This window comes from Oryza brachyantha, chromosome 8 (assembly GCF_000231095.2).
Source record: "Oryza brachyantha chromosome 8, ObraRS2, whole genome shotgun sequence".
Classification (NCBI taxonomy): Eukaryota; Viridiplantae; Streptophyta; class Magnoliopsida; order Poales; family Poaceae; genus Oryza; species Oryza brachyantha.
In genome coordinates, this window is record NC_023170.2 from 889,865 (window position 1) to 999,706 (window position 109,842).

Below are 109,842 nucleotides of genomic sequence, written 5' to 3' on the forward strand. Positions count from 1 at the left end.
GAATCCATCCAGAATGTACGGGCCCATCTGTCTTTGTGCATGCATGGGCCGAGATATGGGCCCATGCGCGAATATTATAGCTCTTGCCGGGACAATTTTATGTGACTTTTATTATTTTTTTTGTTTTCTTTAATAACGGTTCGAGCTTTATTACTGTATACTCTATTGGTTCAATAATACTTGCCGTTTACATTGTCGCTAAAAAATATCACTATTTTCTACGTAGACACATATAGTCACTATGCTTATAAAGTAAATATTTTAAAACTTATTTATAGTCAAAATTCTAAAATTTTGACTTTAGCTTTTGTTCATGACGGTAATTATTATGAAACCGGGGGTAGTATGGAGGCAAGAGGGTATCATCAAAGTTCATATCTGAGCTTTTCTGCACCCAGAAATTCCAGGTGTTCACTTTACAGCTTGGCATAAGCTGACCATCATTATCCATCATATAATAAACTATGGAATCTCCAAATAATGGAAATGGTTTATATTTCCACTATCTGTAGTTCGGCACACAGACATATATTGTTGTATCTGAAGGTCGGCAATGACAATGATATGCATGCCAATGAAACTCTGAATCTGAGCTCGGAACAGCACGTAGCATCGATCTGATGAGCTTTTAAACTCTGAACAGGAATTAAGTAGCATACCATCATCTATCTCTGAAGCCTGAACTGCTGCTGCCTTTGCTGATAGTAGGCTTTATTAAGGCTTATCGTTTCAGTCATTCATCATCGATGGTCTTAAAGCTCACCTAGCTAGCAGCTGCCGCGCACATTCCTGCAGCCAAGCAAGCAAGCATGGCGCCATGCCGCCATGGGTGGTGGTGGCCTCCCTCGTGCAGCCGCAGCAGCAAATCTCCTCCTCCTGTCTCCGAGGCTGCAGGATCATCACCTGCAAACTCTTCTCTGTCTGAATAATTAACCCGCAGATTATGCCTGCGCTTTTGGCATCTCACACCTCATGGCTGCAATCATGGCGACAGCAACGCTAAAGCTCCTCGACGTACGGGGGCGACCAGTGGCCAAGCTAGCTTCTTCGTTAGCCCATCCGTCTCTCCTTCCTTCAGCGTCCAACCTTAGCCTTTTTCGTGCGTACTATATGATACGAGCTTTTTTGCCATCCTTAAAAAAATAACTTAAGTTATCGTCATTTCTAATGTAAAAGGTGTGGTACATTGAGATAACAAAAAATTAGTAAGGATAACGAAAAAACCCATATGATATACTACAATATATATACGGCTCGATCATGCTATTTTGCTATCATGCCTCATCTGGTTAGTTCAGATAGAAGTTCAGATTAAGCTTGCTACACATGCATGAGTAATGATAATAGGGGTGATCGATTGGCTCTTTCATGGGAAAATTAAATGGGGCATACTTGTAAACAAAAAATAAACTGCAATGGAAAGACCAAAAAATCAACTTCAGATTAAAAGTTAAAAATTTAAATTTTGTCTTAGAAGCATAACAAAAAGTCAAAATACGAGCGTGAATAATATGAGGATTAGTTACTACTGATTGGGAATAGTAGAAATTTCTTCAGACAAGAAAACAGCTCTGAAACTGAAATTCCTCCAACTCTGAGATCATTTTTTGTCTCTGAATCACCGGAGCATAGCTCATAAAGTCTGAATGTATCCATGGCCAGATTTTATGTTCACATGAGACTGAGCTTAGGTGTGACCAAACTAATTAAGATAGCAAGAGGTAGTTCATTTGTCACTTAAAAAAAAACTGGATCAGCTTCCGTTAATTAAGGAGCTAAAAAAGCAAGCACACATGTCAGGCATTGGCAGTTCAGCAGATGCATGCGTGCTGCAACTCAATTAGTGGGCCTCTAATCTAACACTTTTTTCACCACTAATTAAATCCAATTAAACTATGAGCTTTGCTTGCTTGCTAGCTAGATGGGTAGCTCGAAAAGATGGTGGAATATGCCCATGCGAGAAGAGCCCAATAATACAGACATGGCGCATGCACAAAGCAAGTGGACTGGATAATGATAATAACGTCATTTAGGTAAGTTAATCAACTCCGTAAGCTTGGTTTATATTGGTTCTTAATTAGGGATTAGTGTTGGTAATTAATTAGGAGCCCTTGGACCACACATCACACATGAACAGCATGTGGTCACTAGTGCGCTTGATGCGTGCAGCAAGCTCCTACTTCGATGTGAGTGTGTTGGCAGGCACCCATTTGAGCCAAGAATTTCAAGCCCATTTTTATTCATTTAAATTTCTGTTTTGATGATTAAGTATGTTTGGGATATGATTAAAAAAGCTATTTTTATCTCACCATGGGCATGTGCCTTCACCTCCACTAACCATGCAATTGGAACCATGTTAATATAAGCTTTGGGAATCTCCCCCCAACAAATATGCAGACGGCACTACTGAACTGAACATTATTGTGTTTTTTCTTTCATTTGGAAAGTACTAGGCAGGTAATTATTATCCCAAATTATAGCATAAATTCGGTTTTGGATGTGCTTGAAACTTGGAGCACATAATTGTACTATCTTATAGGATAATAATGGTATTATACCTTTTCTCCTTGTTTTTCTCCTTTCATCAAAGCTTAATTCATCAATATTTCTTATGGAGAAAAAAGAGAAGTTGCTTATCCATATCTATATCATATATGGACACTTTGAGGAGATGTGAAAACCTACAAAATAGCTGAGATGAGCTTCTTTCTTGGGCTGTTTGTGCTTTTGCCATTTGTTTCCTCATGAGGGGCCCTCACTTAGGGTTACAATTAGCTTTGCAAACAACTTGTGATTAAGTGGAGCTTGGTGCTTAATTTAACCATCTCTTTGTTATCGAGAAAAGGTTAAGTAGGCTGACCCACTTGCCCATCACATCCTTTAAGTACAAAATGCCTTGCTTTTGGTTGCTTGCTTGTCTTCCCATGGGTTAACAGTTGGTGGAGTAACCATGATCTGATCTCCTTTTTCTTCTCCTCACTTTATTTATTAATTTTAGATTAAATAGATAGATGGTTTAGGTGGGCTAGAAGTTGGAGTAAAGCATATGTCATTAGGTCTATCTTAATTAATCAACTAATCCAATGTGTTTGTGTGTTGCTTAGCTTTCATGGATTGTTGAGTATTGACTCCATAGTGTTTAATTGATATCGTTATATTTATAAATGTTCCATCCCAATCTAGCATACGAAATATTTTTGTTTTTTTGTGGGCTGCTAAATCCATATTATTTTCCATGCTTGTCTTGTAAGGAAATGAAACGTTTAATACTGAAGAATATATTTGCTACCGTGAAAAAAGCAAATTATTGTTGAGTGTTGGTGAGCTGTCCACGATTGCCTTTATATTGGTATGTGAATATGTTTGGAGTACATACGATTTGTTTCAATTAAAAATATCCCTTGTTTTTATTCCTTTTTTTCTTTTCTCAGCTACCCCTCCTTGACCTTGGTAATGCTAGTTTGAGATAGATTATTTACCGTGGACTATCTAGATAGATTATGGACTTTTTAAGGTAACCTCGAATGCATGATTGTGAGTCATTTATTGCTTTAAATCTAACGGATCTAATTTTATTATACTACATCGGTAGTATGTGTAGTAGGAATTCTGTAAAGTTAAAATTGGAAGTACAATATATAACTTTGCGATAAATTTATGTCTCATATATTATGTTAAAATAGATGAATTGATAAATGTATCTTACCAAAGTTTCGAATAAAATAAATTTATTTATAAAAAACGCGATTAGGTCCAAATTTTACTACACCACTACCACTGCTGGTAAAATGTACCGTAACAATACTCTAGATTATTGATTTGAATTATCTACTCCATTATAAAGATAAAATAAATATGTTAACAAATAAAGTTAACAAATAGTTAGGAGCAATTATTCTAAGTTATGTAGTATAAGAAACTTTTGCTTTAGAAAAGAGATTTGAAGTAAATAATCGATGGCAATAATGTACTAAATTAGCTAAAAAGAATATGGAATGCACTCTAGCTAATAATATCTAGAGACCTAGCTTGACCAAATCCAATGCTGATGAAACATGTAAACCTAAATTGTCAGGTTCATTTTGGACCAATCGACAAGGATATACATTGTCGATCTAGATGTGAAATGGTCGCCGATATAGCTACGTACTACATGCCAGCATTTTCTGCATGCACAACCAAGAAAGTATCAAAAGCATTTCTTTCCTTTCATATAGGCATACAATCAAATCAAATATAAAATATATTGATAAGGTCGAAATGTCAAATATATAGCCGTGCTCATCTATAATTATATATGTTATAGAAAATCAAGAAAGCTAGTTTGTAAATGACGTGCACAGGATTATTACTGTCTTTTCTACGAAAATGTATCACGTACACACACCCTATGGGTGCACAGATCATGTGCGCCAACTAAAAAAATATCACTTGAAATCTATCCCACTGTCTTTGCAAATTAGATCATTGCATTTCCTGATATTATGAATTAGCCCATATTTGATAAAAAATTCTATAACGTATTGTAATATATTTTCATAGCAAAGCATGGATACTTTGTTAGTTATAAATAAGTATACACATATGTACTTTCAACAGTATTACACATATGTATAAAGTCTCTTCTTAAATTCAATATTTTAGTGATAAAAAAACTAAAGATCTAATGGTTCTAAGAGTCTATCTGTCGAATAATTTTGTTTATCTGTTGCTGTCACTGTATGACGAATCCGAGTACAAGACTTTATACATACGTACGTACGTGAAATATATCAAAGCTCCATACGGTGAAGGGGTGCTCATGTACTTGATCTATAAAATTCTTTTAACTATAATTTATCTATTTTCAAGCGTACGTACCTATGTACATCCCTAGTGCACCTGACCCCGAGTAGATTATTCATTACTAACTACTTTTTACTATGTTAATTGATATATTAGTCACTAATTAACTTATCAATATATGTTAGACCCGTGGTAAATTTTTGTGGGTTCGCTACCGCATATACACACCCCCTCGGTCTAATATCACACCCGCAGTAGCCTAAAACCAGTTCAAATAAAAGTGAAACATGCGAGTGACACATCTCTATTTCATTTAGCTATGTCCCTAATTATCTACTAGTGTTGCACTCTAATTTTTCTTTTTGCTTCTACTTATACTTATAAACCAGAATTTTAGGATTTTTTCACCTATGTTCATTCTTAACCCTTTTAGATCATTTAAAATATATATAAGTTTTATTTATAAATTATTTTTAATTTAATAAATATGTCACGTGGCAATCACCCCCTTGATCTGTTGACCACCGAATACAGACAGCTTAATTAGCTTTCGGTCCGGACACAAGACCAAACCTAACATGTGGTGTTTAGATTGAGAAAATTTTTGGGAGAAGTGATGTCGGAAGAGGTTTTCGGACACGAATGAAAAAAACGAATTTCATGGCTAGCCTAGAAACCGCGAGACGAATCTTTTGAGCCTAATTAATCCGTCATTAGCACATGTTGGTTACTGTAGCATTCATAGCTAATTATGGACTAATTAGACTCAAAAGATTCGTCTCAAGATTTCTTCCATAACTTTTTTGGTTTATCTATGTTTAATGATTTATTTAGATGTCTAAAAATTCAAAGTAATATTTTTAGAAAAAAATTGGAAACTAAACCAGGCCTAATCTGACCCTCTCCTGCCTTTGACTCTCTCAATGCAGGGCCTATGCAATCATCGTCCCATGGGTTGTCCATCATCTCCAGCTTTTCTCCCTTCTAGTACTATCTCTTTTGGCGCTTTTGACCGCCGCCCCCCTCTGCACTGCACAATATTCCGGTACCATCCAACGCCTGCATCTGCTTGCTGCATGCCAGTGGATTCGGATCACGCGCGTACGTACGCTCGCTCTCCCTGCGCATCTGCATGTGTGTTTGTGTGTGTGTGTATGTGCCATGCATCTTGCGCTCACCTTTGTTTTGACACGTTCCAAACCCACAAAAGCGTCAAAAGCTATGGTCACACACAGACGTGTGTGTCCTCTATCCACAGCAATACTCCTGCAAAGAGGTATTTCCTCTGTCTTTTCGTAATTCATGTCATTTTGAATAAGAGTGTGATCAAACTCTTAGAATTCTGATTAGTATTATTTTTTTAAAATATTTAGCTTGAAAACTCCGTGGTAACATGTATACATGAGTCTAAAAGTAGTTTAATATAAATAATTATTTATTTATTTTATTAGAAAATCATAGTTGAAGATAGATAAAAGGACCATGACGCTATCCAAATAACTTGAATTACCATACTAGAAGAAACCGGTTAGAATTTTATGGGCATACATGAGACATTAGTTATAACACTGTTTTTTTCAGACAGAGGAACCTAACACATAATACATAGAAGTACGACATGATGGAACAAGGAGAGAGATAGAGAAATCTAGGAGAAAAGCCGTCTGTTGTTGCTGTATGATGTCCTTGGTCTATTACTGCGGTGTGATTATATTTTATTGTTGGATGTGGTTTCGATTGTGTGATGGTTTCTCCTTTCCTCTATTTTTCTTTTGCTATGAATTTTTATACAAGTTAAAGCTTGTTTGGCCTCTAACAAATACAATGAGTTAAGGATATCATAATTAAGAGTAGTTACTTTGCTTGTGATGTGGCTTTTCTTCCCTAGTGGAGAGTTTGGCGCGTTCATTGCATTTTTTAAATTTTGTCTTGTTGTTTTATCTTGAACAACATGTTAGGCATATGGACAAAACGGTGGATATGACAAGTGTACATGGTTTGCAAAAATTGTAAACAAAAAGGTGGTAGCTCCAACCACCATATTCTGTTCATACCATATATATTATAGATCGATTTCTTCATGAATAGAGTGGGAAATTCTGGATTTTTCTGCCAAAGAGGGAAGTTGAGGATGAAAAGCTTTGGACGAAAAATCCCAACTTCCCATTACACTCTAACCCATTGTTTTGTGAGCGTTAGTTTTGATGCAAAAGGATAACATGGAAATTCAACTCATTAAAAAAACAATTTTAGAACCCTCTCGATAAAATACAACTTTAAACCATAGGTATACGCCATACAATATTTTTCTTTAGTGGCTTTAACCATACATAGCAAACAAAACTTGTTTTCTTCGATAATCCCTTAGGTTCCAAACCACACGTCACCTCTCTCAACAAAACAATTATCCTCATCTCTTACCTTAGGTCTATGTTTATAATAAACATAAGTAAAAATTTAAATTTTTAACTTATTGAAGTTGGTTTTGGCACCGAATTTTATTTTCAGTGCTGCTCTTTAGATCACTAAGAATATATATTCATAAAAGTTTTCTTCATAAAATATCTTTTATTTATAAATATGTTCAAAAGAATCACCCAAGTTAAGCGCAGAATAACACTCGAGTTTTCACAAAGAAAGAAAAGAAAAGGAAAACATTAAGAGTGAAAAGCTGGTGTGGCCATAGCTGCTCCATTTCCCACCAGACTACCCGTTGAAAAATCCCAAAGCAAAGCGAGCTGTTTGTGCACGGATCATCACACTACTGTACATGGCATGTCTGTACACTTTGACACGTTTGACCCGCCGGCCCTGCAAGCCGACAACCAAGAACACAGTCACAGTCAGCTCAACGCTTATAATAAATTTATTATAGAACGAAGGTAGTACTTATTTACACCGTTTATTAGAAAAAAAATATGTTAGACAAAACCTCCTTTTATATACACGTACGTATCCACTCAAAATAATAGATATATGGTAGAATATATTATAAAAAGAAATTATAAAATTAACTTAATATTAAATATTAGATTTTAAAATTTAGCTTACAAATGTAAGCATTCGCAAAATGATGGATCCAGTAGCAAAAACGTAAATAAAAGCCATTGCTCGCTTTAATAGCTTCGTGGCTAGTAATTACCCATGAACCCCTCGAAATTATCTAATATTTAATCCGGTATTAAATGTGAATTCCCCGTTTTGCCCCTGGCCTCAGGCGAAGCAACGGGCATTTTTCGATTTCCGCATTAAAAACTGCGGCCCCACTTTTGTACGCATCCTCCAAAACAACGACAATTTCGGTTTCCTTTTTTTTACACCGAAACGCGGCACTAATTTAATACTATCAATTAATTTACTATTCCTCCCGCTTTTTTAAATTCGGTTAATTAATTTATTGATTTCTGTCCCCTCCCTTTTTTGCTTTTAGTTTTGGGCTTTTTATTTCGACCATTTCCATTGCTTCCCTTTTGCTTCCGCTCTTCTGCTTCTCGTCGTCTCGTCGTCTTCTTCCTCCTCTCGCCTCTGCGTTGCGTTGCGTTTTTTGCCGGTGATTTTTGGAGGAATATTTTTGGATTTTTGGGTTTATTTTTGGAGGTGTATTTATTTTGTTTTTTTTGGGGATTTTTTTGGGGAGGTTTTAAGGGGGAGGAGGAGTGGGGGGAGATGGGGCTAGTGTGCGCGAGCTCCAATGGCGAGAGCTCGTGGCGGGAACCCTACTAGGAGGAGGAGGAGGTGGTGGTGGTTGCGCTCGTCGCGTGTGGAGTGCTGCGGCGTGCGTTGTCATGGAGGCCAAGGCTGGAGAAGCGGCGAGTGTTGCCCCGGTGGCTGTGGCGACGGACGCGGCGGCGGCGGCGGCCGCGGCTACGGTGAGCTTTCAGTCGCCGGCGGTGGTGGCGGCGGCGACGGCGGCAGCAGAGCAGGGTAGCTCGAGCGGTGGTGTGATGGTGTCGCCGCCGGCGGCGCCGCCGCCTATGGCGTCGTCGGCGATGGTGGCGGGGGGAGGGGTGCTGGTGGCTCCGGCGCCGGTGAAGGTGGGGAAGAAGAGGGGGAGGCCGAGGAAGTACGGGCCGGACGGGAGCCTGATCCGGCCGCTGAACGCGACGCCGATCTCGGCGTCGGTTCCCATGGCGGCCTCCGCGGTGGGGCCGTACACGCCGGCGGCGGCGGTAGGCGCCGCCATGAAGCGCGGGAGGGGCCGCCCCCTTGACTTCGCCGCCACGGGCAAGCTCCATCACCACCACCACCACCCGCAGCAGCAGTTCGGCTTCCACTTCGACTCCATTGGTTGGTATCCATCTCCTCGCCTCGCATCTTTAATTTTTTTCCCCAAATTTTCTCCTAAAAAATCCACAAAATTTTGTTTTTTTATTTCGTCAAGAGAAAATTTGGAAAAAAAAAAAGTTCTCTCATACCATTTCCCCGTAATTACTAGCAATTACTACAAATTAATTACGCGATTAGAGAATGGGTGGACGGGTGAGAGGAGGAGGGGGCCAATGGCAGAAGCAATGGATGAGTAAATTGGGTTTGCGGCGTCACTCGCTCACTCCTTGTCATGACACTGTCTGTTTGTCCCTCTCTTATCCGAATATTTCTTGTCTCCTCCCCTCTATCCAGCCCAGTGTTGCATTGCATGATCAGATGGATGGTCAGGGACCTCAGGAGCCTGGTTGTTGTGTTGGTGTCCTCCAAGATTCGAAGAAGCTCCTAGTGGGGGCCAGATGAAGGCATATCCTGAATCCTCAAAGCCTCATCTTGTTGTTGTCGTGGTTGCATGCATAGTGGGGCTGTGCCCGTTGTGGGGGTGGCATGGTGGTGGTGGTGGTGGTGGTGGTTAGTGGTTACTAGTTCTGGAACTAGATAGGGATTGAGATGGATCAAGCAAAGATCTGCGAGTTAGTATGCACTTAGACTACTCTGGTACCTTTCAGCAATCATCATCCTTGTCTGTGTTGTGCTGCCATTGCTGATGGAAACACGCTAAAGGCCGCCATGTCCTTGCACATCTGGTTTTTCTGGCAGATTGTACAGGCCAGGATGGTTGGAGCAAGCAAGCTTTGTCAAGCATCATGAATGATGTTATTGAAATAGCCACAGGCTGCTGTAGTTGCTTCGTGTTTGTTGCATTTTCTTGAGCGTTTTTACTTCGTTTTGAAATAATCTGCTGTCAATTTGTTAACCATCCATAATATATGCTGGCAGGTGACATGGTGGCATGTTCTGCTGGTGCGAATTTCACTCCTCACATCATCACTGTTGCTCCTGGCGAGGTATTGACTTTTGTGATTGTTTATGTTGTGTTTTGTTGAATCGATTAAGATGTATTACTTCTTGTTGGCAAAGATTGAATATGTTCTTTACATAAATTCAAAATGCACTTGATTGAACTATACTATACTACAGAGCATGTAATTTTGGTTGACTGTTCTGTGGAAATAAGCTTTTATGGTTGCCAATCATATAGGTGCAGACTTTTCTGCAACTACACTGATTAATTGCATCATTTCATGTGTTTTAAACATTTCGTTTTGTATCATGTTTAGACAAAATACATTACTGTGCTACATTTTTTTTTTCTTTTTGATTTGACTAGGTGGGCTTCCAGACCATGGAATGAATTTTTGGGTTTGCTTGAATTTTGCAAAAAAAAAAAAGATTTGATATATGTCTGAATTTAACGCATCCAGCAAAATGGTCCTCCATGCATTGTGATTTTGCCTTCACCTGTTAAAAGCACTGCTTTACAAATAATTGTATAGCTACCGTTCCTTATTCTCCAGTCATTTTCTCTACTACTATAAAAGACAATATTGGTGGTGATGAGTCTGCCACAAACACCATCTCTATTAAGTGGGCTATTATATCAGCACAACATGTGTGAATGATCTATCTTGTCTTTGTACTTGCGTAGCTCTACAACTCAATTTTCTATGCATGGTATTTTTTTTTCATATAACTTTTGTTTGTATTTTTTTAAAACACATTATAACACACACTATCTTGTTTCAACTAATTAAATTTTTTTTCCAACAAGACTTAATTTTGCTATTTTCAATAGAACCTGTTGCAACGCATATGCATTTAGCTAGTATTTGTTCAAATCTTGATAATGTGTGTCGCTGATGTTTGGTGCATGTAATTCAGGATGTGACTATGAAGGTCATATCATTTTCTCAACAAGGACCACGAGCTATTTGCATTCTTTCTGCTAACGGTGTGATATCAAATGTTACACTGCGTCAACCTGATTCCTCTGGTGGCACATTAACTTATGAGGTTTGTGGATCTACTCATGATATACACAGTAATACTTTGCGTGCCTTTTCTTTGTTTCAGATCAAACGTGGCATTATTTCATATAGATGTGTAAAGATGAAAATTCCTTATTGACTTTATGGTTCTCAGCTCATCCCCCATATTTTTGTAGGGACGCTTTGAATTGCTATCGTTGTCTGGATCCTTTATGCCTACTGAAAACAGTGGAACAAGAAGTCGATCAGGTGGGATGAGCGTATCTCTTGCCAGCCCAGATGGCCGTGTTGTTGGTGGTGGAGTTGCTGGCCTTCTTGTCGCAGCAAGTCCTGTTCAGGTGCTTCAACTTACCTTTTTTTGGGATCTGAACGATTCCTTTTTTTTTTCAGAAACGCATGCCATGTTTTGTATGATAAATCATGGGAATCATTTCATTTTCTCCATGTGAAATGTAACCAAGTATCACTGTTTTATGTTTTGTACCATACATCCCCCCAAGATGGAAATAACAGTTGGGTTTGTTTGCTAGATTGTTGTTGGGAGCTTCCTGCCAAGCTATCAAATGGAACAGAAGAATAAGAAGCTGAGGGTGGAAGCGGCACCCGCCCTTGCACAGACGCCTCCTGCTGTTCCGATCTCTAGCACCGATACGCACAGCAGCGAGCAAGGGCAACACATCTCCGTTGCCCCAAGAACAAACATTATAACATCGGCTTACAATGCAGACCAGAGCTGGGCATCTCCTGCTCAATCGATACCTGACAGCGCAAGAACACCGTCAGGTGATGTGAAGGTCACTGCCTCCGGAGCCTGAAACTGAAAACCCCCCCGACCAGGATCCATGAAATTCTGTTACTGCGCTGCCGCACACCATGATCGTCGTGGCAAAAGATGGCTTCATTTCTTTCTGACTTGTAAAAGATGTGTCTGAATTCCAGTAGGTTTTCCTTCAGGCAGAAGAGTCTAACTGCATTTGCTGTAGCTGTCCCGATATAGTCACTGTTTTAAGCATCACCATGTCGGTCATATTGGAGACTGGAGAGTTGTGTAGTTACAAAATTGTACTAGCTGTGTGTGTCTTAGGCTTCCTTTCATCTGTTGGATTATTCCTCTTAATTTGCTCCATGTACCCCTTATTAAATTAGCATTAGATCTTTTTTTCACCCCCTATTATTTCTTACACTATACATGTTCCATTGTGCAAATGTTTATTTTTCATGGGGAAGAGCATTATGGCTTTCTTCTGTGACTGACAGTGGGGCCAGGTTCACTGACAAGTGTAGGTTCCCAACCTGAGGCAGAAGTTAGCTTTGGGCTACTGTGAGTCTGAATCTTCAGATGCCCAACAACTAGTGCAGACAATCTTGAGGCAAAACATCCAAAACTCCAAGCTGACACTAGGGTCCTACATGTTTAATTGCAGCTGACAAATTTGAACGAGAAGCTGCACATGCCAAGATTCGCAATTGCATGACGCACATGTTCACCGGTCAGTCAAAAGAGAGGCCAGCCATGGTCGCCGTCGTCGTCGATGCAACCACGACGACGGAGACGATGATTAGCCCACGGTGGGAACTAACCTAGATTAGACTCATCAACGGCGCACTTAGCAACAAAGCTGGGTCCATTAAATTAAATTGGCAGCATGCAGCTGCAGGAAAAGGTTAAGCAGAAGCTGTAGCTTAGCCTGCCGTGTCAGTCAAGAGACACATCAGAATTCAGACAGCTTCCCGGTCTCAAGGGCTGAGAGGGAGGCCGGTGAACGAGACCATTTTTAGTCGCAGGAGACAAGGCAGCGTGCATGGAAAGGCGCCAACCAGACACCCCATGCATGCATGCATGCACGACACTGCCCAGTGGACCAATCACCGGCTCATGCGGCCACGTGATTAGTGCCCTAATTAGCCATGATCAGGGTTCAGACATGTCTGAACAACTACTAGCTTATTTGGTCATCTGCAATCTGTGTGCTACTTCTTGGTCATCTTTAATCTGTAATCATCATAGTACTAACTACAGGAGTAGTTGATAGTGAAGGTTATCTGCAAATACTACTTGGGATTATTGGTTTAAAGAACTGGTTAAAAACTTTATTTTGGGGCAGATGTTTGCTGGGCTCTTCTGAATTTCTGAACTGTGCAGCACAGTACAGTAGGGAGGCAGGCAGGAGTGGAAGCGTTTGCGTTTGCAGACAGACACACGCTGCCGGATTGAAGGTTCAGCAAGCTCGAACTCGCAGACATGTCTGTTTCTTGGTCCTCGGACTTGGAAACATTGGGGAGTGGGAGCTACGATTTGTTAATTAATCAACTTGCTTGTCCAATGCATCATCCTTAATTAACTAATATATAGAACCAGTTTATAACTAATCTAGCAACCTGATGATACTAGCTGGTCACAGCTACAAGCTACAGCTAGCTAACCATGTACAGGCAGCCGCAAGAGGAACAGCAGCAAGGCTCCAAAAGAAGCAGCAGCAAGCGAAAGCTCCGGAGATGGGTCAAGATCGAGGTAGACGAATGCTTGCATTTGCATGCGACAAACCTTAGCTCTTTTTACACCCTTGTTTTCTTCTTGCCTGTCTGAGATTCAGATGCAGATGGCCAGGGTTTAATTCAGGCGTCAATTTAGCATCTCATCTTGAACTACGCCTTGATTTCTAGTACAGCTTGCCTGCCATAGATTATTTATCACATCTTGCACTAATTTGGTGCCGCTAATTCCTCGTATGAACAGTAATGATCTGTGATGAAAATCTGAAACCAAGGATACCACATTGACATCAAAACATATTTTCAGGGGTGTTTAGATTTAGAAAATTTTTGAGAGAAGTGTCACGTTAAATATTTGACCGGATGTCAGAAGGGGTTTTTGGACATGAATGAAAAAACGAGTTTCACGCCTAGCCTGGAAACCGCAAGATGAATCTTTTGAGTCTAATTAATCCGTCATTAGCACATGTTAGTTACTATAGCACTTATGGCTAATCATGGACTAATTAGGCTTAAAAGATTCGTCTCAAGATTTCTTCCGTAACTGTGCAATTAGTTTTTTTGTTTTATTTATATTTAATGCTTTATTCATGTATCAAAAATTCGATGTGATGTTTTTTAGAAAAAAATTTTGGAAACTAAACAGAGCAGTACAGTACAATCTCCCGTTCAAAACTGCAACTGTTTCCTGTCATTTTCATGTCTCCCTCCCAAACAGACCCTGATGCAGACTCTGCATGGAGATTATTACAGTGCAAATAGTGAGTTGGAGTACGATGCATGCTAGGATGCCTGAAGCCGAAAGAATTCTTGTCCAAAAAAAGCAGAAATGGACTGCACTATGAAACAATTGTACTATCAGACATGAACACAAGTCAGCAGCAATTTGTCACAAGTGATGTCCTCGGTTCATGTCTCATCAGGTGACCCCATGTTTGACTAATCCTGTCAGTCTACTGATATACATGTGGCACCAGAGCCAAGAAAGCCATTTTGATCGAGCCACTGATCAAGCTAACAGCATGAGCACAAACAGTACTAGACAAGCCAGGAAGAACAACAAAACCAAAACAAATTTATAAAGCTGCACAGCCATATGGAACCAAGCTTTGCCGCCGGTTTTGATGGAAATGGCACCACTTGAGAAGCCGTGCAAACGGCCTGGAGTTTCTGCTGGAAGCAGATGCCTGTCTTGTTCGTATGTGCTCTTCCAGCTGATCAGATCATCAGAGTTGAGTTCATGAGGTGAAATGGAGTTTCTTTAACCAAGAATTAGATCATCACAACATGGACTGGACAGAATTAGTTTTGGCTAGTTGAGTTTTAATTGTAGTTGGTAGTTGTGGATTGGACAAAAACCGGCTGCTGAATATTTATTCAGAGCATTTGAGCACTAAACTAGGACGCATGATGGCATGAGCCATGCTGATATCTGAAAAGGGACAAGCTCTTGCTTTTTGCAGCATCAGGCATTTGACTAATGGAATCTTTGCAATGAAACTCCGAAACTTTCAGGCAAAGTCAGGAGTATGCTGGTTTACCAGATCAAATCTTGTGTCCAAATCATGCCATAGTTGTTACTGGCCATTCTGAAAGCTAAATGGCAACCGAATTCTTGTTTAGAAGAAAACTTCAAGAAAGGGACATGGTACAAGTTCTTGTTTGGCACCTGTTTTCTTTATACAATCTCATTTGGAGCAAGATCTAAATTGGCTTGTTTCCTCTGAAATTCATGTGTTCTATTGTTTGGAACAAAGTTTTATCTTCTTCCATGCAAACACACCAACTTGGAAACAAACACTTTATGTTTCACAGGTGGTAGATAAAATTGTCTTGTTTCATCTGAAATTGATCCTCTCTTCTTACTTTCCATGCCCTATAATTGTACCCATTTATCACTCTGCAAAGTCTGCATTGTGCATATTCTCATGAACAGTAACTTTATTGGTGTGCACCACTGCCATCACAACCTCAAACATACCACAAAAGGAAAAGACAATGTTGCAAGAACACAGGCTGTTATTGCTGTGATTGCCAGTTACTCTCCCACAGGCCCCAAGTTTTTGTCAGGCATCTTGTTTCCCTTGCAAGCTACACCTAATGATCAAGAGCACCAGTTAATCACACCACTCAAAAGCAAAGATCTGCCACATTTGGGCAGGAACACCAGAGAGTGGCAGTACAATTACAACTGCATTGCAGCACAAATCCATCAGCAAGCTGAAAAGGCATTCATTCACACACAGGCAATAAGCAGCAGACAGACAGAAAGGAAGGAAGGAAGGAAGGGAGAAGGAAGCAAAGTTAACGAACTCAAAGAATTTTGTTTTGCCAAAGAAGGCAGAAAAACAGCACAGTACAGGATAACAAACCGTCCTTGCTTCCATTGTTTTTGTCTACTGTGTCTCCTACTAAGAACATCATGAATGCACTCACTACACACTAGTACTAAACAGCATCAAATTCTCTCTATGTACATAGCTACACTTTTCTACTGCTAATTAAGCCTATAGACTCTAGTGGTCTAGTATCATCTTGTTCCTCCTCCCCTCTTGCCTGGCTTAACTTGATCTGAATTCCTTCTTTGTGAATGTTTTTTTCACCATTCTTGCAGCTCTTTTGCTTCTTCTATCTGAATGTGACTTGGCTGAGAGCTTTCAACCACTTCTGCACCTTCTTGTTGTGTTTCAGAATGTCCTATGCACAGGAGCTTATATGGTGTGGATTGCAGTACAGTAGCAGCAAGCAAGATGAACGATTGTTGTGTTGTTGGGTTCCTCTTGGGTGAAATTTGAGTTCTTTGGATTCTTCGTGTCTCGGCTTCATGTCTAGGAGCACGATTTGATCAATCCCAGGCTGACCAGGTTCCTCCTGACGAAATTGCCAAGGTAGAACAGCCCAATGCCACCGCCACCGCCGCCGCCATTGCCGTCGTCACGGACGCCCGGCCCGGCCTTCTGGTAGAGCTGCGGCCGGTGCTCCTCCTTGGCAACGAGACAGTCCATGCCAACCCTCTGCCTCACGGCATCAATGGCGCTCTGGTTGACGGCCTGGCCGGCGGCGTCGGTGACGTAGAACACGTTGGAGGCCATGTCGCCCTTGGTCGACACCTCCGCCTGCGCCACCAGCAATCCGTTCTCCCGGAACGTCCGCGTGACATCCGACAGCAATCCCGGCCGGTCCGGCGTGCACAGCTCCAGTCTCACCCCCTGAACACAAACAAATCGAACACATTAGCTTCATGATCCTTCGAACATATAAGAGTGAAAAATTGCATCTTGGTGTTGGAATTAGCTTCAGTACCTCTAGTGATCTCCGTTCAATGGCGTCCTGGAGGCACTGGCTCACTCTCTGCCGCTCGGCCTCGGAGCGGATGGGGCGCCCGTCGGCGTGGCGGATGTAGAACTCCTGGTGCGCTTGGTCGCCGGTGGTGTCGATGGTGCCGTGGAAGACGACGTAGTCCATGTCGGTGAGCGTGCAGACGACGTCGAACAGCAGCTTGGGGCGGTCGCGGCACTGGACGGTGACCACCGAGTAGCCGCGCTCCGCCCAGCTCTGGACGGACACGGCGGGGGTCGGGGACTCCGACGCGCGCTCCTCCTGGTCGCGGTCGGCCGACATGAGCTGGTGAAGGCGGCGCTCGGCGTGCGCGACGGTCGCGGCGGGGACGGCGGCCACGGCGCCGCCAGAGGCAGAGTCGCCGCGGAGGAGGTGGCCGAGGCGGGCCTCGATGCGCGCCATCCTCTCGGTGTCGGCCTCCTCGTCGCGGAGGAAGACGAGGCAGCCGAGGCGCCCGCGGTGCGCCCACGCCCGCGCCTCCACGACGCTGCAGTCCATGTCGGCGAGCACGGCGAACACCTCCGAGATGAGGCCCGTCCGGTCGGCCCCCGTCAGCTCCAGCGCCGTCAGCCCCTCGAGCGCCGCCGGCCGCGCTGGCCCGTTCCACGTCCCCAGAGACTGCCAACCAACCAAAACCAAACCACCACCCCCATCAGAAAAACCCAACTCCGGCGAGCCCACGTCGCCACCAGCAAGAAACCACCGCAAGGGACAGACACCAACCTGCTCGATGTAGGTGATGACGCTGTCGTCGGTGAGCTTGCGGCCGAGGCGGTCGGTGACATGGAATACGTCCATGAACCACCTGCCATCCGACGAGACGTACGCCTTGTTGATGGACAGGTCGAGGTCGGCGAGCACCTGCACCGCCTCGAGCAGCACCCCCGTCTTCCTCGCGCTGTCCACCTGCACGAGCGTCGCCGTGGGGCACACCGCGTTGTCGATCACCACCCTCGGCGTGTTCATCCTGATCACCAGCTTCTCGTACTCGTCCAGCCACTCCATTGCCGCGCACTGACCTCGCCGCCGACGGAGAAGGAGAGGAGCGCTTCGGCGGAATCGCCCGCGCGGCGCGCTTTGGAGTTGGGCGGGGAATGGGAATCGGGGTTTCGGAATGGGAATCGGGTTGGGGTTAGTATTTAAGAGGGGAGGGGTGGAGTTGGTGGGCCCGGGGCAACGTGGGGGAGGGTCATGGAGGCCAGGTGGCTCGCCACGTGGAGGGGCTGCGTGACTGCTTGCCTTGCACTCGCTCTCCACTCCCTTCCCCTTTGCGTCCGGTTTAATTAAAGGGAAGGGTTTTCTTTATTATTATCCCTCTTTTGGTTTATTAATCTGTATTTAGTTTTTTTAAGTTGTTTTTTTTCGGTCTACAACATTTCTATTTCCTTTTGTAGCTGTAACCAAGGTGTATTTGTATTGGTAGATATAGCTTGCTTCTTTAGTTTTAGTCTTTTTTTTATCATGAACTATATATTTTAACATTAATTTTAGTTGCTCGGAAATCGTTAGATAGATTAGCTACGGCTTCAGAAGATAATATTTTCTTATGTATCATGTGATGTTAAAAAGGGATAATGTCACTCTTGTTAGACTGGGTGGCAATAGCATCACAATTCAACAATTTTGTTATCTAGAAATCATATTTTGGGTGTGAAATTGATTGAGCATAAATGTCAGTTTTATTTGCTTTGCTAGCTATGGAGTGACAAAGACAATATTAGCTCACAAGAAATACGCCATAAATATCAAATATTGTCGTACCTAGTTAGTTTCACAGTGGGCAAAGCAGGGCATAGCAGCACATGGATTTTATAGTCTTGTCGTCTGTTTGATACAGGGGTTATCTTTTCGCTTGGGTAGAAAACTGCTAAATGATCTATTTGTAAAAGTAAAATAATTTGTAAATAGAAATTTTATACGTGCGTTCTTAGTTTTCCAAAAGTTTAGAATGGAAAATAAATTAAGATGAAAAAATCCCAAAATGAATTCTAATTTTAAGTTTAAAAATTTAAATTTTAACTTATAAATATAAGCAAAAGCGAAAAGACAAATCTGACGGTCTGTTTCATGAAGTAAATGGCATATATAAGAAGTTGAATTTCAGAATTAATTAAAAATGATCATTAAATAAACAGCGCACATCACTCTTCCCATAAGCAACAAATAACAAAGGGAAAAACACACAATTCGGCGGTTGGAAAGAAAACAAGTATTTTGAAAATGTCTCAACAAGTAAGCAACAGGAGCTGGTGAGTGGGCCCCCAGGGGGGCGTGCCTGTGCAGTGGCCTGTCTCGGCGCCAGCTGTCAAGTGGGCCCGCCCGGCGCCCTTCTTTTCTGCCGCCATTACGGACGGTCTGGATCTCATCCCCGCCCTGCTCCACCCCACCAAAGCAACTACCTGCCTCTCACCGAAATGCCCAAACTATCCTCCGTACTCATGCTGAGATATCTTTTGCCCTGCCACGGATATTGAACTCTAAAATTTAAAAAGGGATTTTATTAAGTGTTTGACTTGTTTAGGAGCAAGCAAACTGTGTATTTGTGCAAAAATAATTTCTGCATAAAACTTTTATATGCGTGCTTGTAACGATCTAAAAAACAAGGGGCCAGGGATGAAAAACAAACTCTATGAGAAAACCTCAAAATTAACTTAAAATTTAATGTTGAAAATTTAAATTTTAGCCTATAATTATAAAAAATAAAAAGATGAGACCGATAGATATAAAAATTTCTATCAGCCTTAAGTACAGTGGATTGATGGATCCCCTGGCACTTCGGCGCGGTCGATGAGACACCATACTTAGCACCTAGGATACCAAATGATATATGCAAGTATCGGGCAATACTCATAACAGCTAGGCTTGATACCTGCGGGTATCAAACCAAGTCCTTTGGAAGACAGGTATCAGGTACTTGATACTAAATGATACCTCAATGGGTATCTAGCATTATGCTAACCAATAAGGGGCACCACATTATTAAAGCACGAACGAGGTGCATCGTCGAATCGCTGAGTAGCATGGCCATGGTCACCATGGTAGGATCCTAAAGCTTCCTCCGCCCAACCATATAACCGTCACATAGATGACTAGATTTAAGGCTCATCCCTCGCAAATAGATCTTCTCGCTATCTTCTGTCTACTTGTCTAAGATCATTGTTAGCCAACTTTACCTCTATCTCGCTCTGCTCCACACTACCAAGGTCACCCTAAATAACTTAGGGCCACATGCCATGTCTAATGACATACGAATATGAATTAGGTCAACACGACCAACAACGATAGAAGGGAAGTGTGCATTGGGTGAGCTTGCCAGAAACCAAAGGCACACATATATTGGTTTTGGATGGAGTACAGGAGGAAGAAGAGGACGAGGAATGGAGAAGGCGGGAAAGGGTGAAGAAATTAGGAAGAGGGGAGGATGTGGTGGGAACAAAAATATATCGATTTTTAGAAAAAATCATGTTATGGATGGAATATTGATTGCTAGTATTTTTGTTTGCGTGTTCTTGGAAACTAGAGGTTGTTCACACGGATAATTGGATTTAAGAAACAACTCTTATATAAATATAATTATGTCTTTTATTTAAAACTAAAAAATTATTTAGATTTTATGTAAACACTATAGAATTGGATTTACAGATAACTCTTACTTTTCTTTTTCCTAATTATATACCCACCTCTTGACTTATCCATTTATTTTCAATGATGGTTGCATTTTGTAACAACTAGAATGACCAAACTACACCGCTATAATTTAAACTCAATATGATTCAATGGTTAAAATATTATTGTTCTCTTTCTTCGACTAAGGTGGTGAATGTAGAAGTTGTCTTTATAATATCAGGGGTTTAATATATATTACTCCCTCCATTTCATCATATAATATTTTAGCTTTATTTAAATGTATCTATTAATTAATCTATATATTTAGTGTATAGATATAAATTCATTCACATTCGTATAAGTCTAACCCTAAAAATCTTAATATACAATGTATCACTGATGGGCCCATCCGTACCGTCAGGGGCATTCCGGTCAATTTAATGCCGGTGGTGCCGGCAGGCCGCGCCGTTTCGCGTCGCTGTCGTCGCCGTCGCCGGCGCGGCGGCGCCAAACACGGATGCGCATCTTTCGGAGCTTCCAATGCGGCGTGCTCTCCTCTTCTCGGTCCGTCAAATCCACTTTATTATTTATTTACTCACGTACTCCCCACTGCACACGATCCTACGTGGAAATTAGTAGTAATACTCGATTTTCCAGCGTGGATATTCCCGTTCTTCGGCGATATTTCCGGCCTGGCCGGCCGGCCAGATGGAGCACGGCGAAATGGACGAGTTATGATTTGAGCATCTTGGTGTTACCGGTTTTGGAGCTCTGCATTGGTTCCAAATTTATACACTACTGGTAGCAGCATTGAGCATTACCATTAATTGGTGGTGTTAGCGTGGGAGTTTGGTTAATCGGACAAGATCAATGCTCGAATATCTGGTGCATATTCCTGGTCGGCGTTGCCGACTAGCTGTGTCTGGAGTGAAGCTGCCATGGACTATTATGCTCACATCCATCTGGGTTGAAACCTTATGGAATTTTTTTCTTTCTCTAATTTTTTTAAACCTTCATTTGTTTCGCATATATTTATGCTTACCTAAGCCAAAATTTTATATTTTAAAACTTAAATTTGAAGCTGATGTTGAGATTTCTATTTAGATTATTTTCTAGATTTTTTTAAAATGACTAGGAACAAACATGAAAGTTTAACCGTAAATTATTTTTCCATTCAAACCAAAGATGCCTGTTTTTTCCCTCCATTTCATGACTGATGAGATGCACAGGAACAATTTCAGCTGCAAAATATACACACTGACGATCACATGCAAGCTAGTAGTAGAGGTCAGGTGTGTTAGGCGGCACGTTGGTTCTGTGGCGGGAGCAGTACCACTACAGTATTTATCCAGCGTGCATGTACGTGAAGCGCATTAATGGCGATCGAGGAGGAAGGAGATCACGTGACGGCCGTCTCGTCGACCATCAATGCGTGGCCCGGGAGAGATGTTCTGTTCATTGATTGGCAGCGCCATGGTTGTGTACTGCATTGCTTTTATGGCTAACCATAAACCAATTGTGTGTTAATTAATTCGGCACCGTACTTATACACTCGATATATCGTACAAAGTTATTTCGTACTACTACTACATATACTGTATTTTTTCCTTTTTAAGAGGGAGGAACGGTTGGAGGGCGTATTTCGTCGGGTCGCATGTAGGCATTCAGGTTTAATGAGCCACACCATCGCAGGCCCTTCGAAATCATTTGTTTGCAACGGTGATATTTGCAAATAAAAAATAATTTATGAATAATTAATATATATATATATATTCAATGATTAAAAAAAGTCAAGACTGGAAAATAAACTTCAAAAAAACACTAAAATTAATTAAATTTAAATTTTATCTTATAAGTATTAGACATAAGTGAAAAGATGACTGTGTAAGATAATAGCTTGGTGATCGAACTACAAGCTGGATAGCGGTAGATGAAGTTTGAATTTAAAACTTTAGTTTTGATAGCGTTTTTTATCTTAATCCGTTTTCTAAATATTAGCTTTAAACTATAAATAATACTATAATTGTAAAATTATATTTCCTTGTTTAATCAACTCCTCCGTTATAAAATAATTTTATTTTCCACATCTCCGGTAAATACCAGCTAATACAAAAGCTCAACAAACAGAACACCCTTAACTTTTAGTGTAACTGTGTCCATGCCATTTTATCAAGTTTAAGTATATTTGTTTCGTACACATAAACAACAATAGAGGTTAAATATAATATTATCTCAGAAAAAAAGAGTACTCTCCGTATTATTTACGTCCTACCGACCATACCTCGACCACTCGGAGAGTCGGAATTCATGAAAACATGGCATGTGAGCATCCACGCGCACGATCTAAAAATAGTACTCTTTTTATCCTGCTGTTCGACCAGCGTTCATAAAAAAAAAAGAAAGAAAAGAAGATTAAAAAAAAACTAACGGAGTCAACACACAGCATGTAGGAAGAGATTTGATTCGATAGGTCGCTTGCCCGTTCGTGCACGGATGGGACAATGATCCACCGGTTTCTTTTCCGGCCACCGCCGCCGCCGGATCCGCCGCGTCCCCCGCCGCCCCGGGCGGCCGGCGACGTGCGCCGCACCAACGCACGCCCCGTCCTCCGTCGCCTGTCCCGGCGAGTCGGCGACCGACGTCGACGACGTGCACGCTAGTGCGGCGCCGTACGTCTGGCCCACGTATTTCTTGTGAGAGCATTTTTAATGCAATTTGATTAGGATGATATCTACGAATCTACCTCCAAGGCTCCAAGAGTGACGTAGAAGTGGGTAAGTACAGGGGGTGGTTGATTAAAAAAAGTCAAACTTTTGTACATGTAGTACTATAAGGCAAGGTTAAAAATAATCTCTGAAAAAAAAACTCAAATCAATAAAAATTAAAATTTTGGCTTATAAGCACTAGCAAAACGAAAAAATGAGGTATATGTTAAATAAAATTAAATAGATGTATGCATGGCGCTGGGCCCTCACGTACACACGCGTGCATAACACGCATGCAATGGCGCCCTCTTGATCACGGAATCGATCTGGGGTTAATCTAACCACGCCTCCAAAGTTCCTGCATGCATCAGCTCCAAAGTCAAATCAGCACTAAGAATTGTCTGTTTGTTGAGGTGACAAAAAAGAAAACCATAAGACCTACTATATTGTTTCATATTTTTTTTGGTTTTTAAATTCGTCAGTGTTGTGTACGGCTTTCCTTTCTTAATCAGCTGTCCAATATTAATAAAATCCATCTTTTTTTTGATAATTCAAATAGTTGACAAATGTAAAGATAATGCCGCTTAATTTGCTTGGTTGATCTTGTGGGTTTCATGAATTATTTTATATGGAAACGATTGTTCAGCACTAGTAGTTCGTGCATGGCTCCCATTTTCTACTATCTGACCAATTTTAGCGCATTCTTTTTGTTCCTGCTAGCTACTAGTATTAATGAGGTTAATTACTGATCATTGTCTTTAGGGACAATTGATCTTGTCTACTCTTGTGACAAATGAGAAGATCATCATCGCTACATGAATGCAGCTATAAAATGCTTAATTAATTTAATAATTTTCTCCGGTCATCTTGGCGTAATTAAGGCAGTCAAAAATACATATATCCTGCACTTGTGATGGTTACCATGATACATCTCATATCTCACATGAATACTTGGCCAAATTCGAATTAACCAACAAACAGATCGATCGAATCAGCATGCATGTACTATATAGCTTAATTAGATAAAATTTTAGGACGATGTTGCTATAGCCATTGACAGTGCAAGGTTGAGGTGAGCGTGGATCGACATGAATGCGAGGCATCATTGGAAAAACAAAAGAAGAGAGATCCAAATGGAGATCGATCTGAGCATGCATCATGCAGTATGCGTGTGAGATACTATCTGCAATTGTATAAAGGGATCGGCACGTCCAGGCCATGATACAGACGAAGACGACGACGCCTCTGCGTGCATGCTGCTGCGTCGATCGTGCCCGTCACATCCATCCCAGTCTGGGATATTTAAATTCACCTCTATGTTATTAATACGTAGCCTCATGACCCATATGTCATATAAATAACCTCTCAATTTAACCCATATGTAATATAAATAACCTCTCAATTTAAACTTATGGAGTACGTAATAAATATGGTAGTATGATCGCGCTACTCTTCATTTATGGAGTAGTCCTGTATATTAGGAAAATTATCCCTTCATTCTATATTGTAAATTTCATTTTGTCAAATCTAGACTTATTTTTTAATTAATATATATACACTATTTATATATGTCTATATGTACTAGTATCTTTATAAATTTAGACAATACTAGAAAAATTAGATAATTTAACGAGAAATAGTTGTAATTGGTTCAGGGTAGATGAAGAAACAACTAGGCAGTACATTTTAAAATAATAGTGGAGTATAACGAGATGGTAGAAATTGATTCGTTTTGGGACGGTCAAGCTTTAGTAACTTGGTACTTATAGTACACTATGACTATCGAGATGATATCATATAAGGTAGTTCAGCACTGCTGATTACCGATCCAAATACAAATGATGTTGCTTAGTTGTGTACAGATATTAGTATAAACTAGAGATGACAAGCATGCATGATACACTAGCTAAAAATAGAGGAGTGCCATTTGTAGATCTATGTAGGATCGACGATGTGGAACCTTGAGCTGTGGAAGATTGAATTTTGGATATGTTTGGTAGGTCTTCAATTCCTAAATTTTACTTTAGGAACGAAGTTTAAAGTTGAGTTGTTCAAACCAGCAACACCGCTCTATTTCATGTTTTTAAGAGCACTTCAATCCGAATCCGAACCGATCGCTTCTCAAACGGAGCTGAACTCAGAGAAGTTGAAGCTGAAATTTTAGAGTCATAGCAAATACTACTTCTGTTCTAAAAATAACTTCATTATTTTTAGTTTTTTATACAATATTTTGATTTTTCGTCTTATTTAAATTTTTTTATTAATATTTTTATTGTAACTAGATGGTAAAACATTAATAATATTTCATGCGTGACTAATTTTTTAAAACTTTTGTATAATTTTTTTAAATAAAACGAATAATCAAACATTAAACATAGAAATTAAAAAATGAAGTTATTAGATAACGGAGGTGGTAGATCATTCTACCTCCGTCCCGAAATAAGATCATTTTTCAGTTTTTTAATATAATGTTTTGTATCTTCGTCTTATTTGAATTTTTTTGTGGTTAATATTTTTATTCGTACTAGATTAGATAAAACATAAATAGTACTTTATACCTGACTAATTTTTTTTATGTTTTTTATAAATTTTTAAATAAGACAAATAGATAAACGTTGGATACGAAAAACGAAAAATAAAATTATTATGGACGGAGATAGTAGTTCCTTGATTTGTTTGTTTCCCTTTTTCCGGTTCCTCTTCAGGATTGGGGTGGATCGAAACCCTAGAATCGATCGATCATGGACGCATGATTCATGGGTGAGTGAAAGGAGGAGAAAAGACACTGTAGAGAAAAGAAAGAGAAGGAATTGAGAAGTAGCTAGGGAAGAATCTTTGACGGCGACGCGAGGAGGGCCCCACCACCAGGCCACCACGCACGCACCCAGCGTTTTTCGCGCCATCGGCCGGCATGTTTTCGCGCCAAATTCGGGGCCGCGCGGCGCGGGAAAACGAAGACGAAGACGAAGCCTAGCTACTGCTTCCACGTGATGGATGGATGGATCGTTCTCCTTCAAATAACTGTCCTACAGCACTAGCCGTACTTCTTCTTGTTCTCAAAATAATATATTTTTCAGTCATCACACAAACATATTAGTATAAACTAAAATGCTATAATATTTTTTATTTTATCGAATTCTAATATAATTATCATATACTTTAGCTATTTTCAATGTATTTATAGCTTATTTTCATAAACTCTAATAAAATAAATAAATTTATTTTAGGATAATCTAGAACGAAAAAAAATATGACCTTAAGACGGAGGTACTAGCTGCTGGTCTATCCTATCCTAATCTTGGATGATTTGGCGCGAAGAAAGGCATACTAGCAGGAGCGTTTCTGCTCCTCGTACAATAGCCTCCAGATCCAACAGATCCAACAAAAGAAACGAGACAAAAGGAAGAAGAAACACCAACAGTACTACGTAGCAGGACCAGCTTGGTGGGGTCTGCACTGCAGGCCCGTTCCTATAGTACTCGCAGGCATTAGCCGTCTTATGAAATTTTGAAAAAAAATAATGTGTTCGAACTAGCCGCTCTGATCCTCTCTGTGGAAAGCTTCCAGCGGCTGCAGGTATTTCTGGGATTGATTAGACGAGACCTCATGTCACATCGAATGAGGTATTTTTTAGGCTTCAGTTATTTCTTTGGCTTCCCCAATTATCACATAAATTGTAAGGTCCCGATTAATGTGGTTGAGAATGAGGTATTATTTTTTATTAGCTATTTACGAGTATGAATGGACGATTTAACTACTTCATCAAAAAATATTCTAGAAATAACAAATAAAAGAACTTTTATATATGATTTTTTCTACACGAAACACATCATTTATAAACTTTAGTTCCACAAAATTTCAGAATAATAGGGCCGTAATTATAGAAAAAAAAACTATAAGCCTCTAGCTTTTTTTTAAGATTATCATGTGTTTCTTATTATTGGAGTGTGTATCATCAGTGATATAAGTAACATGCGATTTTTTTCTTAAGCAGAGAAGAGCGGTGAGAGACGAAAAACACGCTATATAAATATATATATTTATAGCTAGCTGCAAAATGAGCTCCCAGATCGTGTGTATGGCTGTTAAGAAGATATTGGCCGCATTCGTTTGCCCCCGGCAAGTTAACTTTTCTCCTCGTTTTTCACGCGTACGCTTATCGAACTGCTAAGCGGCGTATTTTTTATAAAAGTTTTCTATAGAAAAGTTGTTTAAAAAATCATATTAATCTATTTTATATATCAGAGATAAGTTAACTTAACCCCTCGAGCTGAATGTGGCCGTCATATATGTAACTATTGTATATTGTATAGATAGAGGATAGGAGCTCGTTGTTAATTACTATATTACTATTGAACTTGCTCATAATCTCCCCAGCATGACATATATTTTGTTGGCTCATAGTATTCGCACGCATAATCAAACGCATGGAAGTCTCTATTGTCGAAGTCCTCCAGTCGGTTGCCATGACCATTTCCCGGTTCGTGTTATCAATGTGTTCACTCAAGACATGAGAGAGCAAGAAGAGCGAGTACCAGTACCAGTACTAGTGCGCTGTAGCAATGTAGTAGCATATGGCAGCAGTACAAGAGTGACACAGTGCTGGTTTTAGTGCTGGAGAACGTTGCATGTCCCATGGCAGCAGCTGCAGCTGCAGCTGCATCCAAGCATTGATCGATCGATCGATCGATCGCCATGAATGTTGTGCGGATTGGGACTGGATTGCTGGGGAGGTTCTTGCTGGCTGGCCGTTGGGCCAATGGATCCAGGAAGGAGGAGGCAGCAGCAGCAGCACACGGTTTTTGGCAGGCTGGCAGCTTCACTCGATCACCGTGCCAGTGAGCCGCTGCTTCGGTTTGGGCGCTGCTGCAGCAGCAGAGGTTGCACGCCGACGGCATGTGGTGTGGCCTGCCCGCTCTCTTTTTTTCCTTCTGGTTTTCTCCGCTTTCACCGGCCGGTCTTCCTGACCAGCTAGCTAGCCATCCAGAACGCACATGCTCTCAGACGTCAATTTTTGTCGTCTTTTTTTTTTTCTGAACCTTCTGTTTTATTTAATTTTAAAACTAAACCTTGTTAAAAGTTATTTTAGAATTGGAACCTTTTGACCATTATTTGATCCAGCGTGGTACAGCTATTTAGTCGGCCGTGCCAGCATGACACGATACAAATGTTTCTATTTTGAAACTTAGTTTTATTTTTCTAAACTTTCTTAAAACTAAGCTTTTGAAAGAAGTTTTGGGATGGTTTTAATTCAAAAATATAAATAAAAATGTTCAAAAAATAGTAAAAAAAATGTAGACATGCACTGCTGGCTGCTGCAGTTACAAACCATCCGTTTATTGTAATTTTATCTTGTAAAATACTCCCGGTCTCTTTCTTTCATGAGTATAATACTGCTGGATTTTGGAGTATCTGTCAAAATTACAAATCGGTGAAATAAAACAAAGGAATGGTAAAATATATTGAATAGGACTACATGAGCAAAGCGGAGAATCATAAAATACAGAAAATAGTGGAATAATCATGAAAAACACATAAATCGGTTGAGAGGTAGACCTAAAAAAATTCTAGAGTTTGGAGTTTTTGCTAACTTTTCGGCAAAATATCCCTACGAATCATTTCTATATAAATTTTATTAAATAAAAGAAGATTAGTTATTTATTTGTTTCAAAAGCATTCATAGGAATATTTTCTGCATAAATAAAATTCTCCAAGTTTTTTTTATTTTTTTTAGAGGAATCAAATGGAGCTTTAGAGTCGTTTCTTTAAGCGGTTGTAAATACTAAATACAGACAAATCCGTGACTGGTTTTCAGCTCTGAACTAGTTTGCCGACAAATAAATAGTGTGTCACCGCCGGTTTTGTAACACCGGTATGCATGCCGTAAAAGTAATAAATCCTGCTCTGCCCCACGTTTTAAATTTTCGTACTCCCGTAATAAATCCATTTTTTATACCCAATATTTGACCATTCGTTTTATTTGAAAAATTTAAACAAAAATTTTTAAAAAATAATTACTATTTATCTTTTATCATCTAGTAGGAAAAAATACTAATTATAAAAAAAATTTAAATAAGATAAAAAGTCAAAATATTATATAAAAACGAATGTAGTATCGTTTTTACTGTACGGCCGGGCCGAGATGCTAGTTCTGGATTTGGACATTGCTTGTTCCACGGTACCTAGTACTATGTTGCGAATCTACTAGCTTTTACTATCAAAATAAGTGATCATTACCCTAAAAGGAAACAAGCGATCATCTTGATTAAAAAATTTGTCCCAACCTCCGTTTCATATTATATAAAACTTTCTAACATTATCTAAATTTATTCATGAATAAATATATATAATTTATACATATATCTATATTTATTAGCATCAGACAATCTTAGAAGTTTTACATTACGAAATGTAGGGAGTATTTTGTAATACGTCTTGTTTAGGCTTATATAATTTGTAATACATAGTTTAGAGCAAAACGAGCGACGTGAATTTATTCATAAACACTTCCTCCGTTGTAAAAACAAAAGAGTTAGATACAAATCTAAGGGTCCCTTTGAATTACAGAAATGAAAAAAATGGAGGAATAGAAAAAACATATGATTTTGATAGGAATATAAATGTAAGCATAAAATAGATGATTACAGAACATAGAAAAACGTAGGAATGGTCGTCTGATTGGACCGTAGAAAAAGCACAGGAATTTGAGAAGAGATAAAGACCTTGTATAGGAATAGGAAGAGACATTTTATAGGAATTTCACAGGTTCATTCTTTTGATTTAAAGGGATTCGTAGGAAAAATTTCTATTTGAATAAAATCCTCTAAAATTACTATGAATTTTCTTTAAATCAAAGGGGACCTAAACACCTAATCTATAGAGCCTTCGTTCTAAAATATAAGATTTTCTAAATTGTTTAGCTAATGTTAAAGTTAAGAAGAAAGAAATAGAGGTCATCTTTTGGTTTTTTAATAGAAAAACAACGACATATTTGTAAAAAAACATGAATAAAATTTTTATATATGTGCTTTTATCAATTTAATACCAAGGTTGAGAAACAATTTATAATGAAATACCAGTAAAACTAACTCTAAATATAAGGTTAAAAATTTAAATATTAATTTATACACGTAAAATGTCAAGGATAAAAGCCTTCATTGTGCCTCAATAAAGAACGAATGATGGTGAATGGCCAAATGGGGTTAAAATGGAAATTTTGGTATGGAAGATGATCGATAGGATCGTCCTAGTACTTAAAAATACTCATATTTTAAAGGAAAATTTAAATTACATTTTGCAATATGGGGAGTACATATTTACTCGTAGTGTTAAAAAAACGGATGGTGTTTCAAACTTTCAATGCAGTTGGCCTGCGGTGCAGCTAAAAAGCTAGGCTGCCATAAATGGCCACATCCGTCGACCGGCCGGTATGTCGGATCGCCATGCATCTCAGCTGCCACCGATCGATCCTCCATTCCCGCCGTACGCCAGCTCGCCGCTCCGGTCGCTCTGCTGCTGCTGCTGCAAGCTTGAAGAAAGCAGAAAGATGGAGAGGAAGTGGTACGGGAAATTTAATGGCGGATCGCGAACATGGCAAGTCGCCCAAGGAATCAATGAACCGAGCGCGAATCACGAGATACCCGCCCGGGCCCCTGCACGCGGCGCATTCATTGCAACGACCTCGCCTCGCCGGCGCCGGAGACGAAGGCCCCATCAGACCAGCCCCGTCGGCCGGCCGGCCGGGAGGGAGGACACGCAGACAATTTGACTGAAATTTTGACAGGGAAACGGTTCGATTCCTACGAATTTCATCCGAATCTGAACCGAATGGGCCCTGGCAATGGACGGATCGTGTCCTACTGCTGTGTTATCCTCTGCCGCTGCTGCATCCATTGCCGAGTTGCTAAGCAAAGTGAGAGCAAACGCAAACTCTGGTGGTGGTGGGAATGGCACGCGGGGAACACGTGTGTGTGTTGGGAGGGATGAGATGTCGGTGGGCCCTGGTTGGGCCTGGGTGGAGGTAGATCGACAGCTGGGCGTCACCTCGGGGCCCCACCTGTCACCTACTCATACCTCTTCCTTGTTCAAGCAAGCAATCTCTCTCTCTCTCTCTCTCTCTCTGTGCAATTCTGCATGATCTGTGTCCGGAAACTCTGATTCATGGCTGGATTCTTCATCACTGTCTGGATTCATTGGAACAAAGAGAGAGATAGAGAAGAAAATGGGGAAAAAAAAACTTTGTAGCTTGATTGCCATCTTTGTTCAGCCCAATTCGATTGTACAGTGGAAGGAATACTTCTTGTCTTTGCGGGCAGCCCAGTCCTGCTGTCTGTCGGCCCAGTTTACGGTATCGAACAATCCGTTTGAGTTACAAGGCCTATCGATGATTCTAGGCCACACTACCAGCCCATTTTGCCTATGGTTGTGCCAACATGAGGCCCACGTCGGACGGGCCACACTTATCGGAAGCTGTACACCCCATCCTCGGCCTTAAAAGCCACATCTTAGCGCGCGATTTTTTATTAAGATTTTCGAAAACAGATTTTTGTTTTTAAAAATAGCAAATCTAACCCCCCAACGCCCTGCCATGAGCGCGAAATATAAAATGTCTACTGGCTGAATGTGAAACCTGACGTGTCAGACGTTTAGTGGAGTAAGAGCCATTATCGCCCTTTGTAGGACATTTTATTCGCTGAGAGGGGTTGCCGTTAAATGCACAAAAATTGAGTGAGAAAAGGGTGCTCATTAGGAGGACGCTTTAAGCCTGAGTAGGAGCCCACCTAAAAAATCTCACATGAGAAACTAAAAAAAAACGTGATTTGATCATCGTTTAGTAAAACCGTGATAACTTTCTCGTATGAACTCGGAATTGAGAAAAAATTATATCCATGGGTGGGCGCCCGCGCATATCGTCGCCGACCAGGCACCCGCCAAGTGCCCTAGCCGTCGTGGATTAGTGGGCAACCTTGAAGGTATCTTCGAGTCCGTTCTAAGAACATATGCTGCATCAAAATCTGGGATATTTCCAATATAAGTATAAGTTGATCTCATTTCTTTCTTATTTGTGAATACTCAATTTTAGGGCCATCGGATCCCCGTTCAGGGCCAAGGATCCGCCGTGAGTGGGATTTGCATTCGGTCCGGAATATACTTCGAGGCTGGGGCTGTTCTAGTCTAACTCGGCTTAGCCCCACCCTGTTACCAAACCTACTCAGTTGGCTAGATGGGTGTGTACTTGTGCTCGGGGTTACTAGATTGATCCCCATCCACGCGAGCGCTTAACATTTTTTCCTTCACATCTAAAGCTCCATAGGATTTTCATAAAAGGTATAGGTTAGAGGCATGCATACCATCCCACATGGAACATAACTTTACTCTGATTTGATGGTTTACGTGTGGGTCTCATAAGTTAGACAATCCATATATACTTAAGTTCACGTGCACATCTGGTAGCTTATATAAGTATCGTGATTTTTAAACTATTAAATACGAAACCTTATATATATAAATACTTCCAAAATAAGTGAAATATATATTTTCAGATTAATAATTAGTACACAAATAATCTTATGCCAATGACCGTTTTCCGTGGCACCGATCAGCTTCAGCCTTCAGCTGGCTTGAGCGAGACGTGGCGCAGCAATTCAATCATCTCGTACGTACCGTCGGCGGCGAGCTGGTCGTACGTACTTCCCGATGCACGGCCATCGGCGCCGCCGCATTCCCCAAAACCGATGTCCAACATCTACATGTTCCAGATTTGCACCACCCATCTAATGGAGGCCTTACGCACACCTCCTCCAGGACCATCCATTTAAGCTACTACCTAGATGCAGGTTAATTCTCTGTACCCACATGCATCCTCTGTATAGATTCAGAAGATCATCCTCTGCCATTTTCAGATAAAAAGCTAAATAACATACTTGTAGAAAATAACGTTTAGTAAACCTTTTATATATTCTTAACGATTAGAAAAAAAAGTAAAAACTGAAAAGTAATCTGTATCTGAAATCAACTCTAAATGTAATGTTGAGAATTTAAATTTTGAAACGAAATTATGAGGGTGTCATTCATGTCCAAACAAATAGTAATCCCATTCTTGATTGGTGGCACCAATACCATCCATCCACGAATCCATGTGAGATGTGATCTTGGAGCCCCCGGTTTTGGTTTTCTCCAGCAGCTGTTAGCCTACTGTTAGTTGCTCGAGATTTCTGGAAGGGTACCAACCTATCATCATGCAGCATGTTGTTTGTATGCACCCCATGTGTTCGTGTGTCTGAAAAACCCTAAACAATTCAGCCCAATTTGCACACACCCTGCACCACCCTCTGCTTCATCTAGCTTGATCTTCGTCTTGATTCGGTCCTGCTATGCTGCTAGCTAGCTAGCTCCAATGATTGAGTCGTAAAGCATAGACTAATTCTTTGCGCATGCAGATGCCGTCGTCTTGTTCAGAGCTTCAGAATTCAGAGTTCAGATTAATATATTGCTTCAGGGTTTAGGCGTCCTTTAGAACACAGGATTAGAAAAAAATATAGAAATAATACAAAACAGGATTGAAAAACGCATAAAAAATGTATGAGTTGCTGTTTGAATAGACTGCTGAAAAAAAAAAGAGGTGAAATCAAAGGAGAGAGAGAGAGACACTAGAAATTTCCACGAGGTTACACCTCATACCAAATTTCCTCCAAAATCTCACTGCCTGTAGCTACTCCATAGGAATTTATATAAGAACTGAAATCTCAATCCTTCGTTCCAAATGAATTTTTCTATACGATTCAAATCCAAATCCAACAAACAAAAATCCTTAGTGACAGTGGAATCCCATTCCGGGTGTCGTCGAGGCGAGTGGCAGGCATGGCCCAGGGTTGCTGGAGCTGCCTCTCGATCGACATGTACAATGCACCTGTACTGTGGTTGCAGCACCTAGACATTGGCAGCTGGTCCGTCCATGATTCGATCGATCTCTCTGAATATATGCAAATATGCTAGCTAGCTTGGATCATTCGCTGATCGGAAGTCACGTACATAATATATATTTTCACGACCATGCATGCGTCCATGTGACATGTCGACCTCGCCAACCTCACTCTCTTGATTGCTGAAATGTTGCTGGCTCGATCGATCGATCGATCTCATTTGCTGATGCTGATTGATCGATCGAGCTAGCTAGCTCACCTATAAATATGCAGCCTTGCCTCTCACTGCTCTTCACTTCAGTCTTGCACTGCAGTTCATATCCATCTCTCACACAGTGACACAGCAGCAGTAATTTGCAAGCAAGGAAGAAGAAGCAAGGTCGATCTGATGGCCGGGAAGCTGTACCAGCTGATGTCGAGGATGCACATGGCGAGCAGCCGGTCGTCGTCGTCGTCGGCGGCGGCGGCGGACGTGCCGAGGGGGCACCTGGCGGTGTACGTCGGCGAGAGGCGGAAGCGGTTCGTGATCCCGACGGCGTGCCTGAAGCACCCGTCGTTCGTGCTGCTGCTGAAGCGGGTGGAGGACGAGTTCGGCTTCGACCACCGCTGCGGCGGCCTCACCATCCCCTGCGCCACCGAGGGCGACTTCGCCTCCATCGTCGGCGGCGTGGCCTCCGCCGCCGACCACTAGCTTAATTAGCTCGCTGCATCCACTAATTGTTACTAGTATTAGATTCTAGCTGCCTAGGACGGGTTCTCTTCTCTCTTCTTTCTTATTTGCGAGGATTAATTGAAATCCTGTGAAGAGATTAGTAGATATTACTTAATCAATGGATGAAACTGTGTTAAGTTCTTCCAATCATGCGTACGTGTTGGGACTAATGGCTGGAGAGTACTATTTCTGTGACAAATTTGCAAAACTAAATTGATCGGGTGCCAAAAGAATTCTGTCAATAAATGTTACGGGCAGGAAATAGATGGAGGGCAATAATTAAGCATGTTTTGGCATGATTCATCGCCGGATGATTAATATATGACTAATTTTACCGTCGATCGGTAGGTAATGAGAGGTACTAAAATTTTATTGATTTAGTTATTAGGAGATACCAAATTTTACACTGAATTTTTGATATCCTGTACCTTCTCATACTGTATTAATATATATGGCCAGGTCGGTGAGTAACTTGATGTATGGAAGAAATTTAATTACCAGAATGTTATCAACGTTTTGTTGAGAGCCACAGACAGATGCAGAATGCAGTGTGGCCTGTCTATCACTCCCCCTAAGAGACGATATCATTGAATTTAAAAATTTACGTTTAACCATTGTCTTGTTAAAAATGTGTTTTATAATTTGGTTTATTCGTTAAAGGCACTTTTAAAAGCATGACCTACATTTTTTAATGTATGCTCAGAATTTTTAATTTAAACAAATAATCAAACGCATGCCAAAAAATAAACCGAGGGGAATTGTTTTGTAGATCCTACGAACATATATCTGCGTCAATACCCAACCTCCACTTCTGACTTAGAGCATTTGTTCACTTAATTGAGCTAGGATTTTTTGCACCTAGATACAATGACACCCACTATTTGCATGCGACGACATGAATTATAGAAAGTTTTACTAAAATTGGTAGCCTTGTTAAGGAAGCTTTATGTCTATACACAAACATACAAGTATGTTTTCGATATACAAATAGAGAAACGAAAATAATAAAACCAAACAACCTCCATATAGCAAATTCACCTTTTTGTTTGTTTCCGGTGCGTTGACTAAATTTAGACTTGCATGTTTATAGCATCCTGTTTTATCTTATAAAATTATTATTTTTTAATAGTCATTTCAGTGACATGCATGCACCTGGTGACATTGTACTTAAGTGGGGAAAAAAACTTTGTGCTGTTTCATAAGCCTCTTTGGCCTCCTTGGTTAGTCCTTCAAAGTTCACCTAGAGACTACTGCCGAAGAACATACCAGCCTATCTATCTATCTACTAGAAAAAAAATATTATTTGTTACGCCGGGTCAATTTAATTTTAATTATCTAAATTAAAATAAATTACACGTCGAGCCAAGAATAGTAAATTATGATCACCATAAAATTAATTTGAGAAATGTACGCTTAACAATGTTATGTCATTTTCAATCAAGTTCTCTAAGTCCTATTACCTTCAATTTTTTTATTTGATGCAACCAAATTAAAATATTATGTATAACGAAAAACACAAAGAAATTTGAGATTGTTTACAAAAACACACCAAAAAAACTAATCTTAGATTTTATAGAAAAGCACACAAAAATGAGAATATGTAGAAAAAATACAAAAGGTTTCTCATTCACTTTTGTCAGCACGTTTCCTAAATTACTAAACAAAACAGTATTTTTTTTGCATCTTACATTTTTAAAATAAAAATTTAACTTTGTAGCAGTTAACTTCATTTTTTATAACATTAAATAATTATCCCCCCAAAAAATAATCATTTATCTTTTATGGTTCATCGACAAAAGAACGTAGCCTAAATGGATCAACATAAAAAAAAATCTGACTATATATTGGAGGCTTTTATATGACGAGGTGAGAAAAACTGCTACTAGTAGTCTGCAATTGCAAGAACATAGTAGTAGTTTCACAACCCTGTCTTTTTCCTTTTGTTTATATGCCGTTTGGCAATCACCCCATAAGATTTGAGAGCTAAACTTTCGCGACTCTTAAGGAGAAACAAAAGGTTAAATTTTGGCTGCTCGTCTTCATGACATGATGCATCCGTGGTCTTGAAACGAATAAATATGCAGATAGATAGCTCACGGGAGCTGACAGAGAGAGGCGGGACAGCAAACGGCCACCGCCGGAGGTTGCCCGGCCGGCGACGAGACTCCTTGAGACCATGAGGCACCAATACTGTGCCTATTTTGCGCGGCCAATTTTAGATATTCTTTAGTAGCTAAAAGAAATGCGAAAGATTCAGGGAGAAAGTGGTAAGAGACAGGATATATATTGTTTTTTCAAAAGGAAGAAAAAAACGCCTCCTCCATCCAAACTGGATGTATATAACCCAAAAAAAGAGACTGAAATTTGGATGAGTATGATTGCATGGGCTAATTCGGCCCGACAAAAAAAAATTGTATGGGCTAATTCATATACTTCCTCCATTTTTTTAATTAATGTTGTTGACTTTTTAATCTACGTTTGACTCTTTTTCTTATTTAAATAAATTATATAATTATTGATTATTTTATTATATTTTGATTTATTACTAAAGTAACTTTAAGTATGATTTGTAGTTTTGAATATTTGGACAAAATTTTTGAATAAAACAAAGTGTCAAACGTAAATTAAAAAGTCAATGAAATCAATTAAAAAAATCGGAGGGAGTTTTTTTTTCTGCAAGGATGTAGCAGCAGAAGGTTAATCACTGTCCAGATTGCATTGGTTGAAGTATTGGAATTGTGGGCGAGAGACAGATTGCGACATTCTAGACTTGGTGCCCATCACACTTGCTCTGAACCTCTCAAGATAGCACACAGGGACTGAATATGCAACGCTTTCATGTGATTCAGACTTCCGTATCATTTTCTGGTATACGGATGGACGAAACAGGATGCTGATTGATTATGAAATGACTACATATATATGTTTCAGATTGGCACTTAAGGGCAGACAGCGAGTGCACTGGATTGTCTGAGTGCTGTTCCTGAAGAAAGAAGAGTTATTGCAAATGGAAGTACTAGGCCTTTTATGCTCCCCCGAGTTTTTCCTACTGAAGAACTCATCTGAAACACATGGGCTGTCTCATAAATAACTTTCTGACCAAATCATAGTCATCAGTTATGCAATATGTTTAGTGCCTCAGCATCGATCTTCTTCTAGTAAAAATAATTTACAGGTAAAGTTAATAACATTTCAAAACATAACAATGCCTGCGTTTGTAGTCCAACGGTTAGGATAATTGCCTTCCAAGCAATAGACCCGGGTTCGACTCCCGGCAAACGCATTGCTTTTTGAATTTTTGTTTTGTTCCGAATGTTTGAACAAAATCTGAACGAAATCAGTTCGTGTTGCTCTTTGTTTTACAAGTCGCTTCTCTAATGCTACAAAAGATGGGCAGTTTGCCTCAGTCTACCTAACAAGCAACTGAAAATGGAACTTGATACGTTGTTTTCACTTCTCAGCAACTTCCAGATATTTCTCTGTTACTATTGTTGAAGTTTGAAGAACAAAACTTACAGAAGGTATCATAAATTCGTAAGAACTTAAGATTTCGATGCGTATGACAAGTTTCAGACTTTTAGCCTTCATCTCGAACATGACAAACTTATTTGAAATAGTTGTCAAAATTCAACTGTGAACACCGCCAAACCAGACCAAGACTAACAAAAATGGGCAGGAAGGAAAACATTTCCAAGGGGCAGCCTTCAACCTGATGCTGTCTTAACAGTATACAGAGTACTAAATATGCATAGCTGTCTGTCAGTTTCAGAACTGCATCCATGTCATGGGTGCACATGAAAATTAAGTGTCACCGTCATTGGTTGACATTTTCCATAGTGGGCAGAAAGTGTCATCTCTGAACTGAAACACATGCATATGCAGCTCTTGAATAGAAAGAGAAGCATAGATGTTTCTGCTGTGCTCTTGTTCCCTATCCAGAGCCAAGAACTTTAATAGAGTCACATGGGATGCACATTGCACATTAGCATATGCTAACTAGGGTTCATTGTAAGCAGTGTACCTGATGAGCTAAAACTACACTGTCATAGAAAATAATGGATTGAGATGCAGAATGGTCGAATAATAATTTTTCAGTGTAACGTACAGGAAGCGTTTGTAGTCCAACGGTTAGGATAATTGCCTTCCAAGCAATAGACCCGGGTTCGACTCCCGGCAAACGCATTTTTTTTGTCTATTTTCTCAATTTGTGACATGATCCTTTGGCCAACTATTCAATTCAGATATCATCCCTATTCTTTTCTCATTTTGTAAGTTTGTTTCTTGGTCAACAATCTCTATTCTTTTCTCATTTTGTGAGTTTGATTCTTTGGCCAAGAATTCAGATATCATTTCTTTTTACGGTTTCTTTGGCGAACAATTCAGATACCATATACTACCTCCGTCCCTAAATATTTGACGCCGTTGACTTTTTTAAAACGTTTGATCATTCGTCTTATTCAAATTTTTTTGTCAAATATGTAAAGCTATATATATATGTATAAAAGTATATTTAACAATAAATGATATAAAAATAATTAATAATTATGTAAATTTTTTGAATAAAACAATGGTGAAACGTGTATAAAAAAGTCAACAGCGTTAAACATTCAGAGAGAAGGAGGGAGTATCTTCTTTTTGTTGTTGCTCTCGTAGTTTAGACTTCATCTTAGGATATGAACATTAAACACTATACTCCAGTGATAGATGTATTTCCTTTCCTGTTCCAACACTTCTTCCACGGTTTGGCGCTTTTGCTCACCATCCTCATTCTTCAACCTCACTGAACAGCACCGAAACGAAATGGTCAGCAAGAAACACAAGTTCATACGATTGTCACTGAAGATCCAAGATTTGCTTATGCAGTTATCCAACCCAAATCCTGAGCTAGTACATCCGAACAAGTCTGTCAAGGAAATGTGCCGGGATCAAGTAATTGATCTCGGCAGCACGCCGCATGTTCTCTTGCAGGCATGATTCATCGGCAATGTTATGCGTTTCGCGACGAATTCTCCTTAGCTGTTCGATGATCGATCATGCGCCGCCGCACATTGCGCAATTCTAGGCCACACGAGCCAATACCATGGTCATGGAAGCTGCGGGCGCCGAGCTGGATGATACCTTTGATGCAGCAGATGTCCTCTGGATGTCAGGTACTACTGTTTTCTGAACTCTGAACACCTGTAACCACTCTCTGAAGCCTGAAGTTTTTGGCATCTGATCGCGCTTGCCGGACCGAAAAACCTGCAAATTTCAGAGATTTGGCTCCATTGATCCACCATTGTTGGTGTAATGATTGCTGGTCTTGCATCCGTTTGTTGAGCCGGTGGTCAAGCACACGAGGATGGATATCCATACGGCCATGTCCCTGGGTATTTGTACACGAGTTGAATTGAAATGCACACTTGGGGGTCCATCTGAATGTCCACTTGTAGCAGCAGCAGCATGCTGGCTAAACAACAAGCAATTTCTCATGCAGCATGCCAAGTGAGCCGGTCTTGCTGTGACGTTGAACGAACAGCCACCACCAGTTCTTTTTTTATGCAGGATACAACATATTGGAATAGCAATTGATAATGAGATATTTTTCTGCTCTGCCATGAGGCGGATCTGAAATTCTGAATCTTGTCCATAGTTCAAAAGAAAAAAAAAACAGTAATCTACTGAACCTTGCAATGATGCGAGCTTCATCAAAATGCAGCCACACATCAGCTGAAAAAACTTGGTGTATATAGCCGGTTAGGTACTTAGGTAGAATGTTATCTGAAATGCAAACATGATGAGATTTGGAAGGCACCAGGACTTGTCACAAGAGATGATACGAAAGCTCAACAATAGTCCATTTTAGCAGCATATGTGAGCAGTGAGCACTCTGAGTAATCATTAAAAATTTTCATATAGATGCAGGCTCAGCTATGTCTACATTTCACTTTAAAAGAAAATAAGATAGTGGTGTTGGTGAATGGTGAGTCTTATAGCAACCCACCATTAACTCCTTACATTGGTTGAAGGAAAAAAAAAAGAATACGGGGCCAAAGTGTCCACAAATCAAGTAAAACATTGTTTGGTGGAAATCGTAGGGTTTTGAAGAGATAGGATATGCCGAAAGTGATAATAAAAAAGGCATTTTTTCCAATCTTGAGGAGGTACCATGAGGTACCCCTGTTAAAATATCAAGATGTACCAAATTTTACATAGAAAACAGTGGTATCTCTTAAGGATAGTAAAATTGCTCTAATAAAAATTGATTCAATATTTGGTGTCAATAGTATTTCTTAAAAATCTCGTTTCAACACATGGACAATATGCTAGTTCTTACGAGAAGTTAACACAGAGAAACATCATGTGACACTGTCTCTTGGTCATCACCACGATAAACCTTGAAAATACTACACATAACTCCACTCAGTGTTAACAGTGCACTAAAACACCACTATATACACAGCAACAAGCATATATACATCATCTGAAAAAAAAAAACTTATTTCAACTGAAAAACTTACTGTATGAGAACTGGTTAGTTATATGTCATCTCAAATGAAAACATGACAAATTTGAAAGGCAACAGGACTTGTCACAAGAGATGATATGAAAGCTCAACAAGGGTCAATTTTATAAGCATATGTGGGCTTTCTTATTCAACGAATAATCATTAAAAACTCTCATAGAAATCCAGGCTCGTTGTAGTGAGAAAGCAACACAGCATAGAACCATCATGTGACATGTCTCTTGGTCATATATCCACAATAAAACTAATATTAACTCCATTCAGTATCAACACTGAACTAAAACGAACACTATAAATGTAGCAGCATGCCTGCTGAGCCTCTGCAAAATTCAGAAGTCCATTCAGAGTTTCAGATTCAGAAGCCCTCTGCAAAATTACAGCTATCACTTGCTGTAATTATCACTGTAGCAAATACTGCAAGAACGGATTCAGTCTGACAGGCCGAGTGACAGTGAAGTTTGGGTGAGCTGGGATGGGCGGCAAGCTGCAGCACATCATGGAGCGGCTCCACCTGGGGAAAGGCGGCGGCGGCGGCGGCGCGACGACGGCGAGGGACGTGCCGAGGGGCCACTTCGCGGTGTACGTCGGCGAGGCCCGGGCGAGGTTCGTGGTGCCGACGGCGTACCTGAGGCAGCCGGCGTTCGTGGCGCTGCTGAAGAGCGTCGAGGAGGAGTACGGCTTCGACCACTGCTTCGGCGGCCTCACCATCCCCTGCTCCGAGCGCGACTTCGCCGCCCTCCTCCGCCGCCTCAGCTCCTCGGCGTCGCCGTCGCCGTCGTGGCGGCATTGATCACTCACTACGAGTACACGACGATGACCTGCCTGCGCATCGATCGATGGATGGATGGAGTTCTTGATTTCTTCCACGGCGACTCGTAGGTTTTTTTTTTCTAGTTTGTAGAATTGGTAGTGTGTACGTGTGTAGCTATTGATCAGGTGAGCGAAATCAACGCTCATTTGCTTTTCCGAGAGTGAATCAGCACTTGATTGGAAAACATTTTCGGGCTTGTTCATATGAATTTACAGGGTTTAAAACTTTTAATTGGTTGAGCTATGGCTGATAAGTTGTAAAGTATGAATAAAGCAACCAAAACTAATTTATGGATAAATTTTTTTTATATCTATATTATTCGTGGCTCGAAAGTCGATGCCAAAAAACATACAACAATTTAGAAAACTTCAAATCAACCCTAAATATAATTTTAAAATTCAAAATTTGAATGTGGATAATAACTGATAAGCAAACAATAGAAATCAGTTCAATTCCCCCAAAAATGCTTGAAAATTACTGTATTTTCCAAAAGAGAAGCCCCCCTAGTGTGTATTTTATGGGCCGACCCATCTAATACGGCCCATTACAATGTATCATGGGTCGGCCCATATAGCTGTAGTACGGCCCATCATTAGTTGGTTGTTCTAAGGCCCAAAACGAAGTAGGCCCACGTGAAAAGCCCATCTCGCGCCCTCGCCTTTTCTCTCCGAGGAAATGGCTCCTCTCTTCCTCCTCGCGTCCCACTCGTGGCGACCACCAGCTCGCTCTCCTCTCCTCTCCTCTCCCTTCCCCCTCGCGCCGCCACGCGCACCAGCGCAAAAACCCTACCGCTCGCAAACCCTAGCCGCCGCGGGTGAATGGCCGGCCTCATGCGGCTCGCCGGCGGCGCCGCGCGGCGCCCCCTCTCCCGCGCGCTCGCCCCCGCCTCCTCCGCGGGGGGAGGAGTGGCACGGCGGAGGATGGCGGCGGCGGCGGCCGTGGTGGAGGACGAGGCGTACTGGAGCGACTGGGAGGAGGAGGAGCAGGAGAGGGCGCGCGCGCGGGAGTCGGCGCCCGTGGCGGAGATGTGCCCCACCGGCGGCGGCGGCGGCGGCGGCCCGCAGTGGGTGGTGATGGGGAGGCCCGGTCCGCAGAAGCACGCGCACGCCGCGCGCCTCGCCGAGGTGCTCGCCGTGCCGTACATCTCCATGGGGACGCTCGTCAGGCAGGAGCTCAGCCCGGCGTCCTCGCTCTACAAGAAGGTGACGGCCGCGTTTCGCTCCAAACCATCCGCTTCTCCGCGTGATTTTTTTCCCACACCGATTTGTTCCGATTTGATTTACTCGTTCTTCCTCTCGATTAATTCGTCGATTACATCTTTCTCCGCTTGGTTAAGCCATTTCGGGTCGGAATCGCGCCACAAATTTTGGAAGGTTTATTGCTTCCAGTAAATTTGGAAGCCTTTTCTTGAGGCGTATCTCTAATTTGAGCTTTTCCATGAGAATTTAACTCAGTTGATCATGACCAGGCTAGATTCTTGCGTTTCCTGCCCACTTTTTGGGGCCGCTTCTGGAAATTTCTCGTGACGTATCTTTGGATCATTACGATCTCTTTGATGTTTCCCTCAAAAGTTCTCCGTAGCCACAGCTTTTCACCGGAGCAGCCAAATTCGTGATTTCCCCTTATTATTCCGCACAAAGTAATTCACAAATAAAACAGATTTCCTAGCTTTGTTTAAAAAGCATTATCACTCTTCGATTTTTCTGGTTCTTGCAATGGATCGCATGATGCTGGGAGGAAAAAAAAGGAGTGTGGCGGCCATGTTCTTGGTGAGCGTCCTCCTCCCCTCGCGAATGGCTGCGGGGGCAGCTCCGTAATTTGCTTGTGTCCACACGATGTCGCAGGGCAATTCGGGAATTCGACACGGCTAGGGTTTTCACTTCGCAAGGTTGGAACTTTCGATCTTGGCATCTTGTGGCGGGCGGCCGCCTGCATTTGCAGTCTTCCCACTTTGCCCTCGTGTTGTACCCTCCATTTGTCTGGCTCTTCTGTAGCTTTCTCTGAACAGCTGGTAGTTCGGTTGTATTCGGTAGAGCTTCTCATGGCAGGCAATCTCAAGTTGAGAACTATATGTCCGGTTAATTAGCTCAGTTTGGTTGGAGCAGCTTGGCAAGTTGAGAATAATTTCACAAGTGGGAAATCTATTCTTAATGGAAATTTTATGACTTTGGGGATATGGTATTCAAATATGCTGAATTATTTCTCCATTGGACATGGACAGATTGCTAATTCGGTGAATGAAGGGAAGCTTGTGCCTGAGGACATTATATTTGGATTGCTGACGAAGCGTCTCGAGGAAGGATACAACAAGGGTGAAACTGGATTCATCCTCGATGGGATCCCACGCACTCACATGCAGGCTGTAAGTTCTGAAGAACAGACTTTTCGGTGGATGTGTTGAATCTAGTTATGTCTTAACATAGTGAGTAATTTCATATATCTGGCTATTTTTCAAATGTTTCAGGAGATTCTTGATGAGATTGTGGATATTGACTTGGTTCTGAACTTCAAATGTGCTGATAACTGTCTTATGAAGAGGCGGTTCGGTGGTGACATCTGCCCCCACTGTGGACAACTTTTTGACGTTAGCAGAACTGCGTCTACAGACTGTAATCCGAGCCTAGGAAGCTGTACATGGCCTTCTCAGGTGCAACATGCTGCTGTTTTAGGTCTGGAGGACTCAAGAATGGAGAGGATGCGTGCTTATGCTGAACAGGTACATTCTTGCCACTTGAACCATGGAGAGGAGTGTATTACTAGAATCGATCTGATGAGCTTTGCGTTGCAATCTGCTCCCGATGGGGTCTTTCTACGCCCTTAAAAACTTATGTTTTCCGAAGCAAGAATTTTAAATCCTAAGAGGAATCGAGGCATGATACTAGTTCATACAGAGTTATCTATACTTGTGTTTCTTATAATAATTGATGGATTCTGATGTGGAACTCGTAATATGCAGACCAAGTTACTGGAAGAATACTACAGGAAACAGCACAAACTTATGGAATTGAAGACGTCGGCTCGCCCTGGAGAAACATGGCAGGGGCTTGTTGCCGCCCTACACCTCCAGCATCTGGATGCATCCCCGACACCGCACAAACTCACTGTGTAAATATCGTTTGTGTGTTGTCTGAGAAAGAACTTTGAAATGAGTCTAAGGATCTAGATTGTGATCCTAGCCTGCAGCATATGTAGTATTCCTATGTTTGTGGGTTCTGACTTCTGAGGAGTCAGCCGGCTATGTCGTTTTGATCTTTCTGTTTCCATAGATATATAAATGTAAGCGATTTTGCGGACGCACTTATATGTTTGTAATGCAGAATACTGGACTTGCGAGTGCAAGTATACCAGCTTGTTTGCCTCCATTTGGGCTGCTGTTTTGTGCCTCATTTATCCTGTTTTCTAAGAAGATAGTACATCAATTTTAAAATATAAGCTCGAGAACCGATCCTGAAATGTTTATATCGTAGTACTGTTTTAAATTCTACAAATAATTATATTTTGCATTTTGCAACACAGAGAGTATATCATATCTCCTGTTTATATTGTGGCATCTGTTTTTGCTAGTTCTTCTGGGCGCTGGTAATAGTTGTGAAACAGAGACCGTCATGATGAATCTCTGTTTCTTTCTCAGCTCATGGTATTGAACACCGGTTTGGACTATATGTTTGTGAAGTGACATGCCTTATATTAATCTATATTTTAAATTATATATAATAATAATAATAATAATAATAATAATAATAATAATAATAATAATAATAAAGAAATGGTGGATGTCCACATAGCGCTAAAAAGAGTTTTCATACGGAGGCACGTAGAATCAAAAACACTTATTTAGTTATTTCTTGTCACCTGGGCATTTGCACATATGAGAAAAAAAGTTAGAATTTTGCAAATTCTCCTCATGTACATCTTACAAAATTCTAACTTTTTTTGATGTATTTTAAAATCTAGCTATCTCGAATCATATATTAGGGTTTGTTTGGTAGTGCACCAACTCTTAAATTTAACTTCTAAAGCATAGTCTAGAGTAGAGTTATGGGAGACCTAGGGATAATCGTTTAACATGTTTACAAATAAAAAATTATGAATAAAACTTTTATATACATGTTGTTATAGATCTAAAAGCCAATATAAAAAAAAAACTATGGTAAAATAAACTCTAAATCAAATACAAATTTAAAGATGGGCTACTCTACCGCTCACTCATTTCCTCGTATCATTTTTTTTAATGAAGCTGAACTATAAGAGGTGGATACAGAAGCTGCAGGCCTGCCAAAAGGGGTTGATCCCACTTATCATTTGATTTTACGGCAGTGACACGTATTATCACTTTATCGTTTATAAGCCAAAACTTAAATTTATTGATTTTGAAGTTTTTTTATTGTATTTTGTTTTTTGAACTTTTAGATCGCTCGCAACGCCTTTATAAAAAAATTATTCATAAATTATTTTGACATTTGGCTCGATCACCCGCTACATCTCTAACTCAACGGATGGTCCAGATCCTCGCAAAAATAAGGTTGATCACGTCATCATCAATCTCCGAACCCAAACACTCAAACAAGCCGCAGCAGAAACCAAACCCCGACCCAGCCGACGAGCGGCGGCGCGGCGGCGAGGCGAAGGGCAAAGCATCCCGCGACACTGATCTCGGCGGCGGCGGGGATGGAGTCGGTGGAGACGCTGGTGGCGCACATCCAGGGCCTCTCCGGCAGCGCGGACGAGCTGGCGCACCTCCATACCCTGCTCAGGCAGGCGGACGGCGAGCCCCTCCGCGCCCACTCCGCCGGCCTCCTCCCCTTCCTCGCCCAGCTCCACCCGCAGGCCCACTCCCTCGGCTTCCTCTACCTCCTGTGCGTTGCCTTCCTCCGTGGGCCATACGCGAAAACCCTAGCCCCAACCCTCCTCGAATCCCTCGCGCTAATCGACTTCCCCACTTTGCGATGCAGGGAGGCGTTCGCGTCGTCGGCTTCCAACCTGCGGGCGCAGGGTGGCGGGGACTTCCTGGTGACCATGGCCGATTTCCTCACCTCCTGCTCGGCGGAGCAAGTACGCATGGCGCCCGACAAGTGTGCGTGCTGTTCGATGATCCAATCGAATCCAATTCTGTTGCGTGTCGATTCGTTATTAGTACTAAATATTATTCATAGGCTGACTAAGAATTCCACCATTTTCTTCTATTTGTATGTGCAGTTCTGAATGTGTGTAAGGTGCTCAAGAATGAGGTTATGCAGCTCAACGTGCCGATTAGAGGGATTGTCCCTCTGCGGGCAGCAATCCGCAAGATCCAGACTTCATCTGAAGAGCTCACCCCGATCCACGCGGATTACCTTCTTCTGTGCCTGCTCGCGAAGCAGTACAAGGCTGGCCTAAGCATCCTGGAAGACGACATACTTGAAGTCCATCAGCCAAAGGACCTGTTTCTCTATTGCTACTATGGGTATGGATGGAATGTGCTTTATCCTTTATGGCTTTATAGTATGTATGGCTTGTTTACTGGTCTTCATTCTCTTGCAGGGGGATGATATATATTGGGCTGAAGAAGTTCACTATAGCACTGGAGTTCCTTCACAATGTGTGCCATTAAAATGCTTTGATTCTGTGTTGGGTCTTTAAATGATTCAATGCTTACAATGTTAGCATTCTTACAGGCTGTTACCTCGCCAATGTCATCATTGAATGCTATTGCTGTTGAAGCTTACAAGAAATACATCCTAGTTTCGCTCATTCAGAATGGACAGGTATGTTCACTATTACTTGCTTTGCATCCTCTGCCGCTTTAGTGTATGGAGTTGTGGACCTAAATGTTGCATCGTGGTAGTGAGTTAAGACCCAATTGTGGTAAACTTGTTATCCCTTAGGATTGACCGGCAATCTAGTGATCTCTAATCAATATACACCAGCATTGGCTAACATAAGATTTGCGGTCTAGTCGGTTGCTGCCATATTTGTTGAGGAGGGCATTTTCTTTCCATGCGGCTGCAATTGAAAGAAAACACAATTAAAATAAGTAACTCCATAGACCACCCAGAATACATACCCACTATGCCAAATCTTGGTTGCCTTTCAAGATTTTAGAAATCTATAAGTTGGTTGGGATTACAATTTTAGAACAAATAAATGTGATATGTTATAATGTAAAGCATATGTGAATATGTGATGTTGTCCAGAACTTCAGATACCATTGCTAGGTAAAGGTGGATCTAATCTAACATATCATAATACCTTTTAGCGTACTATATTACTACTATATGATCATCTTGTACAGAGGTGATGAAAGATAAATTTAGGTATGTACCTTTTCCCTTGTTAATTGAATAATAGGCTAGATGCCTAGGTCTGCATGCACTGACTTGTAATGGTAATCTTATGTATTGCCATCTTTAATTTATCCAGTATGTTGGGCTATCAAATTTCTAGAGAACAATCGACTATTGTTTTGTTAGTGGGTAAAAAAATTGGCAACAGACGCGGCATGGTTCCCAAAATCCAAATCCATAAACCATGAATATAGAAGGAAAAGTTATTACCACTACATTTCTGGCCATGCGCTCTTCCCACTCATTGTATCTGGATATTTTTAGTTTTTCCTAAAATGTAGAATTTGCACACATCTAGTCATGTACCAAGCTTTTAAATTCTGGTCTTTTAATGAGATGACTCAAATCTCCTACATTTGTTTTGTTCATAGATCTGAAATATGATTAATTCAGTGGTATAAGAACTTTCCATTTGAATTGATGTGGCATATATGATCATCATAATTGTATTACAAACTATAAACAACACAACATTTGCTACATGTGCTCACCAGTAAGATTTATTCTCTTCAATTTACTGGTTGCTCTAATACAGGTTGTTATGTTCACTAATTTATATAAAAAAGGAAGATTACAAGTCTAATATAGGTCATTTTCAATAATTTATATAAAAAAGGAATATTACAAGCTGAGATTTATGCGATTTCCCATGGCAGGTTCCATCATTTCCAAAGTACGCATCTACAACTGCTCAAAGGAACCTGAAAAATCACGCTCAGGTATATTTTGGGGAGTCCTAATTTCAAATGTATCCTATGTAATAATGTATGCTTGATAATAGCGTGCCGTTTAATGTAATGCTTTGAGCATTAACCCTGTTTAGTGGTAATATAACCAATTTATTTCTGACAGTTTTTGTGATGGTTCTTTGTTCATTTTTGGTTTGGTCAATTCTTTACCTTTTTTTGCTGCTAGTTTATTCTTGCTCTTGATGATCAAGTGATCAAGTTCATCCTTTTTTACAATTTTAACTGCGTACACCCTTTTAGGTTGCATCTGAAGTCATTAATGTTTCATGCTGTTCTTGTAATGTCCTCTTTCAGGTTTATGTTGACCTGTCTACATGCTACGGAAAAGGTAGCTACTCTGAATTAGAGGAATATATCCAGTTGAATGCTGAGACGTTTCAATCGGTGAGTATTTCTTTTGTCAGCTTGCTTTAGTTACCACCATACTCTGCTGCCCTCCATACTGTATCTTTTACCTTGTTGGGAACTACACTTATTGTTGCCATCTACTACTTGACATGCTATGCATCATTTTGTTGATAGTTTTTTGTAGCAAACCTATTTGTCGATATATCTGAACCGCCTCCTTTCTTACTTTTTTCAGGACAACAACCTTGGACTTGTGAAGCAAGTGCTCTCCTCAATGTACAAGCGAAACATCCAGAGGTTGACACAGACCTACCTGACTCTTTCGCTTGAGGATATTGCCAGTTCTGTTCAACTTAACACCCCAAAGGAAGCTGAGATGCATGTGCTTAGGATGGTAGGTGCTTTTTTCCTAAGGTCTGCTCACATTATCTGTACTATCACATATTTTGACTATTTCGCCAATCCAGATTGAAGATGGTGAGATCCATGCGACCATAAACCAGAAGGATGGGATGGTCAGCTTTCAGGAAGATCCTGAGCAATACAAAAGCTGTGAGATGGTTGAGCGTATTGATTCATCTATTCAAAGGTAAGGGCCTTCTATTTATCAATCTTAAGTTCTATCCTGTCCTGGGCCACCCTTTATCCTGCTTTTGGCACCTTGCGTGTAGCTTTCACTTACAAGAATCGAATTTAGTACAATACACAATCTTATTTGTGTGGATAACTTCGCTCCTTAGATATATGATACCTGGGTTAGAAATTAAAATGAAGGAATCATCGATTGTTTTGAGTTGTAAGACTGATTCAGCCTCAAACATAATTATGCCAGGTTGATGGCTTTGTCCAAGAAGTTATCTTCTATTGATGAGAACATTTCGTGTGATCCTGCATATTTAATGAAGGTTAGCTCAAGACTTTCAGAAAGGTTTCACTTTCTTCCTTGCTGATTCCCTCTGCTGTTTGCTGAATTTATGGATTTAATGCAGACTGGAAGGGAGCGTGGTGGAAGATTCGAGTATGATGACTTCGACTCAGTTCCACACAAATATTTTTGAGATGGTCTCTGCATTATGCTACTCAGAAGTACATTAGTCAAACTAGCTGTTCTCACGATTATCAGTTTGATCCGTAAATTCCAGCCATCAAATTTAAACCATGTAAATTCTGGCGTTAAATGAATGGAGCTTTTGAAGCAGAGGTCACTGTGAATCAGTTGGTAGAATTTATCGAATCAGCTCTCCTCTTGGATACCTTTTGCTGGTTTTGCCCCCATTTTTGTGCGGTATTGACGTATTGTGATCTGTTGGTTATGCGGTGATTGTTTTCTGCGGTTGCTGATCACATGCTTGTGCTTGGTAAGGTATGACCATTGCAGCGAACTTCAATCCAAGCTGTTTAAAAAATGTTACATCTTGAAATGCAATTTTGGAATGAATTTGTTTTGTGAAATCTGATCGTATATACTGCCTTAAGATTAAAATTGAGCATTTTTGTCATCCTGAAATTTGATATCCTGGCTTCAGAATCGAGACTGAAATTGAGCATTTTGCCATCGAGCCATGACATGGGAGAATAAATGCTCGTATTTTGAAATATAAAATGAGAGTAAATATTCAAATTTTTTTGATACCCCTCCGTAGTTACACTTTGAGACAGAGTAGTTATGAATGATATTCGAATGATATCTCTACTTTGTCCATCAACTACTTTCTAAGGAATTAACGAGGGAGACAAATGATCAAAAATAAACCTCATTAATAGCAAAGTACTTTATCCATTACAAAATATAAGGATTTCTTATAGCATCAATCATTTTTCACTTAAAATTTTCACCATCTTATCACCACCACCTCTCCTCCCACTTTTGTTCGCAACATATTTACTGATAAATATCAAATTATTTTTTTAACCCTAACTTTTGATAAACAACATAAAATATTTATGTTTTGGTAGTTAAGGGTATTGAATGGATAAAATATTTTGTTTTCTTGATTACGTCAGTTAAAAATGTATGAGTTATTTTATTTTGGGATAGAATAAGTATGGTAGTTGCGAAAGAACCTGTGTAATCTAGTGGTTATAAAGGTCTCAGTAGCACTTGAGCGAATTTACAGCGAGGCGGTATGCGTGAGCGTCTGCGTTGTACTAAATAAGTAAATAAGTATGGTAGTTGAAGACACCTATTTTTCTTTAGAATATACTTGGCCAAATCCTTTTTATGTCTACTGAGCTGTGAACTTTGCGGTGCTACAGAATTATGACAAACCTGAGCTAAATTTAGACAAAGGCGGTGTACGTGTTGAGTCTTCCAAGAATACGCATTCAAAGTCAGGAAGCGTATTCTATGTACTGCGCAAAAGCTCACGTTTGGTTCGGCCCATTGGGTCCACACCGGCACACCGCACCACCATGACCGACGGGCCCGCTAGCTCCGGCGACTCGCCGCCGCCCCCGCCGCCGCAGCAGCACACGGAGAGCGGCTCCATCTCCTCCATGGTCGCCACCTCTGCCGCCTCAGCTGCGGCTGCGGCCGCGGACCTCACCCGCCGGGGTGAGGCCCTCGGCGCCGACATGGCCGCCGCCGCCAGGGCTGCCGTCGACACCGCCATCGCCCACTCCCGGTCATCCGCCGCCGCCGCGGCAGAAGCCGCCTCCTCGGCCAAGGCCGACGCCCTTGCCGCCTTCCCGGGCCTCACGCTCATCGCAAAGGTGGTGCCTTTTTTTATCCCATTCCGCTCGCTCCGGTCGATCTCGGCAAATTGCCAAATTTGCTAAAGCTCGAACCCTTTCCCCCCTCTAATCTTAGGAGAAGTTGGAATGGATAAAGAACGAGTACATGGCTCACGAGCAGATGGTATTCGGCAAGATCAAAGGTACCTTTTAGTACCTTCGTAACTCAAAAACTATAAATTTACGGATTGATGCGTAATGTCGGTCTGTTTTATGTCTAATAATTGGATTTCGATTGCTTATATAGTTTTAGATGGTGTTGTTTATTGATGAATTTGTGCCGTGTCTTTTGATGTTCGATTAGATATTGAGTTTTCGGTTACCATGTTTGCAGAGAGTGTCATCGTGGCGATTGAGCATCCAAGAATTGCTGCAGGCTCCACTACAATTGCGGGAATTGTGCTGTTCAAAAGTAATATAATTTACTGGAAATCATTTGTTTTGTTGTTCTATACTGGAGAAGTTTCAGCTGTTTGTCCTAGACTTTAGCTGGTGGCGTCGTTTCTTGTTTGTTACATTCACAAAGGAATACTTGCTTCTGGAATGCTTTACACATGATGCACTGTCAGTACTCAGTACCATTTAAATTGAATTATTTATGTAATGCAAGTCGAAATATCCTGTGACAACAACAATAGACTTTTGGAATTGATTTTTAAATATGCTACCTACATTTGATTGAAATGTACCGGCACCTCTTTGGGCTCATTAATTAGATCCAACTTAAACATCACGAGGAGATTTTTTTCAGTTCAAATGGTATTATAATTGCCAGTTCATCACATTATTCTGATAACTGGGTTCTGTTAATTCTATAAGAAACATTGAGATTGTGAATTTCAGTTTCAAATTATCAGCCTATACACCATAGAGCTAGCTGCCTAGTATCTGATGGCACAAAAATTGAATGGACGTTGATGCAATGGAAGTTTGATGTGTAATTGTTTAAGAAGCTAAAATTCGTTGCAGGGCCAAGGAGCTACCTGATCCAACGAGTCCGACGCATATTCGTAAGCAAGGAGGTAAGCACCGACTGTCAGTTTAGCTAGCGCCTTTTCATGAATCCTTGACATTGCTACTTGCTACCCACTTACCTCCATATCTTGAAAGTAGCATCCACCATCTTGCTTACAGCTTGTTTTCACAGTCCACACCTATTGGATATAACACTTTAGTGCTCATTATTACTGTCACGAACAATGTTGTTATACACGCCTTTGTTCTGACACGAACTGAAAACACAAATTCGTCTAGAAACAGCATAATTTTTTTCATGAAGTTCATGCATGCTACCTACATGCATCAAAAAATAAACTGCAGGGCTGATTTTCCTTTGAAATGAATATGATATATGTTGATTGTGTTACATAAGTTTCCATATCGCAGACCCTTCTTTCTGGCATCCAAGCTGAGGTGAATCACATGCGACAAACTGTCAATCTTGTGTCCAATGAAAGCCAAAAGTTGATGGTAAATTTCTTTATTTAGTTGAAAACTATCATCTGTTGTCAAATTGGCATTTTAAGTTCAAATATTCTTCATGGCTGATTTATTATATATGCAATCCAGGATAGAGCAGCAACTGCTGAAAAAAGATTTCAGAAAGGATGGAATACACTCAGGCACATCTCCTTTTTCTTTTAGATAACTTTTACCATTTATTTGTTTTCCTTTCTCTAATACAGCATTGGGCTGATGTCTACTTGTTTCAGGGAAGAAGGCCGTGCCATTCAAAGTGAGCTGAACCAGATAGGTGATATTGAAAACCAAGCAGTAGGTGTGTAATTCCTTGTGCTATTGCCTTCTTGTGTGACACTGGAATTTCAGAATGAAAATTGCCTCGTCTTGAATTTTTCATATGATGAGCCGTTTCCTATTAGGTCTCAAGAGCATTCTTGGTCAGCTTCCCAGAGCACATGCATCTGAATTTCGATCAGAGGTCAGTATAGTTCTATTGTCTTTGTACTGTGATGTTTACTGGAATAGTCAGATGATGTTGAACCTTTCACTACATTTTTTTTCATGCTACATAGATTTTATTAGAAAAATAATAGGTGCACATAAATTATTTTTCATTGTTTCATATGTCATAATTGCAGCAGTACATTACTTTACCAGAAATCAATTTTACATAAGATAAGATAGTATTCTGAAGATGGGAATCCTGTAATATTAGTTTATAAGAATGTTATTTTGAATTGCAGATATCTGGCCTAGCTTCTCAGGTGAAGAAGGAGAAGAGAGTACTTAGCACCACGCTCTCGAAGATTGTGAACTATGGTGTCCCTATCTGACTGTTGCAGTTCCCGTGGTTTTTATCAGCGAAGAGATTCTGAAGACATTGTTGAATCGTTAACTTCATACCACTTGTTTGCAGAGGGAAAAGAAAATATAGTAACATGTTTAATCAGCCATTGAGATGTAAATGTGCCGCTGATGCAGCAACAAGCCAGCAACATTGACATTTCGTAGTGTTTTGCACCATATGGCATTCTCTGTTGCTTTGTCCATGATGTGAACTGGACATGTTTGTGTTTTTCCTTCCCTGCAATTAATCCAAATATGTTTTTTTGAAATGCAAATTACGCTGTGGATAAATCATTGAGATGATGGGGGGCGAGGCCATGAGTTACAAAGTATTTAAGCGATCCATCTAACCTTTTTTGGGGGTCAAATCTTATGAATTGGTTACCATTTGTCACTAATGTATAACGGGATATGACTTGCAGTGCAGTATGCAATCTGAGACTCGGTTATATTTGCATGGACTCTTGAGAAATTTGGGATTTACACCAGTAACACCAGCATAAAAAACATGCTACACTACAATACCATTCGCATCAGGGCTTCGCCAAATGCCATTATCAAATGGCATCTCCATCTCCATGCCACTATCATATTCATTTGCACTCTTCTCGCAACCTGAACGACGAATGTTATTTGTCCATTGAAGTCATAAAAACTGATAAATGCATTATCCCATCCGTCAAAATATATTAACATATAACATTCAAAATTTATCTAAAAACATTCGCCTCTTAACCAATCAAAAGCTTCTTCCTTCCCACCTAATTAATCTTGTCAACTATTTTATTAAGTTTATTAATACCCATGCCTAGCTCTAAAACTTATTATATTCTTAACTATATGAAGTAGGAACATAAGAAAGTAGTATTGTGGTACGACTGTATAGCTAATAAGTCGGTGATAAGACTCTTTATAGCTTTTTTTATCTATCCATAGTAGTTAGCTCTTCGTCATTAATGTATGACCTACTTATCTCTCTTATAGAATTTCTTGATTCTGGTGTCCGAGCTGGCTATAAGATTACAACTTACTTATTCTCTCTCCTCCCACTTCCTCCATATCAGTATTTAGTTGGCTTACTGTCTGCTATTATAATTGCTCTAACATAGTGTATCTTTTTAATTCCGAAACCGAGATAGTAGAAAATGAGAAATAGTACTGTGAGAGACATATCTTAATAACACACTCTCGTCTTTTTGCCTTATAAGTATAAGTGAAACAATTTATTAATAACTAAAATATAATTTATCAATAGAATTTTTATATACTTATTCTTAGCTATCTCAAAGGTATGAAAAATAAGCCATAATTAAAAAAACTCTAAAATTAACTTTAAATTTAGATTCTAAAATTAAAATTTTGGTTTACAAGCCTAAGCTAAAATACCCGTTTTCCCGTTTCTTCCCCAATCGATCCAGGGGCCGCACGCAGCAGGTTTCTCACGGCGGCGGCGGCGACGTCGTGCGCGCCACCCAGCGGCGGCCTCCTCCGTCCTCGCATCCTCTCTCTCCCTCCCTCCCTCCCTCCCTCCCTCCCTCATCGGTTGCTGCTCGTCCTCCCTCGTAGCCGGCGGCGGGATGCCGCGGGAGGCGGCCGCCGTGCGCGTCTACACGGTCTGCGACGAGTCCAAGTGCGCGTCGCCCAACCCTTGCCTCTTCCAAACGCTCTCCATCAAATTCCTCCCTCCTGATGATCCCTTCGACGTCGCTCGCTCGCAGGTACCTCGTCGTGCGGAACGTGCCGTCGCTCGGCTGCGGCGACGAGCTCGCCAATCTCTTCGCCACCTACGGCCCAGTAGAGGAGTCAGTACTCTCTCTCTCTCTCTCTCTCTCACCGATCCCTCTCCGATTCTACGCCGCCACGCCATGCTACTGACTCGTACCAACAGCTTCCTGTAATGTTTTTCCCCTTAATTGATTGGTGATTTAGGTGCACGCCCATGGATGCTGAGGACTGTGAGCCTTACACCGATGTTTTCTTCATCAAGTTCTCGCATGTCAGCAATGCCAGGTGATTGTTAACCAAAAGGCTCTCTTCTCGGTCCTTTTCCAGTATTTCAATTCAGGGATATGAAAAAAAAGAAAGTTCACACAATCACAATGAATCAAAAATGTTAGCTGCCATCATTTCAAACAATGACAATTATTAAAATTGTGTTTTGTAGGCTTCTATTTTCTGAGATCAATTTGTCTCCTTTTGATAACAGTTTTGAGTAGTGGATTTGGGACTACAGCTTGTATTAGTTCACATCTTGTGGTCCGATTGTTAGCGATTGGGAACAAATCTGGAGCTATTATTTGCCAGAACGCAAGTGTGTTTTTTTGTTCTCAGGAACATTTATTAGAAACGTTTTGATGTGTCAGGTTTGCAAAGAGGAAGTTGGATGAGTCTGTATTTCTTGGAAACCTGCTGCAGGTGTCATATGCCCCTCAGTTTGAGAGTCTTTTGGACACTAAGGAGAAACTGGAAGTCAGGAGAAAGGAAGTCCTTGCCCGAATGAAATGTGTGGTTTCATGTTCCTTTTATTTTTCCTTTGTTATTATACAATGACAACATATAAACATTTTTCTTCGACGACTATCAACATTGGTTGATTATCTTGCTTGGATAGTTATGGTCAGTTAGAACTAAATGTTTGCTTTGTTTTATCTGCCTCAGCAACTTCTGGAAGACCTGAAGAGCTATCTCATCATTATCCAGGTCAGGGGTCATCTTCTGGGAATTCACATCACCAGATGAATTCTAATAAGAGGTTAGCATAGCGTACTGCTATCAGTTTGTTTTTATGTCATTATGTGTATGTTTGTAAACATTGTAAAAGAGAAAGTTGGCCACCAGTTACTCATTGATCATCCCAGTCTATAATCGTTTATCTCCTAAAGTCCATTCCTGTTAACCATGCCGTTTAGCCATTTTCAATTCAGAAGTTACCCTCATATCAATATCTTTGTTGATATATGACATTTGAATCGATTATATGAAGATGGACACCCATTGTCCATGCATACCTTAGCCGCTACAGTTGGTTTGACAAACGAAATTGAGATCTTGGCACAGAAAAAATTAAAAGAGAAATTAGTAATGCTTAATCAAAAGACTGAAATACTTCTAGTTTTCATGTTTGTTTTGCTCTGGAGCTTTTATGCATCAGTTTGTACATTTCAGACTCAGCACTACCATGTACCAACCAAGATTTGGTGTGTTCCTTCTAAGGAATGGACTCCATTTTGATACAATTACACACACTTGCCTTCTTTTATGTAATCTTTCACACTGTTAGAAGTAAATACTGAATGATGTGGAACTACAATGCTAAGCCAAAAACCTATCTGGCTCTTCTCTGATTGAAGGGGTATACACCAATATTATCTATCTTCTGAAGTTAAATCTTTATCCTCTTCAGGGAATACACGAAAACACTTCATTCTTCTCAGATTGACGATCCTCGTTTCAGTCATGTATCCTCTAATAAGGTATGCAGTACAGCAGTATGTATCCTATTAAAGTGTGCGGTACAGCAGTATGTATCCTCTAATAAAGTATGCAGTACAGCAGTAGCAAGATAATGTTTAGACTCTAGATGAGAACCAAGATGTTATTCATTGAAAAGTAGGATATTTATTTAACAGATCATTTAGTGCTATAAGGCAACTTGCCTTTTGTTCATGATACTGAACAAATTTGTATGCCCTGCCATGATACTGAAACTTAGTACTTTTACCAATTTGTGGAGAAAATACTTTTCTGTAGGATTATTTTCCATCCAAGTCCATGAACGCAACAGTGAAACTAGTCAGGGAGAAGCTTGACAAGGTAAGATCATCTCTGTGTGTGTCTATCATTGCAGTAACTAAATTTGTGGGTAAGCTAAATGTTCTCTTTTCAAAATTTCAGATACAATCCAGCAGCGACAATTCCAATGCTGTAGTTACATCCAAGAAACCAAGGATCGATAACCGTAGACGAATATGAATATATGATATCATGGGATGGTGTAGAACATGCATTTTTTATTCATCTACTTGCAATAGGTTTTATAATTGGTAGAAAGTAGTGTACAATAACGCTGACTTGTTGTCTATATTCTCGTTCGGTTGTAAAAGTATCCTTTTAAATTTTGTGAGGAAGTAATTTTGTAGTTATGTTTTCCCGATAAGGAAAGCTAAAAATAGATATACCGTTCTAGACCGGCCTGATATCTAGATATTAAATCTGATACATATGTTTAATAGCATTTCTGATATAACGATGGAGGTGACAAAATAGGGAAGAGAGCAATGCAATTTTGGAACACTTATGTTTCAAGAAAGTTGATCGTGCACCCTATATTTACTTGAAATTGAGCCATTGTGCAAGCTCAACCGGTTACTTTTCTTTTGTTATAACCCGTCATATCCGATTCGAATTATAGACTTAACGTACCTGTTAATTACTCATAGCGTACGGACTTATGGGTAAAATGTTGTGTATGGAGAATGAGTGTACGGACTAAAGCTTATATATATATATATATATGTGTATGTGTGTATGTGTTCTTAGCGATTTAAAAGTCAATGCTAAAAATAAATTTTAGTAAGAAATTCTTAAAATTAAATCTAAATTTAAGACTAAAAATTTAAATTTTAGTTTATAAGCTTCAGTGGAAACGGGAAGAAGAAATCAGCCAAATCTCATGTTTCTGTCCATAAACCGCAATAAATGTGCACGTGTTACTCATCACCAATCGATCAATGAAATTTGCTTAAGCGACAAGTACATTATCAAGTTTGATGTAAGTCTAATCGTGTCTAAACAATAATTTTTCTAAAATTTAGGGTATTTTTAAGAGTGTCTCCAAGACGTATAAAATTAATCCATAAAACTGAATTTTAAAAATTGAGATAGAAAATATATCTCTAACAAGTTATCAAATATATTTCTAATATTTACACCATGCCTAAAATTAACTTACTTCTATCCTAAATTTGGGGCAGTCTAATATTTTTTTAAGATGAACTCAACAAATTTTTTGAAAAAGCATTCTCTTCTCTTGTACTACTCATCGTTAAATTCGATTGATTCTCGACGTGGCCGTGCGGCCGTGCCGACGTCAAAACCCTAAACCCTCCCTCCCCATGGCGATCGCCGCAAGCTTGCTGCTTCCCGCGCGTCCTCTCCCCCCAACGCCATGCCGCTCGCCGCCGTGCAACCCCCACCTCCGCTTCCCCTCCGCGCCGCTGCTCCTCCGGTCACCCGCCGCCGCGTTGCGTGCCGCGACGACGTCGTCCGTCATGGGACGACCGCCGCACGCGCTGCCGGCCGCCGACCCGGCGCCGGCGGCGGCGGCGGAGCCGCGCAAGAGGAACGCAACGGATCATCCGGCCCCGCTGCTCGCCTCCGCGGCCGTTGCCGCCGCTGCGGTGGCGACCCCGCACGCCGCGCTCGCCTTGTCCGGCGGCTCCATGGGCGGCTGCTCCTCTGACTCTTCGTCCTCCTATTCCTCGTCTTCCTCTTCTTCTTCCTCGTCTTCCTCTTCTTCGTGGTCCTCCAGCGGCGACTCGTGGTGGTCCTCGTCTTCTTCGTCCTCCTCACCCAAGAAGGATAAGAAGACGGAGGAGGTAGATCAGGAGACCCACGAATCGGTCGGCACGGTGGCGCCTCCTCCCCCGCCGCCGCCTCAGGTGGTCCTGACCCCGTGGGAGAAGTTCTGGGTAGTATCAGGCTTCGCTGGCCTAGTGTTCGGCCTCTTCTTCCTCATCAAGAAGAATCTCCCACCACCGAGGACCATCAGTGTGATCAAGCTACAGGTTAGTTTCTCTGAATCTCTGAATTAGTGAATTGTACAAGCAATTCGATTTCGAACCGGCTTTCTTGAGATTATTAGTGATCGATCAATTGACCAATGGTGTATTTATCTCACTTGATGATCTCTTCTTATCTCTGTTACTGGAAATTGGATTAGGTTGCATTGCGTGGTGTGGCTGCGGCGAAGTCCTTCCAAAAGGATCTGAACAAGATTGCTGAGAGGGTGGGAGGTTCTAGCCGACGCTGGTACAAGTTCATATTGACCGGTAATGCCTATTCTAAATTCTTTCAAATCAAATTCTTGACGATGTTTTTTAGTTGTCAGATACATTCAGATATTCAGTTTGATTCTACTCTTTTTTTTTTGTTCTACCTCTGTACTAGTGTGTTGTGCAACTTGACTATAAGGTGAGATGCACCTCAATGTTTTGTTCAGTTTGAATGATTCAAGTCGCTGCTCTTGTTGCATACTTGTCTTTCATCTTTCTTCTGTACGTGCCATTGAGATATCGTTGGTGCCTTATCAGTTATCTACCGTACCCTTTAATTTGACGTTAGTCAAATATGCAGGTAATTCCACAAATTACAGACCTGAAGCGGAATTTTGGAACTGAACTTTTATGGATAATTTGAAAGTAGTATGTATTTGTGCTTAGAGCCATAGACCATGGCCAGTCCTTTGAAAGAAGTTCAGATATATATGGTCCATATGTGCATGTCAGTTGAATAAGTATTAAGTAATAGCATTTGCAGAAATTAATCCATTTGTCCATGGGACAGAATGGTAGTTAAACAGTTTCATAAATATGTTTTTCAAATGATGTTACTTCTAATACAACATACGGATATCTATGACCGCTATCCATATAAACAGTATCTGATGTTCCGCCTTATTTCAGAGACCATATCTTCGTTGCTCCGCCACAAGGATTACTACATGTCTACAAGCTTATCAGTAAGAAATATAAACACTATTGGAGACTGATAGATATTGTTTATGTATATATACACATAGTTTTTATTCTTAATTTTGACAGCTCTAGTATATTTATTCCGTCCACTCGCATTACTCAGTGAATCTTACAATTTTGCCTTATCATTTATTTTAGGTTGACGAAGACAGTGAGTACTCATGGAATGGCCATTTTAAGAAAATTTCGTTGGAAGAAAGAAGAAAATTTGATGAGGAAACACTTTCTAATTTGGAAGGAATTAAGAGAAAGAAAGTATACTCCACAAAGACAGATGGGAGCAAAAATGAGTATATAGTGGTATGCTACAATTGTTCCATGCTAGTAAAATGCTTCCTGCAATATTTGTCATCTGCATTTCGTTTCAGTATCCGGTTTTTATTGCGTCTAAAGCATGTTGATTCTTAGGATGAACTAACATTTTCCCCGAGGAAAAATGACATTCTTATTAATCCGATGTATTAACTGTCGATTTGTTCTAATATCTAATTGTCCAGTTAACCATTCTTGTTGCTGCTGATGGAACATTGGATTTCCCCGAAGCGATCAGAAGCTCCGCAGATCTTGAAGCTGCTTTAGCAAAGCTGAACTCAACACGTCAAAGAGATCTTCAGGTATGGAGAATGCTTCCCTTTGCGTTTCATAAGCTAGCACAACTGCTTCTTGGTGTGCAAGACAAGCTAGGAAAATGCAGCTTGAATTTACCAATGAGTAATCTCGCTTCTGCTACTTTTCAGATATCATCTGTTTGTTGAGTAGTTAATGAATTGGACATATTGTTTTCTTCAGGGTGTTCACGTTTTATGGGCACCTCAAGATGAGGATGACATTCTTTCGAAGGAGAGGATGCAAAAGGATTATCCATATCTGAAGCTCCTGAGTGTCTGATTTGGGCGGTCTTCTATTCTTGTCCGTCTTGAAAAACCATATATGAAGATCATACCATAAGCAGATCATAGGTTATATACACATGTATACATTTTACTTGAAACGTGCTCATTATTTGTGATCTATAAACGGTGATGAACCTCTAGTTTTTACCTGCTTAACATGATCACGTTATTTTATAAGTTAATCAAACTATTATTACTGCTATATTTCCAAGAAAAATCTTAGAACGGAGGAAAGCACATTCAGCCTCTATATATATGCCACTCTAGCAGCTAGAGTGATGTTGGATCGATAAGTTAGCAATTTACATGTATCTGTGAATTATTTCGTGAGATGATTTATCTGTAAATTTAGCAGGAATAAGTAGATAGTATACAAGCACCGATCAGGCAAGCCTCTGTTGAATATGGAACTGAATCTTCATATTTGGTTAGCTTTATGTTGATATTTCAAATATGTTGAATTCACCACGGATAGCCGCGGTTGTCATGTTTGACTAAATTTTAATCCTATACATAAAATATTTTATTATCCTAAAGAGTTTAAACAATTTAGTTACATCGTTATTAAAAAGTTTAATATATTTTAAAGTAATTTTGATAAAATCTCATGTATTACCCCATACTAATATGGTCGAAGTTATACAAAACACAAAAGTTTCCACATAATATATATCTAATGCACGAAGTTTTAAATTTTAGATATAAAATTAGATCATTCGTCTATTTATTTGTTTGAAACATCATTTATTTTGTTGTGACTCATTTATCACTATTACTTTAAACATAATATATATTTTTAAATATTTACATTATTTTTTTGAATATGAGTCTAAAAGTCCATGCATATAAAATATTAAAACATGTAGATATTATTATAATTGCCATTTTTCATGAAGATTCTATTAAAAAAAGCACTCTCAGCCTCTGTATGCCACTCTAGCAGCTAGAGTGATGCTGCTCTGAGAAATTTAACATGCTAATCTTATTAATTTTCATATAAATATAAATTACTTCTCCCCTCCGTATTTAAAGTATGCATTAATTGACTTTTTAATACATATTTAATGATTTATATTATTAAAAATTTATATATTTATTATTTATTTTATTATTATATAATTTTAAATAAGACGAAGGACGTAACGTGTGAAATTAAATTAAGCCGGCATATTTGGACAGTGCCAAGCGTATGAGCGTGACGTGTGGGCCCCACCCCCTCAATCCCAACAGCTCACGCCGCACAAAAAAAGGAAAAGGAAAACCCACCGCCACCGCCATGTCCATCTCCTCCAGCTAACGTCGCCATCACGCCGCGCCGCCGCTTCCGCCATGCCCGCCGCCGACGCCAAGCCCCGCCTCCATCTCCCCCTCCGCCCGCTCCTCCTCATGTTCATCCCCTTCCTCTCTCTCCTCCTCCTCTACTCCTACTCCTACTCCTCCCCTCCGCCCGCCTCCGTCACCGTCGCCGTCGACGTCGACGTGCCGCTGTCCCCGACCACGCCGTCCCCGCACATCCGCATGCGCCGCGCGGGGTTCCGCTCCTACGAGGACTACCTCCGCCACCAGCTCAACAAGACGCTCGACCCGCGCCTCCGCCGCGTCTGGGCCACCCGCGACTGGCGCCGCAAGGTGGACGCCTTCGCGCGCGCCTTCGCCGCGCTCCGCGACGGCGGGCGCGGCGCGCTCCTCTCCAACTCCTCCCGCGCGCTCTGCGTCGGCGCCCGCCTCGGCCAGGAGGTAGCCGCGCTCCGCCTCGTCGGCGTCCGCGACGCCGTCGGCATCGACCTCGCCCCGGCGCCGCCGCTCGTCGTCCGGGGCGACTTCCACGCGCAGCCCTTCGCCAACGACACCTTCGACTTCGAGTTCTCCAACGTGTTCGACCACGCGCTCTACCCGGACCGCTTCGTCGCCGAGATCGAGCGCACCCTCCGCCCCGGCGGCGTCGCCGTGCTCCACGTCGCGGTGCACCGCCGCGGCGACAAGTACTCGGCCAACGACCTGCTCGACGTCCAGGGCCTCGTCGGACTCTTCCACCGCTCGGAGGTGGTCAGGATCTCCAAGGTCGACGCCTTCGGCCTCGACACCGAGGTCATCCTCCGCAAGAAGAGGTCATCACCCTAACCACCACCACCACCACCACCGCATGCATCTCTCATTTCTCAACACACAATTCCAACTCCAAAACCGAAACAAAAAAGAACAAATTTTTCCTCTAATTTTCACACCGATTTCAAATTTTTTGGTCGATTTGTTCAATTGTTCTTTGCGAAGCTGCAAGTGTAGTTAGTTAATTAGGACATTAGGTAGGTGATTGTTTTTTAGGACATGCATGCATCCATATGTCCATTGCTGCTCTTCATATTAGGCATCAAATTAGCTATTAGTACCCAAAAAAAACATGATTTTTTCCCGGTAAAAAGAAGAGAAAGGAGAAGAATGAAAAGAGTGTGATTAGGTTGTCACTTTCCCTTCTTTTCTTGGTCACTTTCACCAATTGTTCTTCCCTTTTTCTTTATCTTCTCCACTTTGCGGAAAGATTCTTTGAATCGATTTGGGTGGAGTGCGTGATCAAAGTCATTGAGTAGCTGTACTAATCGAGTAGCTCGTGGGCATAATTTTGCCCGTGCACTGCACATCAGCTAGAATAATACTGTCATTGACATTTGCAGCTAGAACAGTATAGAGATATCGATGTGGATGCCGTAGCTGTTGTGTGTGAGTTGTAATGTGGGGGCTATAGTACGTTGGAATTTTGCAAGCATGCATCATGTCATGATGTGGATCATGTATATTCTCCTTGTTTTATGTATAAAGAAGGAAAATTCACATCCTTTTGTTCATTTTGTGCAAAAATATATATGTGTTGTGGGAGTGACTGAAAACTGAAAAGAAATTGGGTCACGAGCAAAACAGGGCCATGAAAGAAACGTTCTTGCATGGAGTAACATAATTCCGAATGCTTGGGTTACTCCTAAAAAAACTTGCATTAATGCAGGCTAATTTAACTAACTCAATTTCAAAATATAAGCATTTTCTTTAATTTTTAAAAGCGAATCTAGACTACTAGAAACATCAGTTACAATGGCAGTGACAAGAAGAATCTTTTTTAGTGTTAATGAGTCTTTTCTGGAGTGAAGGGAAAGTGGGAATGACAAAATATGCAGAATTCATCACAAGTTACGGCGGTTTTTCAGGTAAAAGGCATAAACTGGAGTGACCTTTTTGGCGAATTCGAGTGAGACAGTGACAAAAGAGGTACTGAGGTACAACTAGAAACTTGCAAGAGTGTGTAGTCCCGTCCTCATGTCCCAATCTTTCTACCATTAATACTGGAGTACTAGCCTTCTAAAGGTATTAGTACTGTACTGTACATGGAGTGCAAATTAAGTTATTTATTAAATGGGACAGGTATTTTCACCTGAAATGAGATTAGGAAAGGGTAAAGAACATACTCCCTAGTTCTCAGAATAAGTGATCAGTTTTGTTAAAAATTGTCCCAAAATAATAAATACTGGCTTAGAAAAAAAACACAGTAAATATAGTATATACAATTCAACAATTTTAATGGGAATGAAACTACTCTCATCTCATAAAACTCACTCATTTAATGACTCTGTCAAGTCAGCAATTTTACTAATGTGACACCCTATTTAATGTGCATGACATCCCCCATAAAACATGGGGATGAGACTAGCTGGTCTTATTACATATGTTGGGGAGTAACCATAGCACATATTTCTATCACCAAAAAGGTTAAGAAATAGGAGCATGGGTTATTTAGGTAGTGGTTTGTCGGAAGCTAAAGTAGTTACTTATTCTGAGACAGAGGAAATAAGTAAATTGCACTTCACAGTTTGCACATGTAAAACGATCATGTTTCAGTATGCACACGATTTTGTACGGACTTTCATTTTGCACTAGGCTATACTAAAATAAGTTTCCCTTAACCTATGAAAATTCAATGAAATTTCATAAAATCTGAATGAAACTCTGCAAAACTTGGTCTAAATTCAAAAACTTTTAATAAGTTATTTTTCTCGTATTTTACCAGACTACACTTCAATTATGACACGGTCAAGTGCAAAATGAAATCTATTTTGATATACCCATGTATAATGAAAGGATGTGTTAGACTTGATGTAAAGTGAAACAAGGTATAATTCATCCAGTGCAAAATACAATTTACTAAAAAAACACACATCTTTGTCTAAACGAAATTTCGTGATGCATGCATCCCAAGACATGGGGCATGCATGTGACAGTTTTTATTTTTTATTTTTGGGAAAACTAAAAGGTAGTTGTATGTGGAGTGGTGATTAACTAACCACCTGATCAGGCGGCCTAATTAATAACATGGCCAGCTCAGGGCATGAGACAATTGTCCCCCATACACCAAGACACGGTCCACACACAGAAATGCGTCACATGGCCTCCTCACACTGTCACAGAGACCAACAAATTGTACTAAATTTTAAATTTGTATTAGCTGATAGGTGCCTGCTAACCAGCTCGTGAAAGTGAATTGTGAGCTTTAGGGGTGTTTAGATGGGGCTAAAAATTTTTTAGTCCATGTCACATCGATGATTGACACTAATTTGAAGTATTAAACATAGATTAATAAAAAACTAATTTCATAAATGAGAGCTAATTCACGAGATAATTTTTTAAGCCCAATTAATTTATAATTAGCAAATATTTACTGTAGTATCACATAGGCTAATCATGGATTAATTAGGCTCAATAAATTCGTCTCGTAAATTAGTCTAAGATTATGGAATGAGTTTTGTAATTAATCTATGTTTAATACTCCAAATTAGTGTTCAAAGTCCAAACATCCGATATGACAGAGATTAAAGATAAGTCCATGTTTCACAAACACCACCTCAGATTCATGCGCAGAAGGAATGGAAATAAATAGAGAACGTTGATTTTTTTTTTATAAAGTGTTACTCCTACCAGGTGCAATCAGAATATTTGTTTTACCTACAATGAATTGTTCTGCAAAACTATTGGTAAATACATCTGTAATATTCGTAATTACTTCCAAAAATACGATGTAATTACAAATTTGCCACTTATTTGAATGGTTGTTGCAAAAACTGCTAAAAATATACAAAAACATCATCAAAATTGTTGTTCAAGCTGCATCCTTACTATAGAGAAAAAAACAATGAAAAATCTGGGGGAAAAAACTTAAAATAACGAAGTATCAATAGGAATGGGGTGGATTGGCCTATAGGTAATTTATCATCGGTTTTAGTTCAACTAAATAAACTATATTTTATTTAGGATAAAACTTATTTAATTTATATTATACTCGATCTTGCCCTAAATTAATTATATCCCTAATAATTAGAAATTTTTTGCCGGTTTCATGAGAAATGGAAAGGAGAAGAAAATGTCGAAGACAGTGGTGAAAATGATAGGCTTAAAGCCCAACAATAAAGCGGCCAGCCAGGATTGGGCCATTTGGGCCTCTAGCTCTTCCACGGCCCGGCCCAGCCCATCTCGCAAGCCCACGAACCGCGCCAACGAGAACCGTCGATTTCTCCTCGACTCCCTCCCGACCGTTCGATAATTTTTAGGGTTAATTAGATTCATGTCACTATAAATTGGGCCAATTTTCTACATGTCTCTGTAATTTCACCCAATCCCTTCTATGCCCCTAAGTTTGCTTGATATCTTATATACCTCTGAGTTTTTATTCGGAACCCTTACATACCCATTTCTTTAGTTTACCATTAGTTTGATCGTTGGTCATGGTAGAAATTACTTTATTGTCCTTGGTATATTGTTAAAAGTTAGGAATATTTTATGTGTAAATTATTTAAGTTGTGAAAACTAATAAGAAATAAATTATTAAATATTTGTTCTGAATTTTTAAAAATGAAACATTATTTCATTAAAATAAAAAGATTTATTGTAAAAAAGTTCTACATCAAATTTGAAAATTACTTTTCAACAAATATGTGTTAAAAAGATTTGTTTTGAAAAAAACAAAGGGATGTAATTAGTTTATCACAAACTAGAAAACATATTTAAAATTTTTAAATAAATTTCAGATCAAATTTGATGAATTTCGTATATATCCAAAAATTTAAACCTAAATAATATTTAGTTTTAGTTCTTAATTTTCCAGTGAAACTATGTATGGATTTAATCATACTTTTTTTACAATAAAAAATAATAAGTTTTACTTTTAAAGTTGGTCATTAAATGATTCGATCGCTTGTATATTAGTATAAGTTATTTTTTTGATATAAAAATCTATTGGGTAGGTAGCACATATGTATAGGAGGGGTAATATAATTATTTTAAAATATTTAACAGTCAACTAATGGTCAACCAACGGAGATGGGTATAGAGAGGATCAAAATGAAAACTCGGGGGTATATAAAGGATGAGGTAAAATTCAGGGGTGTTGAAGGGATTGATCAATTTTTAGGGGTATATAGGGAATTTTCTCTTATAAATTTGCTAATTTTGAAATATGTCATTGCTATTTAACTAATTGTAAGGATGCCATTATTATTTTAGAACTATTTTAGATAAGCCAGTTTTGGACCAAAATGCTCTTTGCACATACGAAGGACAAAGTGTAAGCACATTAGCAATATGATCTAATTTTTTTAAAAAAATACACCAAAAAGTATAGAGTGGCATATTTCGAATAGTTCTAAAATTATAATGACATCCTTACCATTTAGTTAAATAGTAATAGTATATTTTAAAACTAACAAATTTATAATGGCATGATCTAATTAACCCGATTTTTACCGGCTGGTGTCACTTTTTCTTTACAGCTTTATTATTTTACTGAGGGTGGCATAAGTTTGACCACGGACGCTGCTCCATGCACGAGGACAAATCACCTGCCAGTGGGCCCACTTAGCAGCCACGAGCAAAAGGACATTCCAGTCACGCTTCCCAGCTTCAGGCAAATAAACCAAACATTTGGTTTTCGTGTCAATCATTTGAGCATCTGTTTTATTTGAAAATTTTAAAAAATTAAAAAAAATAGTCACGTATAGAGTACTATTTTTGATTTATCATCTAATAAAAACAAAAATATTAATCATAAAATTTTTGAATAAGATAAAGAGTCAAATATTATAGGTAAAAAGCGAAAGATTGATTTATTTTGGAATTGTCCTATAGGTAGACCGACGCACACTGACACGTGGAGCCCACGACCGCTCACGTGACCTGACACCAGCGGCGGTGGCAGAACGGTGCATGCAACGGCTCGCTCCCCAAACACACATTGAAGAACACATAAATTTTCACCGGTTAAAATTTTCTCCAGAAAAATTACGCAGGTTAAATCTTTGATTTAAAAGGACTAGAAGAAGAACCTCTATATATATAATACTTTTTTTTTCATAAAATACCCTTGGAAGTTTAAAAAATTGTGACTGGATCCATAATCAATCCATAACGAGAAAAGAGCAAGGTTTAATACTCTTCTCTCCGTCACAAAGTAAATCAATAGTATTAAGTTTAAACATTGCTCCAAATTTTGTTTAATTCATGTTTCTTTTTCAACATAAAACAAGGAGTTTTATACCTTTACCACTTCTTAACTATCTACTCATCAATATTACTTCAAGTATTTTGGTCTTTTCCTAATCCGTTGAATTGGGATATTTAGGAATGCGTTTATTTTACTACTCCACCGATGCAGTACAATTCAATTCTACTAGGATGATCAAACGGATCAGATTGAGTTCAACCGTGCACTGATTAGATGAATCTGAACCTGACATCTCATCTCTTTGATTAAAGGCAAATTGCATAATGTTCCGTTCTTTCGCTTATCTCACAAAATACAAATAATCGAAGCCCGTTTTGTCATATTTTTGTATATAATGGCAAATTATCGAATCCCTCCTCGTCTCCTCGACCAGCAGCACCTGATGCTGATGACAATACAGAGATGTTGAACTGATAGTTGATGAGCAGTTTGGGCACATCATGGCTGAACTGATTGCTGTTATTTTCATCCTATGAGATATAAAATCCACAAATGCATCATCTCTGCACCTGAAGGCTCACAACTTGCAACCCCAGGGCAGAACAGAATTGGACATGAGAGAACGAGAGAACTGAGCAAATCATGTACACGCGAAGAAGCGATGGAGATTGCAGAGATGCTTCATTGCTGGCTTCTCTATGTGATTGTGGCGCCTTCCTTCTCCCTAATAAAACGGCCCTGCAGTGCAGTGATGCAAGAAATGTAACCATGTAAGGACTAAGGAGTAGCAGCTGGTGAATGCAATCCAAGATGCAGTCTCTAGCTGTCTGGCAAGTTTCAGTTCATGAATCACACACTTGTTTAACTTGTTCGTTTGCCACGCACTGTTATATCGATGGACAAAAATTTACATGAGAGTGGTTCAGCTAGAAAGCAAAGCCATAAAGTGCATTTTGATGATTTCTGGTTCAGAAAGTAAGTTCAATGGTATGTATGATCCAATGGCTTTGTTCAGGGGCAAATAAAGTGTGCCTAAAGTGTACTACCTTCTGATTCTCTCATTCCCATAACAATTTACAAACAACTGAAGCTCTATTAAGGAACTTCTGGTAAAAAAGAACCAGGGATTTCTCATAGGAGCTAGATCAACAAGGGTATTCTGCAATGCAATTTTTCAGGCAATTGAAATGACTAGCTGGCCTGGCGAAAAATTGAAATGACCAGCCTATACAATAAGGTCTGGAGTCCACAGTTCAGCAGTTTGCATCTACTAAGGAGTAAAGTCTAATCCCATCATCTCCAAGTTAACTATTTTTCAAATTACTGGTCCCTACTCCAGTTTCATGGTTACATTGCTAAATTCAGTATCAACCAATCCCTGAAGACTATAAGCCGAATTCAACCTGTTAGACTAATTGATTTTGAATGATAAGGCTGTGGTGTCATACCACAGCCAAGATGATAAGATGAATCATCTGCAGTAAAAAGCTTAAGTCTTTTATGTTTTCTGGGCCTGGAGACAATTACTGGTGAATCAATAAATGAGCAAATCCAGTTCAGTTCAGAGATAGAATTCTCTGAAAACTTCTGAAGCATGCAGCAAACTAGTCCGGGACTTCAGGTTCAGAAATGTGTTTCATTACCTTCAAGCGCGGCCGCTTGACGGCATTGAGCCGGCGAACCTCGTACCGGATCCGCTTCGCGAACAGCCGCCCCTGCCGCTTCTCCTTGTACCGCCTCACCTTCTCCGCTCTCGCCGCCGTCCCGGCCACGCTCCATGCGCCCGCCGCCGTCGGCTCAGCCTCAGACGACGGCCCCACCTCCACGAACACCTGCACGACACGAGCATGCGCCGCCGGTGTCACCACGGCGTGTCCAAGAACTGTACGGACAGTGGCAAGGGGCGGTGCTTACGGAGTCGAGCTCCAGCTCCGCTGCGCCGTGGCCCGCGCCTGTGGTGGCGGCGGCGGCGACGGCGCCACCGATGTAGAGCGACCCGCGGCCCGCCCAGGCGGCGAGGATCTCCTCGTGGTCGAGCTTCAGCAGCAGCGACCTTGCCGCGCCGCCTTCGCTGGAGGCGCCCGTGCTCGCCGCCGAGGAGCACGAGGACGAAGTAGTGGTCGTCCCGCTCGGGGAGGAGCTACTACAGTACACCCACCGCTCCCGGCCTCGGAGCGCGCGGCGCGCCAGGTCGTCCTCCTCGCCGGGGAACTCATCCGTCCCGCCACCGGAAACATCCTGCGAGGCGGATGACGACTCGCTGCCCCCAGCGGAGGCGCCGAGGATGTCGATGAGCGACGGCGCCGCCGCGAACAGCGTGGACGGCTCAGGATTCAGCGCAAACACCTCCATCTGCCGCTTCTCCTGCTCCTCCTCCTTCTCTTCCTCACGTCCATCTCCACCCTCCTCCGGCGACGACGGCGTCTCCTCCTTCGGCACCACCTCCACCTCCACCTCCGGCAACCGCACCGCCTCCAAATCCTCCTCCACCTTAATCAAGTGGCGGCTAAGGCTAAGATACTTGGTCTTCCTCTTGGCCTTCGCCCTCGCCCCCCGTCGAGCCTTCCGGCGGCGGCCACGGCCACCTCCGCCGCTGGCCATCCCGCTCGCAGCAAATAGCACAAAACCGCAGGGGCCTGGGTGCAAGAAAAGCGCGGGAGAAGCAGGGCGAAGCTCTGTTTGGAGGGAAAGCGAGGGGATCTCGCGGGAGCGGGGGAGCAAAAGGGTGGCGCTTTTCCATGATCCCGTGCCGACGTGGCGGCCGCGGGGGTGACGTGGCGGCGCGGCATTGGGCGGCCGGATTGCGGTGTCGCCTTCGCGCCGTATTGGATGATGGAAGAAGAGGGAGAGGGAGGGGTTAATGGGCATCACGGGGGTTTTGTGATGGATTAGGGTGGATGTTCACGTCACCGCCATTGGATCTGTACTGCCAATCAGCCACGCCTATTTTAATCGCTGTTTTCTTTTGTGTTATTACGAATGAATAAGATTTTTCATGAGTTTATATCGTTAGACACTTTTCTTTATCAATTACTTATCGTAAAGTTTACTGTAGGACAAATTTGCTTGACACCAAAAAAATATGGTATTTACAATAACACTATAATTTTTTGGATTTACTGAATGGCAATAAAAAGTAACACTAATTAGCATTTGAACACAACAACTCATTAAAATATATACGCTCAACTAAGAAGTGAGAATATACGTTGAATATCTATTTTGCTACTTTCTTCTTTCTCTCTTTCTAAACATTGTTATTTTCGACCTAGAACCAGCTAAATGTCTTCACGCTCACTGTCTAGCCAATCAACCCTATGGACAGGGCTATCTTAAGGTGCAACTCTGCCTTGTGTGCTCCTCCATCTAATCCACTGGCTCCTATAGATGATCGTCATATGCTGCCATGGGGATTACATGTCACACCATGCTACCATAGAGGCATTCATTAGCAAAGGCTTTTACTGCATCTCCTTCATCCTGGCCTACATCTATTGATCGACCATGTCGTCCAAAATGGTTGGCTATAGAAGTGTTTTGGTCTGGTTCATGTGGGGCACCTCACCGACTCTAGAAACACTACTTGCGATTCGCTGGCGTTATATAGTTGAAAGGCACAATGCATCTAGCCACATGCACAACTTGCTCTCTAATAAGATGATCCAACTTCTAGCTCTAACCCAATAGAGCATCCGTCTCACGTCTTCATCATCTAACGTAAAGTAATCTTTGGACTGTTTGAGGTGCAACATGTTTATCACTGACATCAGGATAGCATCTAGATGTGCCACATGAGCAAACTATGCTAGCTTCCTTGCCTCCACCAATGCCTCCATGATGCTCCTCAATAGTACATCCATACCATAATAGTCACGATAGACCTAAGAGCTAGCTAGAGCTCCCACACAACCATCTTGGTGTTGAAGAAAGGAGGAAGGAGAAGATGGCAACATAGACATTTAATGTGCTTTTCTCTCTTCATAATTGAGTGAATATTATATTTTAATGGTTGCGGCTTTCAATAGCAATTACCATGTTTTTCTGTGAAATCTAGAAAAGTAAAAAAAATTAACATGCCTATAAGCAAAGACCACGATTGGTCAGTGTCATACATCAGATTATAATATACTACTATTGTTTATGTAACTTAATGATGACATTGATCGATAAGTGGTGGCTTTAGTTCAATTAAAATCAATTCATTATGTTGAAAACAAATAATGAATAAGTTGGCACATGTCCATAAATCATGAGGGCCAATTTAGAACCCACGAAGACTTTGAATTATTTGATATTTATACTATCTATTTAATGATATACCAATAAATAATTACTACAAAGTTAAAATTTTGCTCTGAAACTTGCACAGGTAACACTTGTCCACTAGAAATCCAAAAGCCACGTATTTAATTTATTTCATTACCGAAATTTAGTAAGGTTGAAAGCGACGACAAACTAATTAGCGTACTTGTCCCAAATGTTTCACCCAACCTCTCCAAATCATGGCTCTTCTTCTCTGTCTCCCCTGTGCTCTTGGTAGATGCTATACAGTATACTTGTGAAGATGTATCTATGATGCAAAACGTGCAAATGCTGACGTTGTGGACCCTCCCGGCCGACACATCACGGCGCATATGTGATGTGATCTGCACTGCACAGTCCAGTACATAGGGCAGACACGGCCATCCGATGGTCAAAAGGATATGATACACAAAAAAACAAGCTATAGCAGTAGTTTACTCTGCTATTGATTAAAATGTTTTACAAGTCAAAATGTCTTACATTTAGGGGGCAGCAAACGAGTAAAATTTTTATATACGTATTCTTAACAATATAAAAACTGAAAAATAAACTAACCTTAAAATCAACTTCAAATTTATTTATTGTTAAAAATTTAATTTTTGGTTTATAAGTATAAACAAAAGCGAAAGATGAGATATTTATATGCCAAAATTTAAATTTCTAATCTTAAATTTGGAGTTAATTTTAAGGTTTTTATTAAAGTTTATTTTTTGGTATTAGCTTTTAAATCACTAAAAATACATATATATATATATAAACAATTTATTCACAAATTATTTTTCATTTTTTCTACAAAGAATCCAAGGAATCTCTCCTCTACTGGAGTATTTTTTTTAAACCGAGGCGGAAATGTTCCGCTTTTATATTAAGAAGAAGAGAATTGACCCAGTTTATAGGTAAACCGGGCCCGAAATCCTTACAAATACACGGTTAATTAAGAAGAACCGGCAAAATCTCCACACGGAAGACACGAGGCCTACTACACAACCAACCACAACAGCGAAGCCCAACATAGGATGCCTCAGCCGCGCTAAACACAAGGCGACACAAACGGCTCCAACCTTGCAAAAGAGGTGTTATCGTTACCGAGTTAGCCATCCAAGCGAACCAGCAGCGCCGACTTCACAGCTGCAACGACATTGTTGCCAGCATGCCAACCAAGCAAATAGCAGCTTCAACAACCTACAAAAAAACATCAGCCAAGTCACCAAAGAGCCACACCAAAGAGCCACTTCCTTCACTCAGCGAGCACTCCACTGGAGTATTGATTTTTACGGTTCAACCCTTCGCAGATTCCCACCCAGTGAGACCGAGACAGAGGGAGGAAAACGGAGGACCGAGAAAACGAGACGCATCTTGGCGTGTGACGATGCATTCGCGCGCGATCCACAGCAAACAGTCAAAAGCCTCAATGGCATTCCGTGCTTTCACCTTGACTGCCTCAACCACAGTAAATTTTGCTTTGCATTTTTTCCCGTTGCAGTTCCTCTGTATTGAAAGGTTCTACTACCCACTACCCTGTTTCGTATTGCAATTCATGGGATTTCTAAATTATAGAAATAGAAAAAAATATAGAAATATAATATGAATGCATGTATAAACATATAAGATTGAGAAACACAGGAATTTTCTCTCTAGCATTGTGAAAATGAGATTGGAATGGATTCTTTTTTTCCTATGTTTTTCTCTCAATAGTGGAGAGATAGGAAATTTTTCTATATTTTTCCTTAGGTGCATTCATTTGAAACAAACGTCGCTATAGTATACAGTTCACAAGATTTTATACTCCTATACGTTTCCTTTGCCAATCCTTTAAAACGAATAGGCCATAAGATTTTTTTAGTATTGTTTAAATTCATCAATTGATGAATGTATATAATTTATATTTATGTCTATATTCTTAGCATCCATGTGAATCTAGACAAATCTAAAAAGTCTTACATTGTGAAAGAGAGAGTATTTAATATCAGATTTGACTCATCCTATATGGCAATATTCTTAGAATGGATAAAATCTTATCTTACAAGTGATTGCTACATCTAATTCAATATTAATTGAAAGCTAACATATAAAATACACTCCCTCTAATACACTGGCCCGATATACTAAAAAAGATTATATATTCAGTACTCTCGTTATTATAATAAAACTACCTATATCATTGTTGCGAATCTTTTAAAAATTGTAGTTTTGCACTACCATAACTTAACTACGTGGTTAAATTTTGTTAAAGCTGTATCCGTGTTATAATGTAGTTTTATGATTTTGTAAGGATATTTTCTATCTCCTAAGCTAACCAATAATTTAAGTAACTCTTTTACTTATATATTGAATCACTTTTCTTTTCACAAATAATATGAAACTATTCAACATCGTGTTTTTCGCTAAATACAATCATATCTTGTCTGTATCACATCTATGCGATGAGGACAGTTGATCTAGATTGAATCCACGCTCAATACACCTGTATAATTTGTATCTAACACAACGTTTGTGCGAGCTATTTCTAATAATAAACCATAAGAAAATAAAACGTAGCAACTCAAACTAATATATCAATAAAACTTGTACATCTATTTTTAGTGGTTTAAAGGCCCGTGTTGAAAATTCGATTAAAATTCAACAACCCTTGAAATCAATTCTTTTAGAAAATTCAAATTATTAGTTACATGTGGCAAGCTACATTCAAATCATTAGTTACATCTGCCAAGCTAACAAACAGAGACGAGTCCATGGATGGGATTTATTTCAGCATGATATTATAGTATAAATTTTTTTAGCATTGAATAGACTTAATAATTTTTTTAGTGACTAGACTTAATTCATTCATGTACATGATTTATTTATATATATATATATATGTCTATATTCGTTTCGTTAGTATATATATGAATTTTGGTAAGGTCGCATCGTCAACCGGAGAGAGTATAAACTTAGCATTTGGCCAAGTGCAGAGTGGTGTGCATGTGTGTTCATCTACATGGGAGCTGAGGAATCACAAAAACTAACAAGAAATAGGAAACTAATAGATCGAGGAACAATTAAAAGAAGAAGAAGAAGAAGAGCTGTACTGAATTTTGTTCAGGGGAAGAGAGGATTAGGAAGAGAATTAAGGTAGGTACACCACATTCCACGTCACTACCACCACTCCTCACCACCCTCCTCAAACCACACCACGTACGATCGAGAATCAGTCGGAGCGCATGCGGTTGAGCTGGTTGAGCGCCGGCTGGAGGATGTTGTAGAGCACCCAGGCGATGGCCGGCGCCACCACGATCAGCAGGAGCAGGCCGCGGTTGTCCCCCTCCGCCGCCGCCTCGGCCGCCAGCTTCGCCACCTCCTGCGCCGCGGACGCCTCGGGGGCGAAGGTGGCGGCGGCGGCGGCGCCGAGGCCGAGGCCGGCGACGAGCACCTGCTCCGACCGCATGCGGTTCAGCTGGTTCAGCGCCGGCTGGGTGATGTTGTAGAGCACCCACGCGATGGCCGGCGCGATGGGCAGCAGCAGCGCGAGGCCGCGGTTGTCGTCGGCCGCCACGTCCGCGATCTGCTGCGCCGCCACCGCGGCGTCCGTCGACGCCAGCGCCGAGAAGAACGCCCCCGCCATCGCCGCGGCCACCGGCGCCGACGACGCCGACAGGCCCTTCTTGGCCAGGCTCTTGAGCGAGACGCTCGGCACCCTGGCGCTCCCGGACGGCGGCGAGGAGGACCGCGCCACGATCTTGGCCGGCTTAAGCATGGCCATCGCAGCTACGGTGGTCGCCATTGACGCCTTCCTCTTCTTCCTCCTCCTCTCCGAGCTCTAGCTCACCTTGCAGCTGCAGCTATGACCGGTGCAGCTCGACGCCGGCGTGTGTGCGTGCAGCTTCTTGGGTCGGGTGGATGCAATTCTGAGCGTGAGCGTGATGTCGTCGCTGCGTTTCTTTCTACGACGGCGGATGCGGCTTATCTGCATCGACGATGGAAGGAGGCGAGTGTGTGCTCCAGGTTTGCAGCCTTATCTCGCGCCCCGCGACGCCATTGGCTGCGGACCAACCCCGTGTGGGTCTCACGCGCTGACGTGGCGGTCAGGCTGGTGAAATGGGGAAATCTTGGAAGCCTTGGGCCTGGCCATGCTTAGATGGCAAAGAGGAAGGGTTACATCGAATGTTGAAAAAAGTTTTCGGACACGAATGAAAAATGAATTTATGTAAACCGCGGGGACGAATTTTTTGAGCCTAATTAAGCTGTCATTAGCACATGTTAGTACTGTAGCACTTATGACTAATCATGGAGTAATTAGGCTTAAAAGATTCGTCTCAGGATTTCTGTGCAATTAGTTTTTTTTCTTCTATGCTTAATGCTCTATTTAAATGTCCAAACTTCACTGTGATGTTTTTGGATAAACTTTTTGGAACTAAACATGCCTCGAATCTTCTAGGCTGCTCTAGAATGTCCCATCATCTGGCATCAGCAACGTTCTATTCTATAGAGGTGCTCCCTCACTTAAAAAGAATCAATTTTTGGAATTTATATCTAGCAATTTATTTACTATAGAAGGGAAAGAGTATAGATTATTAAGACCATTTTAGGGGAGCCTAAATTGGATAGCGAGAGAGCTCTAGCTAACCAATTTTCCATTTTATGGAGCTAGAATTCACCAAACAGTTTAGCTTCACCTAAAATTAGAGTGGAACAGACCGAACCGAACCTAAAATTAGACTGAAACAGACCGAACTATTTTGAAAAGATAAACTAGAAAAATATAGGATGGTTCGCGGTATTGCTCCACAGTTGGAATTTAACAGTTTTGCTCAAATCTACCATCCTATTTCGCTTCAATTTACTTAAGAGTCCTCGTCGTTTGGTTTTTTTCTAAAAAAAGCTAAAGGTTATAATCACAAATGAAAAATAATTTAGAAACAAAAATCACTGTAACTAACCGATGATTTAACCATCGCATATCTGGGGAGGACAATACGGCGAGTGCTTCTGATTTCCGGCGTATATTCAACATTTCAATATTAAATATCCACGAATTACTTCATGCATAAACCGCACGATATAATGGAATGGACGGTGCACAACAAACCGAATTAGATACAGCACAAAAGTAAAAAATATGGTAGCAATTATTCACTCCCTAAATGCTTCCTCCACCTGATGGAAATGTGAGTCATCAGATTAGAGGGAGGGGAATCCTGCGTTTCAGCAAATTATTTTGTCAGGGAAGGAACTACGGAGGAAGAAACCAAAGACAGGCTGATTACAAATTTTTCAACAGAGTTCCATTTCATGGCAAGATCTGCTTGCAAACTCAGCCCTCGAGCTGCAGCTTCTTGAGTGTATCGATGTGTTTCGCTGGGTTCAGGCCCTTGGGGCAAGCATGGGTGCAGTTCTTGATGGTATGACAACGGTAGAGCTTGAACTCGTCATTGATGGAATCCAGGCGCTCCTTTGTGAACTGGTCACGGCTATCCTGTATCCACCTGCAACAGCGAATGGATGTTCATAGGGCAGAGCAATCACAAGGTATGGCATTACCAACAACATAAATCAACACATCACCAGACATCAGATCATGTTAAGATTTTTGCTTCATGATAAAACTAGAGCAGACAAACCAAACCTACCGTACCTTATATTCACTATAGAATCAAACACAATAACATCATTATGTATAGACAGCAACTATAGTGATATCCAAGCTACCAGAACATTCCTCAAATCTAATACAAAACCGTAGTTCACAACTGTGCACCAAATCAGGTAAAACTGGGCAATATAAAGCCAAATGTGAAGTATAATATGGCACAGCCAAATCAAACACTATGATGCTAACAAGTTTTATTTTCTCCCTTATTTTTGCAGTTAACAATTTAACAGGCAGTGCAGCTGAGCTCAATTGACATCCAAGGTATTCATCTAGAAGGCCAAAGGAAAAGTTGTTAAACAAAAAAACATCAACAAACAAGTGACGTCAAACAGATCATGCCATGAACTCAGCAGGAAAAGTAATGAAATGTTGCTGAATCCAGCACAAACAACAGATAATCAAGTCTATGTGCTGTGAATTGTGAAGCATTGCAAATTGAAATGATGGCCCAACAGGTTGAATGCTTTAACCAACAAAATTCCATATGTAAAACACACCGTTTAATTCAGATCAGATATAACAAGCTAGAGTGCATGGCACAGGAGTTTGCAAGAATGTGCTATTAACTTTCTACCATACATAGGCATAGAAATAACATTTAGAATTGAATACAAGTAACCCAAAGCTAAACAAATTAAACTACACACTGTGAGACAGTTATTCACTAAGTATAGCTGAACCTGCAAACTGTAATGAATCTACAAATAAACTGTAAAATGTAAAGGTAAATTCATGACTGTGCACAACTTGATGGTCAAGGATCTTCAGCAATCAAGAATACCATATCATCGGGGAGTAAAAAAGGGGCGTTCCAAGCCTTTTAACTTCATAAATGCTCAATAGGCAGACAAACAGTACAGTACACTGGTTCAACTAAATAATTGAAAAGAGCGCCACACTGGCTACTGGTCAAAAGATTGAAAAGTAGTTTCAGGTATCAAACACTGAAAAACTGCATCAAGGCAAACTTATTATGCTGGACTACTGCAGAGCTAGTGCTTTGATCTATTGGTTTGTTAGCATCTACCAAGACGCTTTCTTCACACCCAACAATTCACCCTTATTAGCCAATGACCGGAACACAATACGAGACATGCGGAATTTCTTGTAAACAGCGCGCGAGCGGCCTGTGAAGATACAGCGGTTTCTAAGGCGTGTCATGGAGCTATTTCTTGGCAACTTGGACAGCTTATAGCGAAACTGGTCCCGCATATCTGCTGGAAGATCAGGGTCCCTACAAACAGCCTTATAAAGCTTCCCTTTCAGTTCATGTTTTGCTGCGAGCAATCTACGTTTGTGATCCAGCAAGTTTCTCTTCTCCGACACCCCATGATATCCTCGAGCTTGGATGTGCATGAACATGTTGGGTTTTGGTTTGATTAGCGTCCCCAACAGCGGAAGCCTAAAAAGGGTGAATGTGTCATGGACTTAGCAACATCCTAAAGCTTACAGCAAAAACAATAATCATATTAGACAACGATCATTCAATTTAAGGGAAATAAGTGCCAAAGGGATGCACCACATAAATCTGTAGCATCACAGATTTGGTAAATCAACAGCCACTAAACGCTAGCAAAGGTGGAAACTACTGAAAGAGGCAGCAGTCAAGCACTACTACAGACAATCTATCCAAATAAGAGTTTAACCACATTATGGCTTTCAATCTCATTAGGAATCAGCCACTACTAAAACTAGTATAGAAATAATTTCCTATTTTGATACCAAATTTCTATTTTGATACCAAATTTGTGATGAAAAAGGGCATAATACTTATGTGTTCTGTCAGCAAATGCTTCGAATGTGTCTGATCTGTCTAAAACTAGAAAACAGCAGCAGCCCTTTAACAAGTTTCATTATCGCAGTGTATTCACTAACAGTCAAGTAGCTGCCAAACAAACATACGATCCTACAAAAGAGGATCGAACGGTTCATGAATACATAAAACAGCTGAACAATCACACGAAAAGAAAACATTTGCACACAAGCAACACTTACACAAATACAGGCACCCAAGTCAAACAAGTCTATGCATCACTCCACAACCATTTCGCAATCACCATCACCCGATCAATCACATGCCAATCAATTAGCAAGCAGATCCATCACATCAACAGACAAGCTTCACATCACCATAGAATGGAGGCAGGGAAGGGGCGGTATACCTATTGGCGTGGAGCAGCGCGGCGGGGCCGAGGTACTCCTCGGGGTTCCACCAGTAGGACGGGCAGGAGGTGGAGCAGCAGGCGCAGAGGATGCACTCGTACATGCCGTCGAGCTTGGCGCGGTCGGCCTTGGTCTGGGGGATCTCCTTCCCGGGCTGCGGCGGCGAGTCCTTGCGCTTGAGCCACGGCTCGACGCTCTTGTACTGGCTGTAGAAGTTGGTCATGTCGACGACGAGGTCCTTGATGACGAACATGTGGGGCAGCGGCGAGATCGTGGATGCCGAGGAGGCGGAGGAGATCTTGGTGAGGCAGGCGAGGCCGTTGTCGCCGTCGATGTTCATGGCGCAGCTGCCGCAGATCCCCTCGCGGCAGCTGCGGCGGAAGGTGAGCGAGGGGTCCTGCTCGTTCTTGATCTTGAGCAGCACGTCGAGCACCATCGGCCCGCAGTCGGAGAGGTCCACCTTGTAGTCCTTCAGCTGCGGCTTCGTCGACGGCGAGTCGGGATCCCACCTGTAGATCGAGAACGTCTTGGTGTTCGCCCTCGACGGCGGCGGCGGCGCGGGGGACGACGAGTGGGGCTTGGACGCGACGAGGCGGGAGGAGAGCGCCGGCGAGAGGAGGGCGCGCGCCGCCGGCGAGCGGCGGAGCAGGGCGACGGCGGCCATCGCGGCGGATTTGGGGTTTCACCTTCTCTCTCTCTGCTTTTTCTCTCTCCTCTTCAATTGGGTCAGAGGGCGTGTGCCCGGCTCAGGAGGAACTGGCTATATATAGTCCGGCACGTTGTAGGGTCTCTGACATGTGGGGCCAGGGCAGGAGGAGGGAATGGAATGGCGGTGCGCTAGGGTTGGGGAGGGTGAGAGGATGACATGTGGGCCCGGGGGTGTTGGGCCGTTCTGTGGATCGGAGGGTGGAGATGTGGACAAGTTATGGGCCGCTTGGTGGAAGACGAAGGAAACTTGTTTAAGCCACCGTTCGAATGAGAGACTTAGTCTTAGTTCACTTGAGGTTATCAAATTCTTAACCATATTATGTCAAAGCATAAGGAAATCTTGACATATTCTTTTCAAGTTATTTACATGTGAAGACATAGTATAGTGGAAATAAAATTTGCTATAATTGTGGCTATAACCAAACAGCTACCATGTTAGTTAAAGTTGTCTAAAGTTATGTACGGTAAACTGTGACAAAGTGTGGCTAGCAACAAAACACCTCCTAGGTGTTAATCATCCCAAAGTTAGAAAATAGATTAATTTGATTTTTAAGAATACCTCTCTGTATATCTTTTTTTTAAAGTGAGTTTGTAAAATCATGCTTAGGGAGAATCGATTAAGTACCTTCTCTGATTTTTAATGTGTTCTCATATATTTTTTTAAATTTTCTTCTAGATATGCAAATTTACAGGTCATACCTAAAATTCCTTTAATAATAAATTAAATCAAAATAAAATAATTAACAATTAATAAAAAATTCAAATATGATAAATAGTCAAACGAAGATCTAACAACACTTTAAACATTAAGAACAGGGAGATTAACTCTAACTAGAAGCCAAAACGAACGCCGCCTGAGGAAAATGTTCTTTCCAAAGAGGAATGTTAGTTTGGATCGGATTTGTTAAGACAGGTTATTTTTCATTTTGGTTTGTTTCTGTTTTGACTCTGATCTCATTGTTGCATCTGCATACTAGTGAGTTTTGGTTTGTTTCTTTTCTGACTGTGATGTCATGCCGCATATAATGGGGGAATACTCTAGACAGTTCAAGAAATAGAAATAATGTATTTTTTTCCTTAAGTTACTTGAAATTATATGCTAGCATCATAACATGGTCGTGTTAAAAAATTCTTTCACAAGCCTTTTTTCCTATATCAAGAGATTGTTTACACCCTGACCAAATGATGAAGTACCCATCAAGTGGGCTTTGGGGCCTTATATCAGAGCCCATATCGCTCTATTCCACCGTAGGCTTCTGGCCCACAAAAGGCCCATATGTTTTACAAGGCCATTTTCTTTTTCATATCCTTACAGCATTACTGCAGGAGTAAAATATTCTTGTATGTATTCAACACATTCAAAACGAAAGAAAGGTTATATTAGGGGTGATTGTTTGGTTATTTCATGGAAAAAAGCCAAACAACATATTTGTAAATGAAAAAAATTATGAATAAAAGTTTTATACACGTATACTTAGCGATCTAAAACCAAGACTGGAAAGTAAACTTCGGTGAAAAAACCTCAAAATCAACTCTAAATTTAAGATTGAAAATTTAAATTTTGGATAAGTTTAAGCGAAAATATGAGTGATTGTTTAGGTACCCTCTTTGATTTATGTCCTTCTAAAAGGATTCAGATTGCCCAATGAGAGATCTTGTGGTAGGGGTCCATCCATTACACTGAAATGAAATCTTTCTCCGGTGTCTAGTACCAGTGTGTACTACAATAAGACAGGCAAAATCAAGTACTACAACCCCATTGCCATTGAAGAGGGTTTTACTCTCATGATCCTTTTGGTTTCATCTCCTACACACCATGAAGAGAGATCCTGTCCCAGCAATGGGCGCACTGTATCTGCAGTAATATCACTTCATTGACTAGTAGCCTAGTGCAGGAGTACCTTCCATTGCCAGCTTAAATGAGATCTGGCTAGCCAGCCAGAGCTGTGATACTGGTACTGGTAGCAGCAGCAGCAGAGTACTCTCACGTTAGGGTTCATGGACATGCTCATTCAGTATAGCAGCCAAGGGAGAATTTTTCTGAAGATTTTCGCCATTACAGCCCACACAATCTCATGGACAGGGCAGGCAGGGTGAGATGCTGCAACAGAAGCATAGAAATGAGCCGTCTTGTCTGCCTTCTACGGCTCATTGCAGCATGTGCAGTGCAGCTCTTTTTACACCAAGAAGAAGAAGAGGAGGAACAGTGGCTGTTAATCTTTTACTACTCTATCCGTTTTGACGTTGTTAACTTTTTTATATACGTCGTACTATTTGTCTTATTCAATTTTTTTAAAAAATATATAAACATATATATATCCATAAAAGTATATTTAAAAATAAATGAAATGATATAAAAATAATTAATAATTATATAAATTTTTTAAATAAAACAAATGGTCAAACGTATATAAAAAGTCAACGACGTCAAATATTTAAATACGGAGGGAGTATATAGTACTGTTCTTCTTCTTCTTTTTTACTGCATTGTTCTGCAATTAGAACAACTGTACAGGAGGTATGTTATAAACTTCTTTATTGTTGTGTCCATGTGGGTGTCGAATGATGATTAGAATAAGCTAAACCAGGTGAGTAAACAAATATATCTACCTAGCATAATTATGAGAACCTTTTCAACGTTGGGCAGAGCTCTGTTTGCTGGCCTCTACTGTCGTAGCTTCGGTGTCAGCTAAACCAAGAGGTCAAACTAATTAAGGTCGAATCTTTTCAGACGAGACGACCTACTGCTATCACCGCAAGCTACACTGTTTGTCTTACCCATAGATTTTTCTCTACAAATTATGAGATCTACTGATTTTATTAGAGTTTAGGACACTTAGACTAATTCTCAAACTGTTGTTTGGCTGTTTGTTAGCCATAGAATGATATAGACATTTTTACTGAGGATATAAATCCTCAGTTACAAATGCCAAAAATGGACAAAAAATTAAAACGAGTTGGACATGTTTTGAGGGGGAAAAAACCACTGTTGCTTCCACGGATTAGCTCAGTTGGTTAGAATTCTTCGTCTCAATCTTTTCACTTCTATATATGCTTATAAGCTAAAAATTAAATCTTTAACCTTAAATTTAACCTTAAATTTAAAGTTGATTTTGGTTTTCTCATCGAATTTTATTTTTCAGTCTTGGATTTTAGGAGTAGATCGGTAAGAAAAATTTTATTCATAAATTATTTTTTTATTTGCAAAGATGTCCATCCTTACCGTGGAACTCGTGAGATTATAGACTTGATAAGAGTAATCGTGTTAGATTATAATTATTCTTTTAATCAACCATCTTAGTATACGTTGTCATAATCTTTGGATGTGCATATTTTCTTAAAAAATGATTGCAATAGACTGGAGACTGATAAAATTGTGCCTTTAAAAAAATTGCCACAGACTAGAGAAGGAAGGATGCATGCATGATACTGGAGTAAACACGATGGATCATCCTTGGCCTATCCGAGTTAGGAGGCTAGGAATAAAGCGACAACCGCATGGTTGAGTTGATTGGATTCGAAGACTGTGCCATGCAATGTTGGACCATTGATCAATCACTAAACAATCATTAGAAAAATAACCAAACAAGTCGCCGGAGCCAACTAATCTTGGTCCCCCCCTGTGGATCATTTCTACCGAATCCTCATTAAAAGAAGAGATGCAAATTATGGTGTTGGAGTCGATTCCCTGCTCAGAAAAAAAACCCACATCGGCTGCTTTTATATTGGTGAAATAGGTATAAGAAAATTCAGAACACATTCTTTGTTTCTTGACAGTGTTGTTATGAAAATGTACAGCGCAGAATTTGCATATGTCATATTGTGAAAAGCAATTGCAATTTACTTCTAGATATTTTGAATACAATCAGAAAAATATTCTTAAACGAACTCACCCTCTTACAGAGATATTAGTCATAGCATTTAAAATCTATCCATAAAATTTAATGGCTAAATGCACCCGTTTGTAATTGGAGTCTAAAAAAAAATAGAATCAAGAGTAACAAATAGTTACTGTGGAGGAAGAGAGTAATTCATACAAACTCTTATTGCTAGTACAACACCTAAACATATTAAGTCCAACTTTAGAACAAATACAAATAATGAAACAAAAAATTTCATACTCACATTAAAAAATCATGGACCAGCCCAAATGATATATATAACTTTATGTAACACGCGCACCCTTGAATTTTAAACGATAGCCATTTATTCCTCACTCGAAAATAAAATCTATCACATTCGTTGTATTACGATAGCATTCTCTGAGATAAATCACTCATATATAGCGACTTTTGAACTTAGCAATTATAAAATTATCGCTGGTCAAAATTTTAAGAGCCTATAATTAATATCTTACCATAAGGGTAAAAGAATATTTATGTCCAGGACAACTGATTGAGTCAAAAAGTTAGATCGCTCACCAGGTACACGACAATAGTACTATATCTTTTAGCCCTCTTGCTGCCAAAATTTCCATGGCATGGGAACAAAAAATACTTCCTTCGTTCAAATATATAAGAGTAAGTATAGAGAAAAATAATCAGCATATCCCTTATTCAACAAGTATTGGTTGAAATAAGCATGGTTGAGCGGTATGATGGGATGAGTACAATTTTCAATGAAAATAATAGAAGTGCGAAGTGATAATTAGTACTATAAAATATCTTATATTTAAAAATAAGATAAACCACTAAAATCTCTTATAGATTTGACCAGGCGGGCATTTGACCAGGCGGAGTAAGATGGTGTTTTCTATGCGGATGAAATAAGAAAGGTTATTTGTTATAGCTATTTAATAGTATAAACAATAAAATTTAACCACAACAAAATAAAATATCTACTTTAGAAATGTGATGAACTTCTATATATATTTTTAAAAACTACACCTCTTTGGCACACAAATAGTTTATTTAATGATATAAATGATGAAATTAAATTGTATAAATTTGAGATATAAAGACTTTTTTTATAAAGAAATATGTTACTAGTTTGAAAAACATACGTACAAAAGTCAAGAATTAAAAGAAATAATCTTAAGTAAGAAACACAGTTGTCTTTAACTTAGGCCATGTTTAGTCCTCAAAACTTTTCCCAAAGGTATCATATCGAATCTTTAGACATTTAAATAGAGTATTAAATATACATGAACATTAAAACTAATTACACAGTTATGGAACAAATTATGAGACGAATCTTTTAAGCCTAATTAGTACATGATTAGCCATAAGTGTTACAATAACCAATATGTAGTAATGACGAATTAATTAGACTCAAAAATTCGCCTCGCAGTTTTCAGGTGGAATCTAAAATTTATTTTTTCCATTCGTGTCCAAAACCCTTTTCAACGTCCGATCAAACATTTGATGTGACTCTTTTAAAAAAATTTTTTGACAACTAAACGAGATCTTAAAAAATAAACGTGCAAACGCCGAGAAAAGAATATCATAATACCATATCAACAGGTGTCAATAGAGAGGAAAAAAAACTGCAGTAAGAAAAAACAAAGAGGCAGCAGCAGCGGTGGGGTCACGGGGCCTCGCGCACACAACGCAACAGTAAATCTGACGCCACCCTCTCCTCCCAAACGTCCCTACCCACGCAACAGAAATCTCACTGACAGCTGGGGCCCGGTCCCACGTGTCATCCGCGTTTTGCCAGCACCGCGCACCCGCTGCCCCTCCCGCCCGTTACGACTCGGGGCGCCGCGGTAAAAAGACGGGAACGCCCCTCGCCGTTGCCGCCTATTTACGTCGCCCGGTGCCATCGCCGGCGGCACGGCGTACGAGGCCGCCCCCCCCCCCCCGTCCTCCCGCCTCCGCCACCGCGGCGTCCCCGCGGAGTCAGCCTGCCCTTCGCCTTCGCACGTATTCACGGCCCTGCCACTCCCCCCGGCTTCTTCTCTCACTTCGCTGCACTGCCACTGGTGCGGCTGCTTCTCTTTCCACTCCGGGAGAGCCTGTCTCCGTGCCGTGCTCGCGCTATTAATGCGGTGGTGAAAGAAGGGAGCGGCGCGGCGGTGGAGGTGGAGGTGCAGACGGGGGGTGGGGCGGTGGGACTGTGGGAGTGGGCGTACTGGCGTGGTGCGGAAAAGCCGCGGCTTTTTTTTGTCCTGCGTCGTCGTCGTCGTCTTCGTCGCCGGGAGGTGTGCTGCTTCCGTTCCCTAATCCCCATCTTCCGCTTCGGTTCTTTGCTCGGCGGTGGCGTTTGTTTGTCCTTTCTCTTGGATCCTTCTCTTCGGTCTGCGTGCATCGTCTAGAGCTGCGAAAATGTCTCCAATTTTTTCCCTTTTGTTTTTTTCTGCGTGTGTTCCCTGGGGTGGATTGAATTCATCTGCGGGGGATTATTTCCCCCTTTCGTGAGGCTGTTGCACTGCGAGATCGTTCGGTATGAAATTATGGGCTCGAAATTCTCCATTTTTTTGGTTTTCTTTTCTGTTCTTGGGTGCATTTTTGCATTTGGGTTTTATGCCTCTCCCTGGCAAGTTGCAAGGTTTTTCTATGGCTGGTTGCATCCAGGCGCCCGATTGACTTCCATCTGCAATTCGTTTTGCTCCGCCTATCTCGGCAAGTTGGTTGCATGGCAATGCTGGTTAGGTGAAACCGCAGGGAGCGGTTGTTTCTGCAGATTTTGCGTTGATGGTCTCTGGCCCTCTGCTCCTTGCATACAAGATCGAAAAAAAAGATGATTTTTCTGGGGAGATTTTGCGTCATGTTTCAGACTGTGTGGACTGTGCAATGCATCGTTTGACTGCGCCTTTTGCATTGAGGACTAAATTGTTTTTCTCTATATTTATCTGCATCGCAGCAGTGTTCAGCTGGCGTGGCTCAGAATCTCAGCGAGGTTACAGCACTGACAGCACTCTAGTTCATTGGGAGGTTACAAGATGATTGAGGGGAGGAGGCATTCGGTGGACATTCCGATTTCGAGGGCCCTGTTGGCCGTGATGAGGTCCAGATCTCTGAGGGACCCTGAGACCAACTCGCTGGCCAAGTTCTCGGCCAAGAAGACCATCTGGGAGGGCTGTTCTCTCGAGGAAGACGACCTGGAGGGGAGCAATTATGGCAGGCATAGTTTTAGTTACAACATGTATGATCATCTCCAGAGGAGAAGGGAGGAATTTGGGGAGAGCGCAAGGTCCGGCCGGCTGGCGAACTCGCCAATCAACATCATCAAGGCCAATGCGAGAGTGAAGGCGGCGCTTCATAACCAGAACTGCTCCTCGGTGATTTCAGGGATGTCAAGGGCAACAAGGGACAGAGCATCCTCTTTGATGATCGAAGGAGAGCAATTAGGTCGGAGGGAGGGAGCTACATTTCAGGAAAGCGCGAGAAGTTTGCTTCAAAAGTACCGGCCCAAGGTCTTCTCCGAGCTGGCTGGACAAAATGTTGTTGCTCAGTCTCTTTCAAGCGCTGTTTTGAAAGGAAAACTTGCTCCTATCTATCTCTTCCATGGTCCGCATGGCATAGGCAAGACATCTGCGGCTAGAATATTTGCAGCGTCACTGAATTGCCACTCTCCAGGTCAGAACCAACCTTGTGGGCACTGCGAGGAGTGCTTGGCCATATTCTCAGGAAACAGTAACAGTGTGATAGAGGTTGATGCTTCCAAACTGGATTGCAAATCTAGAGTTGCTGCCTTGCTCAGGAATGCCTGTGAAGTTCCTGCTTCTTCGCACTTCAAGGTTCTTATTGTAGATGATTGCCAACACATGGATAAGGAGGGATGGTACTCTGTCTACAGTAGCCTTGAAGGGATCCCTGACAGCTCAATCTTTGTGATGATCACATCTGACATTGACAAATTGCCAAGCAGTTCAGTTGGATGGTGCCAGAGCTACAGGTTTTGCAAGGTAGACGATGCAGAGATCACCCTCCGATTGAGTATGATTTGCATGAATGAAGGTATGGAGTTCGAAGCTGAAGCACTGGAGCTTATTGCTCGCAAGGCCAATGGTTCCATTCGAGATGCAGTTCAAATGCTTGACCAGCTTACTCTGCTAGGAAAAAGGATCAGCAAGTCAGTAACATATGATCTAGTAAGTTAATCACTTGAGTTTTCTAACATTGAAATAATACCACCAGAAATAAGTTTGCCTTGCTCCATGTTTGGTGACTGCACATTAACTCACTATGCTGTTTTTTCAGATAGGCGATGTCTCAGATGAGGAGTTGCTTGATCTTCTCAATTTGGCCTTTTCATCGGATGCTGCTACCATTGTCAGGAGGGCTAGGGAGCTTTTGAGTTCAAAGGTTGACCCCCTGCAGTTATTAGCTCAGCTTGCAAACCTTATCATGGATATTTTAGCTGGGAGGCACCAGTCTGATTCTTCGGAAGTCAGAAAAGTTACTGGTAAACATACATGTATGCCCCCTCCCTCCTAAGTGCAGTCTACATATTGAATAGCTGCAGATCTCTTCTTTCTAATGCCAAACTGTTTAAGCACTGTAATATGTTGTCGTTTCACGGAATCCTTATCTTGAAGATATTTTCAACCTTTAAGGCTCTAAACGGTTTACACTAAAGTGTTATTTACATATCATCTAATCTTATCTCGTAAATTCTCAGCTGCTGAAGTCGATGTGCACAAGCTTAGGAATGCACTGGAAATACTTTCTGAAACTGAAAAGCAATTGAAAACCACGAAGAACCAGTCTACATGGCTTACGGCAGCACTGTTACAGTTTAATATGAGAGAGCCCTACTGCCTAGATGATGCCGCAGTTTCAAGCATGTTCACAGAGAGTCAGACAGGTAAATATCATTCTCGGCTTCACAGGGTATTACATTACTGTCAGTTATCCTGTGCCCATGGGAGTTAAATTATTTCATGCAACTGTTGCCACCGAGTCACTTTCTCATGCTCAGCTCATTGAAAGCTATTTATTATGCAGATGATGGGGCTGCTATCTTGAAAGATGAAAGCTTAGATACTAGTTCTCACCTTTGCTATCAGAACAAAATTGGTTGTCTAGATATGAATTTAGGAGATCCAGATGTACTAGAGACTATATGGATTAAGGCTATTGAGAACTGCACATCTAAGCCACTTCATAGTCTGTTGAGAAAAGACGGGAAATTGTCATCCCTCTACACCACCCAAGGTAATCCATCTAACTGTGTGTTGGACCTTTTTTCTTCTGTTTTGTTTGGGAGGCAGATTCATTTGTCATTTTATCCATAATGAGAACATTTTCCTATTCCTATAGTCTTTATTTTGTGCTGATCCATCATACGTCTTTATTCAGCCAGTTGTTCATTGTTGCTTTTCAGAAAGCACATGTTTGTCTGAGCTTATGTATCATGTAGCAAACAGGTATATCTGCTGATAAGCTAGTGTTCTTGATGAGGTGGTTCATCGTTGTCGCTATCTTTTAGCGCATACCTTCCCTGTAGTCATTGCTGTTCAGCATTGGCCTCGAATCCAAACGGCATGCTAGATTGCTAGTAGCATCACTGCATGCCTGCACTGCAGAATTTTCAAGTCGAACTCATTCTATTTTATTTTGAGTTGCAGGTGTAGCAGTTGCTGAGCTGCAGTTCTGCCACCCTGAGGATGTACCTACAACAGAGAGCTTCTGGAAGCCACTTGTGGTTTCTCTGCAGAATTTGCTGAAGTGCAATGTGGATATCCGAATCAATCTTTCCCCAATCTCCGCCAGAAATGGAGTCGTATCCAAGAATTCATCAGTCAGCCTGGTCATGCAATCCAGGGAAGAGGATCAGGAGACGCAAAATCTGGTCTCGACAGGTTGCAGAACAGTAGCTTCATCAAGAAAAGAGTGTCCTTCTCCACTCGTGGGGCAACCGAAGGAGAAGCCGTCGCATATTCTGGGGTGCCTCCATGCTACCGATGGCGATCCGGTCGATGCCGAGTCAAGGATCTTGAGCTACCAGAAGATCTCAGTCATACCTGAAGCATCCACTCCAGGGAATGGTTCCTTCAAAGCTGGAGGGCACACACCAAAGGTTGACGAAGGCAGAGCTCGCCGAGGCTGTCTCTCCAAGATCCTACAGCGTGGTGCTCATGATCCTTACCAAAAGCCGCGATCTCACGATAAAAATGGAGCTTTGCCTCGCAAGGGACTATTCAAGTGCTGTTTCTGTAAGATCAGACCAGACTGCAAGACGAAAGCGGAAGAAACTGATGTGTTCCAAGGACACAGCAAGAACTGAAACAAGGTTGGTGGTGATGATTTTCATTTGGTTGAAGCTGACTACAAGTTGTCCATTCTTGTATACTGGTATGTTAGTTGAGCTCTGGGTTAGAATCACCTAAGTTTAGATCAAAGTATGTGAATCTGTTAACTGCATCTTTCTTGTGAGTTCTGACACAATAGGTGCGCATCACTGACACAATGTTGATGCCCAAAACTGGCTTAAAAATGTTCAAAACATTCCTGGTAGCTCAATGATTGACCATCAATTTGATCTCATTGTTTATCTAAGTAGTTAATCATTCAATCATGGTGCAAATCAACTGGAAAGATTAGATTACCCGTGCGTGTGCATCTCATCTGAGCTGCAATTCAGCAGCATACCGTGATCTTTTCTCAAGATGACGCTACGATCATCAAAGGAAATTGCTATGCGTACGATTCAACCATTTAACTTAATACGACTAAATGGTTACAGTGTTTCAGTCATCAAAGGAAATTGCTATGCGTACGATTCAACCATTTAACTTAATACGACTAAATGGTTACAGTGTTTCAGTCATATGTAGGATAGTGGGACTGATCGTCAAAAGTCAATTGTTTGCTCTCCTTTGTCGCGCATTGAACAATGCCTAAAGCATAACCAGCATAACCAACAATGATTCAGCGTAGTTAACACATGTTCAGATTTCCTTTAAAAAAAAGAAAAAAAAAATCTCCGGCGATGCTGCTGAAGCTCTCTCTGCCGGCGGCGGAGCTGGAGAGGTGCTCCGGCAAATATGGGCTCCACGCAAGTCGAAATCGATCCTTCGTTTCCGGCCATGGCCCATGGCGGCGACGAAGCTCTTAACCCATCCGCCGTGGCGTACATTGTTCACCAAGGGCACCGTCGCCGCCGGCCGCCGCTTGACGGATCACCGGAGAGAAGATGCACGCGCGCACAGGCGGCGGCCGAGGCAAGGAGTACATGCCGCGCCAACTGCGCACCGGGAGGGAGAGGTCCCCTGTCGTCGCCGGCGTTCACGAGGAGTCCGGTGACTCCATTATTACAAAAATTGTTTATTTCCGCGCAAAAAACAACGGACAAACCTAAGGATCGGGTGTAAAAGATCAGCACCTAATCCTTTTCACTTCTACTAGCCAAAAATTCAATTTTAAATTTTTAAGTTTTTTATTTTTATATCGCTATATACAAAGTTTTATTATAAAATCATTCTTTTATAAATATACTGCCAAACCATCACCTCACCCATCCTCCGTTGGATTGGCAGATCATTCGTTCACGCCTGACTTAGGCCTGGTTTAATTCCTAAAATTTTTTCAAAAATATTACATCAAATCTTTAAATCTTTAAATGTAAATATTTAAATGAAGCATTAAACATAGATGAGAATAAAAACTAATTGCACAGTTATGGAAAAATCATGACATGAATTTTTTAAGCCTAATTAGTCCATAATTATCCATAAGTGCTATAGTAACCTACGTGTGCTAATGACGGATTAGTTAGACTCAAAAGATTCGTCTCGCAGATTCCATGCGAGCTGTGAAATTCGTTTTTTCATTCGTGTCCGAAAAACCCTTCCGACTTACGATCAAACATTCGATGTGACCCTTTTGCCAAAAATTTTTAGCAACTAAACCACGCCTTACTTTTTCCACTGACCGTTTACAAGGAGGAAACCATGTATATATGCATGCATGTGTATCCTAATAGTTTAGGAGAACATTAAATCATGATTTTCTTTTAAATATTGATTTGATTTATAATTTGATTGAATGGTTATATTTGTTGTAATTAATTCTTTACAACAATATCTCACATAACTATGTTTCAGATACTACCCGATTGATGTTTAATGTTTCATCCTCCGTTGGATTGGCAGATCATTCGTTCACGCCTGACTTAGGCCTGGTTTAGTTCCTAAATTTTTTTCAAAAATATCACATCAAATCTTTAAATCTTTAAATGTAAATATTTAAATGAAGCATTAAACATAGATGAGAATAAAAACTAATTGCACAGTTATGGGAAAATCATGACATGAATTTTTTGAGCCTAATTAGTCCATGATTATCCATAAGTGCTATAGTAACCTACGTTTGCTAATGACGGATTAGTTAGGCTCGAAAGATTCGTCTCTCAGATTCCATGCGAGCTGTGAAATTCGTTTTTTCATTCGTGTCCGAAAAACCCTTCCGACTTACGATCAAACGTTCGATGTGACCCTTTTGCCAAAAATTTTTAGCAACTAAACCACGCCTTACTTTTTCCACTGACCGTTTACAAGGAGGAAACCATGTATATATGCATGCATGTGTATCCTAATAGGTTAGGAGAACATTAAATCATGATTTTCTTTTAAATATTGATTTGATTTATAATTTGGTTGAATGGTTATATTTGTTGTAATTAATTCTTTACAACAATATCTCACATAACTATATTTCAGATACTACCCGATTGATGTTTCATCCCATATGAAAAATGTTTTATTATTTACCAAAAAAATCTTTCAGCTATTCAAATAATAATAACAATTGAATCCTACTCTAAAACTTTCTTCATTGTAAACATTGAGTTTTATCTACAAAAACCACATGTATTATCTATCCAATCAAAAGTAAAAAAACATAATAAAAACTCACTTTTATCATTTTGATTTAACATAAATGAGCATAGAACCTATATTAAACGAAACAGATCTGACCCTTGCTTATCTATAGTGACCATGAAACAATGTCAAAACATCTAAGGGACGATTCTAATCCCACCTAAAAGTACATCGAGTTATATCTATTGAAACATATCAAAATACTTACTAACATGCCACCACAACATTTTGATGTAACACAAAAACACATTGAAAAAACATACTGGGCCATCGAAAAAATAGTTTCATTTTAGATTTGTCTCTTCCTCCTCTCCAATGGGCATGAAACAAAATCAAATTACACAGTAAAACATCCCCATCCAAAAAAAACACATATTTTTATTTTATTATAATATAATCATATAGAATCTTATTATAATGATCTAATTACCACGGACACAATGGTCAAATTAGATCATAGATTAAATAACTAGTTGAGAATAAAATATTATTTAAAGATTGCTAACGACTTTACTTCGTCTAAGGGACACGTTAGGACTTAAGCCGAGGTGCAACAACTAGAGCACGCCCGATCTTTGAGCCGGGATGGGACGCCGGTGAGCCGGTCCACAAGCATTTTTTAAAAAGAACAAATTGTATGTAATATATACTCCATCCGTCTCCGTTTACTCGTCGTCGCTTACCATTATTATTTTATTTTTAACCATTAATAATATTTAAATAATCAGTTGATGATTAGTGAAAGTTATACAATTATATATTTATACACCATACATTATTAATATATCATAATTTTCGATATACATAATTTTCTTTTAAAAAATGATTAAAGTTACCAAATAAACATTAATTGGTATTAATTATTTAAAACCGAACGGAGTATGTACTATATTCCGTAGCATGTACTGATGTACATACAGTAGTAGCTTTGGAAAGAAGAGGACTGGATCCAGAAATTTCTTTGTCACTGCTGTAGTTGTGTAGTGCACTAGTGCTACAGTAATAGCACCACCCTGTGACACTACAGAAATCCATGGTCAGAAGTTTAGAACCAACTCAACCAATAGCCTATCCTCATAAGGAAATGAAAAGGCAACAAGATAAAGCCTAAGAATAAGTTCTATAGTCAACTACTAACTCTAATTTATTTATAGTTAATTTAATAGTCAATTCATATAATAGTTACCCACAAAACATCAATACATGGCCCCACATGTCATACACACATTTTGTTCTGGAGCCCGCTGGTTACAAATTAGTAGCCCACGTCCCTTCTCTCTCCCTTCTTTTATGTACCTGCTCGAGTGTGATGGTTTAACAGTATATCTGTAAATAAAAAATAATTTATATATATATAATTTTTATATATGTATTCTTAGTGTTTAAAATTCAAAGATTAAAAATAAACTATGATGAAAAAACCTTAAAATATACTCTAAATTTAAAATTGAAAATTTAAATTTTAGTCTATAAGTATAAGCAAAAGATGAGGCTCTGGTGACGCACAAATTTAAATCTTCCTTTTCTTCTCTCTGATTCAATTCTACAAACCCGAGGAGAACTCCTCCCGTGCTTGTCCACCATTCATTTCTGAACAAATTGCACCGACGATTTTTAACTGTCTACTAAACCATGGATACTGTAAAATTGTAAAGCAAGCGGGCCGAGATGTGATTGGGAACAAAAAGGGATTCGATTGAACACAAGTCCCAGGAATTGGAAAGGCTACAGTTACAGCGACCGATCACAATTTGCAACGTTCTGGAGAGAAATCCATGTGGTTGGATTTGGCCGGGGAACGTACGCTGCACGATCCGTACAGCCTTTTCAACTCTACACCGCCTAGCTACTTGCATACTACTCCTTGGAAATGAAGCTTCTGTGATCGATACGTCCAAGATGCAACAATAGTACAACTTGCATGTTGATTGCGTCTTTCTCATGATTGATGCCACTAGCCCAACAGATGATTGGCTGACACAGTGTTGATGCCAATACATGCTGTAAACTTCCCCAGGTAGAAATGGCTGATCCACATTGTGATCTGTTCACAGGATGACACCCACTATCTGTGCTCTCCCGCCTTGAACGCTATCAGAAAGCATAATTAACACCCACTCATCGATACAAGCTGCAACTTCCACGGGATACACAACATACACAGAATGAAGCTACTTGGTTGGATGCAGGCGATCGAACAGTAAATAAGGTTGGAGTAAACCACAGGTGCAAATGCAGAGGGAGGGAGCAGCTTTTACATGACGGGGTTCTTTTCTCTGTTTTTACTTGTGATGTAAAAAGGGTTCTATGAGGAAGTTAAAATGGAATGCAACTAACAACAGCAACGGTGTGTCAGAGGTGAAATATCTAGACACATAAGCCACCACCACAACCACAAGAGGGGCTCGCTCCGCTACCTGCACGCGCAAGCACGACGACATACGCATCAGAAACGCAAATGAAAATCAACCTGGAATCTTCGATGCACCACACAGTCACACTACGGGGCCTGTGCCTTCTGCTTCGTTCATCGGTCCAGCTTTGATGCTTCCTGCTGCTCGCTCATAAAGTTGGCTCAAGCTGAAGCAGCGACGCCGAATGAGGGTAGAAGCCATCCGCTCTTCTTGGCATGCTCCACATAGGACATGAACTTCTCCTTGGCATCAGGAATATCAAGAGCCAGATCATCAAGTCCATCCCTAACTCTTGAGAACCCCTTGGTCATCTGGTTGATGGTGATGATCCCTTCACCAAAGCACTCCTTCAGCAGACCGAGGATCCTCTCGTTCTTCTTTTCCATTGCCATGACAAGCGCCTTCTTGACCACTTCATGATTGAAGAAAGGCATGTGCAGCTCACGGATGCAGTTGCAAGCTTCTCCTACATCACCTCCACTCTCGTACTCCTCCAGGAGCTTTGCTATCTTGTCCTTTGCATCCTCCACAGCCCATCCTGTCCCACCACCCCAGCATCTCAGAAGCCTCTCTCCTGCATGGCGGGCAGAGGCAAGTGAGCGGGCCATGTTCAATGTCTCAGCCCCACTGCAGTTTGGTGGAAGTTTGCTGCTTATCTCATCTAAGTTTAGAGGCGCAAGCACATCGTCAATTACTGCTCTGGCTAGGAACAGCCCAAGCTCATCTGAAGCATCCAATATATCAAGTGCTGTATCTTCTGCAGATTCAAGAAGCATTATGAAACCCTTGACAATGTCTTCTGTTGAGAATAATTCCATACTTAATGAGGATAGAAGAACCGACGCCATTTCTTTCTCCCTGTTTTTGCGATCCATAGCAATTGTTATAAGCTTCTTAATAAAAATTGGATTGTACTCTGGAGAACCAAGCTCTTTGAGACTGCGAATAAGCTCAGGTACATCATCAGAGAGAAAGTACTCATGAATCATAGACACAGCCTCTCTCTTATACTTCCTCAGCTTCTCATGTTCATCATCTTGAACATCCCCGTTGGCACCTAAATGTATAAACGAAGAGTCGAGCCATCCTTCAGAAACTGCTTTTGATACCAACGCCTGGAATTGAGATTTTGCAGATGGTATATCAAGAGATAAGTCATCAAGACTATCCACAACACGAGAAAATCCCTTCATCATCTGACTAGAGCTTATCAGCAATTCCTCAGATGCTTCCTTCAGAAGCTTGACAATAAGAGCTTCTGCAGTTGGACTCTCCATTCCAAGAGTGAGAGCTCGCTTAACAACCTCATGGTGAAAAAATGGCACCGCCAATTCTCTGATGCACCTGCATGCCTCAGATGTATCTCCGTTCTTAATATATTCCTTCAGTAGATCAGTAACCCTCAACTTTACAGCATCTACTGTGGTGCGAGTTGAACCACCCCATCGTCGCTCGAGTAACTCCGCATGGTGGGGTGCTGAAAGATAGCTCTTTTCTGCAATCTGTACAACTTGCATCCCCTTTGAAGACTCAGAGAGACTAGCCTTTTCCCTGCTGAGAAAAGCAGGTGGCAGAATGTCATCAACAACAGCTCGAGCAATGAAAAGAGCAAGAACATCAACCACATCAAGTATGTCAACAGCCAAGTCGTCAACAGCCTCTAGCAGCATCACAAAGCCTAGTCTGATTTGGGTGGAACTGATCACATCGCCATAGAGAGATGACAAAAGCACTGATGCCATCTCTTTCTCCTTGTCATGCCTGTCCATTGCCATGGAAACAAGCTTCTTGACAAAGTAACGGTGGAAATCATCATAACCCAGCTCTTTCAGATCAGAAGCAGCCAATTTAACATCACCAGTGCTGAAGTATTCCTCAATAATCGGGGCAACAGATTTCTTGTAGTCATCTAGTGGGGTTGAAACAGGGGCTTCAACTAGTTCATATGGCTCCTGATCACCAGAAAACAACATGAATGCCCATATGTCTAGCTGGATACTAACCACATATATTTACAAGCTCAGTGTTTACCAGTTTCTCCAAAATAGAAAATGTAACAATTCATCGCTGCATAAATGTGCAAGTGGCTAGAGTAAATTGTAGTTACTATTAAATATTACCTCATCGCTGTCATAATTTGGGTCATTACGGTCAAGGCATGCAGCTGTGTCCGTATCTATAAGTTTTCCCCAGGTACCTTTGCCACCAGCACCATCTGAAATAGAAGCTCAGAAAGTCAGATATGACAGATAGAACAAATACTTAGCTCGACAGAAGTAGAGATATAGATGTAACAAGAAGAATAATGGAGAGTGCAATTACTTTCCTGGTGCAATTTGTGTGTAGATTCATATATAGCGTAAACTAAACTACTAATATATCTAGCATGTCCTGTGGAAATTTAGAACTAGTAAAGAGAGGAAGACTATAGAGCATTGTAGAGTCCTATATATCGTAAACTAAACTACAAATATGAGGTAATTCATATTTTGGGGAGAAATATAAATAAGAAAAAATTGCTATACTCCTGCATTCATGGAGGGGAAAAAACAGGGAGAAGCGAAAGCACACAGGCAACAGGTAGGTTGGTTAAGCATAAATACCATCATGATAGAACCAACACATCTACTCAAGGCTAATGGTTCCTAATCAATGGACAGTTCAGATGCCTTCCCTAACTAATCAGCATGAAGCTCATTTATAATCATAGCCCCATGCCATGGCATTGGCGAAATCCAAATGTAAGATTAATAGATTATGCAGTCTCCTTTTGCTAGAAACTACAGTAAATGTAATAAATATAAAACAATATCACACCATAGTTTTGATGTTATCAAGGGACTCAGTTATGCATATGCATATATGGGGACCAAATGCAAGCAGCCACAATTATCAACTGAAATTATAAGAATAATTCTGAATAAAAGAATCAAGATAAAAAAAGGCACTGACCATCCAATATGACATGGCAGTCCCACAGATAGCTCGAAATGGCAGAAAATTTTGCAAACAATATAAGGGCAACCATTATGTAATTATAAACTAAGAAATTCCATAACAATGAATAGTCACATTCAGCTTGTGAAAAGATATATCAGAAATGAGAAAAAAGTTCAAGTGTTGACATGTTAAGAGATGTATAGTGGCAGACGGATGCTGTCTTGGGCATACATGACAAATCAGAGATATCGACCAACTGAAAGCTGTTATCAGGATCAAGTATGTACAATCGACGCCTTTATGATATGGCACCTTAAACCCTAGGATGATTTCTACACTAGTATGTGGAAAGAGCACACTAGCGACAAAAAGGATCTCATGACTACCAGAATAACTAATCCAACAAACTTACTACATATTACTACATGCCCAAATCATATTATTGTCGTGACCCGACAAAATCCTCCTATAGGCAGCTCAGAAACACCAATCAACACGCATACGGAATCACTGATTTTGCCGCATGCATGCAAGCAAACATCAACACGCCAAATATCTGAATACTAGTAAAAAAAACACAAAATTAAATACCTGCCTACTATAACCATGACAGGCAACAAATTCAGCAAGCAAACAGTCAAGGACATTCATGTTTTCCCTAAACAATTTCATCGAGTCTATATACGAATATTTGATAGACAAATGTCACAATATATACCTAGTTACCTAGTAAATATTACAGAAACCCACCCCCATGAAACATCGACTCCCACTATCACTACATTTTACATATTTCTCAAATAAACACTGACAGCTACATCAACCTAACGGATAAACCCACATTCCAATCATCCTAAACAAGATGCTTCAACTCGCAATATGGCATACGTAAAAGGGTAAACAACAGCACGAAGGTAGCAAAAATAATTAACAACAAGAGCACTACCTAATCAAGCATGCCGAGCTTTAGCACCACCTCAATAAAAATAACAATAACAATAAGGAAGGCAATAAACCGAGCATAAATAGATCGAGCCACCTCACCTTTCTTCACCTTGATGGCCTTCCCGGAATGCGACCGCCGCACGTGCCTCACCCCGCCTCCTCCTCCTCCTCCTCCTCCGCCGCCGCCGCCACCGCCACCCCTCAAGGCAGCCGCGGCGGCACGCTGCTGCTCCTTCTGCTGCTCGTACTGCTGCAGGAGCGCGGAGGTGGTCCCCCCGGTGGGCGAGCGCGGGGAGGCGAGCGACAGCGTCTCGGCGTTCTGCACCGCGATCCGCAGCTTCTCCCGCTGGTCCTGCGTCAGGAAGCCCCCCTCGTTCCTCGGCGACGCCATCCCCCCTCCCACCTCCCAAACTCCTAATCCCACTACCACCACCACCTCCACCTGCAGCACCAAATTTACACCACACGTCAGCTACCGGCCGCCGCCGACATGGGGGGAGGGACTGGGACCTCGATCCCTCGGGCGGCCGCCGCCGTGCCCGTACCTAGGGTTTCGGCCGCGGATCGAGCCGGAGCCGCCAACCCGAGCGCGAGATTTGTGCGAGTGGTAAATTTTTTTTTCCACGCTCCCTTTTGTTTTTTTCTCTTCTCCCCGAGCGAGTGAGAGAGAAAAGGATGGGGGGTGTGGTATTTTATACGGAGGCGGCTTGGGATTCGGGGACACGTAGCCTTGCCTCCGACAAGGTGGGGCCCAGCCTCCGTGGCCCCACATGTCATCGGGTGCGCGTGCGCATGTGACCTGTGGGCTTATCCTTTTTTTCTCTCGGCCCGCTGGTTTGGGCCGGCCGCTGCTGATCCCTATCCTCTCTTCCACGTGGCAGTGTCCGCTTCCCTCCCGGGTTGTCTCCTCGCCCGCACCGTGTAACTTCTCACTGACATGTGGGGTATGTACTTGCATGGGCCCGCTTGTCAGTGGGTTAATGGGTAGGGTTAGTTGGTGCTGATGGGGGGAGTTGGATCGGGCCGTGGGAATTAGGGTTTTTGGCGGTAGGGTCGGGAAGGGGTTGGGATCTTCTGTGGGCGGTGAATGAATGATTGGTGGAGCGGATAAGGGATGAGAATGACGCGTCGGGAATAAGTCAAGCAATATTCAGTGTCACCTGACCTGACATGACGATGAGATCAACTACCTGATTGTACAGGATAATCCACGTGTTAATCCACCTCCATGCTCAGGTTATTGATCGAATTAGTAGCTGAAAATGCCAAACCACGTATTAGAAATGAAAAATAATTTATGATTAAAATTATATATATATATATATAGCGATTTAAAAGCTATGACTGAAAAATAAATCACAATAAAAAACCTATAATAAAATACTTAAGGCTAAAAATTTTAATTTTAGCTTATAAGCATAAGAAAATAAATACGGTCCATTTGCGCAGCGCTAGCTTACTTTCTTCCTCGACACGTGTTAGATCACCTGTTTCTAGATATTCGTTAACTTCATTTTCTAAATCTTTGAACCTCTATAATTGAGTGGATAATTTAAAGAAAACAATCCGTTTAGTAATCTAAATTAAATAGGGGGCTGGAAGAGAAGGTAAATTCTAATTATAAGAGAGCTGTTACTTTTACCGCTGGGAGTTTTTATCTGCGGCGATTCTACTAATTCATACGAGACGTAGGCGTGTGCATTGGTACGATCTACTGTACTAGTGGTGCCTCTTTGAGCTTATCCACAGCAACAAAGTGCAGGTTAAGCAATGTTTGATAGCGGCAGCTTTCAATGGAGGAGGTGCCGGCGGCAGATGTCGACTGGTTCTGCTTCTGCAAGGCCCAATCAATAAAATTATATTTGGGCCCTCATTTAGCCATGTAGACTTGTTGTATTTGGGCCAACTCACCTGGGGGATGGGCGTATGGCCCAGTAATCAATTCAGAACTTGTTCAATTTGGGTCTTTACTTTCTAAAAATTTATATTAGATTCATCTTAAAAAAATATTGGACATAAAAATTACATTATCCTCCAATAGAAATATAAAAATGAATAACTTGTATTAGGAACCTGTATACTTGACCCAAATTTAGGACACAAATGCGATAATTTTAAGCATGTGTAAATATTAAGAATGTACTAGTATTTGGTAACTTGTTGAAAATATATTTTCTAGCTCAATTCCTAAAATTTAGTTTTAGAGATTGATTTTAGACATCTCTCGGAGATGCTCTTAGATCAACTATAGTACAACAGATACAGTGATGTTTATTTCTATTTGTCGTACGATCAAATTAACAAACAAAGTTGCATGACCACCGTAAAACTGGCACTTTTAAATTAATACTCCATCATTTTTATATTATAAGATTTTTTTAGTTTGTATTGATTTATCCATATAAAACCATGTATGGATGTATATGTTTTGCACATGTGTCTAGATTTATCTACACAACACCAGGAAGTCAACGGAGGGAATAACGGTTAAACAATAGATAAAATCACCTAGAATTCATTTCAAAATTCAAAATTTAAAACCAAAAACAAGCAGTCGCTAAACAATGCCAAATTAAAAACAAAGTTCGCCACCATACGACAGCACAAAGGGATCGCAGCTTATTTGTACACTACTATTCCGACATTACAACAAAAACATCAATTCGTCATCAGCGAATCCACTCAGTACTTGTAGTCCTTGACGTGGAGGCTCTCGGAGACGCCCTCGCCGCCGGCCGCGTTGCCGGCGTACGCGCCGAGCGTCGCCTGGGAGTTGGCCGTGCAGCGGGCGAGCAGCGCCGCCTGCGCCTTGCCGACGTTCTCCTCCTTGCCGGCCCACGCCTTGAGCGTGCTCTGCTGCAGCGCGCGCCCGAAGGAGAAGGTCAGCGACCACGGCTTCTTGTCCTTGGCCGCCGCCTGGTTCATGGCGTTCAGGTTCCGCGTCGCCTCCTCCTCACTCTGCCCGCCGGAGAGGAACACGATGGCCGGGACAGCCGGCGGCACGGTCCGGAGGAGCGCGCGGACGGTGTGCTCCGCGACCGCCTCCGGCGAGGCCTTCTTGGCGTCGGAGCCCGGCGTCACCATGTTGGGCTTGAGGAGGGTGCCCTCGAGGAGGACGTGGTGGTCGCTCAGCGCCTTGTAGCACGCGGCGAGGACGAGCTCCGTCACCTCGGCGCACCGCTCGATGCCGTGCTCGCCGTCGACGAGGATCTCCGGCTCGACGATGGGCACCAGCCCATTCTCCTGGCAGATGATGGCGTACCGGGCGAGGCCCTGCGCGTTGGCGTCGACGGCGAGCTGCGACGGCCTCGACGCGCCGATGCTGAGCACGGCGCGCCACTTGGCGAACCGCGCGCCGGCAGCGTAGTACCTCCTGCACCGCTCGGCGAGGCCGTCGTGCCCCTGGGTGGTCGTCTCGCCGTCCGTGCCGGCGAGCACGACGGTGCCCTTGTCGACCTTGATGCCAGCCAGCACGCCGGCGGCGGCGAGCACGTCGACGAACGGCCTCCCGTCGCGGGTGCTCTGGTACAGCGTCTCCTCGAACAGGATGACGCCGCTGAGGCACTCCAGGGCGCCGGGAGCAGTGAACAGAAGCTCCCGGAGCGCGCGGCGGTTCTCCTCGACGTTCTCGACGCCGATGCTCGCCAGCCGCTTCCCGATCGTGCCCGTCGACTCGTCGGCGGCGAGGATGCCCTTCCCCGGCGTGCCGATGTAGGCCGCGTTCCTGATCAGCTCATCTAAAACAAAACAAAACAAAACAATCAAACACACATCAATGATCAAGAGGCAGAAATGCATGGCCAACTCATCGAATCACCATGAGCAAGAACCGCACAGCAATGTTGCACTGTACCTTTGTACTTGCCACAGTAGGCAGCCATGACCAACAGATCAGAGGAACGAAAGCTTCTTGGGGGAGCAGAGGTGATCGATCAGGAGGAAGAAGACGAAGGCAGGTCAGAGATGGCGGGATGGAGAATGTGTTTGTGGCTTGGTGCCCTATTTATAAACAGCTCGAAAGCTCCGAAGCTGGCCATGTCGGAACGAACGCTGGGTGGTCACAAGAAGCAGACATGGTTTTGGCTTTCTCTGCTCATTGTTTTCTAGACTTCAATTAGCAGCATATTATTGGCGCCATGGCAAATGGAGAAATGGTGTTGCTTCTGTCCTTTCGAAGAACTATTATTAGCACTGAAAATTAGTCTTTCTCCAACAAATCAGAAGGAGAAATTAATGAATATGTGTGGACTTCTAGATTGATTGGTTGGGTCTTTTCTTGTCCTTGAGCTCATCGATCATGACCTCTCCCAGTTGAATTCTCCGTCCAAAAAAAAAGATGCTCTTGTTCCAAGCTTTCCAACTTGTTCTCTTCTCCTGAGAAGAAAGTTGACCCTCTTGAAAGGACTCCTCTTCAGAAACATGTTGCATAACCTTCTGGATGTATTTTGGTGGTTGAAAGCAAAGCAATTTGTTGTGTGCCAAGATTCTTGGGATTATATTGGCTTGGCTCAAATTAATTCCATATAATTCTAAGGTCTATAATGAGTGGCGGATCTAGCCAACGAGATTAGGATGGTCTGAACAAATTAGATAGAGTTTTAGCCCCGTTTCTACTTATCTTCGTCATAAAATTTTAGAAGGGGTCTTCGTGGGAGCTCCAATAAATTTAACGGGGGTAGCAGGGGCTCGAGACCCCACCGCCCCCATGTTGGATCCGCCACTGTCTATAATTAATGCTAGGTAGAACCAATGTTTAATACCTTATGAAAAACAACAAGAGATTGACTCAACTTAAATAGACTGTTTGATATGCATCTATTGAGAGATTTAGATAGATAGATGGAAACACATGCATTGTGACTCTCCTCCAACGCATTTGAATTTTGGATTTACTCCATCGCTCCGACTCAATCTACACCTCCTGATTGTGTGATGCTCTCAGTTCTCCCTAGGATACTCATATGCACAAATAGCTCAGACGAGCGGGCCTCCGAAACTCATTCCGAATAAGAACTTATATGAGTAGATGGATGATTAAGTTTTTGGAGAGCACTTTTGGCCGCGCTTCTGCTTCTGTTCCGTTCATCGGCTTCCTAGTGCGAGGATGATCGACTATTTTGGCTACTTCCCGCTATTGTTTGACTAATTTGTTCTGACAATGACACGTCAATGGGAACGACAGGTCGACGACGACAGCAGCGTGCCACATCCAGAGGACATTCATCATCCTCTGGGTATGTTTATCTGAATCTTGTGCTAAATATGTTCTTGCATGCTTACATTATTGGTAGCATATATATTCCTAGTACTAGCACTATATCACTCATTTTCATATGATTCATGCTCATTTCTATGAAGAATATTTGGTCTAAAATATGCCAAAATTGCTCATTTTCAACAAAAATTCATTGTTTTCCATATGACGCGAACCAAATAATTGTCCTCTGTATACTGTAATTCGGTTTGAGTGTTTTCTAATTTCTGTATAATCTACTGCACTCTCCGTTTTATATTATAAAATTTTTAAACATCGTCTAGAAGACGATTTATCTATTGATTATATATATATATATATTATATATAAATTTAGATAAGATCAGAAATATTACATTGTAAAACGTATTTATCTCATCAGGTTGGTGGGTTACCTGCCAGCTGATTGGTCTACATGTCTTACATAAATTGTGAGATAAATATGGGATTATTCGTAAGAAGAAAAATCCATACTCTAGGGACTTCCCATTTCCCAATATGCTGTGTTCGTTTCTTTAGATTTTCTCCATATTTATCCCCGGTTTTTATATGCATGTTTTATGAACTTCTAAACATACACTTTTTTAAAAAAATATTATATATAAGTTCATCATATTGTATTTATAAAATAAATTTTCAACTTTCTAAAAGTTAATGCTTTATTTATACCATTAAATTACCATTCCTTCTACGTGTGGACCGAAGCACAGTACAGTATATTATTTAGGAACAGACCGAAAAAAAGAGTAATATACAGAGCTTCAAAAATATGTATAAAAGGGAATAATCCAGAACGTTGTTTTTTTAATGTTTCAGTTAACTAATTTTAATGTTACTTTATGTTAAATCGAAATATTGCGATGCATATTTAGATGATGTTTTTTATATTTGTTTTTTTGACGAGACATGTTGTTGTTTTAGTAGTTAAAACTCGATGTTTTTATACTCTAATGCGAAAATATTTTAAAATATGATTTAATTATGTTTCATTATTTACTAGTTAAAATATTTTTTTTGTAAATAATGAACAATATATTTATATAGAATATCTTTTATATAGGATGAAGCACCTCCGATTTTTTCTTAGAAAATGAGACGACCGATTTGTAGCTCAATCCCCATCGTTTTTTTCTACAAGAACAGAAGAAAGGCAATTTTTTCAAGAAAAACTCCAACACAAGTCTCCACTCACTTTTTTTTTTTGAATCAGTCTCCACTCACTTAGCCTTACCTTCCACCTCTGGCTATGCTTATAAGTTAACATTTAATTTTTTAACTTTAAATATGAAGTTGATTTTAGAAACTTTTTGTTGTAGTTTATTTTTTTTAAGATAGTTAAGAGCACACATCTAGAAATTTTATTTACAAATTATTTTTATTTTTAAATATGTCATTTGGATCATTCCTGGTACTATATCTCTCACCTCAACTGCTTGCATACATACGCACATATGCATTAGCGAATTTTAATATTTTTTTAAATTATTTATATATTTGTTCTTATAGTGTTACATCAAAATTATTCAAAAGCCTCCCAGCCCTCCTCGTGGCTCGCTCGCCACACTGGCATGGCACTTCGGCATCGGCGGTATCATGCACGCTCAACGTGAAGGCGAAGTGAAGTTTGGCTAGATATTTGGATGTTTCAGCCAATGTGTTTCGATGTTTTTTTTTTGTGTTGGATTGAAATATTTCAATAGGTACTTTGATGTTATTTCATAGCCATTGGAGAGCAGTAAGAGCTATATTTGAAATGATACTTTTTTTGCAATTTTTTTATGTTTGAGTTGATATTTTAATGTTATAATGTGTTAAACCAAAATGTTGCAGTGACTTTTTTCATGTTACTTTTTTTTTAATCTTTTGATAAACATGATGTGTTGTTTCAGTATATGAAAACTCAATGTTTTATAATATAAAGCTAAAAGTGCTTCAGAGTGTGTTTCACCACTTTAATAGCTGTAACATTTTTTCGTGCACAATGAAACATTTCTTTCCTATGTGATGAAACACCATCAATTTTTTTGAAACATTGTGCGTCCAATTCGAGGCGGTTCTACAAAGGGAATAAATATTAGGTTTGCCTTATCGTATTTGCTCTTTCTGCAAGTCACATTAAAAAAAAATATTCTATCAAGACTGCTTCTACCTATCCTCTTTATTCCAGAATATAAATATTTCTAAATTGTTTAACAAAAATTAATGTTAAGAAGAGAAAACTTTGGTGCCTCTTAAAATGTGATGAATGGAGGTGAGAGGATATATGAGGGTAAGATAGCAACCAATTTGAATATAAAGTGATCCATGAGGAATATATTGTTATGGATAGTATTAGAAATAATCATATTTTCAAAACAAATGGACTACAAATGTTGTAGGATTTACGTAATTTTAATAAATATATTGTCTCCCCTGTGGCCTTGGCACTCTCTCCTCCGTGCTGCTTCCTCCGAAGCTCCACCTTCGCATTGCCTCACCATGTAGCGTCAATAGTACTAGATGATACTAGATAGCAATCATACTAATACTAGTTGGTATCATCTGACAATAGATAATAACGATCAGTATCATCTGGTACCAATTATTATCGTCACACGCTCGTAACTTCTTTTGTCCGGACGAGATCTCGCCCTCCGGTTGATCTAAAAATTAAGGGTCTGTTTGGAAAGCTTTAGATTCTGAGAAGCAACTGCTTGGTAGCCTGAGAATCTGGAAAAGCTTCTAAACTTAGCTTCTCCAGCTTTTGGATTCTTAGTTTATTTTTTAGAATTTGTAACTACAGATTCTTAGAAGCTGTGAGCCGTTTAGGACAATTTCTGGCAGAAACAGATTTTAGAAAAAGTTGTAGTTAGATGAAGCTTCCCTAAACATGCTCTAAAGCACCATACATGCGACAAACGAACAAAGCAAAGAATGGTACTAGAATAAACGACTGCAATATGCTGAATGCATGCGCGCTTCGCCAAAAAAAAAAAAAAGCCAGCATGCGGTGCCTAAGACGA

At 40.9% G+C, this 109,842-nt stretch overlaps 16 protein-coding genes and 2 non-coding genes across 24 annotated transcripts; 12 read left to right on the forward strand and 6 right to left on the reverse strand.

Annotated features, from left to right (window-relative positions):
• The first annotated feature begins 8,240 nt into the window (after window positions 1-8,240).
• Window positions 8,241-12,232, forward strand: LOC102721574 (AT-hook motif nuclear-localized protein 1-like). 2 transcript variants are annotated; one of them, XM_040526565.1, is made up of 6 exons: window positions 8,259-8,335; window positions 8,423-9,072; window positions 9,991-10,058; window positions 10,933-11,064; window positions 11,216-11,377; window positions 11,570-12,232. In XM_040526565.1, exons 2-6 carry the CDS (start codon window positions 8,571-8,573, stop codon window positions 11,852-11,854), a joined length of 1,149 nt encoding a protein of 382 aa, XP_040382499.1. In that variant the 5' UTR covers window positions 8,259-8,335; window positions 8,423-8,570; the 3' UTR covers window positions 11,855-12,232. The 2 variants fall into 2 exon arrangements, with proteins under 2 accessions (XP_040382498.1, XP_040382499.1); XM_040526564.1 differs by having other exon boundaries at window positions 8,241-9,072.
• A 3,613-nt stretch (window positions 12,233-15,845) lies between these two features.
• Window positions 15,846-17,876, reverse strand: LOC102721858 (ACT domain-containing protein ACR8). The gene is made up of 3 exons (XM_040526943.1): window positions 17,595-17,876; window positions 16,836-17,489; window positions 15,846-16,741 (listed from the first exon to the last, which is right to left on the reverse strand). Exons 1-3 carry the CDS (start codon window positions 17,874-17,876, stop codon window positions 16,361-16,363), a joined length of 1,317 nt encoding a protein of 438 aa, XP_040382877.1. The 3' UTR covers window positions 15,846-16,360.
• Window positions 17,877-34,492: 16,616 nt separating this feature from the next.
• LOC102722140 (auxin-induced protein 15A-like) lies at window positions 34,493-34,795 on the forward strand. The gene has a single exon (XM_006659711.2). The coding sequence runs from the start codon at window positions 34,493-34,495 to the stop codon at window positions 34,793-34,795; it is 303 nt and encodes a 100-aa protein (XP_006659774.2).
• Window positions 34,796-38,027: 3,232 nt separating this feature from the next.
• Window positions 38,028-38,099, forward strand: TRNAG-UCC. The gene has a single exon. It is a non-coding gene; the product is annotated as a tRNA-Gly (tRNA).
• An 827-nt stretch (window positions 38,100-38,926) lies between these two features.
• TRNAG-UCC lies at window positions 38,927-38,998 on the forward strand. The gene has a single exon. It is a non-coding gene; the product is annotated as a tRNA-Gly (tRNA).
• Window positions 38,999-41,717: 2,719 nt separating this feature from the next.
• Window positions 41,718-42,111, forward strand: LOC121055131 (auxin-induced protein 15A-like). The gene has a single exon (XM_040526701.1). The coding sequence runs from the start codon at window positions 41,794-41,796 to the stop codon at window positions 42,109-42,111; it is 318 nt and encodes a 105-aa protein (XP_040382635.1). The 5' UTR covers window positions 41,718-41,793.
• Window positions 42,112-42,841: 730 nt separating this feature from the next.
• LOC102722416 (probable adenylate kinase 7, mitochondrial) lies at window positions 42,842-45,579 on the forward strand. The gene is made up of 4 exons (XM_006659712.3): window positions 42,842-43,334; window positions 44,354-44,494; window positions 44,597-44,848; window positions 45,089-45,579. Exons 1-4 carry the CDS (start codon window positions 42,951-42,953, stop codon window positions 45,239-45,241), a joined length of 930 nt encoding a protein of 309 aa, XP_006659775.2. The 5' UTR covers window positions 42,842-42,950; the 3' UTR covers window positions 45,242-45,579.
• A 1,099-nt stretch (window positions 45,580-46,678) lies between these two features.
• LOC102721100 (COP9 signalosome complex subunit 3) lies at window positions 46,679-50,815 on the forward strand. Its single transcript, XM_006659006.3, has 11 exons — window positions 46,679-46,988; window positions 47,085-47,206; window positions 47,329-47,575; window positions 47,653-47,710; window positions 47,787-47,876; window positions 49,112-49,174; window positions 49,499-49,588; window positions 49,788-49,946; window positions 50,020-50,141; window positions 50,385-50,457; window positions 50,542-50,815. Exons 1-11 carry the CDS (start codon window positions 46,801-46,803, stop codon window positions 50,608-50,610), a joined length of 1,281 nt encoding a protein of 426 aa, XP_006659069.2. The 5' UTR covers window positions 46,679-46,800; the 3' UTR covers window positions 50,611-50,815.
• Window positions 50,816-51,926: 1,111 nt separating this feature from the next.
• LOC102721384 lies at window positions 51,927-54,781 on the forward strand. Its single transcript, XM_006659007.3, has 9 exons — window positions 51,927-52,264; window positions 52,362-52,428; window positions 52,620-52,697; window positions 53,255-53,307; window positions 53,672-53,755; window positions 53,855-53,907; window positions 53,998-54,062; window positions 54,166-54,224; window positions 54,490-54,781. Exons 1-9 carry the CDS (start codon window positions 51,965-51,967, stop codon window positions 54,577-54,579), a joined length of 849 nt encoding a protein of 282 aa, XP_006659070.1. The 5' UTR covers window positions 51,927-51,964; the 3' UTR covers window positions 54,580-54,781.
• Window positions 54,782-56,012: 1,231 nt separating this feature from the next.
• On the forward strand, window positions 56,013-58,904 carry LOC102722696 (RNA-binding protein 48-like). 2 transcript variants are annotated; one of them, XM_006659713.3, is made up of 8 exons: window positions 56,013-56,222; window positions 56,311-56,394; window positions 56,522-56,602; window positions 56,956-57,095; window positions 57,251-57,344; window positions 57,996-58,065; window positions 58,343-58,405; window positions 58,487-58,904. In XM_006659713.3, exons 1-8 carry the CDS (start codon window positions 56,170-56,172, stop codon window positions 58,562-58,564), a joined length of 663 nt encoding a protein of 220 aa, XP_006659776.2. In that variant the 5' UTR covers window positions 56,013-56,169; the 3' UTR covers window positions 58,565-58,904. The 2 variants fall into 2 exon arrangements, with proteins under 2 accessions (XP_006659776.2, XP_015695971.1); XM_015840485.2 differs by having other exon boundaries at window positions 58,326-58,405; window positions 58,487-58,578.
• Window positions 58,905-59,669: 765 nt separating this feature from the next.
• LOC102722977 (chromodomain-helicase-DNA-binding protein 9-like) lies at window positions 59,670-62,626 on the forward strand. The gene is made up of 6 exons (XM_006659714.3): window positions 59,670-60,378; window positions 60,534-60,642; window positions 61,276-61,331; window positions 61,486-61,647; window positions 61,845-61,961; window positions 62,137-62,626. Exons 1-6 carry the CDS (start codon window positions 59,707-59,709, stop codon window positions 62,233-62,235), a joined length of 1,215 nt encoding a protein of 404 aa, XP_006659777.3. The 5' UTR covers window positions 59,670-59,706; the 3' UTR covers window positions 62,236-62,626.
• Window positions 62,627-63,426: 800 nt separating this feature from the next.
• Window positions 63,427-65,135, forward strand: LOC102699425. Its single transcript, XM_040526828.1, has one exon. The coding sequence runs from the start codon at window positions 63,570-63,572 to the stop codon at window positions 64,359-64,361; it is 792 nt and encodes a 263-aa protein (XP_040382762.1). The 5' UTR covers window positions 63,427-63,569; the 3' UTR covers window positions 64,362-65,135.
• A 4,768-nt stretch (window positions 65,136-69,903) lies between these two features.
• LOC102721665 (zinc finger protein CONSTANS-LIKE 4) lies at window positions 69,904-72,386 on the reverse strand. The gene is made up of 3 exons (XM_015840464.1): window positions 71,629-72,386; window positions 71,358-71,546; window positions 69,904-70,452 (listed from the first exon to the last, which is right to left on the reverse strand). The coding sequence occupies exons 1-3, from the start codon at window positions 72,313-72,315 to the stop codon at window positions 70,411-70,413; spliced, it is 918 nt and encodes a 305-aa protein (XP_015695950.1). The 5' UTR covers window positions 72,316-72,386; the 3' UTR covers window positions 69,904-70,410.
• A 4,635-nt stretch (window positions 72,387-77,021) lies between these two features.
• LOC121055156 (photosystem II core complex proteins psbY, chloroplastic) lies at window positions 77,022-77,979 on the reverse strand. The gene has a single exon (XM_040526829.1). The coding sequence runs from the start codon at window positions 77,777-77,779 to the stop codon at window positions 77,207-77,209; it is 573 nt and encodes a 190-aa protein (XP_040382763.1). The 5' UTR covers window positions 77,780-77,979; the 3' UTR covers window positions 77,022-77,206.
• A 1,009-nt stretch (window positions 77,980-78,988) lies between these two features.
• LOC102721947 (succinate dehydrogenase [ubiquinone] iron-sulfur subunit 1, mitochondrial) lies at window positions 78,989-82,550 on the reverse strand. 2 transcript variants are annotated; one of them, XM_006659009.2, is made up of 2 exons: window positions 81,811-82,550; window positions 78,989-79,481 (listed from the first exon to the last, which is right to left on the reverse strand). In XM_006659009.2, exons 1-2 carry the CDS (start codon window positions 82,473-82,475, stop codon window positions 79,310-79,312), a joined length of 837 nt encoding a protein of 278 aa, XP_006659072.1. In that variant the 5' UTR covers window positions 82,476-82,550; the 3' UTR covers window positions 78,989-79,309. The 2 variants fall into 2 exon arrangements, with proteins under 2 accessions (XP_006659072.1, XP_006659071.1); XM_006659008.2 differs by lacking the exon at window positions 78,989-79,481 and adding an exon at window positions 80,457-81,050 and having other exon boundaries at window positions 81,811-82,544.
• A 5,973-nt stretch (window positions 82,551-88,523) lies between these two features.
• On the forward strand, window positions 88,524-92,829 carry LOC102722600 (protein STICHEL-like 2). Of its 3 annotated transcripts, none has more exons than XM_040526544.1 (6): window positions 88,524-88,661; window positions 89,324-90,554; window positions 90,664-90,880; window positions 91,085-91,270; window positions 91,411-91,620; window positions 92,034-92,829. In XM_040526544.1, exons 2-6 carry the CDS (start codon window positions 89,403-89,405, stop codon window positions 92,690-92,692), a joined length of 2,424 nt encoding a protein of 807 aa, XP_040382478.1. In that variant the 5' UTR covers window positions 88,524-88,661; window positions 89,324-89,402; the 3' UTR covers window positions 92,693-92,829. The 3 variants fall into 3 exon arrangements, with proteins under 3 accessions (XP_040382478.1, XP_006659074.1, XP_015695746.1); XM_006659011.3 differs by having other exon boundaries at window positions 89,327-90,554; XM_015840260.2 differs by having other exon boundaries at window positions 89,327-90,554; window positions 90,664-90,868.
• Window positions 92,830-97,503: 4,674 nt separating this feature from the next.
• Window positions 97,504-102,236, reverse strand: LOC102699707 (MA3 DOMAIN-CONTAINING TRANSLATION REGULATORY FACTOR 1-like). 2 transcript variants are annotated; one of them, XM_040527229.1, is made up of 4 exons: window positions 102,133-102,236; window positions 101,687-102,029; window positions 99,823-99,917; window positions 97,504-99,654 (listed from the first exon to the last, which is right to left on the reverse strand). In XM_040527229.1, exons 2-4 carry the CDS (start codon window positions 101,976-101,978, stop codon window positions 97,864-97,866), a joined length of 2,178 nt encoding a protein of 725 aa, XP_040383163.1. In that variant the 5' UTR covers window positions 101,979-102,029; window positions 102,133-102,236; the 3' UTR covers window positions 97,504-97,863. The 2 variants fall into 2 exon arrangements, with proteins under 2 accessions (XP_040383163.1, XP_015695964.1); XM_015840478.1 differs by lacking the exons at window positions 101,687-102,029; window positions 102,133-102,236 and adding an exon at window positions 100,655-100,745.
• Window positions 102,237-104,070: 1,834 nt separating this feature from the next.
• Window positions 104,071-105,717, reverse strand: LOC102722882 (fructose-bisphosphate aldolase 1, cytoplasmic-like). The gene is made up of 2 exons (XM_006659012.3): window positions 105,441-105,717; window positions 104,071-105,324 (listed from the first exon to the last, which is right to left on the reverse strand). The coding sequence occupies exons 1-2, from the start codon at window positions 105,466-105,468 to the stop codon at window positions 104,270-104,272; spliced, it is 1,083 nt and encodes a 360-aa protein (XP_006659075.2). The 5' UTR covers window positions 105,469-105,717; the 3' UTR covers window positions 104,071-104,269.
• Between the last annotated feature and the right edge of the window lie 4,125 nt (window positions 105,718-109,842).

Excerpts from the sequence above, each read along its gene's own strand:
- LOC121055131 (XM_040526701.1), top strand. The coding sequence starts at position 41,794 with ATGGGCGGCAAGCTGCAGCACATCATGGAGCGGCTCCACCTGGGGAAA.
- LOC102721665 (XM_015840464.1), bottom strand. The coding sequence starts at position 72,315 with ATGGCCAGCGGCGGAGGTGGCCGTGGCCGCCGCCGGAAGGCTCGACGG. Across the intron at positions 71,547-71,628 it reads CGGAGCTGGAGCTCGACTCC|GTGTTCGTGGAGGTGGGGCC; the intron begins GTAAGCACCGCC and ends CGTGTCGTGCAG. Across the intron at positions 70,453-71,357 it reads TCAAGCGGCCGCGCTTGAAG|GGCCGTTTTATTAGGGAGAA; the intron begins GTAATGAAACAC and ends ACTGCACTGCAG.
- LOC121055156 (XM_040526829.1), bottom strand. The coding sequence starts at position 77,779 with ATGGCGACCACCGTAGCTGCGATGGCCATGCTTAAGCCGGCCAAGATC.
- LOC102721574 (XM_040526564.1), top strand. The coding sequence starts at position 8,571 with ATGGAGGCCAAGGCTGGAGAAGCGGCGAGTGTTGCCCCGGTGGCTGTG. Across the intron at positions 11,065-11,215 it reads GTGGCACATTAACTTATGAG|GGACGCTTTGAATTGCTATC; the intron begins GTTTGTGGATCT and ends ATATTTTTGTAG. Across the intron at positions 11,378-11,569 it reads TCGCAGCAAGTCCTGTTCAG|ATTGTTGTTGGGAGCTTCCT; the intron begins GTGCTTCAACTT and ends TTTGTTTGCTAG.
- LOC102721100 (XM_006659006.3), top strand. The coding sequence starts at position 46,801 with ATGGAGTCGGTGGAGACGCTGGTGGCGCACATCCAGGGCCTCTCCGGC. Across the intron at positions 49,175-49,498 it reads ACCTGAAAAATCACGCTCAG|GTTTATGTTGACCTGTCTAC; the intron begins GTATATTTTGGG and ends GTCCTCTTTCAG. Across the intron at positions 49,589-49,787 it reads ATGCTGAGACGTTTCAATCG|GACAACAACCTTGGACTTGT; the intron begins GTGAGTATTTCT and ends TACTTTTTTCAG.
- LOC102721384 (XM_006659007.3), top strand. The coding sequence starts at position 51,965 with ATGACCGACGGGCCCGCTAGCTCCGGCGACTCGCCGCCGCCCCCGCCG. Across the intron at positions 52,265-52,361 it reads GCCTCACGCTCATCGCAAAG|GAGAAGTTGGAATGGATAAA; the intron begins GTGGTGCCTTTT and ends CTCTAATCTTAG. Across the intron at positions 53,908-53,997 it reads AAAGGATGGAATACACTCAG|GGAAGAAGGCCGTGCCATTC; the intron begins GCACATCTCCTT and ends TACTTGTTTCAG.
- LOC102721858 (XM_040526943.1), bottom strand. The coding sequence starts at position 17,876 with ATGGAGTGGCTGGACGAGTACGAGAAGCTGGTGATCAGGATGAACACG. Across the intron at positions 17,490-17,594 it reads TCATCACCTACATCGAGCAG|TCTCTGGGGACGTGGAACGG; the intron begins GTTGGTGTCTGT and ends GTTGGTTGGCAG. Across the intron at positions 16,742-16,835 it reads TTGAACGGAGATCACTAGAG|GGGGTGAGACTGGAGCTGTG; the intron begins GTACTGAAGCTA and ends GTTTGTGTTCAG.
- LOC102699707 (XM_040527229.1), bottom strand. The coding sequence starts at position 101,978 with ATGGCGTCGCCGAGGAACGAGGGGGGCTTCCTGACGCAGGACCAGCGG. Across the intron at positions 99,918-101,686 it reads GGCCATCAAGGTGAAGAAAG|ATGGTGCTGGTGGCAAAGGT; the intron begins GTGAGGTGGCTC and ends CTTCTATTTCAG. Across the intron at positions 99,655-99,822 it reads CAAATTATGACAGCGATGAG|GAGCCATATGAACTAGTTGA; the intron begins GTAATATTTAAT and ends TCTGGTGATCAG.
- LOC102722140 (XM_006659711.2), top strand. The coding sequence starts at position 34,493 with ATGGCCGGGAAGCTGTACCAGCTGATGTCGAGGATGCACATGGCGAGC.
- LOC102722600 (XM_040526544.1), top strand. The coding sequence starts at position 89,403 with ATGATTGAGGGGAGGAGGCATTCGGTGGACATTCCGATTTCGAGGGCC. Across the intron at positions 90,881-91,084 it reads AGTTACTGGTAAACATACAT|CTGCTGAAGTCGATGTGCAC; the intron begins GTATGCCCCCTC and ends GTAAATTCTCAG. Across the intron at positions 91,621-92,033 it reads ATCCCTCTACACCACCCAAG|GTGTAGCAGTTGCTGAGCTG; the intron begins GTAATCCATCTA and ends TTTGAGTTGCAG.
- LOC102722882 (XM_006659012.3), bottom strand. The coding sequence starts at position 105,468 with ATGGCTGCCTACTGTGGCAAGTACAAAG. Across the intron at positions 105,325-105,440 it reads CTACTGTGGCAAGTACAAAG|ATGAGCTGATCAGGAACGCG; the intron begins GTACAGTGCAAC and ends GTTTTGTTTTAG.
- LOC102722977 (XM_006659714.3), top strand. The coding sequence starts at position 59,707 with ATGGCGATCGCCGCAAGCTTGCTGCTTCCCGCGCGTCCTCTCCCCCCA. Across the intron at positions 60,643-61,275 it reads GTACAAGTTCATATTGACCG|AGACCATATCTTCGTTGCTC; the intron begins GTAATGCCTATT and ends GCCTTATTTCAG. Across the intron at positions 61,962-62,136 it reads CACGTCAAAGAGATCTTCAG|GGTGTTCACGTTTTATGGGC; the intron begins GTATGGAGAATG and ends TGTTTTCTTCAG.
- LOC102722416 (XM_006659712.3), top strand. The coding sequence starts at position 42,951 with ATGGCCGGCCTCATGCGGCTCGCCGGCGGCGCCGCGCGGCGCCCCCTC. Across the intron at positions 43,335-44,353 it reads CGTCCTCGCTCTACAAGAAG|ATTGCTAATTCGGTGAATGA; the intron begins GTGACGGCCGCG and ends GGACATGGACAG. Across the intron at positions 44,849-45,088 it reads TGCGTGCTTATGCTGAACAG|ACCAAGTTACTGGAAGAATA; the intron begins GTACATTCTTGC and ends CGTAATATGCAG.
- LOC102721947 (XM_006659008.2), bottom strand. The coding sequence starts at position 82,475 with ATGGCCGCCGTCGCCCTGCTCCGCCGCTCGCCGGCGGCGCGCGCCCTC. Across the intron at positions 81,051-81,810 it reads GCGCTGCTCCACGCCAATAG|GCTTCCGCTGTTGGGGACGC; the intron begins GTATACCGCCCC and ends CACCCTTTTTAG.
- LOC102699425 (XM_040526828.1), top strand. The coding sequence starts at position 63,570 with ATGCCCGCCGCCGACGCCAAGCCCCGCCTCCATCTCCCCCTCCGCCCG.
- LOC102722696 (XM_006659713.3), top strand. The coding sequence starts at position 56,170 with ATGCCGCGGGAGGCGGCCGCCGTGCGCGTCTACACGGTCTGCGACGAG. Across the intron at positions 56,395-56,521 it reads ACCTACGGCCCAGTAGAGGA|GTGCACGCCCATGGATGCTG; the intron begins GTCAGTACTCTC and ends TTGGTGATTTAG. Across the intron at positions 57,096-57,250 it reads AGTCCTTGCCCGAATGAAAT|CAACTTCTGGAAGACCTGAA; the intron begins GTGTGGTTTCAT and ends TATCTGCCTCAG.